Below are 125,207 nucleotides of genomic sequence, written 5' to 3'. Positions count from 1 at the left end.
TCCTCTGAAGTACAAGTGTGTGCTCAAGACCACACTTTCCAAGACTCAGACTTACCCGAGAGCAGAACTCACAGAGACCAAGACCGAGACATGAAAACACAGTGTTTGCAACTTTCAAAGCACAACATGCTAAAATCTTTTTTTTCAACCAAATTCTTGCAAAATATAAATCCTTACAACGTGTAACTCTCCTTGTCTTATGTTTAGTTTGACAGTAGACTTCATTTGGTAGCGGCATTGAATCGAATTGTTCACTATCTTCCAAACTGCTGCTTTTTTCCAAGTGAGTTGAGATAAGTTCACTGCCGCCATATAGCGCTCGTATCTCATATTTTTGCTCGCAAGTCTAAGCAAAAAAAATCGCCTGAACGGCGGCTCATATCTCAAAGAACTCCTTCAGTCTGCTCACTCGTATCTCAAGACACCACTGTACTTCCTTGACACATTTGTGGCATCTTGTGGCATTTTGGTGCGTTTTAGTAAAAGCACAAAACCTGTTAATTTCACAGCGAATAGCGTAGGATAGGTTCCACAGGGGGGGAATAAAAAAACGCAAATTGTGGAATTTGTGATAAGTGAACTGCAAATCAATTCACAGTTCCTCTCTCACCATACCGAGGCCATTGTAGCAATGCTGTAATTTGCCCTGAGATAATACAGTACTGTCCTCCTCCGTACAATAATGTGCAATAATTACGTCTATTCGTTGGGGACTGTCCAGCTGTACTTAACGGATCACAGCCTCTGCCACTCTCGATCATGTCGCCTCTGAGGGTTGCCGTGTCTGTGGGAAGCAGGTAGGGTTAATGTGAACCCATGTGCAAAAGAGTGACAGCCACATGAAATGGAATTTGGAAGACAACCACAAAACAGAAACACAGGTGGTCTGGTCACATTTAAGCAGGATTTCGTATGCTTTGCTTCACCGGCCCTAGCCAACTGCCTGACTACACCCACCCATGCGTGTTATCGAAAAATCAATTACTCATTCTGTGCCTGGAACTCATAATGAATTAGTCAAACTGCTAATCAATTTCAGATAATGCTTTCATTTGTAATGAGTGAGGCGATGTATGTGTGTGTGTGTGTGTGTGTGTGTGTGTGTGTGGTGGGGGGCGGGGGGGGGGGGGGGGGTTCAGGGTCAGGAAATAAATGTACTGTCTTTAAAACTAATCATTCATTCTGTCAGTTTGTAGGAGGAACTTAGCATTGGAGCCTGACAAGAGGCTTTAATGAGGCAGCTAGGAAATAGCTCCACCTCACATCTGCATCAGCTTCATTTAAAAATCTCATTTATGGTGACACGCTTGGTTTTGAGTCTCGCAGTCCTTTTCTTTTATATCCAACCGATACCCAACTCCCCTCCTCTGCTGTGTTTGTGTGCGAGCATACCTTTCAGACAGCCCCTGGTTGTCGACTGATGGAGGATAATTACAGCTATTTGACTGCAGCTTACACAGCTTGGCCTTTCTAGGAGCACTTACAGATGGATAACATGCCAGGCTGAAGATTGTGCTCGCGGTATGGATCCACTGAAAATGTCACTATGCGGTATCTAAATAACTGAAAAGTGTAGCAATCTATATTTGTTTTTGTGAACCATTCGAACAGGAACATCAATGCTACACACCAATGTTATCTTTTTGCATATGAAATATTACAACATCCATCCAATTTCATTTATTTTCTTCCTCAGCAGGGCTGAGGGGGTGAGGCTGGCGTCTCGGGTGGCTATGTGGGAGAGGCTGGGTACACCCTGGACTGGTCACCAGCCAATTGCAGGGCACATATAGACAAGCAACTATTTACACTCACATTGACCTTCATGGACAATTAAGAGTTTCCAATTAACCTACGATCAGTGATCGGAAGTAGCAAAGTACAAATACTACGATATTGTACTTAAGTAGATTTTTCAGGAATCTGTACAGTACTTAACTTGAGTGTTTATTTTTCTTATTAATTTTTCTCCTTATATTTACAGCACATATCTGTACTTTCTACACTAACGACACAATGTAACATCAACTGCAATTAAGATCTTGATTCATTGAGGGACTGATTGCGCTCTTGGGAAAAGTGCCTTATTCATAATGGAATGTTACTATAACAATAAATGTTATATCAGTATGAAGTTTTTATTTTTGGGAATGTTCAATCAGTTAATTGACAACTCTAAATTGTCCGTAGGTGTGAATGTGTGTGCGAATGGTTGTTTGATTGTATGTGCCCTGCGATTGGCTGGCAACAAGGTCAGGGTGTACCCCGCCTCCTGCCTGATGATAGCTGGGATAGGCTTCAGGACGCCCGCAACCCTAGTGAGGAGAAGCGGCTCAGAAAATGGATGGATGGATGGATGGAATGTTCAATCAATTCAAAATTAAAACGTGGTAATGAACTTACCTGTGGAGCAGAAAAGTGACACCTCGTAAGCCACGCCTGCTGCCTCTGACTGGTGGATTTTCCTCTGGTGTGGTGGTTTCTTGCAAATTTTAACATTTAAAATTGCTCATTTACTACTGTCAAGTCATGCTAAGAGTTTTAACAAATATGACAAAAAGTTATATTTGTGAAACATCCCCACAGTGTACAGCACATGAGTACTTTTGCCACATCTACCTAACATGGATGTATTTAGAATGTGAGAAGAAGCCAGAGCACCTGATGACCCAAGCACGAGGAGAACATGCAAACTCCATACAGTGATTCAAACCCAGAACCTGCAAACCATTATTTCAACGTGCTACAGTAAAAACTGTGCAAGTTAAACAAGCATGCTGTTCTTTTATTCACCGGCAGAGTGTGCTGCTGGACTTGGAAGCCCAGGTTAGTGTTTTGCAGCATTTAGTCAAATAATATAATACAAATAATGTCATAATTAGACAAACAACCATTTACACACACATTCATATGGACAATTTTGAGTCTTCAATGAACCTATAACCACGCATGCCTTTGGAATGTGGGAGGAAACCCAACCATACCCACTCCACACAGGCAGGCTGGAGCAAAGATTCAAACCCAATTCTAACCACTAAAAATGGATTAATGCAACTACTAAATGCATTATCTGGTGGACTCTAAAAACTCTTCCAACCCTCAAAATGGGGAACAAGATTTTACTACATTTCAAATGTTTTGGATAAGGTTGAAACAGCAGTTTGTTGAGCCATTAACATTGCATAATCAAAGAGGGCAAGCCATTTTCAACTTTTTATATTGGTCAATAATTTGTAACAATAACATTTTTACACGGGGACTAACCAATAGTATACATTTGTAAAAAAAAAAATAAAAAATAAATAAATATATATATATATATATATATTGCGATTAATACAATGGATTTTTGTGTAACATAGCTAACAACCGCAGGTAACAAATGGACAGCCTACAACAAATTGAAAATATTAACAATTGTGGCACGTAAATATTTAAGAATACAACTGTTGTTCAATTTGTGAAAAGTAGGAATTAGGTGGGGGGAAATTAACTGAAACACGTCAATTTTGGTCAAGTATTTCTGCCAAAGTAAAAAGAATAAACCTAGACAGAAACAAAGCACACTTTATTTGCTTTAGTGGGCCACATAAAGTGGCGACACCTGTGCCTTGTATCATGTAAGACTTCAGCTTGCATAAAAGTTTGTGCTCCAAACCAGCCTTGTTTGTCTGATGGAAACTAAAAGGTTGATTAGTCCAGTAGTTCCCAACCTCTGCACCCCAGAAAATTATATTTACTACAAATAATATATCTTTGTTCATCTGTCTATGCCAGCGACATATCGTATTGTGTACAAGCAGAACAATGAAATGGTCTTCCACTCGATGTCAGAAAGTACAATTAAGCTGTGTATTCATCTTATGTCGTTCATACAACAGAAGAATGGCTGTGTTTTCCACTAAACAGCCTCAGATTTCACACTAAATAAATAAATAAAGTATATTTGAGTACAGTGAGATGAGATCATCATTTTTAAGTATATTCTACGTCTTACGCTATGAGATTTTGTAATGTAAAATAATATATGTGCATTAGCTCAACAAAGGTTGGGAAACATTGGATTAGTCTTTATAAAGCAAAAAAAATAAAATTTGAATAAAAAAATATATGAGTGTGTTTATTCAATAAGCAGGAATAAAAAATGTTGATGATGAAAATGATGTTTTTTGTCCTCCATATCAGGAGCCTAATCCTGCTTTAAAGGGTTTTAATTGTTCTCAAGATGTCGCCTCCACGGCTCTCAACTAATTTCTGCAGCTCGAACTGAAGGAATGAGTCAGACTCTTCTCCCCATCTTCCTTTTCTGTCCATTTCTTTACACCCACCGGCTGTTTGTCACTCCGTTGCCTTCTTTCATTTATTTCTCCACCTCCTCTCTCATCTCCTGCTTACATAATCAAAGCTGTGTGCACTGGCAGTAGAGACTCGAGTCTTGGCCTCCGTCAATAGGAACCCCCTTCGGTCTGTCTCCTTGTTTGGCGGGGCAGCCATGACAGCTGCACACTCCAGCGCGGGCAAGTGGATACGTACTGGCAAAAGCCATCAAAGCGAGAAAGGACGAGACGCACACAAGCTCCTTTCCTCCTCTTCTCTCTCCCACTTAAGCTCTCCTCGCTGACTCTCTGCCACATGACAGCAGACCCATTTCTAAATGGGCCCTGCAACCAATCACATGATTCATTAGACTCTGTTGTCCCCTGCACATGCTGTAGATTGTACACTGGCATTTACTTCAAGAGCTCCATCAAAAAAGATCTGCCTTAATAGTAAAACATAATACAGCACTTAAAGTATTACAGTACAGTCAGTGGTGCCTTGAGATAGAAGTTGAATTTGTTCCGTGACCACGGTCGTAGCTCAAAACACTCAAATCATCTTTTCCCACCGAAATGAATAGAAATAATATCAATCCCTTCCATCCTCCACAAAAAAATGTAATGTGTTTTTTATTCATAAAAATAGCACTCTATAAATTGTAGTTTATACAAACATATAGTAATAACTTAAATAAAATTGAAAGAATTGCAACTTGGCCACCAAATGAGGAAGTGTTTCACATTAGCTGTGACTCAGTAAGCCGCTGTAATATCAGTCACTTTTCACAGAAGAAAAATATTATATACCTTTGAGTTGTGTTGATGCACCGATTGGGTTTAAATATCCGTCGCTTAAAGCGTTATAACACCGCCGCATGCAGTAGATGCTGTTCGTTAGCCAATCCATAGCATTTTCCAATACGCGTTAGCATTAAGCTAGCGGACTTGTGGTTGTTTAAAATTAAACCCCGTGTAATTCTCTTTGTTTTATGTTTAGTTTGATAGGGAACTTCACCTGGTAGTGGCATTAAAAAGCTTAAAAACTCTTTTTTTGAAGAATTGTCAACTATCGGCCGAACTCCTGCTTGTAGTGAGGTGAGTTGTGTTGAGTTTACTGCCACCGTACAGCACTCTTATATCAACTTTCCCCTCACAAGTCAGAGCAAAAACAAACCACTGAACGACGGCTTGTATCCCGAAAAACCCACAAGTCGGCTACTGTTCTGTATTCTATAGTGATATTTTTCTGTATGTATATTTTATAATTAGGGAATTAGTAAACCACAAAATATTTGTGCAACGCTGCTGAACACCACAAATAGTTGAATAGTTCATCTGCATCATACTCAGGGTGTATTTAGTAATTTAGGGTACTTAAAGTTAATCCATTCACGGACCCTCCACATCCGTGAACTCCAAAGATTTTGAATGTTAATGCTTATCATCACCTTACAAGTGTAATTTTGAGAAAATCCTCCCATTCCTGAGCTTGATAACGTCCTTAAAATCCTTCTTGAGGATTAATATCCCAAAACTGAACATTGCATTTTAAATAATGGTAAATGGTAATGGTAAAGTAATTCATCCGTTTTCATGTGATGTTTGGGGGACGTCATTCTAAAAGCGTCTTGTTTAATATATACACATGTAGCTAAATGCGGGAATCAAAATATTAGGAACACATATCCTTATGATGTAGTGCAGTACAATTCCTTATTTTCTGCGACAATGAAAACTTCTTATCATTACCTTTATAAAGGCAGGTTTTTGGATACAGTTCTATTATTGGATCGTTGTGGTTGGGTCGTGCAGCAAATCCGAACGACTGACGTGAGAGAACATGAGGTGTACCGTGGGACATTATCCAATTTCATTTAAATGGTGTGAAAATGATTTATTTCCAAAAAATTGTCTACCTTTGTTCATCTATCGTTGCCAGCTGTTGCTCTATAATCCTCAATTTCTCTTTAAAGAAGAGGAAGTATACGACGTTCAACACTTTCATGTTGTATTCAAAAGCAGGAACCAGCTGGCAATCTTTCATCGGGACTTGGCAAGAATGGCAACAAGCACACTGTGTGCACCTCAGATATTTTTTTCAAGTCAACTCATTTGTGTCCTTGATCGGTGTGGTTTGATTCCATTTTAAACACACCCCGTCCCAGCTTTTTTGGAACGTGTTGCAGCCATACAATTCTAAGTTAATGATTATTTGCTAAAAACAATAAAGTTGAGCATTTTGAACATTAAATATCTTGCCTTGTCATGTATTCAATTAAATATAGGTTGAACATGATTTGCAAATCATTGTATTCTGTTTTTATTTATGTTTAACACAATGTCCCAACTTCATTGGAATTGGGGTTGTATGTGTTGGTTCATGAAGGTTCACCGCTGTTATCACTATGTATTTATGGCTCGTGAAAAGAAATACAATCACATGAAAAGGCAGTATTTATACAATTACTGAAGTGAACTTTGCTTCTGGTGTCCTGCAGGCTCAAATTGTCTTAGAAGGATCACGAGCACCCCCCCCCACCCCCTCCACAACACCTACACACACACACGCACACACACAAACACAGACACAGCGGCAAATGGTGTGTTTGTTTATCTTGGCACTGCAGGCACTCAGACAAACCACTGATTTCTCATGCAGGTTCACATATGTGATTGCCTTCTATGCGCTCGCCAGCTCCTGATGATGATTTCTTATTGCCTGTTTGCTGAGTGCATATAATGTAGATTGTGTATGCCCCAGCCCATTTGCATGTTGTGACAATACATAAATCACTGGGCCAGTCCTTTTTTTCAAGCCTACAAGAAACATCAACGCATTCATCGGAATAAAATTACTTCCTTGTTCAGATGAGTATATTTTCTTGAATGTGAGAAAGGGTGCAGGAATGGGAACAATTCATTGCAGTCGCCTTGATTTATTCCCCCGGGGCTGTTTGCATGATTGTGTCCCTGTAATGCCTTCATAGATAATCTAGAAATGCAATGCTTTATATGATGTTGTTCTCATTTTTTCCAAGCTCTGAGTTGTACCTTTATATTCATCGGAAACAAGCCAAATAACTCTACAATAGAAATACAGTGTTCCCTCGCCACTTCGCGCTTCACGTTTTGCGGCTTCAGTGCTTCGCGGGTTTTTCCAAAATATTCATTAAAAAAAAATCATTCCAGCCATATCGGCAGCCATATTGCGGAAAGACGCGTTGTTTCATGTTGATGCACGCAAGAGAAGGTTTCCCTGCATGCCAAACAAAGAGATGAGTTGACTCAGGGGCTTTGTACATGCCTGTACTGGACTGTACATGCCACGGGCACTCATACAAGGCGCATGATTGGTTCCCGGCGCAACATCGACAAATGAGAGCACGAGTGAATTTATCCCGCGAGCTGATTGGCTGCGCATCATCGCAGCCTCACCCAGCATCTTCCCTTGTTGTGTCTCGCCAGTCTCGTCCACGCTGTTGTGTTCGCAATAACTTTTTTTGTTTAAGCGATTTTTGGATTAGTGAAGCAAGCCCTTACAATGCCGCCTAAGCGCTGTGCCCCTGCGAAACCTTCCTCCGGGGCGCCCAAGAGGAAGAAGAAGATGACGACCATCAGCGAAAAAGTGAAACCTTTAGATTTGATCAAAGAGGGCAGGAGTTATGCATCTGTGGCACGCCATTATGGCGTGAATGAATCTACAGTGCGGTACATAAAGAAAGAGGAAGCAAACATCCGCAAAACTGCTTCAATAACCTTCAATAAGGAAGCGAAACGTGTGGTAACGCCACGTAATAAGAGAATTGTGAAAATGGAAGCTGCATTGGCATTGTGGATTGCTGATTGCAGGGAAAAGACAGTGAGTAATTAATTATTGTATAAGGTTTTATAATTAAAGATTTAAGTAAATACGTGTACTCTTGTAATCTTTGTCTCAAATATGTAAAGTATAAATAATGTTTACATATTTTAAACATTCTGGTACCCACATACACATCCACGCAAATTCCTACGGGGGGGTGGTGGGTGGGCAAATCCTATTTCGCGGTTTTTCACCTTTCGTGGGGGGTTCTGGTCCCCATTAACCGTGAAAAACGAGGGAACACTGTACTCAAAAACCATTACTCAATAGCGAGAAGTTGTGATAAGATGTGTAAAGCACAAATGTTTGTGTACTGCAGTGATGCGATGTCAGGGAAGGGACAGCAAGACCTTCTCTGCTGGTCTAAACGCTATTAGAAGCACTGACCATTGTTTACAAACGAAATTTAGGGCTGGGTGATATGGCATAAAACTCATATCACGGTATAAATTGAATCCATTCTCAGGGGATGGGGACTGGACTCGACATTGACCAGTGAAAATCCGCAAATAATTTACGCTTGCGGAGTTCTACTATATTGTGATATAAACTTGTATAAAGATTATATGGAAGTATTTTTAAATTAGTTATATAGTCCCTGAGCAAAGTTAAATGGATTTAAAAAATACATAAAAACAACAACAACATAGAAACAGCAAGATATACTGTGATTTTGAGAACATTGTGCAGATCTCAAAAGTCCAAATTAAAACTCGGCACTCTGTGGTGAAAATGAACACCAATAACATTGCTGATAGTAATAATATTGAATATACTATTATACTCTTGACCTTATAGTCTCCTTCTCCTGGCTGATGTACTGTCTGCGGTAATGTACTGATTCAGTTCCGGTTTTCGGATGTATGTGCTGTGCTTGCTGTGTAGTTGTTATTTTATTTTCTCTCTAGACGCTTATTAATTTACCTGCTTGTTTGCTGTTCATAGTTAATTACTTTCCACTATAAAGCTCTCCCACGCAGACTTCAGAAAAGTGTACTGCACCTATAAGCACTTCGACATTCTCCTGGAGTTTCCGTAGTCTACACATGCGGGGAGGATGTGTGAATGTTTGATGTGGATGCATCGGAGCTGGTAAAAAAACAAAACAAAACAAAACAAAACAAACAGTGCCTCCATCTCTTTGGCCAGACGTGCTTGAAGCCATTATCACACAGAAGCAGATACGATGACATCACCAATAAATATTATGGCGATTGGCTGGTAGACTCCAAATCCATACGTAGGCCAAATTTACACTGTCTATCGTATGTGTCGTATAAACTGCCCACATATACCTACATTCTGACATTTATTCCAGAAAATTGTATCAATTTATTCCCTGCAGTTTATTTTTTTTCCATTTTGTAGCGTTTCACTTGTTTGTGTGTTTCTGCTTGGTTGGCCAGAGCAAAATTATTCACTAGAAAAACACGTCTGTCGTGATCTGCACACATAAATACATTTTATATTCAGCATATAGTATCCCGTGGGAATGATGTATTTTATTTAAATGTATTATGTTTTTCTCATGTTATTTGATAAATATTGATTCTGCACTGCTCCAGATAATGTACATGGCACAGTTGTGTGCTGTTTTTAGCGTTTTTGTAGATTATTGAAGGTTTCTAGGATTGTGATTGTGGTGGTATTAAAAGGTGAATTAAGTCCCCATTGAAGGCCCCGGTACCAAATGCACGGCTCGCCACTGGTTTACTGTAACACAATAACTGCTTAATTGTAAAAAAAAATGTATGTCCCGTATGTGGAGCTGCACTTGAAGATAAGAGTGAGCAATGCCTGCCTCCTAATAATCAGTCTGTCTCGACAACAATCATGCAACGAGCGCTTGTCTCCGTGCCAAACGTAAATAACATTTCCAGATAACATTTGCATTTATTTTCCTACTGCGGTCAGGGTGCAGCAATTTATGCGCAGTGAGCCTCGTCTATCACTCTTTTTTATTATTTAAATGCCACGAGCCTTGACCAAGCACTTGTTAATTTCTTAATATATCAAACCATAATTGCTGTTCCACTGTGATTGTAAACAGAGCTGGGGGAAAGCTACTTTCTGCAAGATGTGATTTATTGGTGAATATCTATCATGCAATCACTTTGGCAGGGAGGAGACAATCATTCATCTGGGGCCTGCCGGGCAGCCTCCACCTCGAGCTCAGGTGTTCACTGCCCTGCACAAGAAACCCAGTCTGCATCAGCACACACAATCTGTTACCAACCCCCTTACCACAGCCTCGTTCCCTGCAGGGGGGGATGCTGCTCTTATCATTCTTCCATCTCCATCAGCACCAGTGATTGGCTTATTATCAGATGTCCTGCGCGGGCAAAGAATGGACCATGCATCACTGCACACATCTTTCTTTCCTCTGTGCACACACTTGCAAGTCCCCCTTGTGCTGACACAGTGCCTACACGGGCACTATAAGAAGGATAACACCTTCTCTTGGAGTGTAGCAGTTTTTGCACCCTGGTGGGACACACTCGCATTACTGCGGCTCAGCACTCACACAAGACGACATGACAATACTTCAACACCTGCAAGTTGTCATAGTTGTGGGTGTTACATAGACACAAATGAAACACTGACCTAGATTTAGAACTTCAATTGAAATATTTGTTCCATAAAATTGGATTGATTTATTTCTAACAGTCTGTTCTCTCCGTTTTGGATCTTTTTTTTCTTGGCTGCACTGCTTCCAATATGTGGATATGGATGTTGGATTTTGTTTGTCTATGTTCAACAGAAGTCACTGATGGTGTATAGTGGTACACCCACCTGACTTTGGTGCGGGCAGTGTGGGTTCAGTTCCCACTCAGTGACGGTGTGAATGTGAGTGAGAATGAAACTGTATTTTTATAAAGCACAATATTATAGTGCTATTTTCCTTAGTAAAAAAACACATTTTGGGGGGAAGGCTGAAATGGATGAATGGCATTTCCATTCATTTCAGTGGGTAAAGATGATTTGAGATGCAATTGTTTAACAAACACCAATTAAACTCTTATCTCAAGACACCACTGTATGAATGTATTTTTATCATGATCCATTCTAGAGTTATGTTTTGTTTGTTCAGTTGGCTCTTCCCTGTGTATTTGTTGATGTTGTTGTTGTTGTTTTGTTTTGTTTCCGCTAGGTAGCACAGGAGAGAGTTGAGCAAGAAGTTCCTAGTTTAGTTGCTGTCATTTGAACTTTGTTGATTGCTATTTTTCCTACTTGTCAGAAGCACTTTATGTTGTTAGTCTTTTCATTTGTATTTTGTATTTTACCTACTCATTAGCAGTGTTTTATGTTTTATTTAATCTATACATGTTGGACCTTTAAGGTTTTTAAAGGTCCAACATAAATCCTTCTGGCAGCTTGTCCACCTCCAATTTGTACAGAATTGAAAATAGATTCTCTCGTAGGAAATAACCTGGATGGAACTAATTTATCAAGTCACTGTCGTAGACATGATTCACTCTGTGGTTCTTTCTGATAAGTTAACCACTACTATAATATTGCCCGTAATCTTATCTTTAATGACATGTGAGGACAGAGTGTTAAACTCATGTCGCACAGACGCCTCATGAATCTACTTTTTGAACATTCTTAACTTTCACACAAGTGCAAAAACAGGGTTTAAAATAATGATGATAATAATGAACACACTCCTTTACTAAAAGTACTGTAAAGACAAACATGTTTGTGCTGTAGTCTCCAATTATGATTGGAGAAAAATGGTGGTGTTTTCTGAAACAAGTGTAGTACCAGTCATATTTTTGTTTAGTGTAGTTCCCTTATTAGGCTCCAGCGCCCCGCGACCCTAACCAGGATAAGCGGTGTTGGAAATGGATGGATGGAGGATAGTTGCCTTATTTCCTCCATGTTAAGTTCAAGAAGTCAAGAATTCAGTGTGTTTCTGTCAAGCCATAGAGGGCATCTGCGTAGGTGTGCTTTGTGTATCGTGAACATACACAAGATGTGTTTTTCAGGCGTTAACTGCACTGAAAGCTTTGACAGTCTCCTGCCTCCCCTCTCCCATTCGCCTCTCTTTGCACAAGCTTTCCATTTGCTGGCCATCACGTCTGCAAATGCAAACAATTTCATGCTGTATTTCTGCCAAAGCCTCCATTTTCCCTTCACTTTCACCCACTCGCTTGTCAATCCACCTCCACTTAGGATTAATACCTCCCCTCGTTCAGACCGGACTATGAGTTGGAGGCTATTTGAAATGCAATGTGCGTGTCTGAAACACTCTCAGGGGAGTTGAGAATGTTGTGCCAGGGGTGATGGTCTCATGCCCTCATGCAGATGGCACATTGTGAGAGGGGAAAGGAGGCAGGAAAGTGTAACGCCTGTGAGTGAGTTGATTAAATTACTGCAAATGTCTCCTAATGTTTTAGAGACAAAATGTGCTGATAACTCCGAGATGGATAAGGTGCAATTTTCAGATGTGGTGTTTTTTTTTTTTTTTTTTTGGGTGAAGCAGGAACGGTTCATTGAGGGCAACAGTAGAGGCGTTGAAATCCTGGCTTAGTCTGGAACGTGTAGGAAGAAGAAGTGAATTGAGAAAACTTCCTTTAGCAGCACTTTCCAATGCAGCAACTTGTAATGCAGCGCCGGTGAGACGGTTTTTAAGGGTCAATCACAGCAGAAGTATTAAGCGCATTGCGACGCCCAACCACATTACTATGATACGGGAGATCATCGTGTTTGCCGCTGGAATTGATCCAATTTCACTGAATTGGTCTGAAAATTATTGTTTATTTACAACAAATCAGGTATCTTTGTTCATCCATCTATGCTAGCGATGTATAGTGACATGCCGGACAATTAAATCCTCTTCCACTGACAAAAGGTACAATTAACCTGTATATCCACCTGTTGCCATTCATACAACAGAATAAGTCAGTATTGTACATTATGAAATTAGAGTAATTAAATTAACAATTAAATAGAATGTAATGATATGGAGACCAGGCATTTTTGATCCCTGTAATCACAAGGGACAGAAAGTTGGTCAAAGAAATATGGCACCAAAAAAGTAAAACTACAAACTTAGCGAGGATAAAATGTGAATCTATCAAACCATTGTCTCCAGTTATCTCTGCGAGACTAGCTCTTTTCAATATCAGGTCATTGGGTAATAAATCAATGTTGATTAATGACATCATTACAACCTATGATCTGGACTTTTTGTTACTAAATGAAATGTGGTTAACAGCAAGTAGCTGTAATACCGTTTTAAATGAGGCAACACCAGCAAATTTGTATTTTATGAACAAGTGACGAATAGGGAAAAAAAGGCGGTATTGCTGTTAGTTTTAATTCATTATTTCAATGTAAAGAAATTATACTGGGTGATTTTAGCTCTTTTTTTTAGTTAAAGGTGACCCAAAGGTTATTGTTTTAATAATTTATAGACCTCCAAGATAAAATTTATGGAGGACTTTTCAGAACTGCTGTCAGTTATTTGTACTGACTACAACTATTTTGTCATAACGGGAGACTTTAACATTCATGTTGACAATAACATGGAAACAAAATCTAAAGAACTCTCTGCTATAGTAGACACATTTGACCTCTCTTAACATATTAAGAGTCCAACCCACACTCAAGGTCATATCTTAGACCTGGTCATCTCTAAGGACGTTGAAATTCCATCATGTGACATTAAGGATATGGCTATTTCTGACCATTTTTCTGTATTCTTTGACTTACAGATTCTTCCAAAAGTTCAGACAACCTCTATGTCTATTAAGAAAAGGTACATAAATGACTAAGTTTATGGAGACCATTGCTGTGCCACAAACTGTGACTGCTGAGACAGTTGCTGAACCTTTGGATAATTTCACCTGTAAAATCTCAAATGTCATGAATGCTGTCGCTCCTATTAAAACTAATACACTCTATTACCATGTCAGAATTTGATACAGTTGACCAAAAAACTGTAGAGAAAACGGTTCAGCAGCTGAAACCATCAACGAGCTATCTTGACTCGATACCGTCTGACTTTTTCAAAGCTATCGCAAAGTCTGTGCTAGTTGATTTGCAGCAAATAATCAATTGCTCACTTCAGTCAGGCGAGTTTCCTAAAGCTCTCATGTTAGGAAGCTATAGACCCATCTCAAATCTCCCTTTCATAGAGAAGATTGTTGAGGAAGTTATTTTTAATCAACTCAGCAATTTCTTAAACTTAAATGGACTTTTCGGCACATTTCAATCAGGGTTCCAAACTCATCACGGTACACAATCTGCTCTTATCAAAGTGCTGATGATATAATGATATAAGGTTGAATACTGACTCGGGAAAGGTGTCAATTCTGGTCTTGTTGGACCTCAGTGCGGCTTTTGATACGGTAGATCATAATATACAGGTTGGAAACGTGGGTAGGACTAAATGGAACAGTACTTAAATTGTTCAGGTCCTACCTGGAGGAAAGGAGTTATTTTGTAACCATTGGAAGTGTTCAATCTCATCGAATGGCAATGACCTATTGTGTCCCTCAAGGGTCAGTTCTTGGACCCATCCTGTTCAGCCTGTATATGCTACCCTTGGGTCAATTCTTCAAAACTTTAATTTTGACTAATATAGTAGATGACAATATAGATGACACACAGTTATATCTAGCAGTGTCTCCAGATGACTACAGTTCAATTGAGGTGTTGTGTCACTGTCTAAAACAGATACATATCTGGATGAGCCAAAATCATCTTCAATTAAACCACAACAAAACTGAGTGTGCATGTTTTTAAGTCCAGGTTAAAAACTCCCATGCTTTTTAGAGCATTTCCACTTTTAAATGATATTTCTTGCACTGTACGCTGTTTTAATTGTATTTTTATTTCATTTTTTCCCCTCTTTGTTTTAAATGTTTATAAGCTGTTTTTTGTCTTTGTTTGTTTTTAAATGCTTTTAATCATGTAAAGCACATTGAGTTACCTTGTGTATGAAATGCGCTATATAAATACATTTGCTTTGCTTTGCTTTGTCGTCATCTGCGAAGGTTGAAAAAAGTAACAAAGCTATTTTGACAAAATAAAGAGTAGAAAGTACAGCTATGTTTTCAAATGTAGAGAGTAAAATTAAAATGTTGTCAGAAAAATAAATACTCAAGTGAAGTACCAATACTGAGAAATCTACTTAAGTACCCTTCCTACCATTGGCTGAGCTATACTTTTGATTCCATTTGCGCCTTTGATGTGACACATAAAGGACTCATTTTCAGACTAGAATCCCATCTAGTGGGGCCAGGACAAAAGAAAAGGATGATAAACATACACATAAAATTCTATGACTTATGCATGTCTGTTCACAAATAGAGAAGGATTACCTTGCTTTCCGTCCAGTGTGGTTGGTTTCATGAAATGTGAGAATATCCCTTAGAAAAGGTGAGATGGAGCAACTGTACAACAATCACTCTATTGTTTCACAAGATGATGATATCCATAAATACAAATCAGTGCCAGAAACAAGGGATGCAATGCAAATCAGAGCACACGCGCTGTATCCATATTGGAAAACTGAATAGAAAGCAATCACGCAATGATAAACAATTTGGGAAAAAAAGCGATGATGGGACAGATGTGCTCTTCCCTCAACACACATTTGTCAGCTCATTACAGGCTGCTCTTTCATATTCATTCTTTATTTGCATTTTTGCACAAATAAACAGATTACGTTTTATGGGTATTGTCTATCTTGGACATGGTACTAAAAACATGTTTAATCTTCATTTCATAGTAATGTGAAGTTGTCAATATATATTTTTGTAAAAGCTGCATGGATGTAAAAGCTGGGTTTATACTGTACAGTGGTGTCTTGAGATACAAGTGACCCGACTTAAGAGTTTATCGAGATACGAGCCGTCGTTCGTCGTTGTAAAGTTTTGAGATAGGAGCGCTGTATGGTGGCAGTGAACTCAACTCAAGGGGCTTCAAGCTGTTTAGTGTCACTCCTATTCAAAGTTTACTTTAAACATAAAACAAAGAGAATGTCACACTGTGTATTTAAAACAACCACATAGCTTTGCGTTAGCAAAGTCTGCTTAGCTTAACGCTAATACATTATGGTAAACGCCACAGACGGACTAACGAATAGCATCAGTGCTGCAGTGTTATAACCGATTAAGCAACGGATATTTGAACACAAACTGTGCACAGCATATTTGCATGTCTGAATTATACTGCCCCCAGAGGGCCAAGGCGCACACACCGGAAGGAGCAGCACAATCTCCATTGAACTGAAGAAAAAGATATGGCAATTTCTTTACATTCTATTTAATTATGTCATTACTATGATTTTATAAAGTACAATATTATAAATATGTTTTGTTGTTTTTTGGGAGGTTAGAACAGATGAATAGCATTTCCATTCATTTTAATAGGGAAAGAGGATTTGAGATTTGATTCTTTTGAGTTAGGAGCCTGTTCATGAAATGAAATAGACTTGTATCTCAAGGCCAAATGTCATTGTATATGTATTCATCTTTGTTTTTTACATTTCAATCTTTGAATGTTGACTACAGAAAGAAGACACAAAGCTAAGATCGTAGATTAACAAGGCCATTTCTTTATATAGTGGCGCCTCAAGATACAAGTGACCAGTCTTTTCGAGATACGAGCCGTCAATCAGAGGTTTTGCTTTGATTTGTGAGCCCAAACTTGAGATACAAGGGCTGTATGGCTAGTAGCGTGCAAACACGCAAACGAGTCAGTGTGGGCATCGACCCCCCCCCCCCCCACACACACACACCCCCCCCCCCCATCCCCCAATGATCTTTCACGGTACACCAAGTTGTTTAGGAATCCCTGTGATTAGTCGTAGTGCAAAAGATACCTGCATAGTTTAACAATTCTGCTGGATGTAGATTGACACTGTCATATAAACCTTTCAGTACGCCAAATAATTGATTGTGAGATGTTTTCCAAAAACAGAAGCTTTGATCCCAGCAGGGGATGTTGACACATTGACAATCCAATTAATATAACATCATTTCTGGAATCAGTACGGTGTCTCTGAGATAAAGAAGCTAATATAGATGAGAGGAAGGCACCAGATAAATTACCTTCCTGACAGTTTTACACACATCAGAGTGCACGCTGCTGCACTCCTCTCTGTGGGGGCCTGGGGCGAGCTCTGTATTTGATAGTAAAGCATTTATTTTGGAGTAAAGTTCCTCCCCTAATTTAAAATGCAATTAACTTATTTCATTTTGAATGTGTGTGCGTGTGTGCGGGGGGGAGTGCGCCTGCGTGTGCGCGTGCGTGTGTGTGTGTGTGTGAAAGAGAGTATATGTGCCCTCATCTTGCTTCAGGACTTTAGATTATTACAGTCCATGTTAAAATTGAAAAGTAGGCATGATGCTATAATCTGATCCCCACTTAAACTCACATTAAAGGGACATATTATGATAAATGAATTTTTCATTGTTTGTATACAAATAGTTGGATCTCTGGAGAAATGAAACAATCAAGTAAAGCTTTTGTTTGCTGCTTATTTCCAAAATGTGTCTATGAGTGAGCCATTGTTATGTAGTAGTTAATTAATTTACACAATACCTCTAGCCATGATTTAGGAACTGTTTTAAATTGTGAAAAAATATGCATATGTGTCCTTTAAGCTAATATACGCACTTTGGACACTTCATTGTGTACAACGTCTCAAGCAAATACAATAAAAATGTTCTTCTGTAATATATTTATACCTTATTTATTCACATGAGCGGGCATGCTGCAGTGACATTCTGCACTACATAATACATGACACTACATTTACATTCACAATAATAAAGACATGGTTCAATGCATACCTTGTTTAAATGTTTTATCTCACCTCTTATTAGAATATGCAAATATTCCTAATAAAGTGGCCAATGAATGTACAGTGTATTCTTTATGTATACTCTGTCACTGATATACTAGAAGCAACATTATGTGGTACACAGATACAGTAACTCAGGCTGAAAGAAAAACCAACAGTAAATCAACAGTGCAGAATGGGCTAGTGATATAAAACTGAAAGAATATATTTGATTCTCTCACACTGTGTTAAAGCCGCCATCTGGATATCAAAACACAATGCTCATTCTATTCATGTCTGTCTTATAGCTGCCACACTTTTCTGCTCCAAAACGCTTCAGAGTCAGGGCAAACAATCATTTCCAAACGCAATGTCCTGGGAGCCTGCTGGTCTCCGGCTCAAAGAATAAAGACAGGCGGGGGGTGGGGGGGTGGTTTAGAATTTAGGCCGTCAAAGGTCCCGATTAGCCGTGTGTGATTGTGAAACAGATGTAAATGAGCTTTTAAGCTATAGCTAGTGAGGTGACATTCTCTTGTGCTACCTCATTTATCCCCCTCATCCTCTCTTAAGCTGGGTACCAGACAGACGTTGGAGGTATGTGCCTCACTTTTTTGGAGACGAGGGACTTCTTATTTGGGATGGTGACCCAGATGGTCTGATCTTCTGTCTATCATGCTTCTGTTTTTGGCCTGAAATACTTGCATCTTCCATACACTGTGCCCATCACTGTCAGTGCTCCCTGCAGGAATCTGTCTGGTCTGTGGTGGCTTGACTTCACATCATACAGTTGACTGTATGGAAAAAAGTCCTGGGACACACCTCTTGAATAATTAATCAATCAGACGTTTTAGTTGCCTCTAAATTCTTCATGTTGTCAATATATTTTTGACCACTATATCGTTAGCCTAATAGCATAATTCCCTAAGTCATTTTTAACTTTTCTATCACAATAGTAATTAAAGTCAATTTCTGAGTGAATTGAGACAGAATCATAATTACTTCAGTATATATAACAGTGCCTTGAGGTAGAAGTGATCCAATGTAAAAAACAATTTTAAATACGAGCTGTTGTTCCACCAATATTTTGCTTTGACTTGTGAGAGCAGATATAAGCGCCGTATGGTGGTAGTATGGTGTTGGTGTATTTTAAAACAACCCTATAGCTTAGCCTTTCAGTTTGCTAGCTTGATGCTAACACTAATTAGCATCAATGTTGCAGTGCTATAACCCTTTCAGGAACATATGGAACACAAACGGTGCAGCAACAAGTGTAGAAAGACAATTTAACAGCGCAGTTATATATTATTTATCCTCTGCAAAGAACGACTAATATTAGTGCTGTACCAATGAGCTAAGAGGAACTGAGATGTCTTAATGAACAGTATATCTGCTTGTCTGTCTTATAACACCAGAATGAGCAGCACAATAGGCATTCAACTGATGCAGTGTGACAAAAATAGTTTAATTATATATTCTTTATCCGCTGCAACGAACGACTAATATTAGTGCCGTACCAATGAGCGAGGAGGAGTTGAGATGTCTCAATGAGCAGTATATCTGTCTGTCTGTCTTATATTGCCCCCAGGTGGCCAAGGTCGGCACACCAGAAAGAGCAGCACAATGGCCATTCAACTTATGCAGTATGACAAAAACTTAAATGTTCTTATTCTATTTAATTACATCATTACTGTATACTTTTACAAAGTACAAAAAAGAGCTTTGAGGTACAAGCGCAGTCACGGAACAAATTCAACTCGCAAGCTATCTCAAGGCACCACTGTATATACTTTTGTGATGTTTTTGTTTGGTGGTGTGCCATGAGATTTTTCTAATGTAAAACTTGCCTTGGCTCGATTAAGCAAACACGTACAATACACAGTCATGGCAGTGTGGTGCTAAAGCCGTCTGATGACAGTCATTTGTGATGCAGTTTTAGGAAATACTTTGCACTAAAACGGTTGACATTGATCGTTGTTGTCTACCTGCTAGGCTGCACGTTCCTTTCCTGTTATTTTGTAAAATAGAAGAGGATCAAAATGTAAACATCCGGTATCTGTAATATAAGCAGTGCCCTAAACATGTTACTTGGAAAAAAAATGGTTAATTATGGCCAGACCTGTGAGGTGGATGGACTATCTCGGCAAAGGCGAAGTGTTCACTAATACAGACTTAGACAGATTTGTGAACAATATTTGAGAGGAATAGGCGTTTTGTGTACAAAGAAAAAGTCTTAGATATTTTAGTTTGGCTTATGAAAAAAATGGAGCAAAAACTAAATGTTGCGTTTATATTTGTGTTCAATAAAACTCCTTCCATCCATCCATTTTCTGAGCCACTTCTCCTCACTCGTGCTGGAGCCTATCCCAGCTGTCATTGGGCAGGAGGCGGGGTACACCCTGAACTGGTTGCCAGCCAATCGCAGGGCACATACAAACAAACAACCATCCGCACTCACATTCACACCTACGGGCAATTTAGAGTCTCCAATTAATGCATGTTTTTGGGATGTGGGAGGAAACCGGAGTGCCCGGAGAAAAACCACGCAGGCACAGGGAGAACATGCAAACTCCACACAGGCGGGGCCGGGGATTGAACCCGGGTCCTCAGAACTGTGAGGCTGACGCTCTAACCAGTCGTCCACCGTGCCGCCTTCATTAAAACTCATGGACACAAAATAGGCATAATGTGTGTGCAAAATGCTAATTTGTGGCCATGAAATATGTATAGCATTGTACAAAATATTAATTTGTGGGTTTAATATCATTACAGTGAACTACTTGGATGTCTGGGTGAGCAAATTAAGTGCATCTTTGCTTGAAACTGCAATATGCGACGTCATTAAGGACTAAAGTCCTAGCTTGTAGTTTCTGCGCACATTATACACACAGTACTTTGTGGCCACAAATTAGTATTTCGTGCATTCAAATCAGCCTTTTGCGCACACCATTATATCTATATTGTGTATTTGTTACAAAGCTTTTTTTTTCGCAGACATGACATGGGGCAAAATTGTTAAAGCAAATGGAAAACACCTAAGCTAGAAACTGCAATATGCAATGTCCTTAATGCAAGTATCTTTTCTTATTCTGTCCAGGAATTACATTAATAATATTCATTTGTATTTTATGCACACTTTATAACTTCTCCATGGCCATAAATTAATACTTCATGAAAACGTTACGCCTATTTTGTGGCCACAAATTGAATTTTGTGAACATGTTACATCTATAACAAGTATTTTTTTCAAATCTTTTTTTTTTTTTTTTTTTTTTACGAAGCCCCAGACATGACAAGGGAGTTTTTTTATTATTATTCTGGGCACAACATACAGTAGATATAACGTGCGCATGAAATACTAATTTGTAGCCACGAAATAGGTATAGTACGGAAGCGCATTTCTGCCACATCAGAAAAAAAAGTTCAGTATGATGCTATAACGTGATAAAGATCACGTTTTATCAAGATAATATCAAATTAGTATTTGGTGGCCACAAATTTGCAACTTCTGCGCACGTTATAGCTATATTGTGGCCACAATTTTATTCCCTATGTCATGTCTTGGGTGCCATATCCATCCATCCATTTTCTGAGCCGCTTCTCCTCACTAGGGTTGCGGGCGTGCTGGAGCCTATCCCAGCTGTCATCGGGCAGGAGGCGGGGTACACCCTGAACTGGTTGCCAGCCAATCGCAGGGCACATAGAAACAAACAACCATTCGCACTCACAGTCATGCCTACGGGCAATTTAGAGTCTCCAATTAATACATGTTTTTGGGATGTGGGAGGAAACCGGAGTGCCCGGAGAAAACCCACACAGGCATGGGGAGAACATGCAAACTCCACACAGGCGGGGCCGGGGATTGAACCCGGGTCCTGAGAACTGCGAGGCTGACGCTCTAACCAGTCGTCCACCGTGCCGCCTTGGGTGCCATACTAAAGAAAAAAATATGCTATTGCGTTGTCATACCTGATACCGTGTCCTGTCAGAGTGAAGCTTACCACGCTCCCATCATGGTTTGATCTTTTTTATATAACGTGATTTGGTGGCTGCTCGCTGTCGAGAAAGAATACACGCTCACTGCTTGTGTCAGTAAATGTTGCAAACCGCCTCCACATCCTTGTCCTTCCTCCAAGAGAGCAGCCCGAGGACAAACAACAGTTTTTCTCATCTCAACATGCGCGCTCGCATGTTCATCACAACCTCTCTCATCCTTTCTACCGCTGCTCCTCCTTTCGGCTGTCACCTTTCCGCCACTAGTCTCCCTTCTTCCCATGCCCCCAATTCTCCTTCCATCTACCTTATCGCTCTCCAGTCAGGCCTCTATTGATCTTTATGCTCTTTTGCTGTCATATCGCCATATCTTCTAATTTACACATCCATTCACCTTGCAGGGTTCCCTCTATTTTTTTTATGCAAAATAGGTCCATCCCTACCATTTTAAAGTGCATTCCAGACCCACTCGCAATAGGTGAAAATCTGTAGAAGAGGCCATATGAAAAGACATTTAATAGTTTTACACCCTCCACACATATTTAAACTTACTAAAACACATTTTTAAAAGTATTTCTCACTCTCTTACTCATACAGTTCTCCAAATAAGAGGAAAAATTTACTCACTAAAAGTGACACACCAAGAAAACGCTTGCTGTAAAACTGACACATAAAACAAAAGGGAATTAAACATCGTCTAGATCAAAATTTTCAAAACCGTTAGCAGACATACAATGTGAAACGCCATTTATTAGCAAATGGAAATTCGCATAGATGTCGCAGAAATTACAAACCTTTGAATAACTGCTACTTTAACACATACGGAGCTGCAACACATACAAATAACATTCAACAATAGTCCAAGGCAGATACTGTATTCTCTCTACACTGTGGGAACAATGACTATAACAGAGAGTAGTTTGGGACCTTCTCTGCCTCTTCTTCTAGCTGTTAATTACCCTGCATGTCTCCCAGCAGACCTCAGTGCTTCCCAGCATGTTGCGCCACAGCATGGTAGTACACTAAAGACGTGCAACTCTAGATTTTGACTTCCCTGTATACTGTTAAGATTCATTTGAAAAAAATTATTCCTTAAAAATGGATAAAGCATTACATTAGCATTATGCGATTAACATAACATTATGCACAGTTTGAACATTAATACTCCACTTACATGTACAAGGAACATAGGTACGTGAATTATGCTTGAACAAAAATGTATTGCACGTAAATTTAAATTTAAATTAATGTTTGAAAATAAACAATTCTACACTGAACTGTACTTAACAAATGAACTGTACTGTATTTACAAACTAGTTAAAGCCACTTTCCCATTATGCACAGTTTGAACATTTAATTCAGTGATACTTTCACGTAACATTTGAGGGAGCCCGCGTATCACTAGTGGTATGTGTACCATACTTTCAGAATCGCTTATTCAGTCTATTTTGCGGTCAGTCTCACAGCTTCTAAAAGTTTGACCATCTTTTTCATCTCTCCACTATTCACCTAGCTCTTTGGATTTGATTTATTCTGAATGCACGCACACAAAGAAACACACGCACGCACACAGTGACGGCTGCCCACTGTGCATCAGAGTGAGGCAATGTGCAGTTGGAGTACCTTCAACCCACTGCTTTGCTGCTTCGTGATGGAGGGCAAATTGCTGATAATGTCCTTTTCTCTCTGGTAGTATACAGCTGAAAAAACACACCGCCTCTGAACATTCACATCCAGTTCTTAAGAGCTCTAGGATGTCGGTTCGTCTGGCAAAACTGTTGCCGCAGAGGCGATGATGCCTCTGACTGCGGGGAGAAATAACAGCCATCTTTGTTTATTTTGAGAAAATAGGACAATATAGTAGGAAATAATTGAGTAAGAGCTAACCATGGCTACCAATGTTCGACAGCATATACGATGTATATTGCATTTATATCCAACCATTTTTTTTATACTACTTAATTTCAGGTACATCCTAGACTTGTCGCCAGCCAATCACAGAGCACATATAGACAAACAAAAATTCACACTCACATTCACACCTTCGGACAGTCTTCAATTTACTAACGTCTGTTTTTGGAATGTGGGAGGAAGTCAAAGTACCAAGAAAGATTCAAACGCCGAACCTCAGAGCTGTGAGGCAGATGTGCTAACCACTAGTACCCTGTGCTACTGAAAAATAAATATAATTCATGACTGCTGGCACATTCTGTAATAGTGACTATTGAATAACTCACTAACGTCACTGTGTCTGCCTCATGAACATGTTTGTGTTCCTCGCTTAACTGTAACAGCTGCCCTTTAATGACTATATTAATTATGACAATGCATTTGAGGTTACAGTAAACCCATACCTATTTTTTGGGTATTCACAAATTTACCAATTTGTGGTTTTGTTCTGTAGAACTTATCCTAAACTATTCATAAAGTAGTTATGCATTGTTTTGATCTCTTGTTCAGAGAGCATAGGAGGAAAATAGCGCTTTGGGACATTTCTTTTGAAATTCAAGCGACATAGACATTAAAAGTGAAGAGAGAGATGCTGGTTTTAAGTCAATACGAGGTCTTTTTTCCACTTTCAGCCCCAAAAATAATTATAATAATAAAAATGTGGGAGAGACTTTGTAAACACAGCTGAGAAATGCAGCTGAGACACGCCCGAAAAGCATGCGAGTCGCGCTCCTTACACATGCAGTGTGACCGCACAAATTTGTTAACACAGCTGCTTAAAATCTGCACACTTAGCCAGTGTGTTCCAGACATTAACCCTTAAAATGATGCAGCCAAAAGTATAAATTTTACATTAAAAGAACCACTTCCAAAATGTAATAATTATTCAATAGGGGATTGACACTTTTTTCCCATTCCATTTACTTGCCTGGCTTTCCAACATGCCTACACCACTGATTGGTAATGTTGAGATCAGTAGCATGAGTGGGCGGCACGGTGGCTGACTGGTTAGAGCGTCAGCCTCACAGTTCTGAGGACCTGGGTTCAATCCCCGCCCCCGCCTGTGTGGAGTTTGCATGTTCTCCCTGTGCCTGCGTGGGTTTTCTCCGGGCACTCCGGTTTCCTCCCACATCCCAAAAACAAGCATTAATTGGAGATTCTAAATTGTCCGTAGGTGTGAATGTGCGGATGGTTGTTTGTTTGTATGTGCCCTACAATTGGCTGACGACCGGTTCAGGGTGTGTCCCCCGCCTCCTGCCCGAAGATAGTTGGGATAGGCTCCAGCAGCCCGCGACCCTAGTGAGCATACAAACTAGTTAAAAAAACAAACTAGTTGCAAACCCACACAGGCACGGGGTGAAAATGCCAACTCCACACAGGCGGGGCCGGGGCCGGTCCTCAGAACTGTGAGGCTGACGCTCTAACCAGTCACTGGCCACCGTGCCGCCAGTTGTGTGCATTGCATGTGAAATCCTTGCTGCCCTCTCAAAGGATCAAACAATTCATTTCGAGAAACCATGTTATTAAGGAAAAAAAGAAAATATTTCTCACTGTGTCTTCTAAATGTCACTTGCAGGACAACGTCTGCCTCGGGTATTCCTGATTGTGAATGAGAGATAAACGTCTCCACAGCCTATACGTTGAATAAAATGGGTGCTAAAAGCTTCTTTAGCAGGTACCCTCTCGCTCATATAAATTATTTGAGATAAGAGTGATGCCGGCACCGTGGAAGACTGGTTAGCACATCCGCCTCACAGTTCTGGGGACCGGGGTTCAAGTCCCACCTGTGTGGAGTTTGCATGTTCTCCGCGTGCCTGGGTGGGTTTTCTCCAGGTACTCCGGTTTCCTCCCACATCCCAAAAACATGCGTGGTAGGTTGATTGAAGACTCTAAATTGCCCATAGGTGTGAATGTGAGTGTGAATGGATGTTTGTTTCTATGTGCCCTACAATTGGCTGGCGACCGGTTCAGGGTGTGTACCCCGCCTCCTGCCCGAAGACAGCTGGGATAGGCTCCAGCAGCCCGCGACCCTAGTGAGCATAAGCGGTAAAGAAAATGGATGGATGGATAAGAGTGATATGAGTGAATATAAATTATGTTTGAGTGGGAACATTTCAAGCAGGTTCAATAGAAGTGTAACAATTCACTAACCAGGTTTTTTTTTTGTCTTTTAGTGTCAGCGTTGAATACCAATTATGTCAGAGGTGCTGAACATGAAACATTGCAATGGAGGGCGTTAACATGAGGTTTGATTTAAATCAACACACTGAGGTATTATGAGGATTTTCAAGTCACTTTTAAATGTCTCAGTGTGTTCATTTTTTTTCCAAACTCAGACTACAAGCCACAAAGCATTTGCATTATTATCCATCCATTCATTTTATTTCATTCAGCCCCTGATGTAGAGAGACCGTAATGTTTAAAATAGTTTACCCCTCCCACACACTTTAAAGACATTTAAACTTTTTAAAACATACTTTTCAAACACTTTGTAACCGTATTTGAACACAAAACAAACACACAGAAAAAAGGAAATTACAAGCATAAAATATGTAGAAAATAACAATGCAGCATACTTGTTGCTGTGTCTGTGTACGTGCGTGTTCCTTTAAGAGGCGGGGTCTGACGGAGTGGCATGTGACGCTGACGACTCTGTGTGTGAGTGTCTGGGCGTGAGTTGTGGCTGACAGCTGCGTGCTCACTGTTTTTAACTTTCCTCTGTTTCAATAAATAGCTGAAGGCGATTTGGTAACTGTGGCTCTCCTTTCCCACATGCAAAGGCATCACAGTAAGTGCAGCGGAAAAATCCATAAAAAAAAGTATGCCACGATATGAACCTCCGAACTGTGTGGAAGATATGCTAACGCACTACATTAATTTATCCCCCCCCCCTAAATTATACAACCATACAACGCCCCATTCCCTTCCTCCCACCGCCATCTTCGCTTCCACTTTTCACCCGAATCACGTCCCACTTGCTCCCATGTCCCCTCCAACTCAGCTCCTTTGTGTCTTTTATCTGGGACCCTCCTCATTTATAGCACATTATCCCTTTTTGATATCCTCCATGTGTCTGTCGTGCGTTTTCCCATCTGTGCCTACTTGCGCCTGCCTCTTTCTTTCCTTATCCTTCAATTTCACTGTTGCTTTTCTCCACCCTTATCCCCCCCACCACCAAACCTCCAGTCTATTCCCTTCCTGCTCACCACCCTGCTCACGTCCAAGTCTGTTTCCACTGATAAGGCGCTCACTTCCTTGCACACACACACACACACACACACACACACACACACTCATACACACACACGCAAAGAGATAACAGTGCTTAATTGCCATCATAGTTAGCATCACAGCTAAGTGTTATTTCAGTCCTCGCGACATCACAGCTAATGAATGTGTTGTCTGTGATCTAGCGCAGGAGTCGGGGAGATGGAGGGAGAGAGAAAGAACAAACAGAAGAGTACAAAAAGTTCTTTTTGTCAAAACACATTCAGTGCGGGTTGCATGGAAAACAAATGTGCTACTTGACAGCTCACGGTAATCTCAGAAGGAGAGAGAGTGGTGGAAAAACTGCACTGCCCGGCTACAGTCAGTCTATCCGCAGCCAAGCCAACTAGGAATTGCAATTTCGCTTCAAAATTGCATGTGAATGCCCTGACAAATAATCCCCATGATAGAAATGAACCCAGGACTCTGGTTGATACATCACAGAATAAAAAAGGCCCTCTTGTGGCTGTGAGCTATACACTTTTGATGCCATATTTTCTGTCTATGATCTATGACAGTGTGCCTTGAGATTAATTATTCAATTTCCCTGAATTGGTCCGACATTTATGATCTATGTACTACAGCTAACGTATCTTTGTTCAGCTATCTATGCCAGCGACCTATAGTGACAGGCAGAGCAAATAAATGCTCTTCCACTAGAGGGCAGAAGGTACGATTAACCTGTGTGTACATCTGTTGCCATTCAGATAAGAGAATTATGTATTTGCGTTCAGCTAAACACTAAACAGTTGGCACTTATTGACCCATTTATTGAGTGCACTTTTAGGCGCCTCTTGCTTTATGGTATGGTATGAAATTGTAAATACTGTACAGTTAAGTAGGCGGCACGGTGTACAACTGTTTAGCACATATGTCTCACAGTTCAGGGGCTGTGGGTTCAAATCCTGGGTGGAGTTCCACATTCTCCCCATGCCTGTGTGGGTTTTGTCTAGGTACTCCGGTTTCCTCCCACATTCCAAAAACATACATGGCAGCGCAAAGCTATAAGATGTAACTTCTGTCACCCTTCTATGCTGGAATTCAAAAGAAACCATTGCTTCGATGTGATGAAGGTAGGCCCTTGTATGTGATGATTCTACAACATTTTTATTATGTTTTGCAGGACAGCCAGTGAGGAAAAAAGATGGACTCTTTGCAAGAGGCAAATGTTGTAAATTCACTATTATTGCTGCGTTTTGTGCATGCATTACTCGGACGTTTCTGAAAACTTTGTTTATTTTAAGTCAGGCACCTTGTTGGGCGGCTAAGGGGTCCTCGGGAAGATGTGCGGATTTTGGTCGTGGAAGTGGTTGTTATTGTTTTTGTTTTGTTTTGTTTTTTTATGAGGATATCAGACAGAAAGATCCCAGGCAGTACAATGCAGACAAAGTGAGTCATTCCCTATTATTGCTGTATTTGTGCATGCTCATACTGGGAAAAAAATCCAATAAATCGGCTAAATCGACTTCAAAAATAGGTCAACGCAAACTTTCTGTCTTGAGGGTCCGCGGGACCCAACAATAAAAATAAAAACAAAACGTTCCGTCCGGAAACATGTTTGCGCTGGCGGGAAGCTATGTTTCACACGGATATTTATTGTAGATGGATGCAGTGTTGGGCCATTGATTAACTTTGCCAAAAACGACAGAAGAGCGTCTGTAAGTGATTTTAAAGATACTGTTAGATGTGTCATGTACATATAACATGATATATGCGTGAGCTCAGTAGTTGTTGGTAGTTTTTTTTTTAACCTAAAATGATAATCGCTATCGTGCTAATGCTAATCGTGATTGCGAGCCATTTAGCATTAAACATTTTGTTGTCTCAAATTCTGTGCACCGAATATATACCATACACTCAGTACCAACATATACAGTTTAAAGATAGAAGTCAATTCCTCATAAATGGGAATAGAATACGTTAGTAGTTTCAAAAATTATTATAATTTTTTTTTTCCGGGGGTTGGGTTGCAATTATGATTCGATTGTTCAATCATTAATCAATAGAAGGATGGATTCTAAAATGATTCGATAGTGACAGCCCTAGTGCATACATTGTTCGTTATGTATATTTTACATCAGGCACCTTTTGGGCAGGTGAGGGTTTGCTTGTTGTTTTTGTTTACGCAGTAATTATTGTATGATTATTTTCTGCTGCAGAAACACAAAATAATGTTTCCTGAGCTTTTTACATAAGACAAGGGGCTGCACTCTGCCCATTTCTTAGTAAAATGTGTCATTGTTGTGCTATCATTTCCGCTACATCATTTTCGTTGTACCACTAAGTGAGCTAGCACGGGAAATGAATATGTTATTCACTAAATAAAAATAATAATTAAAAAAAAGATTAAAAAGTGAAAAATACAGCAAAATGTTAGAGGACCTGATGGGCTTAATCAGCATAGCGTCGTCTCCTCTAGTAGTGGCTTGGGTGAAAAGGAGTTAAAAAAAATAAAGTTACATACTGCATGTTGTTTGTCTATATATGCCCTGCGATTGGCTGAGGATCAGTTCAGGCTGTACCCCACCTCTCACCCAAAATCAGCTAAAATAGGCTCCAGACACACGTGACCCTAGTAAGGATAAGTGTTGTAGAAAATGGATGGATATATAGTTAAGTATTATTGTAAAACACAATATACATTCTTTATATGCTATAGTGGTACGGCTTGGCGGCTAGATGTTGTTTTGTAGCCTGAAACGTAATTTGTTTTGGAAAAGGTCATGTGATACAACACTGCATTTTTGACTGGCTGTTACATCTGCAACTTTACAACGCCATTCGTCTGCGATTAAAATGTTGAATCGCAGAAAAACTAGTTTCCGACGGTTGGCCACTTATGAAAATTATTTGCAGAACCCCGCACACACGGCGGAAGAGTTATATCCCATTTGGCCACGTCGCTCGTGCGGCGGGCCTATAAGTTATACAGAGTTCTTCATTACTTAACTTCTCTATTACCCCATATATATATTGCCCCACTGTTGCTTATGTGTAAATTCAGAAGAAAAGCATGTAGAGAAATGGATAACAATAAAGACCTCTGTGTTAAAGTGTGCTTGAGTGTAAATTCTAAAAGACATCAATTTGAGCAAATAAATTGTCTTTAATGTTATGCCATTCAAATTGTGACATAATGAAGCTTTTTTTTAATGTATAATTAAAAACTGAAACCGCTTTTTCACCCGCCTGTATTTATAAATTGTATCCAGACAGTGACATCCTCAGTCTAGAGTTACAGGATGGGAAATAGTCGGGGTCATACGAGATGTGTGGTATTTTTGTGTGACAGCGGCCACCATGTAAGTCCACTTGGCTCCTAACTGTTTGCCTGTTGAATGGCAAAATGTGGAGAAGTTGCCAAACACAACAGTAATGAACAAGGCCCGTGATTAGTTGTATGACACCGCTGCTGAGAGCAAGTGATATATGAGCACTCAAATCAAATTTCCTGTTTCACTCCCGAGCAGTTGCTTTCGCGGTGGAATTCATTTGCATATTTGGTGGTGCTTAAGTATAAGGTGACAAGAAAAGTAAGTACGTGCATGAATCATTCCTGTGACATAAACACAAGCCTGGAAAGTAATGACATACACTATTCTCAATTTATTGCAAATGTTTTCTTGAATTTGACTCTGTAGTTAATGCAATTAACTCCACAGTGTATTCTTTACAATAGCATTTTTTGAAAAATATCCTGCCGTTTTTAATGATACATATTTTCCATGTTAGACAGATGAGGTGATATTATGCCCCAGCCATTTGATATTTTTACGTGAGTACACATACCACATAAAGTCGCAAAGTCAAATGTGATCCTTTTCTGCTCTAAATGTCAACACAATGAATGTCCTCCCAATGGTGGCGCTTTCACAAAGTCACTTGGCTGTAACATGGACGCCAATAGTATAAAGGTCTTTACATTGGGAACTATATCATGACCTTGACAAAGTAAGGATATTTGGTTTATGCAGCACTTTTCACAGAGAGGACTTACAAAGTGCTTTACATAGTTGAAATACACAAAGGCAAACATAGTTAATAAATATACAGCATTAGGCAGGCTATACAGTCCATGCTGTATATATGGCAGCATAATGCAGTCATGCAAACAAACGAAGAAGAGTTTTACTCAACTACTGTAAGTGACTCAGTAATCTGCAGTATTAGTCGTTTTTCGCAGAGGATAAAGAATATATGGCTGTGAACATTGTTATATTGTTTGTCTACATGTGTGGCTGCACTGTTTGTGTTCAAATATTTCTTAAAGCGTTATAACACCACTACATATATGCTATTTGTTGGCCCTCCCTGGAATTTCCCAATATGTGTAAGCATTAATTTACCAGACTTGAAGGCAATGTTACGTGTTTTTTTTAAATACACAATGTCTAATTCTCTTTGTTTTATGTTTAGTTTGTGTTAACAAAAATAGATACATAAGTTAAATACATCTGTTTTTTCTTGATTGTATGAATCATTTTTACAATGGGTGCCCTTTTGTGGCTAGATCACCTGCCCGCAAAAAAGTCTGTGCATGTGCCTGATGTTTAGTAGTGATGCCTGTTTGCTACCTGCTTATTCTCTGCTTAACTTTTTTTTTTTTACTTTGTAAATTTGCTATCATGGTGGCATGGTGGATGACTGTTTAGCACATCTGCCACTTCTGAGGACCTGGGTTCAAATCCGGCCTCCCCTGTGTGGAGTTTGCACGTTCTCCCCGTGCCTGTGTGGGTTTTCGCCGGGTACTTGTGTCTGAATTTTTTTGTTTTGTTTTTGGGGGAATAGGGACTGGAGTGGATTGATGGCATTTTCATTATTTCCAATGGGGAGAGATGATTTGAGAAAAGAGTGTTGAGTTTTAGGCATGGTCATGGAATGAATTAAACTTGTATCTCAAGGCACCACTGGAAGTTGAAATGTCCATGTTGAATATGGTCTCCATAGAGAATTTGCAATAAATGCTACACACATTACGATATGATTGGCCATGTTTACATGCAGCATAGGTGGCAGGGTCAAACTGGTTCAGAGGTTTTGGACTTGAGTTTGGACTTGGCCTCTTTACAACTCTTCATGACATGCTGACACGTGCTACCCCATGACCCCAGTGTCACAAGCCAGACTTCTCCTTTCCTGCCATTAACTCTTCACTGACCACAGGGACAGTCAAACAGGCTAGTGGCGCGTTCTTGTGCACACATGTCCACATGTGCCTGCTGTGAGCTGATTAAGGCTGACAAGGCAAGAAAAGCGAATAATATAGATGTCTATTTTCCCTCTCCTTCTCTCTTCCCTATTCCTTCACCCTGTGTGCTTAAGGCAAAGTGGGGTAGGGGATAAACGAAAAAAAAACATGGATGTTTTTATAGTCTCAAACACCACATTGGGAAACTTACCATTTATGTCTATGGAGAGGTTGGGACTTGATAAATGCCTGCAACAAATTGTGGCATATTCATATCACCAGACTTATGACAATATACAGGGTGTTCAGAAAGTCACTGTGTACTTATATTTTTATTAACAGACATGTACCTTCTGTATTCTAAACTGAAACATGTCTGTTAATGAAAAAAGTGCAAAAGTGACTTTCTGAACACCATGTACCTTCAAGTTGAAGCTTGGGGAGGTGTCGCTGAAATTGGAACGTATCTTATTGTAAAATGAGGCCAAGTGAAACTGCATAAAGGGTGACAGTAGCTCATCTGCAAGCTCTTGGTTTTTTCAACCAGGGGGTCACGGTTCAAGTCCCGCTGCGAACAAATGTAAAATGGGAACTAGTGGTTAGAGAGATGCTGATTTGCTTCCTACTGTCGAGGCTCCTGTTGTCTTCTTCTTGAGCAAGGCACTGACCCCACCAGCCCGTCATTCTGACAGCTCTCTTCACATGCCTGCATGTGTGTGTGTGATCTCATTCTGTGTGGTGTGGAGAATTTTTTTATTTTATTTTGCTTTATTTAAGCACAGTGTTAATGTTCAAACTCCACATAATGTTACAGTGGAAAACAACAATACTAAATGTATTCGTTTTTTTATTTTTTTTATTTTTTATTTTATTTTATTTTATTTTTTTAATGAACAATTCTACAAAATTAGGGTATCTTAATGTTGATTATGACGGTAGTACTTAGAGAGCTACTTTGTTTGGTGTTAGTTGTGTAAAAAGTTTGAGAATGGCTGGTCTACATCTAGGTGGCACGGTGGCCGACTGGTTAGAGCGTCTGCCTTTGCTTCAACAAACTATTCTGTTGCTTGTGCAGTATGCTTTGGGTCAACGTCCATCTGCACTGTAAAGCGCTGTCAAACGAGTTCTGAAGCAATTGGTTGAATCCAGATAATATTGCCGGAAACACACTATTCATCCTGCTGCTTTTGTTAGTAGTCACATCATAAATACATACAAAGAAACCAGTTCCATTGGCAGTCATACATGCCCACACCGTGACCCGACCACCACCATACTTCACTGATGAGGTCGTTTCTTTTGGATCTTGAGCAGTTCCTTTCCTTCTCCATACTCATCTTTCTGTAATTGACTGCAAAGGCTTTGCAACTAAGTATTAAAAAAAATTACAGTTTGATTTATGATTGTTGATTTGTCCCATTACTTTTCGTCCCTAAGAAAGGGGAAGCATACAGTATATACAAAATGTTGTAATTCCTACACTATTCACCTCTTTTGGATGGAGATAGTCAAATTCAAGTGGAAAGTCTGCAGTTAAAGCACATCTTGTTCGTTTAATTTCAAATCCTTTGTGGTAGTATACTATAGTTGTTTAGAGCCAAAAACATGAGAATTGTGTCGATATCCCAATATTTATGAACTTGACTCCAAGGTAACTTGTACCCTTTCCACTGCCAAAATGTTACTAATACTGTATTGTCAAGCTGGAAAAGTACACTGACAATCCATATTACCCCGAAATGTATGAAATATTTTTTTATGTGAAAAATATCTTTCTCTCCTGTTTTCTCTCCCCTAACCCATCTAAGCAGTCTGTGTTTTTTCTTCCACACCGATTGTTTGAAGAGCCCCCCTCAACCATACAACTCTGTAATTTGTGAGTCCGAACAGCCGATAGGCAGTGACTGAAAGGATGAAGGCAGGCAGGGGGGGTTGAGATAAAGAGTGAGAGAGAGAGAGTGAGAGAGAGAGAGAGAGAGAGAGAGAGAGAGAACGAGAACGAGAGAGAGAGCGAGAGAGGGGTGGGAGGGGGGGTGATGAAAAGAATACTAAACAGGAGAGACTCTCATACCAAAGCGGGCAGAGGCAACCACCACATCCTCTCTGATAACCTCAGACCTGAGCTGAAGGAGGAGCTGGAAGGCACCTTGACCTATGGACACCCTTCAAGGAGAGGACAAATCTTAACACCCCCCCATCGCCACCCCCCCACCGCCCGCTTCATCCTTGTGAACGCTGTCATTTCCACCCTTGATTCATTCTGCGGACAAGATAACCAAGAGTGAAGGGGAGGTGTGTGCAGACGATCCTGCCAGAGCGAGGGATTGAAGGAGGTTTGGGGGGTGAGAGAGAGGAGGTGTGAGTGGCAGGTGCCGATGCCAGACTCCCAGAGTGAGAGGGGGGGATACTGAGGGGGTGGGCACCTGAGGAACTCGGCACGTGCGGCGGCATTTTGGTAGCCAAGAGAGACGGACGACAGAAAATACATTCATATACGCGCGCAGCTGGGCAGATGAGGAGGCATCAAGGATCACTGTTCAGTCCTGGGTATGAACATGCACACACAAAATGTACATTTTATTTTTTACTGTTGATGTTGTTGTAGAACTGCACTGCATCGTACTGAGCAGTGAGCCTAATATTTTGAGCCTCTTGTTTAGCTGAATATGGTAACAAAAACACAATTTGACAAGGATCGCAAATGTGTGTGTGTGTGTGTGTGTGCGTGTGTGTCTGTGTGTGCGCGTGTGCATGCACGCATCTTCAAGGCTGACAACTATCTATTCTGACAAAGCTCCCGACTTTACCTTAAATCAGGGATGCCCAAAGTTTTTCCTGTATGCCAAAGAAATTGAAGAGGGGGGTTATATTAATATATTGTAGGTCAGGGGTCACCATCATGGACTTCATAAGTAGCCCGCGGGCCTGTTCTAAAAATAGCTCACCACTGATGCTACATTGTGATTTCCTAGGAATGTTGTGAGGTGATCAATTGCAGAGTTATATCAAAATAAAGTTAGTTAATAGTTATCTGCTTCCTATCTTTTCAAATCATTATTAATCATTAATGTGTCATCACATAGAGGAAATTCATTAATTAATAGTAACATATAATTAAAGGTAATTTGTTACTTCATATGTGTGTATTATTTACTATTAATTACTAATTTATTTACAGTAAAAAAAATAAAGAAAAACACATTTGAATGCATTAAACCTCTTTTAATTTTTTTTTTAAAATGGTGCTATCTTTTAACATTGTTGCTGTCTTTAATTCTGTTATTAGAACATTGATTCCCAACCAAACTGCCAGAGAGATTATCAGGTATGCTGTGGAAAATCATGTAATTGCACTTCATTGGTCCCAAAATGATTTATTTATTACAAATACTGTATCTTGGTCCAACTATCTAGTGACGTATATTGACAGGCAGAAAAATTAAATGCTCTTCCATTAGATGGCAGACAGTAATTAGTGTAACTTGTGTATCCACTTTTTGTGCCATTTTTGTTTGGTGGTGTACCGTGAGGTTTTTTTTTCTCATATAAAATATGTGCCTCTGCTTAATATAGATTGGGTAACACAATTAGATTATGCGCAGGACCAGTACAAAATATGCAGCGGAATGTGCTAGACTTTGGACACCCCGTGACTTACTGTATATACACCTAAGTGATGCACTGTGTGTAGGTATGAACCTCCACTCACTGATGCCTTATTTAACAAAAGGTTAACGTGGCCATTTCGACATTGCTAATGCCATTTCTGTAGTTAGCAGACCGCATAACTTGTGTGACTGCAGCTGAACGCGTGGCGTCGGACTTGTTTGTGTACTGTGAGACCTGTGTAGTTTCACTTAGCAATGCCACGCAGTTGGTTGCCACGTGTGGTAACATGACATGCAAGGCTATGTATGAGTGGCAGTCATCGACATACGTAATTCAAAATGACCTCTTACACACACGAGTGTGACTGAGATGCTGTCATACACATGAATGAAACGTGTATTTCAGTATATTTTATGAGCCACTTTCAGTATGATCTGTTAAAGGATTTCAATAGTGTGTAAGAGAGCATTTAAGTAATGTATATACAAGGACTTACATATTTGCAGTGTGTTGGGCAGCCGATGAAGAGATGTCAGAATGAACGTTTTAGTTTGGAAAAATGAAACAGCTTCCATTTCAACTGAAATGTCTCTTACAAACACTAGTGAAATGCTCTTACAGACACAAGTTAAACTCTTTCATACACATTACTGAAACACTCTCATACACCCTACTGAAAACTTTTCGCAAATCATATTGAAATACGCTGATATTATTGATCCGACCTTCGACTTTTTCAAAATACCAGCAGTCATTTGGTCGATTTATTTATTTGCTTTGACTTGCGAGCAAAACCTGCATAATAACAGTGACCTCAACTCAACTGACTTCACAAAAAGCAGCAGTTGGGCAAAAAGTGAACAATTCTTCAAACAAAAAGAGGCTTCAAGGTGTTTAATGCCCGTTCCAGTTGATGTTTACTGTCAAACTAAACATAAAACAAAGAGAATGATGAAGAAAATCACACGTGGTGTTTTTCTAACAACCTCACAGCTAATGATAGCACAAAATGCTAAACACCATGGATGGGCTTACAAATAGCATCGATAGTTGCAGTGTTATAACTCTTTAAGAGCACAAATGGTTCAACACATGTAAACAAAATAACAGTATTCACAGGCATATATTTATCCTCTGCGAAAAATGACTAATATTACTGCAGTTTACTGAGTCACTTAGAGTAGTTGTGAAACTCCTCTTAGTTTTCATGACTGTATTATACTGCACCCAGACGGCCAAGGAAAGATCTGAAATACTGAACACTTAGTCACTAAATTAATTAAACTTGTCTCTCAAGTTTTAGTGTGTATGAGAGCGTTTCAGTTGTGTGAATGAGAGCGTTTTAATCGTGTGTTAGAGGCAATCCTTAATTATGTCCCTGACGGCCCCTCATAGCCACGTGTGGTGTCGCGTTGTGACTCAAAACAGCAGGTTTGCACATGCGTGAGTTCTTTCCTCATGAAAAGATTTTTTTCCACAATCTTGTCCTTCTTTCTGTCTGTGCTTCCAATTATAAACTGTCACCTCTCTCCCTCCATTCCTGATCTCCTCTTTCACTCTCTTGCCAAGCAATTACCTGCACCTCTGCCTCTTCACTGTATCACTGCACCCTTTTTAATCATCAAACTAAAGAATGGCTGTTAATTTCACTGCCATTTTCTAACGTTGAACTCGAGTGAAGCGCAACCTCGGAGTCGGCTGGTACGCAGCAGCTACTTCATGTTTCATTGCACACTAAATCCTGAGCATATATGCAAATATGAAATAGCTGCTGAACAAGCAGTGCCTCTAATCATGCGATCAGCTCATTATTTCCTGGTCCTCATTAACTTGTTTGCGGTTCTAACATTATCAATGTTGCCAGTTTCCCCCCTCTCAGTGAAGTCAAAACAACAGCAACAACCAAAAAAAACCCAAAAAACCAGACAATAAGTAAACCAACCCCCGCCTGACGTGCATATGCAGAATTTTGGAAAGGAGAGAGACTTGTCACATGGCCTTGCTAGCTTGTCTTTATGACTTAGTTCCTTTGCTTATCTTTTCTTGTATATGCCCCTAACTGGAAAAGGAGCAGAGTTGCAAACGTGCACCGCCTCATCGCCTATATATTAATACTAATGTGATGAGACTGGATGTATTCTTTTACTAACTCAAGGATAATAGGCTAAAGACAGAAGAGGGAATGGAACAGCAGGGTTGGCGATGCAATAAAATCAGATTATTGAGTCAATAAGGAGGAGGCCGACATGCTAGAATTTAATGTACATTCACTGGACACTTCATTAAGTACATCTGCACAATCTGAAATCCAATACTATAGAGCCAGAGGTGGGGGACTCGAGGCGCGTGACTCGACTCGAGTCAGACTTAAGTCGGCAATTTTAGGACTCGGGACTTGCTTGGTTAAAACTTGAAAGACTCTACTCCGACTTGAGTTAGACCAGAACTACACAAGTTGAAAAGCCTTATTGTTTTTATTTTTGAAAGAAAAGTTGTATTTTGACTGAGCAATATTGTATGACTTGACTCCGCTAGCTTTACATTTACTGTAATTTTTCGTGTATAATGCGCATTCCCCCCAAATTGTCAAAAGTCAATAGTGCCCATTATACATAGGTATAGGGGCAAATGGAAAAGAGCTCTTAATTTCAAAATAAGAGCAAGTAAATTAAAAAAAGGATTATGTGTTCAAATAAAGTGCTAAACTTCAGAATAATCCTTTGAAGAAAACTAACAAAATACAGATACTTCATGTTTTAATCATATGGGTAGAAGCAAAATCATGAGGATTCAACTCGATTTGACTCGCTTGTCCCCCCACACAGTAACTTGGGACGTCCTTGAAATTTGATTAAACCTTTAAACTTACTTATGCCTCACACATATGTAACTTACTCCCACCTCTGCCTATAGCTGTATCAAAAATGCTGCTTTCACAAAGATATTAAAGGTTAACTTTAACAGCTTTTACTTGGCACTGTGTATGTCTCGCTTACGTATAATTTTACAGACATTAGTGACCTTTTGTTGTGAATTCACACAGAAACCAAGAATCAAAGAAAGAAACCAAAAACAGAATGCCAAGTTATAAATAAAAACCTTATGCTGTCTCCCTTAAAAAAATTATCACTTATCACACTTTAATAACATTGATAATCAGAAAGCAAAACACAAATCATCCCTGGTACAGCCATTGATATGATGAGCAACATAAGATTAATATCTATGAAGCTGCCTTGTACGTATTTTAATAATTCATGACCGAATGAAGACGTGCAACATTAAAGCCGTCGCTTGTTGTGATAAACACATAACTCATCTTTTGAATCCACATACGCCACTAATTTTATTACCGCTCACCTACATGGGTTTAATAGATGCTTGTGGTTACTTTAGAAAAACACTAACACAGTTGTAATACCATCTCATTAGAATGACATGCGCAGCATTGGAAAGTCTGCTTGTGTTGACTTTGGACAACACACAATGTAAAATGTCACTGAGGCCTGTGGTGGTGCTTATCTAGTACACAACTTTATGATTTATGGTGTATTTGGTTTTACACAACGACTGCCACCAGTGGGACTTTATGATGAATAGTGATGAATAAGAATTGTTAAAAATCTCAACTTTGAGGTGCTCCCTAAGTCAATTTTAGTAGATAACTCTATTAGCTGAGATGGAAGTGGCCTCTTGTATAACTGTAACAATTCACCTTAAAAGAGAGTGCACATCTTCACCAAGCGGCGCTTTCTGGCCTGAGCACTATGTGCGGCCCTCCCAGGGCGGGAGGGGCTATCACTGTTCTTTTCTGATTTTAGGGCATGGGTGTGCCACTTTGCTTCGTTTCCTCATTTAAGTGATAATTTCTTGGCTGCAAGCGCTCCGTTACGACTATTTCAGAGAGTGTTGATCAGGCCCGCCACTCAGTCTTCTGCAATCGACGTTCCGCTTGAGTCTGACAGTTTTTAAGCCTTATGGTGATGCAGGACAACTTCCAATTCCCAAGGAAGACAGCTTCACGTGTTTTTCATCTTCTGTTCTTCTATTTCCTTGGGACAAATAATAATAGAAAAAAACTCACCCAAGACTATTGTTTTCCTCGGCCAGGGGTTTGTCTCTCTGTCTTTTGTAGTATGCAGCTACAGTTTTCGATATATCAACCCAGATTTATTTTTTTAAATGATGGATTAGTAATCTTGCAGAGATTCTCATTTAGATTGTTGGTAATATACACATTATGAAAATGCAAGGCAAAAGTAGAAAAATCCTTTGCTGTGTGTGTAGTGTAGAGCTTTAGTTAATTTGATTGAAATTGAAATTCAACATTTATATGGGATCTTAAATATAGCTAAAAGGAGGGATAGTTTCTCATCAAAAATTACTCCTGGATCCAAGGGAGACAATTTTATTTTTGTTAAGTTTCATGTTGTTAACAGACTGTAGATTTTGTGGATGAAACATCTGCCCGACTGAGTGATTCAAATGCAACGACAGTGATACCTTGACTTGCAATTTTAATTTGTTCCGTGACCAAGCACTTTACTCGTATGGCAAATCAGTTTTCCCCATTGAAATGAATTGAAATAATCAAACCATCACCAGTATCTTAATTGCTCAATTTTTTTCTCCACTCAAGCATATCTGAAGCTTGCTCATACTTCAAATTTGGCTCATAACGCAAAGCAAAAACATCTACCACGTGACAGCTTGTAACTCAAAGTTGTGGCAATCGTAACATAAGTCAAGGTACCACTGTAATGAATAAGACAAGAAGACAGTTTTATGTCTATGGCTGGAGTTTGGGGATGACTCGTGCCCAACCAAATAGCTCCATATGCAAATCATTTTTTTCTTTTAAACGCTGAGCTTAAAATTTGCTTGTAATGTGCCATGTCTGAATAGTTTAAAGACACAACAATCTAATAAAACTATGATTGAAGTTTTATCACGCTAAATATTGGACCCCAAACAGACAACCACATTAGAGCAATTGCACTAGGTTTTACTGAAACAAGGGTGCACGAAAGTGTGAGAAACACCAATGAAGTTCAAATAAAAAACAAAGGCAAAAAACGTCGACGCGGAAAACAAAAATAAGCGGGAATAAACGACTAAAGTAGATGGACTGAGCCACAACAGGAGATAGACTACCTAAATAAAAAAAAATAGGAAACAATTCTTTACTACACAAATAAAAGATGGAAACACGGTCAGAACGGAATATTTACCTCTCAAGTTAAGAAAGGCCAGGTACTGAAAAGCACGGAAAGATAGTATTTAAACTACACAGGTTTATCAAGCACAATGAACAGAGAAACAGATACTACTTAGGTACACGGGCGCAAATCAGGAAAGAAAAAGCTGGAACGACAACATGGCAAAGCAACAAGCAAATGAAGAACAACAGTATGGCAGTGGCAACAAGTAGAAAATATTCCAGCATCGATCTCCTGTTTGGCCATCGCTTAAGAACTCGCTTGATAATCATGGAAAACCGGTGTACACAGGAGGCTCTTCCCAGCCATACAACCAGGACGATGAAAAAAAACAACAACACACAGCACACAGACAGAAATACAGGATCATGAAACATTTCTATTCATCGTCTTCAGTGGATTGATGTGGTGAGGAAACCGGAGTTGTGAAGTAAAGAAAGCTGTGGCTTTAGGAAGGAAGAGTTTCTACTTGAGGAGAATGAAGGGCTGTGTAGTAAGTCTATTTGATTGGCAAGATGACAGAGGATGAGTGGACGTGATGAAGGAGCTCTCGATCTGTGGATGTGCCTGCGCATACATACGTGTATGACAGCGACAGCGTTTGACCTTGAGCGATGCATGTGCCAAGGAGCTTGTGATTGTCCGGTGTGGTACATTGCTGCTATTAGATTGCTGGATGGTGATGAGGGTTCATGCATCGGCAAGGGCAAAGACACACATAAAGACCATAGCAACGCACACACATGCAAGCACACACACCTCACACCCATACAAAATGAACCACGGGAGAATTCACTGCACATGACCTTGTGCTTGCATCGGAGGTCAATAACTGGATTGGATTTAATGATCTTCTTTCCAGCATCATTTGGCACAACATTTCAAGCAAGTGGGTGTGTTCTATTCCCTTTAGATGTGTGTAACCGCATGAATGGTATCTCGTTTTTTTGTTTTCTGTGATGTTGTCACATAATGTGAAGTAAAGGGCACATGAATAAAGAATAAGTTTATCCTTAGTTTAAAGTGTTATCATAAGAGGAGAACTGGAGGAGACGTTGACTTTCTTGAGGTAAACCTACCTTCTAACCTGTTCTTCATTTTTCTTGATTTCATTTCCTTTGGCACAATAGACTGCGCTTCACACTGCGGTGTTTTGCGCCCTATACCCTTTTCACTTTGCTTACTTTAATTTACTTTCCGGTCGCATTTTCTCAGATGTGACCCCGGGTCTCCAGGTTCTCAGCCAGTCTGGCTACTTCACTTTAACCCCTCCCTCGTAGCTTCATGGGCCTGATAGGAAAGTTTTTCGTGTCTAGGATTTGTAATTAATTAGCATAAACACTCAAATTAAATTCTGTAAAGATTGATGCTGTCTTTTAAATTTACTATCTCGCCTGGCGGGAGAGTCTGTGCACAAAGGTTTATCCGTTCCATTTGTTATGTCAACACTAGTAGGGGCTTGTCTAAATAGTGAGCCAGAAAATGGTGTCATAAATTATCCAATCCAATCAGATTTCAGCCTCTACGAGTTACCATGTCAACCTAATCTGCCTAGGGCCTTCAGAATCAGTTGTGCGGGCTAATGTAACTTAAACTATATAATCACTTGGCCTGTTTATTTAACAAATCAGATTTGTAATTCATCCCCACAGGGCCAGCTAACTGGCCCACAATAACATCAGTATTTTTCTGTCCTCTGAATGATTAGTCAGAGCAAAAGTTGTTGGAGCCAAGTTCGACTAGCAAAAACCCCCACATCTAAACACATTTAATACTCAGCATCTCTGGTGACTATGAAGTATTTTATTTACGGAACTTTTTTTTGGTCATGTTTTTAGATACATTTTGATTCTCCGCTATTCCAGGTGATGTGTGTGGCACAGTTGCCTGTTATATTTCATTTTTGTATCGTATTGGTGGTTTCTATAATTGAGCAATGATATTGGTGGTGTTAAGAGGTGGATTAAGTTGGGTAAGTCTCCACTGAAGGCCCAGGTACCAAGCACAGGCCTCTACTGGTATTATCTTACAATTATTATCATAAAGTCATGGCATGCTGTAAAAGTCTAGTTTTGCTGCCACCATGGACACCTTGTACCAGGCAGTTTATTGACCTTCAAGCTGACCTTGAAATGGTGCAACTGTATTGCAAGCCTCCACTCTCCAGGCTTTTCATTCCAATCATGCAATGTAAATTTCACACGTAATATATCAGCGATCCATTCAGAAATTCCATTATCACTCCTTTAACACATGAAACAAAATTATTAATTAGAAGGATGCTGTTTTGGGACCCGAGTGTCTGTCACACATGCCTCATCCTGCTGCTATTGTGGAACAGGGAATGGAGTAGTCTTTGATGTGACGGCGACACTGCAGCAGTGTCTCTCTGTGCGCTACTGATGATTAAAAGTGAACGTAACGAGATGTAACTACAGCAACGACATTTGGACTTTTCTCCAAAGTATTTTCACATTGACACAAGTTTGCCATTTGTTGATCAACTACGCTTCTCTCTAGTGCTGTGTTCGTGGATGTTTTTTTCCTGACATAGTTTGCTGCTGTGGTCTGCAATGAAATGTAGCACGAAGAGTAAGACACAAACACAATGTCAGAACATGTTCACCATCCTTGATATCCAGCTTAAAGACCCTGCAAAAAATAAATGTCCTGTAAATTTGACTCACCACAGACAAGAGTGTTAACAACCCTGCCAAATTTGAATGATTTTAAAAAACCGCCAAGTACTGTGGTACCTTGGTATACAAGTATAATTTGTTCTGTGACCACGCTCATAACTCAAAACACATGCATCACAAATAATCTTTTTTCCATTGAAATTAATGGAAATGCCATTAATATGTTCCAGGCTTCCCCCTAAAAAAACAGCAGAAACTGTTGTAAAGTGTATTTTATTGACTTCATAATATTGTACTTCATAAAAACATATAGTAATGACATAATTAAATAGAATTAAACAGTTTTTGTCACACTGCATCAATTGAATCGCCATTGTGTTGCTCTTCCTGGTGTGCCCGCCTTGGCCACCTGGAGGCACGAGAAGAAAGAGACAGAAATACTATTCTTCGAGAGGTCTCAACTCCTCACAGCTCATCAATACTGCATTTAGTCATTCTTCATAGAGAATAAAGAATATATGACGTGAGTATTGTTACGTTGTCAGCCTACATGTGTTGCTGCACCAGAGGTGGGTAGTAATGCACTACATTTACTCAGTTACATTTACTCAAGTAACATTTTAGATAAATTTACTTGTCAGAGTAGTTTTAATGCATCATACTTTTCACTTTTACTTGAGTATTTATGTTGAGAAGAAACAGTACTCTTACTCAATTACAATGGTCTACATGCCACCTGTTTGCTCTCTGTCTCTCTCTCTCTCTTTCTCGTTCGCTCTCGCTCTCTCTCTCTCTATCTCTCTCTCTCACACTCGCACACACGCACAGGCACACACACACTTTATCAATAAGTCAGGTCAGCAAACGGCTTCTTCAGTCATTTTAGTGGCTAAAGCAAATAATGTTTCTGTAAGGCCCTATGCATGTGTTGCTGGTTTTGGGTACTTCAAAATTGAAATAGTAGCAGGTGTGTGTGGACTCCCATTGACCATGAGTTTGAAAGTGATCTGTTATTCCTGAACACAGCCACATGCCAGTTATACGAGGGAGTGCATCCTTGTGCAACCAGATTTATTTTTATTCATTTTATTTAAACGTTGTTTAACCAATTCAAACAGTTTTTGTAATCTGCCTGGTGAGCCTCCAATATTGTGCTGTCTAACAAGTAAAAACAATATAGTATAAGACCATTTCTTGGAGCTGAATTTGCTTTAATTTGTTATTTTACAAAGATTTTATTTTATAAAGATTTAATTTATTATTTTAGAATAAGTGATATTGGCCAGTAATAGCTGAATTTGCACATTCACGTTTTATTTAGTTATTTTATTTTATTTGATGTTCATGCTCTGATTTAAAAATAAATCAGAAGTTACTCACTAGTTACTCAGTACTTGAGTAGTTTTTTTCACTGAGTACTTTCTTACTCTTACTCAAGTAATGATTACTTTTTACTTTTACTTGAGTCATAATTCTAAAGTAACAGTAATCTTACTTGAGTACAATATTTGGCTACTCTACCTACCTCTGTGCTGTACCAATCTATTGTTTAAAATCAGGAAAAGGATAAATGGTGAAAACAGTTTAAGGCTATTGTATATCTCCACAACTGAGCAATCCATAGATCTCAGTCATTGCACACATTTTCAGCAATTATCTCCAAATATCTACAGTATAATGTCTTTAGAAAAAAATCTGAATTCACTTTACAGGTACTTCAAGGTCAATGTACTAGTCGATATTTGTCCTCACTAATAAGGCAATTCAAAACACTAATTAGAATATAACAGGAGTATGATGTGTTCATTTCCAATTAAAACCAAGCAAAACTTTATCCTAAAATGAAAAAATACATGAAACTTTGCTTAGGCTCCAGTGAATGTGCTATTTAAGGAACGCGAACCTAAGTGGGAAGGATGCATTTCTACTCACAAAATTTTACAGTAGAAGTCACTTGGACTATAGTGTGTGCGTATGAAATTATAATTGCCTGCTATATGCTTTAAATTGAGATCTCATGTTTAAGACTTCATTAAAAGTTCCATCCATCCATCCATTTTCTGAGCCGCTTCTCATCACCAGGGTCGCGGGCGTGCTGGAGCCTATCCCAGCTGTCATCGGGCAGGAGGCGGGGTACACCCTGAACTGGTTGCCAGCCAATCGCAGGGCACATACAAACAAACAACCATTCGCACACACAGTCACATCTACGGACAATTTAAAGTCTTCAATTAATGCATGTTTTTCTGATGTGGGAGGAAACCGGAGTGCCCGGAGAAAACCCACGCAGGCACGGGGAGAACATGCAAACTCTACACAGGCGGGGCCGGGGATTGAACCCGGTTCCTGAGAACTGTGAGGCTGACGCTCTAACCAGTCGGCCACCGTGCCGCTCATTAAAAGTTGATGTAGGTAATTTTGGTTATATTGATGTTAAAAGTTGTTAATGAGACTACCCTTTTTAAACATGCATGTGCATCATTGCCCCCTGCTAGTGTTAAATGTTAATGCAGATTAAAACATCACCTTGTATTTGAAGAGCGCAACCAATTAATGACTTGCACACGCAATTGCAGAAAATCTTCTTTCCTGTTTAATTGCATGTGGACTTGCTTGTGCATGCACGTGTGTGTCTGTGTGTGTGTGTTTGTGTGTGCATGTGCGTGCGTGTATGTGTATAGGTGTGTGTGTCGTGTGTGTCTTCGTGTAGCTAATCTATCTAGTGCCATCTGTACAGCCAAACCTAAGGGCAGGATGGGAACATTATTCATTAACCGCATGACTTCTGGCCAAGAGTGCTACCAAAGCACTGCTGCGAGTACGTGCATTTGTGTGTGTTTCCGTCCGACGACCGTGCGTTTTACTCACATCGGGTCAATCAGTCTCACATGCCTCACTCTTCTCGTCTTTCGCACTTTGATGTGTGATTCTCAGTAGATGAACAGCTTTGGGATCCATATGGACTCTGTTAATGGATGCTGTTTTGCTATTGATTTCTCCTCTGATCCCTCTGCTTTGTTCAGACGTAAGACCAAAAAATGTGTTTTCCTGCTATGCCGAGAGTAGGCCTCGGTTGCACGCCGTGATGGAGTGTTCCAGCGTGGCGCATTGGATTTTAATTGTCCAAATCGATATTTTGTTCTTACCACTGCCCACTGTTGAAATCAACATGTGAATGCATAACGGAAATATACTGTAGGTATATTGGAAAGAAAGGTTTAGGACATGTATAAATAGAGTGGTGCGTTGAGATGCAAGTTTAATTCGTTTTGTGACCTTGCTCATAACTCAAAACAATTGTATCTCAAATCATCTTTCCCTATTAAAATGAATGGAAAGCCCATTAATCCGTTCTAGCCTAAAAAAATAAAATAAAAGTTGTGTAATCTTTTTTTAAATAATAAAAATACCCTTCTATAATATTGTGCTCTATAAAAGCTTATTAATCACATAATTCAATGAAACGAGAATTAATATAAGTATAATACAGTCATGAAGACACAAATGAAGAAAAGTTTCACAACTTTTGCAAATAACTCAGTAAGCTGCAGTTATATTAGTTGTGTCTAGGAGAGGATCAATAATATATGCCTGTGAGTATTGTTATATTGTCTGTTTACATGTATTGATGCATCATTTGTATTCAAATGTCCGTTGCTTAAAGCATTATTACACCACCACATTGATGCTGTTTGTTATCCCGTCTATGGCGTTTTGCACTTTTTGTGAGCATTAAGCTAAGCAATGGCAAAAGCTATGTGGTTGTTTTAAATACTCAGCGTGTAATTCTCTTTGTTTCATGCTTGGTTTGATAGTAAACTTCAACTGGAAGTGGCAAGAAACAGCTTGAAGCCTCTTTCTTTTATCTGCCAAACTGCTGCTTGTTGTGTGACATGAGTTGAATTGAGTTCACTGCCATCATACAGCACTCGTATCTCAAGTTTTTGCTCGCAGGTCAAAAGAAAACATCAGACGAACGACGGCTCGTGTCTCCAAAAACTTGAAAGGCGGGTTGTATCTGAAGGCACTACTGTAGCCTACTATTGTTTAATTTATATTAAGAATGGATTTCTAGAAAAAAAGAAAAAAACATGAAGTAGATTGGGCCACGAAAATATTTGTGGCAGTCCAGATATGGCCCACGGCCTTCAGTTTGACACAGGAGGTTTAGGAGAAAGAAATGGTTGCGATTAAAATAATCATAGTGAATTTACAGCATTTTTTTTTTTTACATTTGTTTTTACAGCATTTTTTTCCATTGGAAAGCTTTCATAATGCTACTATTTTTGGGTCAATGTAGAGGGCCAGATTTTCCGTAATGTCCTTTAGCAATGGCCCCTATTCTGCACAGACACATGCGCGCGCACCCACACACACATGCACCCACACACACACGCGCGCGCACACACACACACTTTGCTCTGAGGGAGCGCAGATTCAGACATTACTTCTGCCTCGCTGCTACACAAACAGTCTTGCAGAAGCCTGGGGACTGCTCACCATAGGATTTCCCCCCCGCCCCCCAACACACACACGCAGTGACACAAGCACACATATGTGTCACCTTCCCTGCAGAACTGGAGCCATGTGGAGATCCCTTAGGAAGGCGAGCACATATGTGTCGCTTTGTCCTTTCTATGTGTCAAATAGAATAAAGGAGCCAATTGTTGAGTCACAGGCTAAACGCACCCAGTACCTTTTTGAAATCGTATAAAGCTTAAAGGTTAGCTGCCCCTTTCAACTGAAATCCTTCTGTTCTTGGTTGGCACCCTCATTTATAAAACACGTGTCTTTGGATCATGTACTCCACTGCGTTTTGACCTCTCGTTTGTTTCCAGTTTTGAATTGGATGCAGACTTATTGTCCTGTAACAAGGCATTGGAGAGAATGTCAGAGACACTGTTTGGCTGCAAGGTAAAATGGAGGACATAAAGTTGGCCGCATTCAAACCTTGACAAAGACAGAAAAAGATTGAGTGAGCCAGGAATTGTTTATTAGATTGTATTCTTGAGAGACACCTGACTCGGGTTAATCGGTTCGTTAAAGCGACTGTGGTTTATTTAGACAGGACCGTAGCCATTTGCGAGTTGTTTCTTCTCTGCTATTGATCCCATATCAAGGCTTCTGAAAATTATTCAGAACCTCTACTCACACTGAACTTTGGTTTCCCTGACAAACAGTCTGCTCACCTCCACGCTAATCCGACCTTTCGGCTTTGCTTTCATGTTGTGACAAAATTTCATGAGCACTCCCAACCTGAACGGAGGAGCCTTTGCCCCCGCTACCTCCACTATCATTCTTTCCTCCATTTCAACATTGATTCATGAATTTATTATGTGAATCAAAATAGAGCAATGACTCTCTGTCCTCTTGCCTGCATGTCATTGGTCCACAATGAATAATTCAGTCACTGTGGTTCAAAATTAGGATCAGGGAGGAAATTGAATAATTTTGGAGACACTCTATTCAGCCTATTTTCAATTGTCGCTCGCTTTTTCTTGCCTCTGTGCTCTTACTTTGGACCCACCGGTTCACTCGCCATCACATGAAGATAGAACAGATTCTTCATCGTCTTGTCCTTGGGAAGGACTGCAAAATAAGCAGGTGGAAAAAGATGAAGCTCGTTTCCTTCCTTTTCTTGCTCTTTTCCATCTTTTTCATCTATGTGTGATGTGCATGCGTCTGCTCGCTCCTCAGTGTTTCTTTAAAAGGTTGTGCTTCTCCTAGTACAAATCCCCATGGTTGTCATGGTGATTATAGATGTTTTGCAGATTTTTACTGAACAGCTTTGAGCACACAACAGGCAGATTTTACCACTTTCTTCCATTTAATGTAACCATCAAACCAATTGTGAATACATGCTGTCTTACTGTTTTTTTGATAGAGAATAACTGAAACAAATCAGGGAAGATGAAGTAACTTGCGTAGTTTAATATCTTTGCAAAAAAAAAATCTTCTGGGCTGGGGAGATTAGCTGTGGGGCAGGGAGGGGCTGCCCCCCTTTTCTATGTGGTCTTCCAGTCGGTCAGGCCGGGCCGGACCCGCAGTAGTCTAGCTTCTTACTTCACACACTCAGCACATTTTTATTATTCACACTGTACATCTTTCACACATTGGGCACATCCACATCTAATTCAGGGTCCCCTGGGGGGCTGGTACGAGGCATAATGGGGCGGACGCCGGGCCGGGACCTGGCACATCTGTGGTAGTCTTCGGTTTGGTCCCCCCCCCCCTTCTCTGCCGGTCCTCCAGTTTTTAATGCATCATACGCCTATCTGTCGGGGGAGGCCACAAGTTTTTACTGGTCTCTAATTTCAAAATGTATTTATTCATCATTTATAATTCAGTTTATTTTGAAAAGGGCGATTGGTATGCTTTCAAAATCTCAATGTTATTAAAAGTAAAGACAATTTGCAATTTTGACATTTTGGAAGAAGTATGACATGGGCGCACATGATTTGCCTTTGCAGGCCTTGAGTTTGACGTGTGCACTATAACCTTAACAGGTCAACTTGACTGTCTCTAAACTTTTGAATGCCCATGTTAATGTTACGGTACGAATACGGTGAATATAACCTGAAGAAGCATTTTAGGTCAATCCTAAAATTTCACCCGAAAGGCCAATATCCCCAATTTTTTGAGAGTAGTGTATTTTTCTTTACATTTCAGGTCTAACTGCCAAACTATTTAGTTCCGGGGGTCCACTGTACTTGGAATGGCATAAATAGAGGTAGATTCTAAGAGGTGGAAATAGCACAGGAGAGTCATGAACTAGCAGAGAATCTGACCCAGTGGGGGGGGGGGGGGGATGTCAGGTCATTAAGCGGTCATTCGCCAATTTGTCCATACATGGTTTTCTCTTGCACAACACCCCAAAGCGTACTGTACGAACTTACGACAAATCATATGGCTACATACACAAACACAAAGACGCAGATGCCAACTTGGATGAATATTCTCCACCTCCTGGGGCATCATTGAAACTTTTCAGCCGTGACCTCACTAAGAGGCAAAGACCAAGCACGATGAGCATTAGCGGGAACAAAAATGAGAGAGGGAGAGAGTCCTTGAATTTTTATTGGCTGTGCCCCGGGGAGAACTTCCATCATTCCCTTGTGTCTTCAATAGCACAGCCCCACTAATTCCGCCCGGAGCTCGTGGACCCCGCTGTTCAAATATTCTCCTAGGGAAGCTCGTCTGCCTTCACTCCCTTTATGCATGCTTTTTTAGGGTAAAGTCATTTGATAAATCAGTGGCAAAGTATTCCTCTTGTCTGCAGCCCTCTCCAATTCTTTCAGAGCAGAGGCTATACCAGAGGATAAATGTCACTGTCTATTATCATTACTGTAATCGGGGCTCCAGCTATGTTGTCCTCTGACAATTTGCATTTCGGGACCCTGGTGGTGAGCACGTCGGCCTCACAGCTCAGAGATTCAGGATTCGAATTTTGACTCCGGTCTTCCTGTGTGGCGTTTGCATGTTCTCACCATGCTTATGTCAATTTTCTATTGGTAGTCTGGCATCCTCCCACATTCCAAAAACATGCATGTTAGGTTCATTTATTACTAGTCTAAATTGTCCATACAGTATTTGTGACTGGTTCTCTATACATGCTCTGTGATTGACTGGTGATCAGTCCTACTAGGACAGACTACAGCTCCCCCATGACCGTGAACAGGGTAAGAGGTATGAAAAAATGGATGGATGGATGTTCAGTTTCTTTCAAGTCTCATTGATGTCGTATGTGTGTACTGACAAACACTTAGGTCCAGAAGTATTTGGACAAAGTCGTCATACGTCAAGTAAAGAGAACTAAGCGATGGTGTGATAAGCATCACTTCAGTTGTCCTCTCACAGTTTTATTTTGACTTGTGGTATTCCCAGAAGCGTTCTTGTATTTAATTTTACTCACTTCATTTGGTAGTTAAGACACATAGGTAACATGACATCCTATGACTCTCTGTTCTTCTTTGTCTCTTATTTCTTTTTCGTCTCATCTATTCTATGTACTCATTTTACATAGCGCCTCCTGGTGTTCAGACTGACACCACATGAGTGAAGAGAGTGTTTGAAAAAGTGTTGTTACTCTAAAAAGTGTTATATTTGAGTGAAACTTATTCCATGTTCATGAAAAGTTGGTTTTTTTTACTATTTGATTTTACTTTTTTTTTTTTCATTACAATTCCAAGACGTAATGGTATTATCAAGTGTCGGTACTCGGTATTGGGAAGTATCCAAATGTAAGTATTTGTACTCGTACTGAAAACGGTGCATCCCTATTTTAAACACCAATACAATTTAAGACTTCATTGTTTGAACTGCATACTCAGCTGTAATATAAAAGGTTTTTAAAAAATGCCATTAACCAATTTGGAACAATAGTCAAGTATTATTATAATTATTACGTAGAGTACCAGAACAGACCTTTCTGTGAAGATTCTTCAGTGGATACGTCAGTGACCTGATCTCAACCCAATAGAGCATCCATTTTACTTAAGACTCAATTTAAGGCGGCAAGACCCACCAAGGTGTTTGCAGTAAAGGCTTGACCTGAAAAAGCATCTACAGGGAGCAATCTCACAATCTAGAATTGATGAGTTCTGGAAAAAAAGGTTAAATTTACAAATAATGGCCTCTTTATACTACCTGCGGTTGCGCAGCCGACAACGCCCACATTGCATCACGTGACTGATGAATTGCCCCGCACAGCACCTCTGCGTAGCTTGCCTCGCAGCCAACAAAAATACTTCATCTCATCATCTCTCGTGATTGGTCCGTATTAGTCACATGCTGTAATGACGTACCAGTGTGCCCATTAGTTCTACATACCATCTACGTCACTGCCTTCTCAATCGATTTTGACGCATAATTAAACGTATCATCTGGTCATCTAGGTCCCTTTGTTCTGTCGTGGTCGCCATTGTTGTTGCTTTGTTCCTTGTTACAGAAAGGAAAGAAAAACGGTTACCAGAAATGGCCCAAAAAAATGCAGAGGAAACTCCACCCTGTGGTGTCCTATCCAATACCAGCCGTAGCGACACCCCCGACTTGGAGGAGAACTGCAGCACACTTTAAAAACAGCGCGCGTGGGTTGCGCTCGAGTATAAAGGCAAACTACGCGAGGGACAGCCGCAGTGACGTCAGTATAAAGAAGCCTTAATTGAATAGACCTGAGGGCACGGTGGACGACTGGTTCGCACAACCGCCTCACAGTTCTGAGGTACCAGGTTCAAATCCACCCTCCCTGTGTGGAGTTGCATGTTCTCCCCGTGCCTGTATGGGTTTTCTCCAGGTACTCCAGTTTCCTCCCACATTCCAGAAACATGCATGGTATGTTGATTGAAGTCTCTAAATTGTCCATAGGTGTGAATATGAGTGTGAATGGTTGTTTGTCTAAATGTGCCCTGCAAATGGCTGGCGACCAGTTAAGGGTGTACCCCACCTCTCACCCGAAGTCAGCTAAATTAGGCGCCAACACTCCCTCGACCCTAGTGAGGATAAGCGAGTCAGAAAATGGATGGATGGATGGAAATACGATTAGGCCCCTGAATAATTTTACATACATAAACTACCTTTCAGAAGTTTGAGTCACTTAGAAATATCCTTTAAAAAAAATAAAAAAGGAAGAGAAAGCGCTGTTTTGTACCCCGGACCCGCCTGTATGGAGTTTGCATGTTCTCCCCGTGCCTGCGTGGGTTTTCTCCGGGCACTCCGGTTTCTTCCCACATCCCAAAAAAACATGCATGAATTGGAGACTCTAAATTGCCCATAGGTGTGAATGGTTGTTTGTTTGTATGTGCCCTGCGATTGGCTGGCAACCAGTTCAGGGTGTACCTCCTGCCTGATGATAGCTGGGATAGGCTCCAGCACGCCCGCGACCCTAGTGAGGAGAAGCGGCTCAGAAAATGGATGGCTGGATGGATGGATGTTTTAATTGACATGGTCTGATACTGTGTACGTGTACCTAATGCTGTGGCCACTGAGTGTGCATACACTGTTGCTTGAAACGCCAGTCCTAGGAAAGTGAAATTGGCCTCTAATGTCACTGCGGATAGCTTGAAGTTGTGGACACGGATTAGCTAGTCACTTCTATCACCGTGTCACTCTACTTTATAGTCGTGATAACATCACCAGGCTTCTGTCAGTCACAAATGCAGCCCTTCCAATACGAGTCCGACCGTCTATTACCCCGAGCTCTCGCCACTCTCTCTTCCACTGGCTCATCCTCCTCTTAATCTCTCCATCGTACCCATTTTATCTTTTTTTTATTTACTTCCTGGGTCCTCCAGTATCTTTTATTTACTCTACTGCTTTCCTGACCTTTCCCAAAACTTCCTCCCTTGAGATCCTTCACTGCCTTCTCCTTCTTGTCAGTGATCTGTTTCTCTTCACCATCCCGCTCTGCTGTGTTTACAAAGCATTCACACTACTCGCTTGTCTAAGTTTGTGTGTGTATGTTTGTGTAGGGTTTGTATGTCCTCCTCTGGGATCTTTGGTGAGAAGTGGATCCTCCAGATGTCCTTTGACCATATTATTACGCAGATACACACCCACGCAGCTGGCAAAATCATATTGCTAGCTAGTGTTGAGGTTTGCTGAGTTGTGTTGACTAGCTTAGCTGGCAATTGTGGAAACTTCGGGACATAACTAAATGCGTGTCCTTAAATTTGTGCTGAACATCTTGAATGCTGACACAAATATTAATTAATATTAATCATGCCTTGTTGTATTTTACAAGCCTTTCAACTTGTTCAAGGCCATTTTTGACATTATCCATAAAGATTTTTAAAAAATGTTTTTTTGCTTGTTATACGGCATTGTTTTTAACGAACACTTGTTCTTGTCATTAGTATAAAATGTCCTTTTTTCAGTCCTTTTCAGTTTGTTTGCACATGCAATGATGAGGTTGTAGAAAACCTGGTGCAATGTCTCAGCAGTGATAACACAGAGCTGAGGCCTTATTTCCTCAGTACAAAAGGATTCATCTCTCCTTGTAACCCTCCATTTCCCCACCCTACGTCATCATCCTTCTATTTTTCTTCTTTTTTCACCCTTACCTCTGGTTGTCTGTCTTTCCTTTCTTGTCATCCTCGCCCTTCATGCCCATATCTCAAGCGGTTAGCGACATCTCCCATTGGTTGCGTGGGTAGAATCAGAGAATCGGGCAGCCAATAAGCAGCCCGGCTAACAGGGTCACGATTATCCGTGAAGGAGTGCAATTACCCTGCGTATGACATCCCTGCCATGTATGCGTATCTCGTGCTCACACCGCTACCTGCACAAATCTCAAATCTCTTCTCATGTAAGGTTTATTCAAGACAGCCTGGTCTTCCATTTATTTTTAAGGAAATATTTTCAACAGCCCTCTTCTTCGATGCAATTGGGTCAAAGCCAAATAAACATGGTCGTCACAAATTCTTGCTTTGTGAATCCGGCACCATGCCGCTCTTCAAAGACCATGAAAGCTCTCACACTGCATCCCTCCCCCTCCCGTCTCTCTCCAGCTCATCTTTTTCCGTACGGTTTACTTGTCACATGACTACTTATACTTTTCTAGCACATACCAGTCAAGCAAATCAAATCACACACATGTCCCTGCTTTCTTTGTATTCTGGCCATTTCATCTGTAGTGTCTTGTGCTGCAATGAATGGAAGATTTATCTGGAAAAATAATCTCAGTTGGAGTCTTGCTGCAAGCTTCTGACAGTGTTATCGAGCAACAGCAGGATTTCTAGGTCCTTCCCATGGCAGCGGAATGAGGGTCAGGCTTAATTTGCATCATTAAATTGTCAAACTGTGGAATAGCGCTGACCTTCGTCCATCATTAGTGACTCGTTTCATCTGTCACACTCTCTCGTTTCCATAAGCTGACAGGCAGATGTTTGCATAATGTTTCATGTTACACAAACACACTCAATTCTATCCCCTGTGGCATATCAAGGGGTTACTGGACATTTTGCTTTCACATATGTAATGAGCAAGAATACTGAATTAATTTATTTTGTTCCGATTCTAGGGGGGAATATGAAAATACACACTCGCACGTTTGCACAAGGTCAAAACGGGGCCGTTGCCTTTCAGGTGAAGCGTCTATTTGGGGGTCAGCGGGATCTTCACAGAGGCACCTTGGCTATCATCACAATCTGTGTCGGAACGTGATTTCACTTCCCAATCATCAGCCTCTGGGTTGGCCGCTCCGTTTTGTTATCAGGATCCTCATTAGCCTTCAGACAGGAAATGGCCTCGATTCATAACCTGACTCAACCTTTGTAATCATAACCAGGATGGCAGAGGTTTTCTCTCTTTTTAATTTTTTTTTTTTGTAGCTGCGAGACACCTCATCTATCATCCTGCTCCATAACTTACATTAAAATGAGGCCAAACGTCTCGTTTTTATTCATTCAATGGATCTGATCAAAGTAAAAATATAGGACATTAACTGAAATTGAAATGTTTAGTGTCTTTAAAACAGAAAAACAGCAAACCCTCGAACCCTTTTATCGTTGGGGAAATGTTCCAGACCCACACACAATAGGTGAAACTCTGCGATATACTGTAGTCGTCCCATGACGTCACGCACCTCTGGACGCGCCCACGGCCGCCACGTGGATTGTTGATGCATGGTTTTGTTCCAGGGCTTATTGAGTGTTTGAATAGATCAATTTGATAGCCAACGTCAGAAAATGGTGAATTACTGTGCGGTGTTTGGCTGCAACAATACACCGTTTACTCGCACCAATTTTTAATCAAGGTGAGAAGACTCAACATTTTTCAAGGAAAAGAAGGAGATTGTGGCTGTCATGAATCAGCAGAGCTGATCTCACTCCGGCCAGATACCCAATCCATAAATCTGTGTTTGTTCTTAACAAATTGGTTAAATGCTTAGCAACATTAGATAATGCATGTTACATACTAGTTATTACATATCTCCATTTACATTTTGGTTCAATATTTTTAAGTAACAGATTTATAAAACATATGTATTGCGTAATAGGTTTGATATCGGTCGATTGTTGCCATGGTATTATATTAGATGTACATCACATCAGAAATATAAGATTCTTTGTTTGGCGGAATGGCAGCTGTCTCCCACCACGCTAACCGCTATTGAGCCTAGAGTCTACTTTTAGGCAAAGTCAATGTTATTTTAGCTAAAGTAAGCCAAGCTTTCAACTATTTCAGGTCATTAATTGAAACAGCCTCAGTTTGATTTCTGCTTAACTTCACTCACAGGTGGTGAGAGATGTTTGAATTGTGTAGGAAACATAGTATTTAATAATGGCCACTTTGTTGTGTCTTTACCACTGCATCCAAAGTTTCTCTATACTCTGTCAACTTTTAATAACATACCGTATTTTCCCGACCATAAGGCGCACCGTAATAAAAGTCTCGGTTACGGGGTCTATTTCTGTATTTAACACATACATAAGGTAAAACATACGCTAGCTTAAAACATACGGTAACATGCATGCACGCTAAAACAATGTTTTTAAAAAGGCAGCGGGAGCAAAACTGAGTTCGGTTGTACTTTATTGAAGTATTTAACAATGTACTCACGTCATTTTTTTATCAATCCTCATCCACAAATCCATCAAAGTTTTCATCTTCTGTATCCGAAATTAAGAGCTGGGCAATTTCTCCATCAAACACGGCAGGTTCCCTCTCGTCATTGTCGGAGTCAGTTTCGTTGCCGTGCGGCTCCTCAGAGATGATGCCGGCTTTTACGAAAGCTCGAACAACAGTGCAAGCAGACACGTTAGCCCGAGCATCCACAATCCATTCACAAATTGTGGCGTAACTCGCCCGGCACTGCCTCCTAGTCTTAGTAATCGTCCATGGCTCCCACGCCGCTCGCAACTTCACTTTGAACGACCTGTTTAGATGGATGTCCAGCGGTTCGTCAAGCCTCCCGGAATGACGGCAAGCTCCGAGTTATTGCACTCAGTCGAATGGTGACTGTAGAGACGCTTCTCCCGGCTGTTCTTTGCTCATCAATCCATTTCTCGAGTTGGTCTTCCAACTCGGGCCACCTCGTCTTGTTTACGCATTTAGTTTTTCTTTTTTTTCTGCGGAAACTCAGCTTTGTCTTCTTGACATGGCAAAGCTCATTTTCCTGCTTCCTCCACTTGCGAACCATGGATTCGTTGATCTTGAATTCTCTCGCGGCTGCTCAATTCCCATGTTCCTCCGCGTAACTAATAGCTTGCAGTTTAAATTGTGCTTCGTAAGCGTGTCTCTTCGTAGGTGACATTTTTGGGGGTCCTTAGCCAAACCGATGCACATACCGGAACTATATAACTACTGGGGCCGTGTCTTTAGCGTCCTCTGCCACGCGCACCCTTCCCCCTTTACGTCCGCATGCTGTCCTCAGTCACGTCCACCTTCCTCTATATAAGCAGCGTGTCGGCAGGAAATGCTCCCAGTCAGTCAAGCGGAGCGCTCATTAAAGTCACACAACATTTACAGATTTTGGAACTCGGTGCACACATAAGGCGCGCTGCATTGCAAGGCGCCCCGTCCATTTTGGAGAATATTTAAGACTTTTAAGTGCGCCTTATGGTTGTGAAAACACGGTAGCTAATATTAACTGATCACGATTATCCAGAAAAAATGAACGACGAACACAAGTCGGTCTACTGGTCTTTCAAGGCTAGCATATTCTCCCGATCTCAACCTCCAACATGGCGGACAATTACCGATCAAGTGATCAAAAACTATCTATAGAGACCATATAAAAAAATCTATACAGTATATACAATGGACCTCCATATACCCGTGGTTCAGCATCTGCGGATTCACCCATATGAAGATTTTTATTTTTCAAATGTTTGAATTTCTTTTCTTTTTAATTAAATTGTTTTACTTTTTTTTTTTTTAAGCCAGAAAACTTATTGGTGGTATATCTCCGCTTATTCATGAATTCTGCCCGTTTAAATTTTTTTTTCCAATGCAATATGATGGGCATCAATTATCTGCTGATTTTTGCTCTTCACGGTCAGGTCCGGTCCCTATCCCCCGGGAATAGCAGGGTTCAACAGTGTATATAGTTTTAACCCTCCCAAACGCTTTCAACACATTTAAACTTGAATACATTTTTAAACACATTGTAAATGTATTTGAACACACTAATTGCAGACATACATTAATATGAATAGAAAATACTGGAGGTAATGTAGTGTCTGTGTGTGCCTTTAAGAGGCAGGGCCTGGTAGGGTGGTGTGAAATCGACTAGTTTGCTAATGAATGTTTGGGCGTGAGCTGTGGCCAACAGCAGCTCTTGCTGTTCTCTTAGTGTTCAATAAATGGCTTCAAAGTGTAGCAGTGACTGGAGCTCTCCTTTCCCACATGCGTGGACATTACATTCAGAAAGTATACTATAAAAACCCATAAAAAATTATTGCTTAAAAAAAAACTACAAAATAGCAGGGGCGTGACTGATTAATTGCGATATACGGGGGGAACACTGTAGCAGAATTCCATGGGTTTTTGCTACCGAGCTCCCCCTATAGTTGTTTAATGGAACCTGTCATTATTTTTCTCTCATAGCGACCAAGATTTTCAGACACGAGCTACATAATTAACGCGCCATCTCAAGCCACACCAGTAATAAGGCGAATGATATCCCAAGGGTGAGACTAATTCAATCCATGTCATATTGTATGTCACTCAAAATGATTGCTGTCTGCTTGAGTTAACATTTTTTAAATCCCTTCTCTGATGGGTCACTTCTGATTAAATATTGGACTTATAAATAAAGTTTATCTGCCTTTGTTTAATAACTCTTTACAACCGGCAATAGTTCGATAATGATTTTAATGTGTCCTAGTGTCACCCCAAGATAAACAATTAGCACGCTAAATCGTTTTCCACAATATATCCATCCTGCGATCAATTTTTGTGCGAGTGCGGTCACAATTTGGCTTCAGTTGTGCATGTAGCAGATTTAATGACTTTTAAGAATTGTGTCTACCCGTTAGCATGAAGTCCAGCTGGAACAGGTTCTTCATCATTTCTTAAAACAGTATGGCGCACACACCAACTGCATCACACAGATCAGAACTAACCCACATCAGTGTGAGCAACATTGTATTGACAAAGCTGCTAAATCAGGTTAAAATCTATTTTTATTGTACTCATTATAAAATTTTCATCTAATTGCAATTAACTTCCTAAACAGCTAACCTACAATTCCATTGCAATATGCTACCAATTTTTTTGTCTGAGTTTGTTGTCACATTTCTGTCGGGCCAATTATATATTAGTCGCGCACTCACTGTCTCGCCACGCTGCACAATTCGCACATCTGTTGTTGACCAATACTGGCCACTCATGCCAGAGTAGCATCTGCCCCATTTGCACACTGACTGAGGAGTATCTGCAACATTTGCACAATCAACATTGTCCCAGATTATCGCACTACTAGTCACTTTAAACTGCATACATTCCTTGAAGTCTCTGCGCCCTTTGCACAATGGTCATTGCACCGGACTATTGCTATATTAGTCATTCAAACTGCTCTAAGTGCTTGAGGACTCTGCATCTTTTTGCACAATTGTCCAAAAAATAAATTAAAAAAAAATTTGGACCGGCATTACCAGATAACTAGCAACCCTTTATTGCTCAGTGATTGTTTTTCTCAATGTCTTAATGTCTCATGTGTTCTGTCAATTTACTGTCTGTTGTCGTACTAGAGCAGCTCCAACTACCGGAGACAAATTCCTTGTGTGTTTTTTGGACATACTTGGCAAATAAAGATGATTCTGATTCTGAGTCTGATAATTGTGGTTTTCTGTGATTGACTTTTGACTCCTCCAGGCTTGGCAGTCCATTTACAAAGCTCATGTGAGGTGTGTGTGACATAGGTAAATATATGCACGACATTAAAACTGTTCTAAATTTAGTGATAATGTGTGGGTGACTTTTGTAAACTAATCTCCTTCCCTATTTAGCTCACGGTATGCCACTAATGTCTGCCGACTAAGCCAAAGAGACCGCTGCCCCGGAGATTTATGAACGGTATGAGACATGAACCTTCAGGTCACATGACTTCATTAGGATGGGAAAGTGTGATGTCACTTGGTAGAGATAGTGTGTGTGTGGATTATAGCTGAGAATTGCAGTCTGAGACGGTCGATGGAAAACCGAAAGGCCTAACAACTGAGCAGAGAACATATGGTTACATTCATGGCTTCCTATCTACAACCACAATTCCAATGAAGTTTGGATGTTGTGTTAAACATAAATAAAAACAGAATACAATGATTTGCAAATCATGTTCTACCTATATTTAATTGAATACACTACAAAGACAGGATATTTAATGTTCAAACTGATCAATTTTATCGTTTTTAGCAAATAATCATTAACTTAGAATTTTATGGCTGCAACACGTTCCAAAAAAGCTGGGACGGGGTCATGTTTACCACTGTATTACATCACCGTTTCTTTTAACAACATTCAATAAATGTTTGGGAACTGAGGACACTAATTGTTGAAGCTTTGTAGGTGGAATTCTTTCCCATTCTTACTTGATGTACAGCTTTAGCTGTTCATCAGTCCGGGGTCTCCATTGTCGTATTTTACGCTTCATAATGTGCCACACATTTTCAATGGGAGACAGGTCTGGACTGCAGGCAGGGCAGTCTAGTACCTGCACTCTTTTACTACGAAGCCACGCTGTTGTAACGCGTGCAGAATGTGGTTTGGCATTGTCTTGTTGAAATAAGCAGGGGCGTCCATGAAAAAGACATTGCTTGGATGGCAGCATATGTTTCTCCAAAACCTGTATGTACCTTTCAGCATTAATGGTGCCTTCACAGATGTGTAAGTTACCCATGCCATTGGCACTAACACAGCCCCAGACCATCACAGAGGGTGGCTTTTGAACTTTGTGTCCATAACAGTCCGGATGGTTCTTTTCCTCTTTGGCCCGGAGGACACGACGTCCACAATTTCCAAAAACAATTAGAAATGTGGACTCGTCGGACCACAGAACACTTTTTCACTTTGCATCAGTCCATCTTAGATGAGTTCGGGCCCAGAGAAGCCGGCGGCGTTTCCGGGTGTTGTTGATAAATGGCTTTTGCTTTGCATAGTCGAGTTAAATTGCACTTACGGATGTAGCGCTGAAATGTATTTACTGACATTGGTTTTCTGAAGTGTTCCTGAGCCCATGTGCTGATATCCTTTACAGATTGATGTCGGTTTTTGATGCAGTGAGGGATCGAAGGTCACGGGCATTCAATGTTGGTTTACGGCCCTGCCGCTTACATGCAGTGATTTCTCCAGATTCTCTGAACCTTTTGATGATATTATGGACCGTAGATGATGAAATCCCTAAATTCCTTGCAATTGTACATTGAGGAACATTGTCCTTAAACTGTTTGACTATTTTCTCACGCACTTGTTCACAAAAAGATGAACCTCATCCCATCTTTGCTTGTGAATGACTGAGCAATTCGGGGAAGCTCCATTTATACCCAATCATGGCACCCACCTGTTCCCAATTAGCCTGTTCACCTGTGGGATGTTCCAAACAGGTGTTTGATGAGCATTCCTCAAATTTCTCAGTCTTTTTTGCCACCTGTCCCAGCTTTTTTGGAACGTGTTGCAGCCATAAAATTCTAAGCTAATGATTATTTGCTAAAAAACATGACGTTTATCAGTTTGAACATCAAATATCTTGTCTTTGTAGTGTATTCAAATAAATATAGGTTGAACATGATTTGCAAATCATTGTATTCTGTTTTTATTTATGTTTAACACAACGTCCCAACTTCATTGGAATTGGGGGTTGTAATATGCTACATTCACTGGCTGTCGACGTACAGTATGTCTGTGTTTTTTTTTATGATGTGCAGTCAAAGAAATGACACTCTATGCGAGACCCCACCCCATACAAATATCTTAAACTATAAGCAAACAGCAACAGCAAAGAATAATTACAATTATGGAAACAGAGAATGAAAACACAAGCTTCAAGGCCTTCACTGCCAGCCGTTTTCAAAGCAAAGTTCCCCATATTGCCAGCCGTTTTAGAGCATTTTGGCTGTTCTCTACAGACCCACAAAATATTGTTCCATTACAATAAAAGCACTGAACCCACCAAAAGAAACTGTAGACTCTCTTCTTTCACCAGAAACAGTTTGTTTCTAGCTTTTTCCGTTCCTTAGTAATTAGCAGTAAATTATGGGTTGGTTTCGCCAAAATGTTTCTGCCCAAAAAGTGGAAAAAAACATATTTCTGTGAACATAAACATGTCAAGCAGAACAGAGACTTTGATGCCAATATGTTTTGCTTCAGGGAAATCTCAAACTATACAAAAAAAATAAAATCAAGACTGATAAAGTTCTTTTGATGGCAAAATAATTAATTTACAAATATATGTGCCCCAATTCCAAAAAATCTGGATTTTTCATGTGAGTGAGAGTTTTTTTTAATCAAGGTCCAGCAACATCAGCTACTCTAAAGTTTTGATAAGTTTTAATTTTTTAAATTACTTCTCAATAATGCCGGTATATTTTCACCGTTTTTGGTCATGCAGTCTGTACATATTGTTTTTTCTATCCAGCTATAAGGTTCAGATGATTTGTTCACTTTGTCCCTACGTTGCATAGAGACTTGCACTTATACCGCTGTTTTCACACCTCATTTGTCGAATCAAAGGTCCATTGTTGTCTTCTCATATAGAGCAGAGCAGCTTGTCAGCGCACATGTTCCCATGTCTGTCAGGTGATTGTGTGTTTGGGGATAATTAGAGCTGGATTGTCAGTCCAAAGCAACAGATGGGAAGTTATATTCAATTTGGCTGCTCTACTTTTGAAGAGAACAAATAACACTTTAAATAATGCACTCGGTCCTGCGGCGTTTTGTTTTCTCTTTTAATAAAGCCATTCATTCCTGCTTCGTAGGACTGACTGACTCTTGTCAGATGTCAAGACATCAGAATGTGTAGACCTACATTTTTGATGCATGTCGCTGAAATGATTCATTTCAAACATTTGTTTTTTTTCACATTATAATATCTTTTTGGTTTTTTTTACTATCAGCGTTTATTACAAGTAACATAATGATGACATGCAAAGAAAGGATGATGTTTCTAGTTTTGACAAGTAGGCGGTTCTATTCCAAAGGGAACATGCACAAACAAACACATACAAACATTCGCCTCCACACACACACATGCACGCACACACGCGCCCGCACAGACACACACGCTAGCCAGTAATCAAACCAGCAAAGCCAGTGCTGAGTGGGAGCACAATAAAGCAACACTAAGACACCCAAGATGTTTTTTCTCTGCAGCGCTTTTGTTACAACACACCGAAAAGAGGTATACTGTGTTGTAAAGCAATCAACTGCACATATATAATTGAAGGTAATGACAAAGTAACGAACGACAGCATTGGTGTTGCAGTGTCATAATCCTTTAAGCAACAGATATTTGAACACAAATGGTGGAGCAACACATATAACAGTACTCAAAGGCACATATTTTTAACCTCTGTGAAGAACGACTAATTTGACTGGCATATTGATGAGCTGAGAGGAGTTGAGCCATATCAATAAATAGTGTATCTTTCTGCCTGTCAGTCTTATACTGCCCCAGGTGGCTAAGGTGGGCACACCAGAAAGAGCAGCCATTCAAATAATGCAGTCTGACAAAAACTGTTGAATTTATTTTAAGTTTATTTCTCATTACTGTATTTTCTTATAAAGTAAAATGACATGGAGTGCAGTTTTTTCCTCATTAAAATGTACTTTACAAAGATTTTTGTTGTTTTGGGGGGAGTACAGCTGAAACGCATTTCCATTCATTCAATGGGAAAAGATTATTTGAGATACTGTTCTGAGTTACAAGTATGGTCACGGAACAAGTTAAACTCATCTCAAAGCATCACTGTATTACTACTGCTGCGTCGTGAAACTCTTGCGCGTGTGTATCCCTATATCTGTATTATACTGCCCCCAGGTGGTCAATGCACACACACCAGAATGAGCAACACAATGTCCATTGAATTGAACCAAGAAATGTGGCAAAAATTGTTCAATTATTTGTATCTAATTAATTATGTCATTGCTGTGTTTTTATAAAGTACAATATTATAGAGTGTTTGGGGGGGGGGGGGGGGGCAGAGCTGGAACGGAGTAAGGCATTAAGGCATTTTCCATTCATTTTTATCGGAAAAGATTATTTCAGACACGGGTATTTAATGTGTTATGAGTTAGTGTGATCACGAAACGAATTAAACTTGTATCGCAAGGCACCACTGTTTTTCTTGTCTATTTGGGGTGGTATTCTCCTCCCTTAATAAACACATGTCAGATTTGTTTAGTCTTGTGGGGTTTAATCGGCGCCTGGGCTAGATCTGTTTCTTGTGCTCTTCTGTTCCTCTGTGACTGTTAGCCACACGTCTTGCAAATGGGCCTAATGCGTGTGAAACAAGTGAAGCTGTGCATCTTGTTCCTGATTAGCTGTGGATGCATTTCACCTCAGATAAGCAACGGATTTGAGGGCTCACCAGGTTGTGGGGGTAGTGATGGAGGTGGGCGGTGCAGTAAGATTTCGTCTGAGTCACAAGCTGCCTTGTTCATGAGATGTCGACCTCTGTGTGTGCACGCAGCCATCAAGCAGAGGGCTGATGGATCCCCAGAGGACGGAGCCGTGCATTGTGAGTCTCACACATTGTGCGCAAACGGACCAAAGACACAACTGAAATATATAGGATGTTATGATGCACCCTCACATCAAAAACATGATTTGGCGTATTGGCATGCATGTTGTTTACAGCAGTGATTCCCAACCACTGTGCTGTGGCAAATTTTGTGAGTGGGAAATGATCGATTTTCACTTAATTGGGCCGAATATTATTTACAAATAATTAGGACTCAGACTTGCTCTCTAAATTCCCATTCGCATGGACAGTAACGAATGACTAGCGACTCACAGTCGAATCGTTTCTCCTCTTACTATTCCGAAATAAAGATGTTATTGTCCAAAAAAATGACAAATCCATCCATCCATTTTCTGTACCGCTTATCCTCACTAGGGTCGCTGGCGTGCTTCTTCGGGCGAGAGGCGGGGTACACCCTGAACTGGTTGCCAGCCAGGGCACATCTCACAACCATTCACACTCACATTCACACCTACGGGCAATTTAGAGTCTTCAATCAAGCTACCACGCATGTTTTTGTGATGTTGGAGGAAACCGGAATACCCGGAGAAAACCCACACATTCCTGGGGAGAACATGCAAACGCCACACAGGCGAGGCCGGGATTTGAACCCCGGTCCTCAGAACTGTGAGGCAAATCCAATTTGAATATTTAAACACTATCTATAGCCCCAAGGTTACATAATGGTCTCAGTTTTGGTTTTATTTCGTTTTTTTCAGCGTTGCAGATGTCACAACACCAGAAAGACTGACGCCTTTTGGCTGGTGCATTTTGGCAACTGCTTTTTCTGGAGGGAAAAACACTTCTTTCTAGTTTAAAATGAATTACTTTAACCAGGATCCTATCGTGGCCATGGTTTGTTCTGCGCCGGTCTCGGTGACATAAAATGGTAAATCCACGCTGGCTGGCCGGGAACATCTGCTTTTAATAGCCAGCTAGTTAGCTGCTAGTTAGCTGGATAGCTCTTGTCAATCATCTGCCATGATCTGTTGAATGAATCTTGCACAAATTTATCCAGTTCATCTGCCGTGGTCGCAGTCTGTGCAGCTCCTCGGGCACGGCCATCGGACGCCTCGCTCTGCGGAGAATATAGCTTCAGTGGAGACAGCTACGTGCATCCGTGTGATCAACTGCAGGGCTACAGTAGTTAACTGTACAACTGCGTATGTGCAGGCCTTAAACAAAGGAAGTAAATGCGGCGTTGGCAACATTGCAGCTCGTCAGAATAAAGTAAGTAGTATGTGATTTGTTTTGAGTCAAGATTCTTTTTTTTTTTTAGGCGGACTCGCGAGTCAATTCGAATCACCACTGATTCGTTCATAGCTCTACAAATAATCTATCTTTGTTCATCTGTCTATGCCAGTGATGTATGGGGACAGGCAAAACAATTACATGCTCTTCCACTAGATGGCAGAAGGTACGACTAACCTGTGTATCCAACTATTGCCATTCATACAGCACAAAAGAATAATTGCTTTCTGTTCTAAACTAAACAGGCCCAGATTTCACACTAAGTCAATTTGTGAATAAATTGAGAGCAAAAGTTTGAGTTACGAGCACTAAATAGTGGTAGCTAACTTCACAACAAGCAGCAGATGAATAATTCTTCAAAAAAGAGGCCAAGTTCAAGCTGTTTATTGCCACTGGTGCAGCTACACATGTAGAGAAACAATACAACAATAATCACAGGCATATATTTTTTATCCTCTCTGAAAACAATTAATTTTACCGCAACTTACTGAGTCACCTGGTTATTAAACGCTTCTTAATGTATTCTGGACACTGTATCTCTTTATTATACTGCCCCCTGGCGGTTAAGGCGCGCACACTAGAAAGAGCACAACGTCATTGAATCATGAAATCATGATGCGCAACCTGTTTAGTTCATTATATTCTATTCAATTATGTTATTACTGTGTTTTTTATACACTATCATAATGTAGAGTGCTTTTTAAAAAGAAAAAGCAAACGTTACAATGGTATATCCATTAATTTCAATGGGAAACATGATTTGAGAAAGTGTTTTGAATTTCAAGGGTGATCACAGAAAGAATTAAACTCATAGGTTAAATTAAAACTCATAAGTATGTGTGTGCTGTGAGGTTGTTGAAGTGTAAAATATGGGACTTGACTCGATAAAGGTTAAGTATTGCAACTGTGAGAAGAGTTTTTATGATTGTCTTGGATGGATGGATGGATTTGAAAAAAATTATCAATCAAACTGATTCAAGTATAGACTTAATTTGAGATTTACCAAAGCTTGGCATTTCCAATTTTTAAATTGAAGCCATTTTATGCAATGACTAATTGCTCAATGGCACAGTAAATGCCATATTTTTATGAGGCTCTTAAAGCAGGAAATCGACACTTCAATCCCATCTTGGCAGTTTTATTTTAAATCCATTGTGGTGGCATATAAACATAAAATCCTAAAGCTCTGTCATTGCCCAAATACTTCTGGGCCCAAAGTGTATTTTTGTTGTATTTGTATTCATGACACTCGTAGGCCCTCTTCTAACTAGCAGCTGTTGTTGTTACAAAATAGCCACATGTGGGCTGTATAACTTCAGGTAGCACTTTTTATTGATTGTCTTACTGGTGGGGAACTTCAACAGCCTCAGTGGCCGTAAAAAGATGTTATGAGAGACTACGGCCATGCATGACTGCCGTTTGCCGATGCGACACCATGCGCTGAAGCTGAGGCTTGATGGTAAAATCTTTACCATTTTGATCGTAAAGTGGATGGTTGCACAAATATGTTTTTTAGCATCAGAATTCACACAATCGCAACATACTGTATCTTCCCAAAAGGTTAATTGAAAGCTTAACGTGCTGATGCATTTGCAGAAAGCATTTTGTTAGAGAGATAACAATTTAAAAAGAAATAAGGTTTACATATGAGCGGGAGTTTTTTTTTTAAGAGTGAGTTTTTTGTGTGGGAGGATTTTTAATTTGGGTGAGAGGTTTTTTACTAAGGAGTGAGAAGTTTTTTGTGTAAGTGAGAGGTGTTTTGATGAGTGAATTTTTGTGTGAGACTTTTTTTCGTGTATGTGAGTTATTTGTGCATGTAAGAGGTTTTTGGTGAGTGAGAGCTTTTTGGGTGTAAGTGAGAGAGGTTTTTATAAGTGTGTTTTTGGGTGTAAGTGAGACTTTTTGTGCCTGTGAGAGGTTTTTGTGCATGTGAGTGGTTTTTGGTGAGTGAGAGGTTTATGATGGGAGTGAGGTTTTTCAGTATATTTGAGAGTTGTTCTGATGAATGTGAGATTTTTTAGTAGTGACAGTGAGGTGTTTGGGTGAATTTGTGAGCTTTTTTGAGTAAGTATGTGATATTTTTGAATTTTTTTTTTGTCAGTGTCAGGTTTTTGTTGTGTGTGAGAGTTTTTGTGAGAAGTGTGAGAGGTTTATTGGTGTGAGTGAGGGTTTTTTAGTATATGTGAGAGGTTTTATGTTGACTGAGAGTTTTTGGGGTGAGCAAGAGTTTTTTCGGGAGTATGAGAGGTAAATATTATTTTTGGCCCATATGGCACCTTATAATAAATAATCTTTTATGTTGTTTGCCAATTTGAATCTTTGATTTGCGACTCTAAATGGACAAATACATAATAACTTTATATGACATCAAAATTCTTCCAGTCGGACTACAAGCATGCCAAATAAAACTAGAGCTGCGAGCAGCTATTAAGGGCCTTCGCACCCCTGGCCACCTTGGGTTAATGGCACATTGGGGGGTACTGGCACGTTAGGGTACTGGCACATTGCAGATCCACTGAATAGCAATGCGCACCACACTTTTTAGATTTATATTTGCGTTGGTTTCTTGGAGTACAGCACAGCGAACAGCATGTCACCACAGCAACAGCGTTGCATGGAATGAAAAGATTTTGAAAAATGTATGTTGTGGACATCTCACAATAGCACAATACAATACAGTGGAACCACCAACAGTGCCATCCTGACTTTTTTTTTTTTTAATTCAGCCGATTATTTTTCCTTGACTTGCGAGCCCAAATACAAGCGCTGTTTGGTGGCAGCAAACTCAACTAATTTCACAACAAACTGCAGTTTGGCAGATAGTGAACAATTCTTCAAAAAGAAGCTTAGTAAAGTCCATTTAGCTAAATACTGACAAACAATGCAAAATGCCATATATGGGCTTAAGAATAGCATCACAATGACAGTGTTATAACCCTTTAAACAAAGGATATATGAACACAAACAGTGTAGCAACAGTAACAGTACTCACGGGCATATATTCTTTATCATTTGCAAAGAACGACTAATATTACTGCGGCTCTCTGAGAAGCTGTTAACCGTCCCCATTATCAGTATGTTTCTACTATACTGCCCCCAGATGGCCAAGGCATGCACACCAGAAGGAGCAGCACAATGTCCATTTAACTGAAGCAAAAAATGTGTCAAAAACTGCTTAATTCTTCACAATCTATTTAATTGTCATTGCTGTATGTTTTTATAAAGTGCATTATTAAAGAGTGCTATTTTTACTATTAAAAACATTACAAAAAGTTTTTACAAAAATCTTTAGGGAGAGGCTGGAACAAATTAATGGCGTTTACATTAATTTTAATGGGGAAAGATGGTTTACAGTAGATACAAGTGTTTTGAGTTACAAGCATGGTCATGGATGATGAGACCTAATATTGGACTTACATCACATGAATAATGTAACGTAAAAAGCCAATTCCAATGAATCTGGGACATTGTCCATCCATCCATCCACCCATTTTCTGAGGCCCTTATCCTTACAAGGGAGTGCTGGAGCCTATCCCAGCTATCTTCAGGCAGGAGGCGGGGTACACCCTGAACTGGTTGCCAGCCAATCGCAGTGCACACATAAACAAACAACCATTCGCACACACATTCACACCTACGGGAAATTTAGAATCTTCAATTAACCTACCATGCATGTTTTGGGGATGTGGGAGGAAACCGGAGTGCCCGGAGAAAACCCACACAGGCACGGGGAGAACATGCAAACTCCACACAGGCGGGGCCAGGATTTGAACCCCGGTCCTCAGAACTGTGAGGCAGACGCTGTAACCAGTCGCCCACCGTGCCACCCTGGGACATTGTGTAAAATGTAAACAAAACAGAATACAATCATTTGCAAATCATATGCAAAACCAACCTATACTCAGTTGAATACGTGACAAAGACTAGCTATTCAATGTTCAAACTGTTGAACGTTTTTTTTTTTTTGTTTGTTTGTTTATTTTTCAAATATTCTCTAATTTTTAATTTGATGCCTGCAAAGTTCCAAAAAAAGATGGGACAAGAGCAACAAAAGACTGTGAAAGTTGAGGAATGCTTAAAAAACACCTGAGCATTCCACAGGTGAACAGGTTACTTGGAAACAGCGGAAGGTCATGATTGGGTATAAAAGGAGCCTCCCCGAAAGGTTCAGTTGTTTACAAGCCAGGATACGGCGATGTTCACCACTTTGTGAATAACTGTGTAAGCAAATAGTCCAGCAGTTTAAGAACAACATTTCTCAATGTACAATTGTAAGGAATTTCAGGATTTCATCATCTACGGTCCATAATGTCATCAAAAGAGTCACAGAATCTGGAGAAATCTCTGCACGTAAGGTGCAAGGCTGAAAACCAACATTGAGTACCTCTGACCTTTGATCCTTAAAGCTGCACTGCATTAAAACTGACATTACTGTGTAAAGGATATTGCCACGTGGGCTTAGGAACACGTCAGAAAACCCTTGTTAGTTAACACAGTTCGTCCGTAAAACTCTACCATGCAAAATGAAAGCCATATATTAACAACACCCAGAAACGGCTTCTCTGGGCCCGAGCTCATCTGAGATGGACTGACGCAAAGTGGAAAAGTGTGCTGTGGCCTGACGAGTCCACATTTCAAATTGTTTTGGGAAATCATGGACGTCGTGTCCTCCGAGCCAAAGAGGAAAAGGACTATCTGGATTTTTACCAGCGCAAAGTTCAAGAGCCAGCATCTGTGATGGTATGAGGGTGTGTACGTGCCCATGGCATGCGTAACTTACACATCCATGATGGCACGATTAATGCTAAAAGTTGCATACATTTTTTGGAGCAACATATGCTACCATCCAAGCAGCGTGTTTTTTAGGGACATCCTTGCTTTTTTCAGCAAGACAATACCAAGCAATATTCTGCATGTGTTACAACAGCGTAGCTTCTTAGTAAAGGAATCCGAGTACCAGACTGGCCTGCCAGCTGTCCAGACCTACTGTATCTCCAGTTGAAAATGTGTGGTGTATTGTGAAGCGCAAAATATGACAACGGAGACCCCAGACTGTGGAGCAACTGATGTTGTACATCAAGCCAGAATAAGAAAGAATTCCACCTACAAAGCTGCAGCAATTGGTGTCCTCAGTTCAGAAACGCTTATTGAGTGTTGTGAAAAAGAAAGGTGATGTAACACAGTGGTAAACATGCCCCAGGCCCAGCTTTTTTTTAACGTTTTGCAGGCATCAAATTACAAATGAGTGAATATCTGGGGAAAAAAAAAAAGTTTATCAGTCTTGTCTTTTTTGTGTATTCAATTGAATAGAGGTTGAAAATGATTTGCAAATCATTGTATTCTGTCTTTATTTACGTTTTACACAACATCCCAACTTCATTGGAATTGGGGTTTACCAACAATCAAGTGTGCCAGCTTCAAAAAGGATGTATAAGATGTGAAGGATCTCAGGTATAACTTCAAATGTGTTTGTGTGAGGGGGACAGAAAAAGCTAAAGTAGACGATCTCTGTGGATTGCTGTGCTGGCCAAATATAAAGCCTACCAGTGAATATGGATGACCTATTTCTGCTCACACAGATGCACGCACACACACACACACACACACACACACACTCAATAAACACTAGGCAGACAGCAGTCTTATATATTCCCCAGCAGCATTTTCTGCACTATTCTGGCTGATGCCATTACTTTTTTTCCCTCTGCACAGCCTGATTTATGTTTGAACAAAAATACTGTCATCCGAAATCTGTTCATGCGCTGGGTATAAATGAGTTCGTTTTATTCCTATTATTCCTCATTTTGTGCTCCCTTGATAGTGGTCTGGCCCTTAGCACCTTAGTCTGCCTCATTTACTTTCTGGGATTTGCTTATTCTAATGCACTGACATCTAGCCGATTATTTAACAGTCTGCAGTGGTGGGAAATAAAGACGTACAAATACTTAGTTACTGTACTTAAACTTGAATATTTATTTTTCTAACAGCTGATATCTTTACCTTCTGCTCCTTACTTTAAGATGAGTTTGCTACTTTTTACATCCTGTGGATGAAAACATGACATAAAAAAGATGTAAATAGACAGGTGAAGTCAACCATGGTTAAGATCTTGTTATGAATATGAATCTCTATTCAGAGAGAAGGAAAAGTGTGTACTTGTTCTTTTGTTCACTGGATGATGAGTGCACTTCTCTGGGTCAGTCTGCGTGACAAAATGTGTGCACGTGTGTGTGTTCAGGATCCCTGTCTGTCCTTGAGTCGAGCAGTAAGGACCTTGTCTTTAACAATGTCAGCTCACCGAGTCATGCTGTGACTCTGTCACTTATCGGTAGGATAATGCTCATGGGCGTTTGGAGACATCCATCGCATAGCTTTAAAGCCTGGCATGTGTACCTCAAATGAACCCTATACTGTTTACACAAACACCTATAAACCTTTTAGTGGAGAAAAGCAAAGACAATACATCGTGAACGATCGCGCAGATACAATTAGAAAGAACGCATAAAAGACATTTTTGTATAGCTTTAACCGATTAATAAACACTTGAAATCCGCAAAGAACTGATGTCCCCTCCCTTAAACATGGTTGCAATTGTTTGTAGATGCCACATGATGGCAGCAGAGCACTTAAACAGAGTGTATCATAAAGCACTAATGCCATTCATCTAGCAGGTACACAATGATGCATTCATGTTACATAAACAGCTGTATTTAGGAGTTGAATTAAACTGGGGAACAATTTGGAAAAAAACTGAGTTTGATTTTTATGCTGATTAAAACAAAAATTGGCATGCTGATTCCAAAATTGCAGTCAGTTTTTTTTCTAGTTTTCAAGTTTTTTTTCCACGGTTTACCTTCCAGATCAGCAAAATTCCACTGATTAGCCGTAGTAAGACTTGCCAGCTGATTACGATTGGACTCATCTACAGCTACATGGCAACTTGAGGTGAGAGGTGTGTGCAGCTCCCAATGGGTCATTACTATCAATATCTGCAAACAGAAAGCTAGCATAGTAGGAATTAAGAGGATTTGTCCCATGTCCTTTGTAAAACATAATAGTGTTAAATAAACATTGCAGTCATGCCTGTTTTTTTTCATATTTCATTGTATGTCAATATTTGAAAGGATTTAGAAAACAAGCACATATGTGTTAAGTACAGTATTTTTCATATTTGTTCAGAAAACGGATATCTATAGTTCAAAAACTTGACGTGAGAGCAAAAAACAGATCAGTTTTGGATTCGGCACCCAAAAATTTGTTAAAAACAGCTGTCAGACCTAACTCAACAAAAATTATGTTCCCCAGTGTTATTCAACACAAACAACCACCTTTACGAAGCTCATCAATAGTATTAGCTAGCATACTAGTCTAAATACCACTAGCCAACAAATATGTGCAATAGAACGTTACACAAATGGTACAAAGTTATTACACTCACCTTTTGGCATCTGCACACAATAATAAATGTTAGGGAATACAGGCAAATTGTGTAACAGCAAAGTAGACTACACCGGCTGTTATTGGTAGCAGCATCGGTAGAGAAACACACATTCACTTTCACTTTTGACGGTGCATGAGGGTGGGGTTTCAGTGTAAATGATAACTTCACTGCCAAAGAAATGATGCAGATCGTGGCGTGCGATTTAGGATTCAGAACATCACCACAGAAAAGTGTGTTTGTTTATGAACTGTCTGTGTTCCTCTCGCGGGCTCTGTTCCAAGCACAAGCAGAGGTTTGCTGTTGTGTCGTTATGGTCATGGTGAGTTGTTGCTGCCTGACAGCGTAAGGCAGAGTCGTCGCTGGGAACTGGGTCAGTTTGTGCAGCAGTCTGCAAAGGCGCCCGTTGTTTTGTCTCTGAGCAAAAAATGGAAAACTGTGCCAGATTTGGGCCCAATCTTCAAGAATGTGTGTTTTGGTTTCTTTCCCAATTCTTTCTCAAATTGAGGAACATTTACATCCTAAGGCTTGTACAAAACATGTGGGATTCATTGCTAGTGTGAGAGCTTTGCATTTCGTTTCCATTTTTTAAAGCATTGTCCACAATGTTTTGGAGTTTTATTTTCCATTCATGCACATGCAAATGGTTCCTATGTCGCTGAAATTAGACGGGGAAAATTCTAGACGGGGTGAACCACAGACACACAGACTCCCCTCTAAACGTATTTGTACAGTGAGGCCAAATAATAGTTATTTACTTGCGATCCTGAACAGAAAAAAGTAGTTTTAGTGATTGAATATTTTGTCTCACGTTTCAGTGAAGGCCAGTGAGCTGGCACAAAATTGAGGTGAATTCAGTTTGAAAGGTAAATTCAGTTTGAAATTCCTCGTTCCTTTTCAAAATGGCAAACGGTGAGAGAAATTGAAAGTCTGCACTAAAGCCCTTCATGATGCTGATCTTATTTTTATGCCATGTGTTTATATACATTTAAGAAGCACTATATATATTTTTTTAGATTCATTTATTTTAACGAAAATAACTACATTACAGCTTTTTGTAGGGTATAGGTAACTAGACCAATAGTTTAGGATTTTTCATGAGTTTGTGGTACCAGTGGCCCGGAATCTCTCTAGAATAGATTTGCTCATCTCCACATTGAGAAACAAAATAAGAGCAATCCGTATCCCTGAAGATGTTTTTACTTGACGTTTATAAGTTTGAATTGTTTCATGAATCAGAAAATGGAATGGAAATTTGCAATTTTAGCTATTTACAGTTGTAATTTCCTTAGAATTATTACAACCCCAATTCCAATGAAGTTGGGACGTTGTGTTAAACATAAATAAAAACTGAATACAATGATTTGCAAATCATGTTCAACCTATATTTAATTGAATACACTACAAAGACAAGATATTTAATGATCAAACTGATAAACTTTATTGTTTTTAGCAAATAATCATTAACTTGGAATTTTATGGCTGCAACACGTTCCAAAACAGCTGGGACAGAGTCATGTTTACCACTTTGTTATATCACCTTTTCTTTTAACAACATTCAATAAACGTTTGGGAACTGAGGACACTAATGGTCTTTTACGCCTGGCAATTGAGAAGGACGGACTTCTGACTAATATTATATATGTAAATAAGCTTTGCTCTGATTGGATCGCTGTTATTCGCAATTTAAATATGGAAAACAGCTTTGCTCTGCTTGGTCCTTGGCAATATCACGGCGTCTTGTGGCATGTGACAGCAAAGTGTTTATAGCGACGTCGCGTTTGGGTCCTTTAATGTGGGGTCTTAATATCATTGTGAAGCAGACTTCACCAAGCGTTGGATCATTGGCCCACTAACAGGGAACGTGAGCGGAAAGTGAAAATAAAAAGGGAGGGGGATATTTTGAGGTTAGGCTCGTCGTCTGTTCCCATTCACTTGAACATTGTGCACATTTTGGTGACAATGACCACAAACTTCATTATTTCATCCACAGTTACTGTACATTATAAAATATTAAACTTTACACGAGCGGGATTTTTGGGGCCGATCCCCAATCAGCAAGTTTACAAACCGATAACCGATCACCGATCCGATCACAAGATGGAGCAATGTGTCTATTTACATGACTTGTTCATCTTATTGTATATACTTGTGTGTATACTGAGTATCTTAAAGTATTCTCTAGCATTTTAGACAAAAGTTCAATGACCTCTAGGGGGCATACAAGGATTGGCCACTGACATAAGTTTAGGTCAAATCAACATTACAACATTACAGAAATACTGGGTGCTAACATACTGTAATTAAATTACTTTATTGCAATTAAATCACTCTAACAAGTACTGTTAATGACATGCTTATTCTGACTTTATCACTGTCCCGGCTATATGGACGGGTGTTGTCCAGAGTTTGCATCCGTTTGGCTTTTCCCTTTTTTTTTTTTTTCCCCCACGCTGCGTTGCTTGAACGCGGCATGCTCCTCCTTGTGTACATTCTTCAGGTGCCCGATAAAATTTGTTGTGATGAAGCATTTAAATTACGTTCCCCACGACGTACTTCAGTTGTGCATAGATCGCAAATAACTTGCATGTCGTTTGTCTGAGACGCCACGAAATAGTCCCACACCGACGATGTGTTTTTTCACCGGAAAGATGGAAAAAACTTTATTGGCCGGCAGATAGTTACAATACTATGCCACAAGACACGTGACAAGGCTAAAAATAAACTAGCTTTTGGATTCATACGTGACGGCGACGCAGAGTAAATGTCTTTAGAGGAGCCGATCGATGACGTCATTGATTGGATCGGCAAATTGTGACATGAAAGCCGATTAGCCGATCATCATAAAATGCTAATTATCGGCCGATAATTAGTATTTTATGCTGATCGTCCGATACCGATCAAGCCGATCAGATCGGTGTAAAATCTAGTAAATATAGTTAAGTATTGTCGTAAAACACATTCATTCATACATTTATTCATTCATTAATTTCCCGTTACCGCTGATCCTTACTAGGGTTGCCGGCATGCTGGAGCCTATCCCAGCTATCCTCGAGTGAGAGGCGGGGTACACCCTGAACTGGACGTCAGCCAAACCTTTATTATTGATATCCACTTTTTGTCACCTAAGCCATACACTACATGCGCATTCAGTACAGACACCGTCATACAGGGAAAATAAAATAGAATAGATTGGTTCTATAGTTAAACATATTCCCCCTCTTTGCCATCACTGATACCCTTTGTGGTCACGAGAATAGGTGCCATCTCACGTGATTAGCTGTTTGAAATCAGATATTTTTCAGAAACATTTTGGATGAACTTCAAATTTTATACGTTAGAGCTACCTTTATATTCATATACAGTAGAGTTCAGTGACCATGACGACACTCGTATCTCAAATCATCTTTCCCTATTGAAATGAATGGCAGTGCCATTAATTAATTTCAGTATAAATCACCAACAAAAAGAAATATATCACTCTACAGTATTGTACTTTATAAAAATATACAGTCATAGCCATTACAGTAGAACCTCGATAGAACAGACTAATCAGGGCAGGAGGTCATCCGATAAAGCCGATTGTCCGTTACATTGAAGCACTTTTTTTAGGCCATATGTACCCATATTACTGTACAGTACAAAATTAATGTTTTGTCTGGGTTTTTCTTGGCCTAAAATGCACAGTACATAATTTATATTGTAAATAAATACAAAAAAAGCTTGAAAATGTTTGAAAATTTCACATTTTATCCAAACTTACCGGTGTGCTTGGTCATAGGTGACATTGTTGACATAGAGCACTCATCATAGGCAAGTCGCTCTCATGAGGCGTGAGGAATTAGTGTGCTTCCTTGTTCCAAATCAGTTGCCAAAGGCAAACGGCATGACCAAAAAAAACTGTTACTGTACCAAAAAATGTACCAGACTCCAAAGACTTAAATACGTCAGTTCCATTCTTTACCTGCATTGCGCTACAGCGTCCGTAAACAACCAGTGGCCAATTCTGGAACTAACATATTTTGTCAAAAGCATGTTAAGTGACAAATGGAAACTATTTTTGGACACATTGTTAAGTCCTGGCAGTCCGTTTTATTTTATATCCGTTATATCGGTGTCCATTTTATTGAGGTTCCAAATGCAAATAATCAAACAGTTTGTACATCATGGTTTCATACTTTAATACAACCCCAATTCCAATGAAGTTGGGATGTTGTGTTAAACATAAATAAAAACAGAATACAATGATTTGCTGAAGCTGTACATCAAGCAAGAATGGGAAAGAATTCTACCTACAAAGTTTCAACAATTAGTGTCCTCAGTTCCCAAACGTTTATTGAATGTTGTTAAAAGAAAAGGTGATATAACAAAGTGGTAAACAGCTTTTTTGGAACGTGTTGCAGCCATAAAATTCTAAGTTAATGATTATTTGCTAAAAACAATAAAGTTTATCAGTTTGAACATTAAATATCTTGTCTTTGTGGTGTATTCAATTAAATATAGGTCGAACATGATTTGCAAATCATTGTATTCTGTTTTTATTTATTTTAACACAACGTCCCAACTTCATTGGAATTGGGGTTGTACTAAAAAAAAACAGCTCTATGGTGTCTGTGTTGTCAGTCCTCACATGATGTGATTGAGTAAAAAAGTACAAGATTTTTGGACTTAAGCCATTTGTCTGTGCTTGTGCTCAAGCTTATATTGTTAAATTCTCTGTGCTTATTGTTCCTAAGACTTGCACTCAAGCAAACTCTCATGAACTCACTCTTAGACTCTCAGAGAAAGGTTGTGCCACACTGACAATAAGGTATCTTGACTGGCAGTTGTTGTATTAGGTGAGCTAGCAGGCTTAGATTACCCCCACCCCCACCACCCCATAGTGTCTTCGAACATTATTTTGTAAACACTCACACCTCCTCTGGACTTCAGTGACTTTCTTTTTCCAAGCGTGTCTGCAACATTCTCATACTTGCTTGTTATATTAAGTTTCCCACAAGTGGCACCACGTCTGCTACCCTTCACTGCCGAGTGATAGACAAGCCTAATGTATTAAATGATATTTTTAGAATATGCCTGGGCTGATTTAAAAAATAAAAAACATTTTTAAAAAAGACTTTGGACACCATTGGTCTAGATCGAAACTTTAGTGACATGGCTATTGGACCCCGATTTCTGACAGTGATGGTAGGGTCGGGCAATAGGCCCTAAATTTCAAATAACAGTATAAATTGTATCCCTTTACGGTGTTGTGTTGTTTTCTCTCTAGACAATAATTTATATCCTAATTTGTTGTTCATAGTTGATTACTCTCCGCTGTAACACAATTCCAGACAGACTTCTGTTAAAAGTGTACTGTACCATCACCTTAAGCACTTATCCCTTGTGGTGTTTTGGTACACTACACTATCGGTTAGCATTGCTTCTCCATGAAAGGCCAGTGTTTAGGCTGATACCTAGCCAGCCGCAGCTTGTTGCTGGTGCAAACTCAGAGCAGGTTAGCTTAGCGCCGAGCATATCCTCTGTAGTGAAGCACGGAGGATGCGTGACTGACGTGGATGCACCGTTTATTTTAACCAGATCGGAGCTGGTTAAAAGGCAGTGCTTCCAGCTCTGTGGTCATATGTGTAATTTTCACACAGAGGCAGATACAATGATGTCAAGAACAAATGTTATTGTGATTGTTCGGAAGAGTCCAAATCTATACTGTATGCCAAATTTATGCTGACTACTGTATTGCATATACCATGTGCCACTAAGTAAGAGTAAACTTTAAGAATTAAAAATTCTGGGGTCCAAATCTATACTGTATGCCAAATTTATGCTGACTACTGTATTGCATATACCATGTGCCACTAAGTAAGAGTAAACTTTAAGAATTAAAAATTCTGGGGTTTCCTCTAGCAATTTTCCAAAGTGGATAGACAGTGAGTTTCTCAAGATCTAATGGCCAGCAGTGAGTGTGTCCATGTAGAAAAGAGTGTGTGGGAGGGATGACAGGTTGCCCAAAGGAATGTTCAAACACAAGTGATTCATCTCATATCTGCGCAGGGAGGAATAAAATGATTTCCAATCCGTGGCCAGCAAAAGGCCTCATCCTACGCACAAATGCCTCATCACACACCTGACCAATAGCCTAATATGACTTGAGTCGGTGACTCAAAGTACTTCTCACAGCTCACACAGACCACATTTCTTTGAGGCATATCGTGACAGCAGCAGTTCTCTGTCTTTGTTTATGCATGGTGATGATAAATTAATTGTGTTTGTCAAAATGGAACACAGAGTCTCAGTGAAACAAGGAGAGCGGAGGAGATGCATGCGTACATGCATAAATTATGCGGCTGCAAGAAGTCTTTTTGCATTGGATCCCAGTGTCCCAGTTCCCCATCAAAGACCACAGATGAATTAGTGAAATGACAAATTATCTTAAATATCTTAAACGGATCCACGTACCCGATGGGAGCTTGTCAGTAGTATTTTAAAGCCGTGTCATGATATGCAGCAAATCTCCCCGGCTTTCGGTACAATATTACTTAAACCACAGGAAGCATGGATAATTTACTGCAGAGTGGATGTAATTTTTATGAGCCTTCAAGATACTAGGCGATAGGCATCATCTTTTTTTTCACAACCCCTCTCTCTCTCTAGAGTATCTTTACTCACTCTTCACATATTTTACTCTCTCTTACTATCTTCCCTCTGTTTCTCTCACAGGTGCAAGTGACCCTGCCTGCAATAGGCGAGGAGTCCCAGAACCAGGGCCATGATTGGCTCACCTGGCCCTGGTGGGCGTGCCTTAGTGCCATGGCCGAAGATGTGGCAGGCGGTCCTGGCTGCTTCGCTGGTTGCCGTCTTAACTTTGACTCTGCCAGGAAGTAGCCAGGCCTGTCCGCCACGCTGCGAGTGCTCGGCTCAGCTGAGGTCGGTGTCGTGTCAGCGGCGGCGGCTCACCAACATCCCCGAAGGCATCCCCACTGAGACACAACTCCTGGATCTCAGCAGGAACCGACTCCGATGGGTGCAAGCCGGTGATCTGGCACCGTACCCCCGGCTGGAGGAAGTGGACCTCAGTGAAAACCTCATCGCCACGTTAGAGCCCAATTCCTTCGCAAGTCTGCCCAATCTTAAAGTGCTGAAGTTAAGGAGCAACCAACTGAAGTTAGTGCCCATGGGGGCCTTCGCCAAACTTGGCAATCTGACTAGCCTGGACCTGAGTGAGAACAAGATTGTGATTCTATTGGACTACACCTTCCAGGACCTTAAGAGTCTAAAACACCTGGAAGTGGGAGACAATGATCTGGTTTATATTTCCCACAAGGTAATCATCAGCATTGCGATTTGCATGATTGCTTGAAACAAATGACAGTTCCCTCAATTAGCATTGTGTGAGCACTATAAGAGGTTGTTGAAGATAAAAAATCTCAAAGAAAGAATGAATTCCGTGCAATACATCGCAGCATACCGTAGCAGTTCCCAAATACCATACAAAGATGACCCTGAGCATAGCGATTGACAGACCAATCTAAATGGATGCACAGGAAGTCTTTGAGGCTAGATTATTGTTATATTGCTACATGCTACAGTAGTGATTTTCTGGTAAAGCGTGGTACACACATAAAGATAATCGAGCTGATTTTGAGCCCGATGAACACTCAAGGAAATACCTTATCAGCTGTGTCATAAATTATGCTGACCAATTATGCCGCTGTGTGAGGCATCTTGAGTGATATTTTTTGGGTGTTTTTTTTTGTTGTTTTTGTTTTTTTTACTTCACTATGCTCAGAAAATGTTTGGTGCCTACAATTTTAAATGTTAAACGCATTTGATATTTCCAGTCAGAAATCCTGGTATATGTAGTTACCATAGAGGACTACCACCAGTGTTGGGAAAAGTTCATTTTCTACGCAAACTAGTTCAAAGTTTTTTTCATGGTTCCACAAATGAACTAGTTCAATTCATAGTTCATAATTAAAAATTTTGAACTAAGTTCACCATTCCAAAAATACTCCAGTTCATAGTTCCTTTTTGTTTTTTCTCAGTATGATGTTGACAGGCTATTCCCCTTAAAATACTGGCTTTTCCTTTTCCCGTTGTTGCCACCCATTCGGTGCTCGTGCTGTTGCCAAACTTCACAGATGGACGATCAACTTATCAGGTTTTGTGTTTATATGGGGTGTGTCAGAAAGGTTCAGAGACTGGTGTCACAAAACTCCTCCTCCTCCTGGATTTTCCGGAGATCTGTCGTCACGGCCATCTTGATGTCGTCCATATGTTCAAATTAGTTCCCCTTCTCAGCCGGGAACTGCGGAATGCTCAGTGCGTTGGGAGCAGGCAGGTTGTCATGGTGAAGCAACCACAACTTGTCCTGCCACAACTCTCGCCTCCTTTGATGCACTGTACGAAACAAACGTCGCAAGGGAAAACCCGTTTTATGTACGTAGTTTTGGTGTGAAATGCAGTATATCTTTTGTGACACGAGTCCTGGAACATTTCTGACACACATCTTATAATGTGCCCAAGTCCAAGTCATTCACCACAAAAGAAAATACTTCTTTTTAGTATTTTCCGTCAGTCTTGGTGCCTCGTGGCACCGTGCTGCCAATCACAGGTCAATCCAGGTATTACACCACACTTCTGGTTTGCTGCGAGACTCTTGATCGGTCTGTGGCGAAATCGTTAAGTATGTGGTGTGCTGTGTTTGGTCAAATTACAACAAATACTAAGACAGGGGTGTCCAAACTACGGCCCGGAAGTCATTTGTAGCCCGGTGTCCATTTTTAGCAGCACTTGGCATATACAAAAAATAATATTTGACGCAGCCCGTGGTCAAGTATTGTACTTCTTACAGAGGTACGTATAATACATTGTTGTTGTTTTTTTGTCGAAATTTTATGCAAAGAAGCTGTTTACAATGGGGGGGGAAAAACATTTCTATTCATGAAGCCTAAATGAATAAAGATCTTTTTCAGATTCCAATCAGGAATTGAAAATTGCTATGCCGTGTCAAAGTAAAATTTTTGAAAGATCACACTAATCATACTAATTAAGTAAACAGTCCTTTAAAGATCGTCAACTTCCTATATAGGTTGTGTTTTTTGGGGGGTTCTGAATGAGGAGATATGATCAGGCTACTGCTCAGGGCAGGGGCAGATCTATTCATGTGGGATACAGGGCCACGGGTCATCCCAAAATCCTGAAATCCTAAACTATTTGCCTTATGAACTTCAACAGAAACCTGTGAAACAGCATTTTTTCCAAAATGACTATAATATAAAGAATATATAATTGCTTGATGGATTGCTCTTGGCGGCACGGTGGCCGACTGGTTAGAGCGTCAGCCTCACAGTTCTGAGGACCCGGGTTCAATCCCCGGCCCCGCCTGTGTGGAGTTTGCATGTCCTCCCCGTGCCTGCGTGGGTTTTCTCCGGGCACTCCGGTTTCCTCCCACATCCCAAAAACATGCATGAATTGGAGACTCTAAATTGCCCGTAGGCATGACTGTGAGTGCGAATGGTCGTTTGTTCCTATGTGCCCTGCGATTGGCTGGCAACCAGTTCAGGGTGTACCCCGCCTCCTGCCCGATGACAGCTGGGATAGGCTCCAGCACGCCCGCGACCCTAGTGAGGAGAAGCGGCTCAGAAAATGGATGGATGGATGGATTGCTCTTCATGTGTTTAATAAATAAAAAGAATGTCAAAGTGGCCCTTGCATGTTTTGAATTTTCTTTATGCGGCCCTCTGGGGAAAAAGTTTGGACACCCCTGCTCTAAGAGCAATAACACACACGATTTATTTTCGTGTGTCGTCTCTCACATTTAAAAAACTGTTGTGTGCCAAGTTTAATGATGTTGCCAATTATTCAAACCCATACATTTTTAAGAATGGTAGTTGCAAGATGGCTTCCAGTGACAATTCAATCTTCTGTTCACCAAAATCACAGGCATTCTCAGGGTTGCTGGGACTGGAGGATCTCACCATAGCTCGCTGCAACCTGACATCCATCTCAGGCCAGACCCTGTCCTACCTGCGCAGCCTGGTCACCCTCCGCCTCTATCACCTCAGCATCACGGCTCTTGAGGACCAGAATTTCAGAAAGCTCTCAAACTTGAGAGGTCTTGACATCAATCACTGGCCATACCTGGAGTACATTTCACCTCTTAGTTTCCAGGGTCTTGATCTCCACTGGCTCTCCATTACAAATACCAACATCACCTCTGTCCCCTCTGGTTCTTTCAAAAACATGGTACATCTAACCCACCTAAACCTTTCCTACAACCCCATCACAGCACTGGAGCCTTGGGCATTCAAAGACTTGCTGAGGTTGAAGGAACTCATCATGGTCAGCACAGGGTTGATGGCAGTGGAGCCCCACGCCCTTGGAGGACTCCGTCAGCTTCGGGTCCTCAACTTCTCATCAAATGACCTGCAGACTTTGGAGGAGGGTTCCTTCCACTCTGTTAACAGTCTGGAGACACTCAGAGTGGATGGGAACCCTCTCATGTGTGACTGCCGTCTGTTGTGGATCCTGCAAAGGCGCAAGACCCTCAACTTTGACGGCAGAGTGCCGGTTTGTGCAGGGCCTGTGGAGGTGCAAGGCGTCAGCCTGAGTAGCTTCACTGATTCTGCACTCTTTGATCATTTTACGTGCCAGAAACCTAAAATTCGCAACCGCAAGCTTCAGCAGGTAACCAAGTATTATAATACACTAGTGTTTGCGTTCACTAGTTTGGTTGAATTGGTGCCCGCACAGCACATTTACAGTCATAGTGTAGTCAAGCACCTGTTACATGCTGCTAAATCCAGGCCACAAATTTATATTGGTGGACTAGTGGTGAGCACGTCTTCCTCACAGTTCTGAGGATGGGGGCTCCAATCCTGGCTCCGTCCTTCCTCTATGGAGTTTGCAAGCTCCTCCCCTCACGTCAACATAGTTCCTTGGCATCAAGATACCACAAGATGGCGCCAAAGCAATACTTTTATATTAGACTGGGCTCTGGCGAAATATTTTAGTTTTTCAGCGAATGACAAGTAGTAAGGTTCCCACAAAAATAATCTGCAAGTAGTGAATCGCGAATATGCGGTGTAACACTGTAGTTGAAAAAAACTGACAAAAAAAATCTGTTTTTTATTTGAAACGTTGATGCATATTGCTTTCTTAAATGACTAGCATTTACTAGTCAATATGCTGCTTTCCCGCATCTTACTCCAGGTGACTGCTCGTGAGGGCCAACCCGTGAATTTCCTCTGCCGTGCCGAAGGAGAACCAGCACCCGCTATCATCTGGATTTCCCCTCAGCGTCGACGGATCACGGCTAAGAGCTCGGGCCGCATCATCGTTCTCCCAAGTGGCACCTTGGAGATCCGCTACGCCCAGCTTACTGACAGCGGAACGTATATCTGCATCGCCAGTAATGCTGGGGGCAATGACACCTACTTTGCTACACTCACAGTACGCAGCCAGCCACAAGATGCTGCCTCAGCCTTTTTCTTCAATCGCTCACTGTACAGTGGCGAGTTCTTCAATGACACAAACCTGAACAGCACTCGGGTGTTCCTCAAATTTACCTTCGACTTGACAACCATCCTGGTCTCCACAGCAATGGGTTGCATCACCTTCCTGGGGGTGGTGCTCTTCTGTTTCTTGCTGTTGTTCGTGTGGAGTCGGGGACGCGGCCAACGTAAGAACAACTTCACAGTGGAGTACTCTTTCCGGAAATCTGAGCCCGCCACCGGTAGCTCTTCAGGAGGCACCAGGAAGTTTAACATGAAAATGATATGAAACAACGCAGCCAGGGGTCCCTCGGGGGAGGCATGAGCACGTCTCAAAAACGTGTTTGACACACGCAAACACACACAGCTATTGAGTCGCACAAAAATGTTAGAATAACCATTAGGCTACTGTCAGTGGCTTCTTTCAACACTGAGTAACTACATTAAAACAGGAGCCATGACGTAATTGGAATTAATATGTAAAAAAAAAAATAATATTCTGTTTAAAAGCAGGCGGCAGGGTGGACGACTGGTTAGAGCGTCAGCCTCACAGTTCTGAGGACCGGGGTTCAATCCCCGGCCCCGTCTGTGTGGAGTTTGCATGTTCTCACCGTGCCTGTGTGGGTTTTGTCCGGGTACTCCGCTTTCTTCCCACATCCCAAAAACATGCATGGTAGGTTAATTGAAAACTAAATTACCCGTAGGTGTGAATGTGAGTGCAAATGGTTGTTTGTTTGTTTGTGCCCTGCGATTGGCTGGCAACCAGCTCAGGGTGCACCCCGCCTCCTGCCCAATGATAGCAGGGATAGGCTCCAGCACACCTGAGACCCTTTTTTGGATAATTGGCTCAGAAAATGGATGGATGGATGTTTAAAAGCATGCAGTAAGAAGATACTAAACTGACAGAAATGGAAGAGCTGTACATCTTTCATGCTCTATATCAATTACAGAAGTCGTAAAATTGGCTGAGCTATGGAAGAATAGTAGTCTTTTTTCTGGTTTCATTAATGGGGGAATAAAAAAGAATGACTTCTATGTTAATTTAAACTTCCCATTACTGCTCTTTTGTAGTTGGGTAATTTAAAAAAGACTTACATTTATAGATTATTTTTCCCCTTTAAGTAAAGTGTGCCCTAGTAAGAAGCATGCACTGCAGATTGAGGCATACTGTATGTTGTCTACCCTGACTTCCACAGGGGTTAAATCCTCTTTAATGTTACTACTTATTTATTGTACAAAATAATCTAAGATTGATGTATATAGACTATAAAGCGATATAAACAACTGATTGAAGACGCTTTGGATTAAGAAAAAAAGTAGGATTTGGTCTTTATTGGGATATTTTGCGACATTAGCTGTGTGAGTTTGGGACGAGCACACTGGCCAAGAGTTGCCATGGTGTCCCGTGTCCATGTAGTTTGGCTTAAAGTCAAGCCTGCTGAACACAGAACACAATGCTAACCAATACAACCAATGCAAGAGAGAACACTGGGACTGGGTTGTTTGCCGCGAGAGAGTTTCTGAGTCAAGTAGAAAGGATGGACGAGGTCATCTTCCTCCTCTCCGCAGCATTAAAAGCCAAACCCGTGACCTGCAATCGACAGGAAAGCGGTGACCTTTTGTCCCAGCTCTCTGCTGCCTTGGTGGACATCTGACCTTCCAAGCGCTGCCAGGGGGGAGCAGCCTGGATGGTTGGCACCTATACTCAGAGGCAGACAGAGGACACGAAGCAGTCTAACACACTGACACATGCAGACTCATCCTCACACAAGTCATGAGTACACCTTTCAGCACATGGACAGTAGATGTTCTCTCAGGAAAAAAACATTACCAGAGTGAGTATCCCTGGGGGAAAGCCGATGTACATTTATTTGTGAAGAAACTAACCCACAAAAATTGTTTTTTTGGAGTATTTTAAAGCACCTGCAGCAAACGAACTTTAATTAGTAGGACAATTAACAATCTCTTCCGTTTATCCATTAAGACCAATCATAACCACATACAGCTGATGTAAAAGCTCTTCACACCCCTGTTCAAAATGCCAAGTTTTTGTGATTTGAAAAATGAGGCCAAGATAAATCATTTAAAAACTTTTTTTCTGCCATTAATTTGACCTATAACCGCTACAACTCCATTGAAAAAAATGAGAAAGGGCAAGTAAGAACAAAACTGGTCAGGGAGACTGCCACGTGGCGAACAGCAGTATTGTAGGTGCTGCAGGAATTTCTAACGAGTAATTGCTGTTTATTACACGTGACAAGTATCTCCTGTCTTTTTTCACTTGTCTAGGCTACAGGCTAGGGATGGCAAGATCTTTGGCCATATCTTACAAAGAAAAGAAAAAAAACACTTGAAATCTCCCAAACACATGGAGGGAAATGTGTTATTCTCCAATGAAACCAAGGTGAAACTTTTTTACCATAATTCCAGAAAATATTTTTGCTGCAAAAATGACACTGCTCAACACCCACTCAACATGAATGTGATTGGTTAATTCTGAACACAGCCACATGTCCAGTTGTCAGAAGGTGTGTGCAACCACAGTATCTCAGTTGTTTATTTTTTGTTCGCCTTTCTAAAAGATTTCACTTTTTTTAGTTGTACAGATTGTAGGTCACATACAAGGTGGGAAAGGTTTTGGAATGTTTTCCAAAACCTGAAATTTGAAAAGAGGTGTGAAGACTTTCTATATCCACTGTAATTGGTACACAACTACACCACCAAACTCTGACTGCTCTTTGTCTGTCTCTGTGATGGCCCATGTGTAAATGTCTCTGCCTCCCCTAGCCCAGTGCATCCCCCCTACTCGCCCCACCACCCCCAAACACCCCCACTGGGTCCTCCTTCGGGAGGGGTCCCTGGCTGGAGACTGCGGATACAAATGTAAATGAAGTAGAGTAACCCTACCCACAACATCTGCATTGTGCAATGGAGAGTCGTACTGTGGTTTTGCAAGCAGCTTTTCTCGGAGCTGCCCTGTTGTTTCTTTCTGTTGTTCGTCCTCCAGTTTTTTATTTCCTCGTCTCTCGTCATCTGTGACACTCGCTGTGAACCCTTTTAAATCTCCCGCTGCTCCATGTGGGCCTGTTCTGTTCTCAACACGTATGCAAGATCCCTTAAAAAGAGTGTGCACACTTCAGTGTGAATATTGTCTGAAATTGGCCTGAACAATTTTAAAATCCATTTGTTTTTTATATATACTGCTTATCCTGTTGAGGATGGCAGGGGGCATACTTACTTCAGGTAAAAGGAAGACTATGCCCTTGACTGTTTGCCAGTCAATCACAGGCCTAATTAAGCCATATTAGACATTACTCAAGTATTTCTTATTATTGAATATTGTGGAAGAGATGTTACATTATAAAACTGTAAATGACTCCTCCAGTAAGCTTTTGAGTTTCGTAATTCTACCTTAAAGGGGAAGTTTGCAGTGTTAAAACTGCTAGCAAGATTTAAATGTACACTACCCTCACTTCACTAATCACTCACCCCCTCGAGTCTCTGACCAAAGCCTCGCACGTCACTAATGTGCACGAGCGCGACTCTCAAACATGGCCAATTTATAATGGCAGGCGATTATGAAACTGCATAGTTGTAATACAAACTCTTTCCAAAAAAAAGTTGATTTATTTCCATAATTCCATTAAAAAAAAGTTCAACTTTCATTGATTATAGATTCAGGGCCCGAAATTTAAACAATTTCAAGTATTTATTTGTTCATTTTTACATCATTTGGTCTTCAACGTCATAAAATCCACGAAATCAGGAATTCAAAAAATGAGAATACTATGAAGAAATCAGCCCAAATTTTGCAGGCCATAAATGTTTCGAACTGAGTGTCATCTACTAAACATCTACTAAACTCAAAGCACCTGCACAAGTTTCCCCAGGTGTCATTAAATTGCTTGAGTTTGTTTCAGTTGTCTCCATTGGGTTCAATATGGGGAGGACGACTTGACAACTGTCCAGAAGACCATCATTGATACCCTCCACAGGTTGGGTAAGCCACAAAGGTTCATAGCTGAGCAGGCTGGCTGTTCACAGAGTGCTGTGTCCAAGCATAGTATTGAACATTAACATATCGTTTCGAAAGTGCCATATTTTGATTGATTTAATGTGACCCTAATTTCTTTCTTTTTTTCTACAAAAACTGAGAAGTAAATGGTGATTTATTTTCCGTAAATGTTTTGAATTCCTGATTTCATGGGTTTTATGAGCTGGAAGCCCAAATGATGTAAAAATAAACTAATTAATACTTGAAATTGTTTAAATTGTGGGCCCTGAATCTATAATATATGAAAGTTTAACTTTTTGAATGGAATTATGGAAATAAATAAACTTTTCCATGATATTCACATTTTTTGGAAAGGGTCTGTAACTAGTCGCAGACAACACATATCCAGCATCAACAAAATAGCAGCGGTTGCAATACTTAGCTAGCATCAGCACTGTTAACAAGCCCACATTGGTTGCTACGTTGGTAGCATGACTTTTTTGTAATGCAGTCTTACTAGAACACTAAATGTTGCTTGGAGGTTTTTTGGGGGGGAATGTACAATCAATAAAAAAATCTCACAGAGATAATCACCTTATCTGTCGAGCAGAAATGTTGCGTCGCTTCTGAATACTCTGAGCTGCCTGAGGTCCCTTCCCTCTGCTTCTGTTTGCTGCTTGTATGCCCAGTTATAAGCAAACGAGCAATTGACATGTTTCTGTTTTCCGGAGGTGGATATATTCTGCCATGGTTTCAGCGAGCTCCTGAAGCACAAGGTAACAAGTCAGCGTGAGTGCACAACATTTGATTGACACCTCGTCAGTCACACATTCTGTCTCTGATTGGTTGTTTTTCCTCAGGCACAGTGGTTTCTTGCAAATCAAATTTGAGGCACAAAATGGGGCCAGAATTGGCAGGGTTTTTTCACACCTCATTTTACTCATGTACTACTGTTAAGTCATATTAACACTTTTAATTAATATGATCAAAAGGTTTTTTTTAAATTATTATTATTTTTATTGCAAACTCCCCTTTTAACATAGGATTAAATCAATTATAAATGCCACCCCTCGAATTTGTGGCTTTCACCCAAGTGTTCTCTTTATAACTTATGCCCTCCTCCAAGTGCATAATTTGATTCTTTAATCTAGTTATTATTCAACACTGACCTGGACTGAAAATACATCTTCATAGTAAATCATAGTTATAAAAACCCACATCTCCACCAATCATGAAATTGTACACACGACACTTTAGCTTTAGCAGAGACATTTATTTCATTTTATTGCACTTTCTGTTCTCCACAATACACAATAATATAAACATATCTATCTCTTGGCTATTTACAAGTTGTCATACACTATCACTTATGCTCAAATTAATAACAAAGTCCTGGAATAACACCAATGAATGAGAAAAGATTAACTTTTTGGAACCATTTTCCATCCCACGATGTTAAGAACAGAACTCCCACATCATGGTTGTTTCCTCTCCCTCAGTGAAGCCACTTGTGTTTCCATTCATCTGTATTCCCCAGTGGAAATTAGCTTTAGAAGACATCAGGAATGTCCGTAGTGATCTGCGATGGTGTTATTGTGTGCACACAATAGTTACAGTTACAGTAGTTAAGGGTGCATTTTATTGTTATCTTCCTGCTCTGACCTCTCCTCTTTGCCATCTTCCTCCCTCTGGACATTTTGGCACCCTCCTTGTTGGCACCCTTCTTCTCCAGTTCACAGTATTAAGATGGAATGTGGTTGTGTGGTAGTAGACACGTGTTCTGTGTGCTTGTTGAGTCAAGTGTCGTCGTGTTAGGAACGGTGGCTCTTTGGGATGCCATCAAAGGTGTTGTTAGATGGGTGAAGTTTTTTTTTTTTTTTTTTAAATGGAAGGGGTGACCCAGGTTCCCTAAAAAAAAACACAAAAAAAACCAACAACAACAAATAATTCCTGCCCTCTCCTACAAAAATATCACTTGGGGTTTCCTGCTCTGCACTGGGATATTTCTCTGGCTGTGAAACCCACAGCGTATGTATATGTTTCATTGGACATTGACATTTTAGTCAAGGTTGCAAAGCACTTGTACCCACTCTTCAGCTTCATTTGGCTGCACCTGTTTGCAAAGCCTTTTAATCGACACTTTCCAAGCATTCCCTCCGTAACTATCGAGTAGCTTTCAAGACAAAGTCATCACTTCAGTCTATTGCTCGATTCGTCTCCTTTGTTGTGATTTTCCAGAAAGTAGGCTGAGCAATACCCCCACCCCCATTTCCCTCCTCCTGTTCGCCCTTGCCTGAGGTTAGTTTATCGTTGTCGAGACGCTCCATTTACAGCAGCAGCAGTCTCACTATTAGGATATGTTCCAATAGGGAACGCTTCAAAAATGCAGACCAGAATAAGACAAACCCCAGACACACACACACTCACATACACACGAAAACTTGGCACTTGTATCTGTTAAACCTGAATTATGTTGGTTATCCTGCTTTTAACACTCAATTCATATCAATTAAAATAATCTGCATTAAAAATACTCTGGTGCTGAATATAAGAGATTACCGCCACCTTTGAGACTGTGACTTTAAGGCCTCGGCCTTCTGTCGTTCCAACTTCTACCGCCTCTAAATGAATGCATTTCCCACTCCAGCTCCCACAGCTGCTATTTTGATTGGATTAGACTTGAGTTGCATTACCATAGCTGAAGGGAGCATTAATAGGATGACGGGGAAGCCAGTTTGGCTGATTTGGTGATTACTTAACCTATTAGTCACATTTCCAAAACAGACTTCTCAGAGCTGGGTGCTGGAGAAATAGTGGAGGCCATTATGTACACAGAAATACAACCCATAGTGTAAATAGACAGCTGATGCAAATGATTCTAATTGTTAACAGATATTCAAATTTGTGAGGCTAAGCTCTGATGACTGAACCTTGTCCACACCATTTGCAATTCCCATTCTACTGTGGCAGTACAGTATTGTGCTAACCCCAAGTGGTCATTGAGAGTCACAGCAAGAGTATGGGATGCTGCTAAGGTACTGGGAGATAACAGCTTTTGGTTTCTAGGTAACAAATAATTATAAGGAGACAAAAATTTATTGTTGTAATCATCATCCTGTCATCCCTCAAATGTTTTTCATACAAGCCTCCGCCAACTCAAAATCAACTGTTCTTTTTCCCATAATGCTCACTTCCTACAATACAATTTCTAACAGCTGTGAAAAGAAAAACAACTTGTTTTCAAATCTATGCATTGTTTTTTTTCCGATAGTCATCAGTCTCTTGCCAAACACTTATCTGCATCTGGTGGGGACCCATGGGTGCCAATGTTTCTGGCCATAGGACTGACGATGCATAGTGGATATAAAACGTCTACACAGCACTGTTCAAATGCTAGGTTTCTGTGATATAGAAAAAATTAGACTAGGATGAATAATTTCAAAACTGTTTCCACTATTTGTGACCAATAAACTGTGCGACTCAATTAAAAAAAAATTCAAAAGGGGAAATACGTTTTTTAAGAAGTCTTTTTTGTTTTCTGATTGTGGGTGGAGGGGACCAAGCCCACCCTTCTTTAGTGTGCAGGCACAGCAACTCCAGACACCAGTTGACTAACATGCATGAGATTTGTTTATTCACTATTTAATTTTCAAAGACACGCTATAGGATTTAATTGCTTGTACTTGGACTACTAATGATGACACCACTTGTATTAAGATATCAATTCCTCGGTTCTTACAGGTATTACGACACTATATAAGTACATCAGTAGCACTGCCATGCTGATTACCCCTCCACAGTGTCCTACCCTGTCCTTTTCTGTCCTCTCTCGTCCTGTCTTATTGGTAAGTAGTTGCATCCCTTCCTCACAGGGTGTCCCCTCTGTTCACAAATACACACATGACTCCTTTGTAACGTTACTTGTAGTCATGTATCTAGATTGTTCAGCTATTGTTCTGCTGTGGTTTGTTTCCCTATACCCCTTGTCTGTTCTGTCCTTTTGTCTGTCCCGTCGCAATATTAAAAACACACACACACACACAAATACATAGGACATATTTCAAACTCCCCTGTTACACAGCTAAACTGTTCCAGCATAAAAGGCATACAAATCCACCATTCTGAATGACCATGCAGCTGATCAGGACAGGTTAAAAAAAAAATATATATGTATATATATATATATATATATAGGTAGATAAAGATTTACTGGTTATAGGTCACATGGTGGGAAAAAAAATCAGAAATTATTTATCTTGGTCTCATTTTTTTTATATCACTAAAACCTGTCATTTGAACATGGGTGTGTAGACTTTTTATATGCACTGAGTGGGATGACAATAGGTTTACTATCTTAACAATGTTCTCAGAGGTGTACAACTGTAGATAAGTAATTGGTATTCCAAGCAGGATGGTGGGACTGATCAATGCTGTGTGAAGACCAGTTTATCAATGGTATACTTTCATTGATCTAACTTGAACCTTGTCACTGGAACAATTTCTCTGAAGGAGTGAGAGGTGTAAAGAGACCTGACACTCATTCGTAGGTTCAGACTTTACCTATGAAAATGAATTAATCACAAGCTGGAGTTTCTTAGTATTCCCTGTTGAAGGACATTATATACTGATGGCATTCTAGCATTTTTTTTTTTTTTTGCACTAACTCACGTTTGCACCTCTTTCATACGGTTCTTACTTCCCGGAAATACCGAGGAACGGTGTTGATTGTTCCAACTTCATGCAGATCTGATGTAAAGACAAACATGCTGGCTCAAAATGGCAAATTATTAAAGCATACAAAGGAGACTGTTATTAACCATATATGTGGATTCTCTGAGCAGCCAGCTGTATAATTAAAAAAAAAAATCTTTGTATTAAACTATGTAAATCCTTGGGTGTGAAGATTGTACAGAGTAGATTTGTTAGCCATAATGGTGTCATCAAATCTGTAGACTTTGTTGCCATGTCTGACAGGAAAATGACTTGACTGTAAATAGTGTAGGTATAGTGAAATAGGGTATACTGTAGTATTATAGAACTTACTGTAATTAGTGCTTCTTTTCTCCTGGGATCACGCATGTTTTGCTTAGTCCCATGCCTGATCGGTCTCATTGGGAAGGAAAACACAATAATGTATACTTGCCAATAGAAATAAGAATACTTTTTTTTAAATTTCATCATGTTTTATATACTGACTGTCTTGTAAAGTACAGGGTATGTTATTTTTGTCATAAAGGCATGATGTGACATTGTCAAAAGTGTGTCTTTGACTCTTCTCATCACCTCGTAGATATGTATCAAGAACACAGAGCAAAATATCATCAATTACAAAAGGAATTCTAATGAAATCTTCACTTCATGTATCCTATTTAGACAGATTTGTTTTAAAACAGGGAAGTACAACAGTTACAAGTATTTCAAACGTGATTGAGGGCACGATAATTTGTTATCGTTATTCACTGACAAATATGTCATCACAAGTTTTCATCTCATGTCACTGGATTTCAATCCATTTGAGCACATTTGGATCTAGTTTAAATCCAAATAAATAATAAATATATATTATTGGATGAATTTCCCTCCAAAAACTATCATTTCTCATAGTGTAATGCTATATTACAAAAACACCCTGCAGCTACCACACTACTGTCCCACTGACTGCCACACAATGAGAGATTCAGGAAAATGTGTACAATTTAGGCTCTTCTAAAGGATGATTAAAAAGTAACTCCCTATTTTAACATATTTATAATTTATTAATATGTTGCACAACCCCAATTCCAATGAAGTTGGAACATTGTTTTAAACATAAATAAAAACAGAATACAATGATTTGCAAATCATGTTCAACCTATATTTACTTGAATACACTACAAAGACAAGATATTTCATCTTCAAAATGATAAACTTGATTGTTTTTAGAAAATAATCATTAACTTAGAATTTTATGGCTAACATTAAATATCTTTTCTTTGTAGTGTATTCAATTAAGTACTGGTTGAATATGATTTGTGAATCATTGTATTCTGTTTTTATTCATGTTTAACACAATGTCCCAACTTCATTGGAATTGGGGTTGTAATATTTTTCAATTTTTTTTTGTATATGTTCCATGTTCCTTTTTTTTCTGTGGTGTTGGTTAAAGGAGTTCTACCAAACCAGCTTTGGAAGAACTTGAAGGGCGAATACGAGAAGTTATGTCTTCCATCCCACAAGAGTTCCTTGTGAAATCAGTTAATGCGCTTCCCTGGCGGCTTGGGAAACTGGTGGCTAATGCTGGCGCCCGTATCGAATTTTATATAAAACTCCATGCAATACACTTTTTTTCTCATGTTCATTTCTTGTAAGAATTATAGTTCAGAAATAAATTACAAGTACTTAAAAATAGGGAGTTACTTTTCAATCACCCTGTATATAAGACCAGCATTGAGGAGGAAGTTTAGAAATCTAAATTTAATCTGCACAAGAAAAAAACTGAAGATTAAGATGTTGCACATTGGAAAGTGGTAAGTAATAAATATTGTATAATTCATTAATTTGTACAATTAGTGTGGGAAGTTGACCATGATATACAGTACAATTATTTAATGATAATTTCCAATACACCTACAGTGTATAAAACTGTTGATATGCGCAACATAAATGCATAATAGTTCTATTGAAACTGAAAGGAAATTATAGACATTGAAAGAAGGGTAGACATTAAAATACATCAGTTCCAGCAGTATCCACAATGACAACACAATGCAGGTATGCAGAATTACAAGTAAAATTTAAACAGAAAATAGACAGTGATCATAAAGTATTAGACTGTGTTAGATTTTCTACAGTGTATGACCCTGTAGTATGTACAATTTTCCATCCCTTTACGTAAAATTAAATACGCTTCACATTGGAACACATTACAGCGTCCATGTGTCGTACTTCTTAGTCTCAACGCTAGGTGGTGGTGCTTTACAAGTCAACGGTCATCCCTTCAAGAAGAGTGAGGGTGACGTCATGTAAACGCGTCCACTACAACAGCAACCCCCGTCGCATATAATCGGGAGAAGTAGAATGCTTTCGACACGATGGTAGTTGGTTTATAATGTAGCATCACACTATGAAACCTCACAGTCTGAAACTGCTGCCAAACCAGAACAAGCAGACTGTGTTGGCTACCCTGCTAGCTTAAGCAAACTAGTTTTGAGACTTTTGACCATGATAATCCGTCTGCTTCTAGTTAACTCGTCTCATAAGAATCGCATAAAGCGTATAGTTATAATTTGTACGTTATATTATATGTGACAAGTATGACCAGAGCACAGCGACACAGGAAAAGTGTTAGTTTCTTGGTCGAGAACTTGAAAAAATATGGCGACACGTTCCACGGAGACCCTAAAGGTTTTTTATTGATTAATTATTTATTTATTTTGCCAACTTTATGAGATGTTGCTGACCCTGCATGGGAACTCACTGCATTTTTTTTCTTTGCTTGTTTTAACTTAAAGCAAAGATAAGTGAAAGATTACCATTTTCGTTATACTGACATTTTGGAAACGTTTTTAAAACTTTTTTTAAAAATTTCACGTCCATTTTTCCTAGCCTTTGCAGTAAATTAATATCTGCTTCATATATCGGTTATTGGCCTCCTTGACTACTAATGATCGTTATCGGTCCTGAAAAAAATCTGTCTATCTCTAGATGTTATTTAATTCTTCATTTTGTCTCTTTTTGCGATGGTTATATTAATTCTTCAATATATTGTGTATTGTTGACCATACTGCAATGGTTTTATTTTGTTAATTGACTATTTTTACTGTGGCGTCAAGTTAATTTTATTTGTATAGTATAGTATAATGCATATATAAGTTATCGCAAGGCATGTTAAACATTGAGCAGGTCAAGAACCACACTCGTCACATATAGTGCGTGTATGAGTATAGGAAAACAAACGCAACCCCACTTGATCAAACACTTGGCAACAGAGGGTAGGGAAAACTCCCTCTAAGGAAGAAACTATGAACAGAAGTTATAGAATTTATCATGAGATCAAGATGACGCCTGACAATTCAATCAACAGTACTCTGCCATTGCGAGGCTTCAAATTGGATGTTGTCAGAGCAATGTGGCCACTGAGCTTTACAGTCACAGGTGTCATAAGCAGGTTGCAACGGAGAGACTGGAAGAGTCACAGAAAGGCGTATGAGTGGACGTCCTATAGTGCATTATAGGTTTGTCCTGAAATTTCACCCAAAAGCCCTATAACATAATCTTTTGTGAGTAGTACTGTATATGTATAAGTAATGTTATTTTCACAGTATCATCATTAAAAATACCACATTATTTGCTTTATCAGCTGTTTTTCCTCTTCTTTCCGTACGTTATGTTGCTCAAGTTTAGTTTTTCTTAAATGGCATTTAGGGGTAGTTATGTTTAATGGGCATTAAGATTGTGAGGGGGGTCTTGGAAAATCTCCCCTTGGGTTACACCCTTATCAATTCTACATTAATATGCTAGATTAATGTAACTAATACTTAATTCAAGAAGAATGATGGGCAAAAATGTTTATGAGTTTCCCTTTTTAATGTATGCATTTTTCTTTCCTCCACCAGATGGGAGCAGAGCACCTCATTTGGAATCCATCCCCACAAACAACGACACGCAGGTCTGCTAATTGGTTGAATCTTTATTTTCTTTGTCAGTCTGAACATACAATTTGCCCTTACGTTTTCATTGCTGTATTATGTGTGAAGGCAGACAAATGTGAGGGGTTTTTTTTGTTTTGTTTTTTTAGGAGCGATCAAGATAAGAGTGGCTCTCTGGGTGAGCGCCATTTGTGTGTTCAGTCGTGTGTATCTTTGCATGCGTGTGCAGGCATTTGATCCACATCTTCGATTAGCTGTCCGCTTAACCTGTCAGAGCCCGTCTCCCTTCGCAACACCGGAGACGGTCCTAGGTGCCTCCCACCGAAAAGGTCACTCTCCGTAGGTCAAAGGTGAACACACACACCCATCTCTCTGAGAGCCGTCCTCCTCCTTCCCTTTGCATCTCTTCTATCCAGTGTCACTGCCCTCCTCCTCCATCACTCTCTCTCCCTCCATCCTTTTTTGTCTCTTTGCTCTATTTGAAATTGATTGTCTCCTACCATCACAAAGACACTTGGTTCTGATTGATTGATCGGTTGCGGGAGAGGGAGAGAACATTGACACAGGGGCTTCCATAGCTCTGAAGGGAAAACAAATGACGCCATTTTGATGCACTGGAAAAAAGCGCCTTTCAGCAGCAGCCTGGCGATCTGTTTGTTTACACTTCGACTGGCTCCTAAAGCAGACAAACAACCACCGGCCCATCGACTTGAACAGGGAGATTAAATACAGGTTAGCTGAAATACAGCAAAACAAAAGAAACCCACACAACACAAGCCCGCTCTTGTACCTGCATGATTTAAAAACAAATAAATAAATAACATTCGGACATGTATGTGGAGACTATTTCCACACAAACGGAGGTTAACAACGGACAAAAGGTATGGGGGAAGACACAGGACTGACACTGGTGTGCATACAAATACACAATTTATACAAATACATAAACACCACATAAAAAGACACTCATCATAAAGGAATGTACTTGGAAACCAAACCCAGTCTTTTTCTCTTTCTCTGTCTCCCCCCCAACACCCCCCCCCCCCCCCCCCCCCCCCACTCCGCTGCCAGTCGAGGTACATTTAATCCTGCATTTTCAAATACATTATTACAATATCCATGCATAAAGAATTGCTCGTCCCACCCCTTGTCACAGAGGTGCTTTGTTTGGTTCTTTTTTTTTTTAAATATGGAATACACTTCAACACACAGATGACCTCAAACACAAAATGAGCCAAACAGAACATAAACAGTTTTTTTGTTAATCATTTTCTTAGTTTTATCTTGTATTTTATGATCCTGACTTTATCATACTTTGTCCAATTTTTTAAAATGTTTTTTCCCCTCAAATAGCACAGCGTGCAAACCTACACGAACAATAAATTAACTGAAAATGTCAAAGCATAAAATGCTTTACACTTTACTCACTCCTTCAGGAAAAAGTAATACAAAATATCCTTTGCTGCTACTGTAGCGTCATTGTCATTGCCAAACATAGAGATGCAGTAAACATTTGAGGTATATCGAGATGAATTGTCTACACATGCCTGCCAAAGTGTGATACCACCCTGGACAGAGGGACCAGTGAAGAGGGATGGATGGACGCGGGCCAAAGGAAAGGCAAATCGTTCCTCTTTGGATCAGTAATTAGAAGGCTACATTTCAGATACCAGGACCTACTGGGAATTGTAAACAGACACAATCATACATATCAACACTCAGATTACAAATTACACAAAAATATCTCTGGTAGTGTGTATGTGTTGAAAGTGAAATCATCTAATCTCTCTGTAAAGTGAAAGATACAGTATGCAAAATATTTTCGTATGAAGAACAAAAGTGGATTCATGGTGCCTTCTCTAGTTGCTCCCCTTTTACCCGTGTTGTGCCCCACCTTCACGTGTGTGCGTCCATTAGGGGTTGAACGATTAAAGATTTATTGTATCTGACTATAACGTAATGAAAGTCGAGTCGATTAATCGATGGTGTCATTTCAATACAGTACGACGGTCCCCAACCATTTTTTGTGCCACGGCCCAGTTTCACGTTTCCACGTGTTTCAACAGACTAGCATAGAAACAATTTTTTTAAATGGTTAAGAAAAATAAATGAACTCACCATCATGCTGAATCTATTTGTAGTAATTAGTAAGAACCGTGCGAATGATTTTCTCTTCGACGAGCCGGCATATTTCAACTTCTGTTCCATACCATAACGTATCTTAAGACGTGACATCATAGCCAGGCTAAAAAAAAAATGAAGCATTTCTTCTGTTTCTATTTTACTTGGGATTTTATTGTATTTGACGATGGCCTTTCATATGTTCCAAGTAACCGTGCTACTGACCTTGTTTTTGGTCAAATATTTCCACATGCTTGTAGCATAGAACAGCCGTACGCCATACTTTACTGCGACAAATGTTAGGACACTCCTGTTGTAAAGCGACATAAGTGTCGTGACAATACTCGTTTTTAAAGTCACCGTTTCGAAACCAGTAAAACTTTCCATCAGCAATATAAGGAGGGGTTTTAGGAGTCGTCAGTGGAGGGTTAGTAGCATGACCCCTCACCCTCGCTTTATTGGTATTCATTTGCCTAGTCTTGATTTGGGTTAGTGCGGGTTGGGATGATATAAATGAAGTTCTCGTTATCACACAGTTGTTGCCTGCACATTTTCGCACAGAACATTTTGGCAATGAAGATGGAGCTTCACTTGGCGCCCCTGCCCTCGTTCTTCGCTTCCAATCCCATGGTCTCACCGTTTCAAATATTTTAAGACTAGCTGTGATCGGAATAGCCAAAGCTAGCTAGCCTAACTGCGAATCTCAGCCCCATTTTTTGTTTGTTTTTGTTCTCTTGTACCTGCGCAGACATATGAAGATTGGTTTGCCTTGTTGGCTGGGCATTTCCCTGCTCCGCAGAGCGTCAAGAGTGCGGTGATGACAGCTGACGGTGAGTCGAAAGTCCTCTCTTAACTGGCCGATTGGAAGGCGACATGCCAAAAACACGTTATTAGTGACTCATAAACTTTGAGCTTCAAACATCGATGCAGTGTAGTAAAGTCAACTAGTCCATTAGTCAGCTTATTGGTTCAACCCCAAGCATGCGTGTTGTGTGAGTCTAAAGCAGTCCAACTCCTGGTTGAAGGGAAAAGGCCCTCAACACTTCCCGCATCGCAAAAACACACCTGTGTGTTTGTCTTGCAGCATGACTGCTCTCTGGAAATGTGTGTGCGCCTCACTTTGGACATCCGTGTGTGTGTCTGTGTCTGTGTGTAAGTCAGGTCCAGAGCGAACACAGCAGGCTTGAAGTATCTTTGGTGTTAACGGCAAAAACGCAGTCCACTCCATTCTCTGAGGTAGCTGCATACATAACTGTCGCCACCTTTTGGTATATCTCAACTGTATCACTTTCACTGTTAAAAAAAAAAAGTCCTAAAATAACACCTCTAACAGGGACTCTGTTCTAGTGCTCTACATAACAACCCGAGCACAATTAATGGCGGAGAATGCAATGAAATTGCCGTCTGATAATGAGCCTCCCCCGCTGCACCCTTTTTCTACCAGTCTCCTCTCTCGTACGATTATCTCCCGCTAGAAGATACTACACATCTAGTGGCTTTGCCCACGTACATGGATAAGAAAAACACACAAAAAATGTGCTACTTACTCATGGTAACCCCCCCCCCCCCCTGCAAATAAATCAATAAATCAACAGAGGAATGCAGTGACAGTCCAATTCAAAGGAGTCAAAGTCCAGAGATCAAGGAAGATGTCCTTCACTTCCAGAAAGTCCATCTACATTATATTCACAAAATTACATAGTCACTTGTGGTATTCCTTCCCTGTCTGTGCATAGGATCAGTCTTTTTTATATATATATATATATTTTTTTTTTTAACAAGGTGCTTTTTTTTTTTACATTTAGTATCAGCACAACATAGCACAATAGTCATGAAAGAGGAAACCATGTGTCTATGGTACTAGATTTACCCGCATCAATATTAGGGAGGGAAAAGATAAAGGAAGACAACCACAGGGACTGTAGCAAGTAGATGGACTAGATAAGACACAATGAAATTTAAAAGGTTATTTACATTTATATACTTTGTAGATCACATGAAGTGTTTTTTTTTCTGAGGTATGGATTAGGCCACATGCCCATTAGTGCTTGCAGTGGGATGGTTGTGATGACACGGGCCAAACGCATGGCAAAGAACGAGCTGCATCTGTTCACTGATTATCATAAAGAGGCAAACATCATTGGCACTCAGGATCCTATATTGTGACATTTGACCTCCGTCTTTGGCCGCTAGAACAGAGCAGAGCTCGCTCCCTGCACAGGTGACCACGACCTGTGAGGGAGTCCCTTTTTGATTGTTCTCCTTACATAACCTGAAAATAACCTCTTAGGTGGCTACAGCCATGGAACCATAGAGCTTAAGAACCTAGATGAACATTTAAGTGTGTATCAAAGGGTCAGAGTGATTACCGTATTTCCTCAAATAGTGTCCTCCGCTCTAACATGCAAACAAATAAACGCCGCTCCCCAAATAGACGCATCCTTTTTTGCCCCCAGAAAAACAAGATGTCTGTAATTTTTAAATCTTTACTATGGGGCTTTGGAAAGCAAATCTACTAACCTTTATACCATCTTTTTCATTTGTGGAAAATGTCATCAGGTCAAGGCGAGATGAAAAAGTGTTTCTTTTCAAACACAGGAAAAGACGGCACCATTTGCAATGAATCCGACGCCATTTAACCAAACAAACACCTTCGCCTGATGGCGACAACTGCTGACATAATGTTGATGATGGATTACCAAAAGCCTTCCCTCGAGTCAAGCATTCTTGTTGTATGTATTTTATTGTCGCCAACAGGGAGAATCACTTAAGACAGTATTCCACAATCACCGGGCCGTGGACTGGTCCCGGTCTGCGGGCCATTTGTTACTGGGCTATTTTAAAACAAATCTTTTTGTCTTGCTGCAAATTTAGAAAAAAAGTCAAAACTATCTTAAAATAAGTACAGTAAGATGTTTTCACTAAAAATACCATAAATTCAGAAGATTTGCCTTTTTGCAGTGGACCAGTGCAATAGAAAATAGTTATTTAAATTTTTTAATTTTTTTAATGGTTGAAAAAAAGACGAATAACGTGTTAAATCTTCTAAATGTACTAATGAAGGACTCCCCCTAGTAAACATCTGAATCCTAATGACTCTGGTACTCTCAACATTTGAGTAAATAAATGCCCCTGGCCACGATTTGAGGAAATACGGTTGTTCGCATCTGTGTATTAGTTTTTTTTTGCAGAGTGACACTCGTGCATAATGCTAATGCACTAAAGTTTCATCTTTGGTTTATGTTTGCCATGTTTTGGTGCAAGATAGAGGCTCTGACTGCAAAGAACACAGACGTGAGAAGATGTGGTTTAAATAGACAGCAGGTGGCAGTGTTATTCTGGGCCGACTGTTGCAGAGGGCACACGTAAGATGTTGCACACATGCAGACGCGTGATACACACATGCAGTGTTGCAGAGAATTGAGGAGGCATGTGTTTAGCAGGTGAAAGGAACCACTGGACACACACACTGTCCTTTGTGTGTTAGTGAAATGAGTTACTGCGGATTGCGGCCCAGCAGGCACATCTGCTGTCTGATTGTGAGGAACATCGTGTGGCTCTTGTTGGGGGAAAAAAAGCAAACCAGCACCAAACCTAAAGCAAATTAACCCTTTCTTTCTCAAGGCCTTGGCTTTACTTCAAATCCCCTTTATCCAAGACTCAACCACAGTGTGTCTTTTTTTCAGCCACGTGCAGTTATTTGTGGGCTTAAAGCTACTGTATCTTTGGTATATGAAGAGTTCACCCCTGATAGTAACATTCAGAATAAAATATATGATCTCATTCATCTGCTCATGTCATAAGCACTTTGAGCAGATGAATAAGATCTAAAGAAAACAACCACACACCCTGTAGCTCACTATATACCCGCTCCGTCCTCCGTGCTTGTGTTCGACCTTCCTCCATCAAGCCTTGGAGAAAATGCTGACCGAGGAGGTACCAGGGTGGACGGGCGAGGAGTTAGCATTGCCGTGTCTGTGAGCAGCGTGTATGTGGCCGTGCGCCCCTTGAGCGTGCTCCTCGACGTCCCACCGATCCGGACAGCGGCGGCGTGAGTTCATGAAGAAATTGGAGACGGTGGAGAGCTCCAGGCCTAGCTGTTGGGAGATGGTAAGCTGCATCTCCTTGGAGGGACGGTGGTTCTCTCGGAAGATTGCTACCAAGGTACGACGCTGCAGGTCTGTGAAGACCAGCCGCTGCTTCTTTGGCACCTGGTTGCGCTCTCGTCCTCGGTCTTCCTCCTTGCGTTTACATGCTGGAGACACAAAGGGTGGGGCAGTATGGAGAACAAGAAATGAGCAAAAAAAGAGGTTCATTTTAGTCCCTCTCAAATTCAGTTTTTTTTAAATACACACAAACTCCAGGACACCAATCTTAGATGTTCAATGACAACAAAACATGAAATGACAAGACAGTCATATGACAACAAACAATAAAATGGGACATTTATTCACATACATGACAATGTTCATATTGCATTTTAATGTATCCTTGTGATTGCTGTTATCCACTCGAATAAATCAACATCTCAAATGAACTACTATATTTTGCCCCAGGTAAAATCCATGTGTGGGTGTAAATGTTGTTACCCCAGTAAGTATGGAGCCTGTAAAGCCGTAGCGTACAATGCTGTTGTACGCAGTGCCAAGCAAAGCCAAGTCCACAAAATTGATGTGGTCGGCACTTCATCAAGTGGCGAGTTGTGGTACAGTCTAGAACAGAAATTCCCAACCACATCATCCCATGGGAAGTCAAATTTCTCTTTATAGGTCTGGAAATTATTATTTTTTCACTACAAATAATGTCTCTTTGGTCGTCTATCTATGCCAGTGATGTATAGTGACGAGCAGAAAAATTAAATGCACTTGATGACACATGGCATAATAGAGCTGTGTATGCACCTATTGTCGCTCATACAAAAGAATAATACGATGAGATAACCTATGCTAGTCCCACAATCGGCAAATTTGTTATTTCAAAATCATAATAATATCTGACACTCTAATAATTAAAGATGCTTCAGAGGTTCTATATTGCACTCCTGGTTTCATATACAGTGTGTACGGAAAGTTTTCAGACCCCCTTAAATTTTTCACTACGTTATATTGCAGCCATTTGTTAAAATCATTAAAGTTAAAATGTTTTCCCTCAATTGACACACACCACCACAAATTGACAGGGAAAAAAACATAATTGAAATTTTTGCTGATTTCTTAAAAAAGAAAAACTGAAATATCACACAGCCATAAGTATTCAGACCCTTTCCTGTGACACTCATATATTTAACTCGGGTGCTGTCCATTTCTTCTGATCATCCTTAAGATGGTTCTACGCCTTCATTGGAGTCCAGCTGTGTTTTATTATACTGATTGGACTTGATTAGGAAAGCCACACACCTGTCTATATAAGATCTTACAGTTCACAGTGCATGTCAGAGTAAATGAGAATCATGGTCATAAGAACTGCCTGAAGAGCTCAAAGACAGAATTGTGGCAAGGCACAGATCTGGCCAAGGTTACAAAAAACATTCTGCTGCACTTTTCACATTCACTGCCATTGACTGCTTTAGAAGTAAAATATCCATGTTAACTGGGAAGACTGGCAGTGAATGAGTTAAGGTTCCTAAGAGCACAGTGGCCTCAATAATCCTGAAATGAAAGACGTTTGGGACGATCAATACCCTTCCGAGAGCTGGCCGTCCAGCCAAACTGAGCAATTGGGGGAGAAGAGCCTTGGTGAGAGAGGTAAAGAAGAACCCAAAGATCACTCTGGCTGAGCTCCAGAGATGTAGTCGGGAATGTGAGAAAGTTCTAGAAAGTCAACCATCACTGCAGCCCTCCACCAGTCGGGGCTTTATGGCAGAGTGGCCCGACGGAAGCCTCTCCTCAGTGTGAAGGACTCCAAGATGGTGAGAAATAAGATTCTCTGGTCTGATGAGACCCAGATAGAAATTGTTGGCCTTAATTCTAAGTGGCATGTGTGAAGAAAACCAGGCACTGATCATCACCTGTCCAATAGAGTCCCAACAGTGAAGCATGGTGGTGTCAGCATCATGCTGTGGGGCTGTTTTTCAGCTGCAGGGACAGGGAGACTGGTTGCAATCGAAGAAAAGATGAATGCGGCCGGACGAAACCCTTCTCCAGAGTGCTCAGAGCCGCAGACTGGCCCGGAGGTTCACCTTCAAAAAAGACAATGACCCTAAGCACATAGCTAAAACACTGAAGGAGTGGCTTCAGAAGAACTCCGTGACTGTTTTTGAATGGCCCAGACAGAGCCCTGACTTAAACCCAATCGAGCATCTCTGGAAAGACCTGAAAATGGCTGCCCACCAACGTTCACCATCCAACCTGACAGAACTGGAGAGGATCTGCAAGGAGGAATGGCAGATGATCCCCAAATCCAGGCGTGAAAAACAAAGGGTCTGAATACTTATGGCTGTGTGATATTTCTGTTTTTCTTTTTTTTTTTTATTTAAGGGGGTCTGAATACTTTCTGTACCCACTGTCACACCATTGTACACTATTAGACTTCTTTAGGGTTCATTACTCTAGATAGCACCCTTGCTTCTATATACAAACATGGAGTTCTTTAGTGGTTCACAGACCACAGAAGCCAGTGGTTAGTATCCAAGAACCATATGGTTCTCATTTGGTGCTATTTTGAAACACCCAAAAGCGGTTACCATATTTGTACAAGCTTAAGAACGCCATTTGGCTACTATGTTCAACCTGTACTTTTTTAGAGTGATAGTGTTCCAACTAAACTAAATTTGTGAATAAATTGAGATGAGCTCATTATTTCAGTGGGGGTGGGGGGTGCTGATGGAAGCTTTTTGGCCAAAATCCTGCAATCGACGGGGGGCTGGTAGAAAATGTTCTAGCTGAAACCCAATCATCGATGAGAGGGTAATGATCAAAAATTTTAATTAGTGTGTTGGCCTAAGAGGCACAATATTTTTCGGGGGCACTATTAGCTGCTCAGAGGGCAAATTTTTCTGTACACATAGTGGCACATAGGGTAAAAAGTGGGTATATAATATATATAATAATAGTATAAAATAATGTATAATATGATATTCTCATTTATTTAACTATTTCGGAAATAAATCTTTGCTACTATAAAGAATTGTACAAATAAAACATTGGATTAGGAACAATAATAGTAATAATGTATATAGCTTGCCACACTATAGAAAATTCTGTAGTTTCAAAATTACTTCTGGTGGTGCGTTCAGAAACCGTTCAAAATAATCATTTTTACCAAATATTTTCACACAGGATATTTCATGCTAATCCAATTTGATCAAACTGAATTGTGAAGTTAAGATTAAATACTTTGGCATTGTGCTCCTTGTCTTCTTTAACTTTCACTTTCCTAAACTATCTCGAGGAGCAGAAGAAGGAGGAGGCGGCGGGGTCACGCGTGGATAAATCTCCTTGATTGCGGCTATTTGTGTGGCTGGTGGAATTGGAGACGTGCGCTGTGAAATGCTGACAATGACGCGGGCCGCTGTGCGTAGATGCACCGTCAGTGCATGGGCTCGGTTCTGGCTGTGAAGGCTGGAAGGAGTCTGTTCTGTTCTGCTGCCCTAAAAAGCTGCAATGATCGATTTTCCACGGTTTTCTCCCGAACACGTAGTCCAGTAATCAGGGCTCCCTTCCCCACCCGATCGATCGCCATCGATCCGCGAGACCGAGTTGTGTGTGTGCGTGTGAGCGTGGTATATTACTCGGGAGCGCGCTTTGTGACAAATGGAGAAGAAATTGTTTATCAGTAGAAGAACAAAGAGGATGTCTTGGAAAAGCCACAAATGTCTCCTGAAAAAAATCATCATCATATTAATGTTTTGTTGTGTGTGCTTGTGTGGGTCTATGCAGGAAAGGCAAAGGGGGGTGAGGAGCTGGAAGAAGAAAGGCAACAAGGCTGGCCGCAGAGTGGAGGTGGTGCATGCACATGATTGATGACTTTACAGCAGGTTTAGACAACAACAGTAAACAGATTTGACTGTGAGGAGAGATCAATATGAACGTGCACATGTGTATGCATGCATGATGAGTGACCATGCGTGTGTTTGGATCCTCATTTCTCAACGTGTTTGTTACTGCAAGCAAAGCGTCATTGCAAAATACTTCTTGTATGTGCACATCTCTGTCCAGCTCCCGCTTATTGTTGTTGTTTTTTCCTCAATTGTTTTAATTTGCCCTCAGATTGATAGCCCCCCATATTGATTGATCCAGACCATTTCATGGAACGTTTATTCAATTGGTTCAGGTAAAGCCAAGCCAGAATCTCCTCCAGGCTCTCTAAGTGCTATCTCGAAATACACTCAATACTCCCTAATGTAATGACTGAAGGCTAGTGCTAATATAGTGATAATTTAATATGTAATGCCTGTTTTCCAACAAGTTGGGCTTCCGGCCATTTCGCGATGCCAACACCGCTCTGCTTCCCCGACATTCAAATGCATCTGTGTGGCTTGGAGCTGGGGTTCCCAACCACTCAATATACAGGTTGGATCATTGAGTAAAGAAATTATTATTTCACGGACAAACCTTGGCTATAAAATCTACACACCCTTGTTCAATTTTCTGATACATAAAAAAATTAGACCGATATCAATCATTATGAAAGGTTTTCCACCATTAATGTGGAAAAGTTTACTAAAATTTCTAAACTTTATTTGGAGTTCATCTTTGGGGTTGGTTTTCTTCCACTGGAACTGGGGCCTTTGTCAAGGTGAAGGGATTTATGAACAGTCCCAAATAGAAGTCAGTGTTGGGACAAAACCTTTGGTCTTATTCTAGAAATAAATCAAATATTAGGAAAAGCATACTACAACATCTGAACTTTAGTTGGGGTTCATCAGAGGCACTTTGAATGGTGGCAGGTGTGTGCTGACTCCCGTTTAGCATGAGTTTGAATGTGACTGGTCTGAACACAGCCACATAAAAGGGTATGTAACCACATTATCTCAGTTGTTTATTTTTACTTTCACTCGCCAAAGGATTGCAGCGGGGGGAAGGTTCAACTGGGTTGTACAGGTTATAGGTTACATTAATGGTGGAAAAAAGGTTTGAAATGATTTATCTTGGTCTCATTTTTGCCCAAACTTGGCCTTTGAGCAGGGGTGTGTAGACTTTTTATATCCACTGTGCATCCAAAGACTTTTTTACTTTGACCACACTATTTCAAACCTTTTCCACCATTAGTGTGGAAAAGTCTACTAGAACAGCTTAACTTTGTTTAGGGTTAATCAGAGGCACTTTAAATGGTAGCAGTTGTGTGCTGACTCCCATTTAACATGAGTTTGAATGTTGTTGGTTAATTCTGAACACTGTCACATCCCCAGTTATGAGTTATTATTATTGAGTTATACAGGTTATAGGTCCCATTAATGGTGGGGGGGAAAATCTGAAACAATTTATCTTGGTCTCGTTTTCACAAAAGCCTGGTTCACAACAGGGATGTGTAGACTATTCATACCAACTGTACATTCATAGACTGTTTTATTTTGACCATGTCGTTCTCGCACGTCACTTTTTCTTCATGGCCAAAGGTAACAAAGCTAAAATGACCAAAAACAAACTTCGTTGAAAAAAAAAAGTAACTTTCAATTTATTAATAGCAGAGTTTTGATGAAAATAGCGAGAGTTTTCATCTCTACAGGTGATTCATCTTCCAAGTTCTCTTTGTTTAATGTGGCGGCTGGCATGGGTTTATTTGTCTGCCTCCACCTTCAAATGGGAACATCGGGGCTCCCACTGATTTTCCATAATGGTGAAATGTGTTATTTATTTATAAATGTATATATCATAGTGATAATAGAAGATAAGTTCAGACATAAAATATCCAGTAATAGATTGTATTTACTGTATGGCACGTTAGGTTGGGGACCACCGTCTTAGAGTACAATGGAGCCTCCACCCTGCTATGCAAAGGACTGAGTGCGGTCAATACATATTTCAGATAATCAATAGGTCCATTTCCAATGGTGCCCCTGAACGGTCCGCACCACAGCAATGAATAGGACCACAGGGAAGTAAAAGAGGGAGCATCTCATTAAACTGGCCGCTCTCGAGACAAGAAGAAAAGCCCCAGAGCTATCTTTAGGTGCCTCATTATCAAATGGGCCTTTCTGAAGGGACAAGTGCCCACACTCCACAGTCTCGAGTGGCTTTCGCCTCGATTCATATGTCAACAACGGCCACTTCATCTCCGCCGCCGGTTTAAGACAAAGATTAAGTCATTGTCTCCTATTCTGTGCTTCATCATTTAAGAGTTTGTGTACTCGTGTCAGGGCAGGAGGACGAGGATGGTGATAGGAATGTACAGTCAAGAGCTGTTCGCCAGATGTTGTATTCCTTTCGTTTACCACTGCTCATGCAGCTGCACACTTGCATCATCATTAGTTGGACTAGGCACTTTATTAGGCACACATGCCACTTAATTGATCAAAAAAATATTTATTGACTACAAATGTATCTTTGTTCATCTATCTATGCCAGTGACGTATAGTGACAGGCAGAAAAGGCATTTGTGAAATTGTTTTGTTATTGTTTGATGGTGTGTGTGAATTTTTTTCTCATGTCAACTATATGCCTTGGCTCAATAAAGGTTGGGAAACACTTTGGGGGGATTGAAATCCTCTGAGAAAGACATTTTTTTTTAAATTAATTTTGTAGTTGTAGTTTGCAGTGGTGCAGAACTGCAGTACATTAATATATCAAATATATTAATAATCAGGCAGGGTTTCCCAAACTTTTTCAGTTTGAGACACAAATTTGAAATATGCTTCCTATAATTTTTTTAAAATAAAATATGCTTCCTCCCTGGGACCCAAGCGTATTATAACATTTCACATATTACCATATTATGCACATGTACAAACTAATGATAAAGACATCATGAATTTCTTACATAAAAAAAGCTATTTGCCAAGAAATTGTGTGATCAATAAAACAGCTTAAAGCATTTCACCCTGACAATTAGTTACACGTAGTAAAAATTGACCTGTGACCAATTTTGGGTAACCGGACTATTAGAAACACCTCTCACTATGCAGTATTCTTCAACACTGCAAACTACATTGAAAGTATTTTTAATTAAAACAGCATTATTATCTTCATAAAGGTGCAATTGCAGTGATTTTCAGGCAATCAAGTACATATTAAACTTTTCACATTATTAAGTGAAGCCCACTTAAAAATCAATATTTGTGGTAACTACAAAAGAACAGGCAATCATAGGAAAGGTTAATTGAGGCAAATTTGCCAATTGCAGCAAATTATAAATTTCTGTGTGTTTGTGTGTGTGTGTGCGTGTGTGTGTGTGTGTGAGAGAGAAATGAGGACGGGTGGGGCTTTGGGGGTGGTGGGGGTGCAGACGGTGAACTAACCGCACCGTGCTGCTGCTAGTCGACCCCTGGACGGAGGGATGAGATCGGGCTTTGTGTGCGGCGAGACGGGCCCTCTCCCGCCCTGGACGGACTACTGTAAGGCGAGAAACAGTTTTGTGTCAATCACTGTGTGTCACACCTCTCAAGATGTACGCTCATAGATAGTATTGATCAGATTATAGGCTCTCTCATTGCCGGACAGAATGGTGCAGCACACAAGCACACATGCAGCGGCAAAACGCCCGCAATTGATCAGGATCGGATTATTTGAAACATTTCCTTTAGTTGTCAATTGAAAGTGCGCGTTGTCTTGTCGAGACAAGCGATGGGAAGCATTTGAATGGCTTGTAAACGGTCCTATTGGCGTTTGTTTTTTATGCCTTCTCCGTTTGTCTTTAGCGTTGCCTTCAATACGAATTAAGATAAAACGCCCAATTTCACCCGAGAGACTTTTTCCAACTCTGTGTTTTATTTTCTAAAAGACAAATATAACCACGAAAAAAAAGTATGTAAAATAAAAATTTAAATCTCTGCGACAAAAAAATAATTAAAGTGACACTTTTGTTTTAATACCTTCATCTCTCCCTTTGTAATCAAATATATTAAACTAAACTAATAAACTAATTTAACCTTTTACCACCTGTTCCACGGCATGATGTATGATTCTAAATAACTACATGAAATAATTCAAAAGGGTTTAGCTAAAATATATAAATTATCAACCTCAAGTTTTAAGAACCAAGCCTCAAATTTATTGCATAGTGACGGTTTTAATCATGCATTTCTAAGAGACAAACCCGTTTGACTTTTTACAACCAGACTTTACTGTTAGTGTGGCGCGTGATCTTATGGATCTCCAAATTAGAACTAAATCAAAATGACAAGTCTAAACCGTGCAGGACTTACAAACAAGTAAACTGAAGCACCGTGCTGCCATTTGCTGGATATATTTCAACTCTCGAGCCTCATTAAATCTTGCACACAAATCACATTTATGTCATAATTATGAGATTGATCACAGTGTGGCCTGGTAGCCATGAAATCAGGAGGAGGGGAAAAGAATGATTTGTTCTGTACGTCATGAAAGATAATTGCAAATATTTGATGAAGGGAAGGGGGGGGTGTTTTGATATCGAAAACTTTGCAAATCTCTTCCTTGCACTCTCACATAATGATAATTAGGCCACACTTGTGTTATAGGAGAGAACGGGGAGGAAATAAGGGTGCAGGGCAAAGGAATTATGCTATGCGCTGGTCCATAGCCAGACGTGAAACGAGGAGGAGGAAACAAGGGAAGGAGGGAAGGAGAGCAGAAGAGAGGAAATCGATAGCGATTCAGAGCGAGTCAGATAAGCCTGAACAATGTATAGCGCAGACACACTCTAGAACAGTCACACACACATGCATGTCTCCATAAAGATGTACTGTATTTTACAAAGGCCATAAAGCAAGCCTTCAAATCAAATGACATCACAACCTTGCATACCTATGAGGATTTGCTGACATGGACAGAAAGGAAGCACAATTCACTCTAAACACGGATGCTCTTTGTAAAGCCTCTTTGCGATCAAGTATCAAACATTGGGCAACTCTTTTGTCGCAATTTGGCCACCCATTGTCTTTTTCCGTCAGAGGATGTTGAGGGGTGTACTGGCGAAACCACTTACAGCGCCCTTTTTGTGCGACGATGCCGTGAGATGGGAGCGTTAACCACAGATTGGACTTTGCTTACCTACAAGATGCTGTTACAAGCAGCTTACGCCGCCACTTTCTGCCTTTCTACCCTCCGTCTCCCTCATACTTATCAATTATTAAGGTCGCTATTGATCCTTTCACTAGCCAGCCTCTATCAGGCTGTTCACACAAAGCGCAGACCTGGCTGCCTTCACTCAATCAATGGCATCTCATAGCCCTATACTGTACGTGCAGCGCTTATATTCCACGTCATTTCACCACCTCTACACTATCTGAAGCTGGATCCAACTCAGGATCATTGTTTGTGAAATGAATTGATAGGAATATCTGATGATAGGCAAGTTGGATCGGCATTAGAATGAGCGCAAGGCTTTGTTGGTTTTAGCTCATCTTTCACCCATCCATTGTATTCAGTTTTTCAAGCTAAAAAACATGAACAACAACTTGCCTGCCTGTTAGCCAGAAGCGTTGTGTTTTTGTTATGACGTTCCTGTCATGCTGCAGAGCGTAGAGGGGAAATATATATCTATAGAAAGGGGGAGGGGGATTGGGAAAAAGAACTATTGATCCCCTATGTGCAAAGCCAGGCAAACAGAAAAAGGACGGTGTTACCCTATTAATGACACTCAGAATCTCGTCTGATAATCCCCATTTATCGAGCCATCCATTCAAATACCTGAAAATTCTGGTATTTCTCCATGTCGCTGTTCTGTATTAACGTCACTAATAGAATGGTGGGACGTTTAACACCTCACACTTTTGTCCCTTGTCAATTTAACAATTCCGGCACTATCCCCCTTAGCTGGGTTTTATGTAAAATGTCGGGGGGCAGTTGCGGGGGGTGACAGGTCTACTGTTGTTCTCATGCAATTTGTGATGCATCTCTGTGTAAAGGACGCTTCCTATCTGTCTGTCTTTGTGTTTCTCATCCTCTATTGAGCCAAGGCACCCATGTATTAGAAACATCTCACAACGCACCGCCGAACAAAAAATATCACAAAAAGTATGAATACTGAATGAAATAACGATGATCTCACTCACAAATTGGCTTAGTACTAAATCTGGGTCTGCTCAGTTGAACACAAACCTTTTCTCTTGTATGAATGGCAACGGTGCAGATTTATTGAACTGAAGAGGATTTAATTGTTCTGCCTGTCACTACACGTCACTGGCATGGATAGATGAAGAAAGATATATTTGTTATTAATCAATAATTTCAGTGAAATTGGATAATTTCCCACGGCACCCCTGACCTCTTAGGACACCTGATCACACCAACTAGCCACAACGTTATGACCACTTCCACAAAATAAGTATATCAAACATTATTCCTTTACAAATGTGAACATGCCCAACATTTTTATTACTGTGGTTGTAGTTTGCAGAGGTGAAGCTGAAATGCATCATATGAGCGATCCTAATATTTCTTTACTCTCATGTTACTAAGCAAAATATTAGCTACGTCTTTCTGTTATGATGCAGTACAGTTCAACAACCAATAATAAACATCTTGTCAAATGAATTCCTCACTTACATTGTCAAACAAAACGGAGCATTATTTTTGTATGAGGCAGACGATTTGCAAATGTTTACATTTCTTATGTTACGTTGTGATTGACACTTTCACACGATAAAAGAGCAGAGATGTTTATGTGATTACAGATAACATACAAGCTATTTTGACACATAGCAGCTAAATGGTGTAATCCAAATATTAGAAATTCAATTTAAAACCTGCAATTAAGTATTTCACTCATCAAAATAGTGTTAAACGCGCACATAGCGCCCACTTTTAACATCTGTCTTGTGTTCCAATTTTAGAAACTTGACAACAGGCTGCTCAACGAAAAGTCGCACGCAGCGTGTGGTTATTGCGCCTTTCAACTCCCGATACGAGTATCGATCCGCGTGCCACATTTAAAAGGGAGAGTGGGAACTGGTGTATTGATCAGGCAGCCTGGGGTCACCCCCGCTTTCTCCCTCGTAAAGTTGCCTGACAAGGGCACAATCTATTGTTTACAGTCTAGAAATGGCTTTTAAAAAAAAAAAATAATAAACTGTGGGCGGTTGATTGATGGTGTTTTGGAGCTGAAATCTGAAAGACAAGATGCAGTTTGTAAAAGTAGAGAAGAATGTTGCTTACGTTATAGGTCTGCGATTCCCAACCAGTGTGCCACAATTTCTCTTAAATGGTCAGAAAAATATGTATATCTTTCTTCAGCTATCCCTGCCAGCGACGTATAGTGACAAGCAGGACAATGAGTTGGCAGAAGATCCTTACCTCTATATCGGCTTTTTGTGCCATTTTTGTCGGGTGGTGCATGTTCCATGAGATTTTTAGGAATATCAAATATGTAGGTTGGCTTAATAAAGCTTGGGAAACCCTGCTGTATGGGTGTATTTGTGCTGAAGACTGGCCTTTGTTGTCGCGGCATCAACTGTCCATGGTGCTGAAATGTGAGGCCCGTGCAAGTTGAGTGGGTCCTTTTACAAGTTCGGATCAATTCCGTGATGTCACAGTGATAAAATGACACTTGCTTACCGGCCAGCCTCAGAGCAGACATCCGCTGGAACTCGGGCTCTTGCAGCCACTTCCACATCCTCCTAAACGTCTCCCGGCCGGACTTAAGCTTACTCCAGGGTTTCGGGTTCCGGAGCAGGTCCGAGAGCGTCCCCTGGGATCGGCTTAGGATCCTTTGGGCGAATATGGCCTGCGGGATGGAGTATCGCTTCAATTCTGCCGTTATTCTCTGGGCCACTTCCTTGGTGTTGATTTCCTCCGCCTGGATGCCCGAGCCCGCGCCCCCCTGCCCGCTGCCGTGGCCGTGCCTCTCCCGGTCCCCCAGCATCGCCGCGCCGCCGGGCTGCGAGTGGAGGTGGCCGTGCGGGTGGTGGTGCATGCCGTTCAGGTTGGAGATCATGCCGTGGCCGTGGCCCCCTAAGCTCCTCGCCAGGTGCTCTTGCTCGCTCCTCGACAGCATGGAGGCGTGAGACTCGAACCCCGACACCGGGGAAAGCATCTTGGCTTCGGCGGAAAGGTGCGCGCTCGGCCCGTAGGACGAGAGCGGCTGCTGGGGGTTGTGCAAAGAGCCCAGGCCGCTGGGCAGCGGGGACAGCGAGCCGTGGCCCATGCCGGACATCTCTTTGGGGTAGTGATTGTACAGATTGCCCATTGGGGCGAGCCCGCGGTGGTCGTCCCGCATCAGCGTGAAGCTGCCGCTGACGTTCCCGGAGGAGAGGCGCGGGTGGGCCGCGGCGTGGTGGTGCGAATGCGGATGGTGAAACTTCTCCGACACGGTGGAGATGGGAGGTAGATGCTGCAGCGGGGCCAGGGTCGTGTACGTGTTGCTCAGACTCATCGCGTTCTCGCACATGCTGATGGACGGGTGCATGTGTCCAGACAACGAGGATGGATCGGGCCGGTAGTCTCCGCCGGAGCTCTCCAGGATGGAGGTCATGCCGGAGACCATCGCCGAGCGCCCGCCGGGGGCGTGCGACACCAGATTCCGGGAAGCGGAGCTGGGGGAAGGCGACGGCCGCGAGCTCATCAGGTTCCCCACCTGGGAGTGCGAGGAGATGCTGTGGATGTTCTCCATGGTGAGCTCCATCTGTTCCCCCTCCGAGTCTCTCGCTCTTCCCTAAGACTCCTCGCCGTCCCGGAGTGCTAAAATGACCAGAACATGTGAACACCGATCCATCGATTAGAAAACTTCGATCGGTCCGATTCGGGCGCGGAGAACTTGTGCTGTTCCCACGCACGCAGGTGTGGCGCGTCCTCGCAGCGTCGCGGAGCTTTAAGCGTGCAGCGTGGATGTGCGCGGTTATATCTCATCTCTGATCCAACAGCGCTCCCATCTGCGCGTGGTTGAGAGGCGTGGACGCGCATCTGCGGGCACGCGCGCGAATTGAGCCTCCACTTCGCTTGTAATTGCGTGGCAATAAAAAGAGGTTGAGGGGTGGGAAACATGGAAGAGCAGATGATCCCCGGGAATGCAATTCCGAGTGCAACCTCAGAGGATCTGTTAAATGCATTCAAAATGAGTCCGCTAGTGTTCCAAATATATGACAATATATGACTGGTAAAACTTCTGTTCGATATTTGCGTCCTATTTTTCTTATTCGTTGAAAAAAATAAAAATAGGACTGAAATATGTCCTGAAACATGACACCCCTTCCTGATTTATTGCGGAGGCTGTGACGTTTGTATTTCTCGCGCGTCTTTCTCTCGAATCTTTGCAGATTCGAGAGAAAGAGAATTAAAATAAATACTAAAACATAATCCAGGAATCCTGTTTTTGCACAATTGTTTTGCAGATCAACTTTATTTTGGTTTTGCTTTGTTTTGTTTTCCCACACACTGTATGGTTTTGCATTTATACGCTTAGTGATAAAGCTGATCGAAATATTGACTGACAGAGATTAATGACGAAGCTCGGGTGGAAGGGGGCACGGGGTGGTGTGCTTGTCGGGGGGCGGGGTTATAGAGGTCACGAAGTTGGAATCGAGCAGGGACGCTGCTGCACGTCACTCCGGTTTAGCCAACTTCGCCAAAGAAAGAGTTGAATTTACAAAATTTGTGCGAAAAGAAAAAGTCAACACGTTGTAGATGACCAAACCAAATACGACATGCAAGTACACATTGTCAGAAAAGCAACAACGTATTATGTTGCATTGTAATTAGGCCTATTGGTGTACGAGCAGCAAAGTAATGTGTTGATTAATAGTGTTGATTCATTATATTTTTTCCCACTGCGTAATTCGCACTATTTGGCGTTAAATCTTCTCATCCTTTTTAATCCCAAATGGCAAAATCTCCCAGTAAATATCTCTGAATGGAAAAAGTAAAACTACAAATAATCAAATAAAACACCACCATTTAGTCAAATAAAGCCTCCTTCGAGCTAACGCGAGTGAACTTAATTGCAGGGCTGTCGTGCATGATTGCTGGATTTTAACACTTTCAATACAAATTTGGTGCGTGAATAAACGTGTCTTTTCATCCAATGAAGCTAAACAATTAAAATAGAATTAGGTGCATCAATATTTTTTAAAAGGGCTTCACTTATCCTCACAAAACGAACAGAGAACTAAATACTGTGTGGACGCGTGTGTGACGTGTGTGTGTGTGTGCGTCTCTGTGCGTAATATCTAATATCACTTAAATGATTAAGTATATTTCGATTCTGCAAAAATATTGCTGGCAAATTCAAGTGAAAACTTGCATGTTTAAAATCACTGTTAAAAAAGTTATTGTAGTTTTACGTTGAAAAAAAAGCATAGCCTACTATATATACAGTTCAAATATTAAAGTTCAAAATTTATTTGAAATTATTAATGGTCTAACTAATACATTCTCGCCATTTATACGGAGCCTAACAAGCTTTAAAAAATAAAATAATAATAATAATTACAAACACACGGACACTTTTCAAATATCTGCGGATGAGGCCTCACACAACCAAAGCTTGATATTCTTTCTGCATTTATGGGGCGAATGTAATTCGAATGTAATGAGACGTTCACAAAGGAGAGCACAAACAGTGCCCCGCGTTATTCTCGGATATGATACAGCTCCGTGGTTAAGCTGCTTGTTTCCCAGTTGCGCGATTGATTGCAAAGTTCGATGTATCGATCATCGATCAATTCACTCACACTCGGCGTGCTTCCCTAAATACAGAAACGGTTTTTTTCCCTCCTTTTTTTGGTGCTGCTTTATTCTTTTGACCTGTGCTTTGCCAACGCGTCACACCAGAAACACGCTGGATAAAGTAAGTGGCACGCAGCTTGTTTTATTGTCTAACGAGCCAAAAAAAAAAAACTTATGGAACCCCCCCCCAATAATAATTGATAATGGTCGTGGCCTACTGTTTGTCTACGTTGAAGTGGCAGATGGGAAGGACGCAACACCAAAGCGACCGAAAAGGAGGTACATTTTTGTTTTATTTATTTGACTTAAACTACTTTGTTCTTTCTAAAATCTTTTTTTTTTTTTTTTTATGTCCTCCTCCCTTAAATATACCCCGAATACATAGTTCTAAATCTTCCTTTTGGAGGCCATAATATATGGAGTGTTACGTTGGAACAAACTTATTGAATTTAGATACACATGTAAAGTGTTAAATGGTGCAGAGAACAGTATCGAGCAGCAAAAGTTGCTTATTTTCTGTGCAAGTATAGCAGATGAAAAATGCATCGATGCTTTAACTCAGAGTTTGCCTCATTATCCACAATTTCAGGCTCAAAATCATGGGTGAGATGTAAATATTAAATGTTAAGGATGAAATAAATCTTTAATATTGGATAAAAGGCTAAATAAAACCTGTAACCTTGACTGTAACTCAGATACATTTAAAGGTGCAAAAATAATTGAACTATTTAATTTATTTCTAAACCTTTCAACGACGTGTGTGAAGTTATGAAACTGAAAGAGAAATTAAAAAAAACGACTTAATCTAGATATAAGATGTCCATAAGTATTACAATATTACAGAATTTGTGATGTAAATTCTGTGTTTATTCCAAATGTGGTTGAGGTTGTTTCTATGAAGGTAATGTGCAACATGGAGGGCAGGTGTTATTTAAATCAGACTCCCTTGATAGTGTTTTGAAAATGTCAGGGTCAAACTCTGATTGGCATTTTAAAATCTATCGCATCAAAAAAGGAACGGAAAATTGTTTTTTTTTTTGTGGTTTTCATTGAAAAACTAACCTTCAGAGGTAAAGGTTGGTTTTAGCTTTTTTTTCGTGTTTATGTTCTTCAGAATAGACCATAGTTTTCAAAATGGATAGTAGTTTAAATAATATTTAGATAAACATAAATCTAATATGTCATGGTTGAGAATATGTCTACCTCACTTGGGCATGTAAATAAAATGTTGCCTGTTTTCTTAGAAGGCCGTTTTGAAATATGAATAGGAAGGCAGGTGACAAAGTCCTCAAATATTATTACTTTCAGATTTATTGATTGACTGATCATTGAATTCATCTTTCCCCCAAAAGACTTCTATATCAAGTGTCAAATGTGTTGCGACCGTCTCAGATTATGAACCTCCTTCGTTTGTTTAACATTTCGGCACAGTTATGATGACATTTTTATTAATCATGTCTGCTTATCAATTGAACCTGCGCAGCAATAAAACTGCTGCTGTATCCATATCCTCTTAGGCATGGTTGCTAAGTAACAGATGAAAAGACGTACTGAGACCGAATGGTCAATCAATTGCTGTGTGTGTTTAAGTATGGCGGCGCAATATTGCCTCTGCACTTAACTAACTCTAAAGTTATTTCTACAACCACGTTCTGTTTTTTAAAATACTATTTCATCTTCTGTACATTGATCAACACGCCAAATAAACACGTTTTTGTTTATTTCCATTTCACTTACAACCACATAACATCGTCTTCAAACGTTTCCTATCCAAAGGTCATGGGTCGCTTTAATTCTCCTTCTAGGGATTATGGGTTTTTCATTTCAGCACTCGGAGCAGGTAAAGCCTTGGGAAGAAAACTCTTATCTTGCCCATACAGAGGCAAAGCAACAGATTATGAGACATAGGCTGCAACAAAGCTAGAAGGGACGCATTGGACATCATTGGCCTGCTCCAAATCCAACAACTACAACAACAACAACAATCTAGAAAGGAAGAATTAGCAGAGCCGTTTTGAAAGTTAAATATATTGTACTGTTTATCTCTGGAAAATTCACAATAATACATAGTCTGCATACTTTTTGTGTATACACTGGTACCTTGAGATACGAGTGACCAAGCATGCACATTTTTTAGATACGAGCTATCGTTTGGCTGACGTTTTTTTTGTTTGTTTGTTTGTTTGTTTTTACTTGAGAGCGAACATTTGAGATACGAGCCCTGTATGATGGCAGTGAAAATAACTCACTTTACAACAAGCAGCAGTTTGTCAGGAAATGAAAAGTTCGTCAAAAAGAGGCTTCAAGGTGTTTATTGCCACTCCCAGTTTAATTTCACTGTCAAACTGAACCTAAAACAAAGACAATTACAGGTGTATTTAAAAAAAACATCCACATACCTTTTTCTTATTAATGTCTGTTTCGCTTAATGTAAACAAACAATGCAAGACGCCATAGATGGGCTAACGAATGTCACATTAATATAACCCTTCAAGCAATGGCTATTTGGACGCAAATGGTGAAGCAACACAGATAGACAGACAATATACCAATACTCACAGGCATATATTCTTTATCCTTTGCGAACAAGGGCTAATATTACTGCTGATTACTGAGTCATTTGTGAAACTCTATTTAGTGCCTCTCTATGTCTGTATTATCCTGCCCCCAGGTGATAGGTAATTCAAAAACACATTCAGCATTTTTGTTTTATTTTATTTTTTTTATTTCATTGGGTTAATGGCATTTCCATTCATTTCAATGGGGAAATATGATTTGAGGTACGAACTTGTTCTCATATCTCAAGGCACCAGTTTACTAATACCTCATAGGGAAGTGTTAAATGCATTATCAGAATATTTTCTTTGCGTTTGCAAAAATAAGAAGCCACATTCCGCAACTCTTCCCTAACATTATTTTTTTATCTCAAAGCATCATCAGCGCTTCGTGTTGTGCCTGTACTTAATACTACAACCCACATGTTCATCAGATAGATGGATGGCTGTGAAAATGTGAGAAATATGCCACTTTCATACACTCCATTGATTTTAAGCCCTGAACAAAGACAGACAGAGAAAGATGAAGACAGAGAGCAAGAAGAGGTGGAGGCAGAGAAATGAGAAATAGATGAAGCGGCCCTTGCCAGGTTTACATATTCTTGTTTTATCCGACACCGGGGCCACATAAGGCTCTGTTTGCCAAATATTGATGATGCTAAGGAGACAAAGTCATGTACATTTAACATTTGGTTAGTTTAAAAGTTCTGTTTGTGAGCAACAGGGAAGAGAGAAGGAGAGAGAGCCAGGCTGGTGTTAAGGTGATTAGTCTGGTGGGTTGGCGATAGAGAGAGTTGATCAATAAGCCATCGATCTCCCATTGCAAGTGTCAGGGGGGTAGTGGGAACAAGAGGAAGGGGGTGGAGGTTGGAGGTTGGGGGGGGGGGGGGTTGAGCAAGGATAGGGAGGGAGTCGGGCCTGGCTTGACTTTTAAAAATCCTTTACTCTGCGGATGACAAATAACCCATTAGATCGCAGGAGAGCTGGAAAATCTGGAGAGCATACTGGAACACACACAGACACACACACACACAATTTAACCACAAATGTGTACACTAGTGCAATTTATAAATGTTCCAAATGTTCCTCAGTTTTAACTAAGTTTTCAAAGTGTGAGCAAGCCCCCCCCCCCCCTCCAACCCCTCAACATTGGCCTCCAAAAAATCATTGGAGTGTGGAGAAACTATTGAGTCCAATGCAGGGAAGTTACCTAGCAGACCATTACTTCCAAGAGTTACTGTAGGCTGAAATATTCACTGAAGCAAGCCTCACTCGATAGTCAAGCCCGAGGACTTTTAAAATGTTTAGCAATTAAGTCTTTGAGCAAAAGGTGAGCATTTTGCACACAAGTGCAAGCAAAGCGCTACATACACTTCGATGCAAAAGGGTTATGCTACTGTTAGATTTGTAGTTTAAAGCACTGTTTCCCCAGCTTTATTGAGACAAGGCACACATTTTATATTGGGGAAAACATTCTCACGCCACACCACCAAACAAAAATGTCACAAAACGTGGGTACACGTGTTAATTATGTACTTTCTACCATCTAATGGAAGAGCTTTTAATTGTTCTGCCTGTCACTATACATCGATGGCATAAATAGTTGATCAAAGAATTTTTGGACCGCGGCACGCTTGATAATCTCCAACAGCGCGCTAGTTGGTAATCACTGGGTTAATGCTATCGTGAACATACAGGTGCAACTAAAATAACTTGAATATTGTGGTAAACTTCCATCCATTTGAACCCGGGTCCTCAGAACTGTGAGGCAGATGTGCTAACCAGTCGGTCAACCGTGCTGCCGGAAAACTTACAGTATCTTATATGCTGTAGATCAATGGTTCTAGAACTTTATACCAAGTACCACCCAAAAAAATACAATAGCTCTTCAAGTGCCACCATCATTACCAACATTAAAATACATTAGCGTAGTAGGCCTAAGTGTTCATCAACAATGAGACAAAGATTTTAATTTCTACAAGTATATTTAATATATTATACTTCTAAAACACGAACATATGCAGTTTTACACTTTGAGAATCGCTGATATACATGCTGTGGTGTGTATGTGTTTTGATGTTCTCCTGGCATAGAATAAATGTCTCAAAAGTTCAATGTAGCCCTCGTTTCCCACATGTGATGGCATTACAGTCAGTAAAAAGTCCTAAAACACCATCACTACAATTTGTAGATTTCCACAATGTAGCGGGGATTTTAGGTAGATACTGTATGTCCCGTAAAAAAATCTGTGATGCAGCAGAGTGTCAGTGAAATTCTATATAGTGGGGGAACACTGTATTATATAAGATCCAATCGAAATGATTTTTGATATAAAAATGTTGGCCTTCTGAAAAGTTTGTTCATTCATGGACGGAGGCGATCAGCCTGTGACACTGCGAAGGTGGAATGGAAACCCAGGTTGTTTTGATCTTGGACTTAAGCTCAAATGCTTCTTGGGTCTGCCGTCTCTCAACTTCCTCTTTCTTGGTAATATTCCATAGATTCTCGATGGGATTTAGGCCTGGGGAATTTGCTGGCCAATCAAACACAATAATATCAGTTATTTAATCAGCTTTTGGTCGTTTTGGCAAGTGCCAAGTCCTGCTGGTGCACGCAATCAATATGTATCGATCCTCAATTCCCAAATGTAATGCAAAATTCAATTTCATCTGAACATGGGACACTCAGCAGTGCTCCAGTTCTTTTTCTCCTTAGCCTAGGTAAGACGCTTTGGACGTTTTTTCTGGTTCAGGAGTGGCTTGACTTGAGTTTGATATGCAGAGTGGTTCTTGATGGACTGACTGCAGTTTTGCTTCACAAAGCTCTCAGAGCTGCGGCTTTCCCTGTTGCTTGCGCATCTTTTTGTTCCCCATGATTGTGAAGGCTACTGGACTTAAAGATATAGAGACAATTTAAAGGCTCAGGAAGCTTTTGCAAGTTTTTCAAGTAACTCGATGATTAGAATGTGACACCAGTGGTTTACAATATTGAACTTTTTCACAATATTCTAATTTTGAGATCCTGACTTTGGAGGTTTATTAGCTGTAAGTCTTCCATTTCAATTAAGAGAAATGAAGGCTTGAAATATTTCCCTACGCATTTAAAAGAATCTTTAGAATATATGAGTTTTACTTTTTAAATTGAAATACTGAAATAAATTGAGATTTTCCACAATGTTTTCATTTATTGAGCTGCACCTATATTAGAATTTAGCGCACTCTGTAAAAACCGCTGCCAAAGCAAATCTATTAAGAAAAGGGGTAAACTTAGCGATTAGTTTTAATGAAAAATTTGTAGAGTGGACCGGGGTTCAAATCCCGGCCCCTCCAGTGTGGAGTTTGCATGTTCTCCCCGTGCCTGCGTGCGTTTTCTCCGGGCACTCCGCTTTCCTCCCACGTCCCGAAAACATGCATGTAGGTTGATTGGAGACTCTAAATTGCCCTTAAGTGTGAATGTGTGCGTGAATGGCTCTTTGT

The 125,207-nt window shown here is 40.4% G+C and overlaps 2 protein-coding genes and 1 long non-coding RNA gene across 5 annotated transcripts; 2 read left to right on the top strand and 1 right to left on the bottom strand.

Annotated features, from left to right (window-relative positions):
• The first annotated feature begins 28,465 nt into the window (after positions 1-28,465).
• LOC133489173 (leucine-rich repeat and immunoglobulin-like domain-containing nogo receptor-interacting protein 3) lies at positions 28,466-94,949 on the top strand. Of its 3 annotated transcripts, none has more exons than XM_061798005.1 (4): positions 28,466-28,576; positions 80,923-81,526; positions 84,148-84,891; positions 85,417-94,949. In XM_061798005.1, exons 2-4 carry the CDS (start codon positions 80,972-80,974, stop codon positions 85,984-85,986), a joined length of 1,869 nt encoding a protein of 622 aa, XP_061653989.1. In that variant the 5' UTR covers positions 28,466-28,576; positions 80,923-80,971; the 3' UTR covers positions 85,987-94,949. The 3 variants fall into 3 exon arrangements, with proteins under 3 accessions (XP_061653989.1, XP_061653988.1, XP_061653990.1); XM_061798004.1 differs by lacking the exon at positions 28,466-28,576 and adding an exon at positions 34,446-34,922; XM_061798006.1 differs by lacking the exon at positions 28,466-28,576 and adding an exon at positions 65,093-65,513.
• Positions 94,950-96,592: 1,643 nt separating this feature from the next.
• Positions 96,593-111,270, top strand: LOC133489363 (uncharacterized). The gene is made up of 5 exons (XR_009791880.1): positions 96,593-97,904; positions 98,286-98,338; positions 98,468-98,668; positions 101,188-101,269; positions 108,317-111,270. It is a non-coding gene; the product is annotated as an uncharacterized LOC133489363 (long non-coding RNA).
• LOC133489362 (one cut domain family member 2-like) lies at positions 103,391-117,575 on the bottom strand. Its single transcript, XM_061798381.1, has 2 exons — positions 116,072-117,575; positions 103,391-104,694 (listed from the first exon to the last, which is right to left on the bottom strand). The coding sequence occupies exons 1-2, from the start codon at positions 117,135-117,137 to the stop codon at positions 104,345-104,347; spliced, it is 1,416 nt and encodes a 471-aa protein (XP_061654365.1). The 5' UTR covers positions 117,138-117,575; the 3' UTR covers positions 103,391-104,344.
• Between the last annotated feature and the right edge of the window lie 7,632 nt (positions 117,576-125,207).

This window comes from Phyllopteryx taeniolatus, chromosome 14, assembly GCF_024500385.1.
Source record: "Phyllopteryx taeniolatus isolate TA_2022b chromosome 14, UOR_Ptae_1.2, whole genome shotgun sequence".
Taxonomy (NCBI): domain Eukaryota; kingdom Metazoa; phylum Chordata; class Actinopteri; order Syngnathiformes; family Syngnathidae; genus Phyllopteryx; species Phyllopteryx taeniolatus.
Note: the sequence above shows the minus strand (reverse complement) of the source record. Positions and strands in the feature narration are given on the sequence as shown.

Coding starts and splice junctions, on each gene's coding strand:
- LOC133489173 (XM_061798005.1), top strand. CDS start 80,972: ATGATTGGCTCACCTGGCCCTGGTGGGCGTGCCTTAGTGCCATGGCCG. Junction 81,527..84,147: donor TGGTTTATATTTCCCACAAG/GTAATCATCAGC, acceptor CCAAAATCACAG/GCATTCTCAGGGTTGCTGGG. Junction 84,892..85,416: donor GCAACCGCAAGCTTCAGCAG/GTAACCAAGTAT, acceptor ATCTTACTCCAG/GTGACTGCTCGTGAGGGCCA.
- LOC133489362 (XM_061798381.1), bottom strand. CDS start 117,137: ATGGAGCTCACCATGGAGAACATCCACAGCATCTCCTCGCACTCCCAG. Junction 104,695..116,071: donor GTCTGCTCTGAGGCTGGCCG/GTAAGCAAGTGT, acceptor TTGTGTCTCCAG/CATGTAAACGCAAGGAGGAA.